The 104901-nt window shown below is 48.0% G+C and overlaps 5 protein-coding genes, 4 long non-coding RNA genes and 1 pseudogene across 17 annotated transcripts; 6 read left to right on the top strand and 4 right to left on the bottom strand.

Annotated features, from left to right (window-relative positions):
* Ybx1-ps6 (Y box binding protein 1, pseudogene 6) lies at window positions 2251-3756 on the top strand (annotated as a pseudogene).
* LOC134482929 (uncharacterized) lies at window positions 8132-9817 on the bottom strand. Its single transcript, XR_010059673.1, has 2 exons — window positions 9345-9817; window positions 8132-8821 (listed from the first exon to the last, which is right to left on the bottom strand). It is a non-coding gene; the product is annotated as an uncharacterized LOC134482929 (long non-coding RNA).
* Cd177l2 (CD177 molecule like 2) lies at window positions 8598-13220 on the top strand. 4 transcript variants are annotated; one of them, XM_017589556.3, is made up of 6 exons: window positions 8598-9006; window positions 9546-9650; window positions 10938-11078; window positions 12117-12302; window positions 12392-12523; window positions 12783-13220. In XM_017589556.3, exons 2-6 carry the CDS (start codon window positions 9587-9589, stop codon window positions 13007-13009), a joined length of 750 nt encoding a protein of 249 aa, XP_017445045.1. In that variant the 5' UTR covers window positions 8598-9006; window positions 9546-9586; the 3' UTR covers window positions 13010-13220. The 4 variants fall into 4 exon arrangements, with proteins under 4 accessions (XP_017445045.1, XP_038943045.1, XP_038943048.1 ...); XM_039087117.2 differs by having other exon boundaries at window positions 8689-9006; window positions 9538-9650; XM_039087120.2 differs by having other exon boundaries at window positions 8689-9006; window positions 12436-12523; window positions 12783-12920.
* A 10870-nt stretch (window positions 13221-24090) lies between these two features.
* Window positions 24091-28515, bottom strand: Lypd10l1 (Ly6/PLAUR domain containing 10 like 1). Its single transcript, XM_006228551.5, has 6 exons — window positions 28415-28515; window positions 27505-27612; window positions 26057-26197; window positions 25086-25271; window positions 24865-24996; window positions 24091-24539 (listed from the first exon to the last, which is right to left on the bottom strand). The coding sequence occupies exons 2-6, from the start codon at window positions 27569-27571 to the stop codon at window positions 24313-24315; spliced, it is 753 nt and encodes a 250-aa protein (XP_006228613.1). The 5' UTR covers window positions 27572-27612; window positions 28415-28515; the 3' UTR covers window positions 24091-24312.
* A 6720-nt stretch (window positions 28516-35235) lies between these two features.
* On the top strand, window positions 35236-39961 carry LOC120096890 (uncharacterized). The gene is made up of 3 exons (XR_005493771.2): window positions 35236-35779; window positions 36389-36496; window positions 36879-39961. It is a non-coding gene; the product is annotated as an uncharacterized LOC120096890 (long non-coding RNA).
* A 2131-nt stretch (window positions 39962-42092) lies between these two features.
* Window positions 42093-44300, bottom strand: LOC120096889 (uncharacterized). Of its 2 annotated transcripts, none has more exons than XR_005493769.2 (3): window positions 43612-44300; window positions 43155-43365; window positions 42093-42492 (listed from the first exon to the last, which is right to left on the bottom strand). It is a non-coding gene; the product is annotated as an uncharacterized LOC120096889 (long non-coding RNA). The 2 variants fall into 2 exon arrangements; XR_005493770.2 differs by having other exon boundaries at window positions 43688-44300.
* On the top strand, window positions 43276-48889 carry Cd177l1 (CD177 molecule like 1). Of its 2 annotated transcripts, none has more exons than XM_002728715.7 (6): window positions 43276-43446; window positions 44196-44300; window positions 46444-46584; window positions 47394-47579; window positions 47669-47800; window positions 48095-48889. In XM_002728715.7, the coding sequence occupies exons 2-6, from the start codon at window positions 44237-44239 to the stop codon at window positions 48310-48312; spliced, it is 741 nt and encodes a 246-aa protein (XP_002728761.2). In that variant the 5' UTR covers window positions 43276-43446; window positions 44196-44236; the 3' UTR covers window positions 48313-48889. The 2 variants fall into 2 exon arrangements, with proteins under 2 accessions (XP_002728761.2, XP_008757290.1); XM_008759068.4 differs by having other exon boundaries at window positions 43298-43446; window positions 44188-44300.
* Window positions 48890-57613: 8724 nt separating this feature from the next.
* LOC134482914 (uncharacterized) lies at window positions 57614-59915 on the bottom strand. Its single transcript, XR_010059637.1, has 3 exons — window positions 59165-59915; window positions 58708-58918; window positions 57614-58014 (listed from the first exon to the last, which is right to left on the bottom strand). It is a non-coding gene; the product is annotated as an uncharacterized LOC134482914 (long non-coding RNA).
* Window positions 58829-64061, top strand: Lypd10 (Ly6/PLAUR domain containing 10). 4 transcript variants are annotated; one of them, XM_006228510.5, is made up of 6 exons: window positions 58829-58999; window positions 59747-59851; window positions 61996-62139; window positions 62939-63121; window positions 63211-63342; window positions 63622-64061. In XM_006228510.5, the coding sequence occupies exons 2-6, from the start codon at window positions 59788-59790 to the stop codon at window positions 63846-63848; spliced, it is 750 nt and encodes a 249-aa protein (XP_006228572.1). In that variant the 5' UTR covers window positions 58829-58999; window positions 59747-59787; the 3' UTR covers window positions 63849-64061. The 4 variants fall into 4 exon arrangements, with proteins under 4 accessions (XP_006228572.1, XP_006228573.1, XP_008757281.1 ...); XM_008759059.4 differs by having other exon boundaries at window positions 58860-58999; window positions 59739-59851; XM_006228511.5 differs by lacking the exon at window positions 63211-63342 and having other exon boundaries at window positions 58846-58999.
* A 13573-nt stretch (window positions 64062-77634) lies between these two features.
* On the top strand, window positions 77635-82001 carry Tex101 (testis expressed 101). The gene is made up of 6 exons (NM_139037.2): window positions 77635-77750; window positions 79240-79344; window positions 79425-79565; window positions 79994-80179; window positions 81373-81504; window positions 81609-82001. Exons 2-6 carry the CDS (start codon window positions 79281-79283, stop codon window positions 81836-81838), a joined length of 753 nt encoding a protein of 250 aa, NP_620606.2. The 5' UTR covers window positions 77635-77750; window positions 79240-79280; the 3' UTR covers window positions 81839-82001.
* The last annotated feature ends 22900 nt before the right edge of the window (window positions 82002-104901 follow it).

Here is a 104901-nt window from a genome sequence, read left to right as displayed (position 1 = left end):
GGTAAGCGCTCTACCACTGAGCTAAATCCCCAGCCCCAGCTGGGGAGTTTTTATTGTTGCTGTTGTTTTGCTGGGTAGCCTTGAGAGAGACCTACTTCTTCATGCAGATGCAGCAGCCTTCGTCCCTTACCTCCTTCGATGTCACTGGTCTAGCAATGGCCGCTTAGGACTGCGCCTCTCACAGCACGCTGTCTTTATGTGTTGCTGGGTTCACTGCTGTTGTGAATGGTGCAGTGACCATCGAGGGCGGGCAGGCGTCCCCCAGGCACCCAGAGCGCTGATGCTTTGCCCTTTGGCACAGCTGTAACGTGTGGGTTCAGAGGGACTCATGCTATTTCACATGGCTGCCAGCTCCTTGCTGCTTAAGAAGGAAGGGTCGACACTGTATAGGTTCAGAACTGTTATTGTGAGTTATAGTGTAAGTAGATATGGAGCATAGAGTGTAAATAGATAGACAGTGTCATAAATAGACATTGTGAGTGAAAGCATTTATTCTTACAAGAGAAAAGTCCGAAGAAAAACCAAAGACTTTGTAGATCTCTTAATTTTGTGTAAAACGTGCCTAGAATTTGAAATGACTAAACCCTAGCACAGCGTCTCTCAGCCTTCCTAATGCTGCGGCCCTTCAATACCGTTCCTCAGGTTGTGCTGCCTCCCTCCCACTGTAAAGTTATTTCATTGCTATGTCATGACTGTAATTTTGCTACATGTGAACAAAAAATGAAAGTATCCGATATGCAGGATGTCTGATATGAACCCCTTGGGAAAGGTGGTTTGCGCCCCGTATAGGACGGACCCCCATACGGTGAGAACTGTTGCTCTAGAACCAGGCGCTGCAGATCTTACAAAGTTGTGGCTTGGCCTCATCGCCTTAGGAATATGAGGAACAGTATGACACCTGTTCCCAGAGATGAGTGCTCTCGTGCCCATGTGCAGAGGCCAGTGGTTGACAAGGACGTCTTCTTTACTGATCTGCACCTTGTTTTCTGAGACAGAGTCTCACTGGGTCTGGAGCTCACCAACTCTGTCTCTGTCCTCTAGAGCTGGGTCACAGGCGATCCCTGCTCTGTGTGTGTGTGTGTGTGTGTGTGTGTGTGTGTGTGTGTGTGTGTGTGTGTTTTGTCGTGGGAATCTGAGCTCAGGACCTCATGCTTGTTTGGCAGGGACCGTTGCTCTGGGACTCAGCTCTCCAGACCCAACAGGATTGTTTTTTAAAGGACTGGAGAGGGTTCCGGGATTAGAACTCCTGCTCTTTTTGCAGAGGGACCCACATTCAATTTCCAGCATTTACATGGTAGCTCACACCACCCCCAACTTCAGATTCATAGGATCTGACAACCTCTTTAGAACTCCTAGAGCACTGGGCATGAGCATGGTGCTTAAATATACATACATGTAAAACATCTGTATACAGCAGAAAATAAATGAATCTTTAAAAAGTGTTTTTTTAAGACACAGTGGTTACATTATCCAGTAGTCCTAAACACCGTTTGCCATCTCGGAGAATTCAGTAATCTTCAGACAGGTGAGTGATTGGCGACTTTAGGAGGGGATGGGGAAGACTTAGGCCAGACACTTTTAGGTCCTAGAATGGACAGAATGGGTTGGGGGTCTTTGTGCACCAGAGAAAACGAGATCCCTTAATTCTAGTTCTATCTGGTTCGTTCTCTTTGGGGTGTAGACAGTGGTATGTGGTGGGTAATTTCAGTCCATGAGAGTTGACATTAAAGTTTTCAGAGAAGTGGAAGCTAGTTTCTAAACACAAACATTATTAAGAATCAAGCACATTTTCAATTAAGGTAAGTTTAAAAGAAAGACAACTGGCTGTTATCTGTCCGACATTCAAGAATCAAAAGATTTTCCTCTCAGCGGAGTTTAGACCCAAAGTGAGAATTTGAACTCTCTGCTTTCTCTGTGTCTTCTGCCTATCCCTGTTGTCTGTAGTCTGTTTGTTATCTGTTGTGTACGCATGGTGTCAGTCTGTCTCTAATGAAGGGGCTCTAAGCTGTCCCGAGCCCGGCAAACATGGCCCTGGCAGGCCTTGTCCTTCTCCCCTAATCCATCTGTCTTGCTAAAAATTGTTAGAGTCCATTCCTAAATCTAGCCACCAAGGTCTATTCCTTTATTTGGACACTTCTTAACCCTAAGGCTGACTATTAAGGTCCAGCTGTCAAAGTATTGACATCGAGCAATCAAAAGCCCCCTTTGGCTCACCCAATTCACATGCCCAATCAAAATTAAACGGCGAGTTAGATCTATCAGCAGCGGGAGCAGAGAGCGGACCCCAGAGAGCCCTGAGAACCCCACCGCTGCAGACCTAGTCACCATCACACCTAGGAGGAGCCTTGGCGGTCGCCACCGGTCCCAGCCCCAGTCACCATCACTGCAGCCGTGAGCAGCCAGGCTGAGACCCAGAAGCCGCCCGCCCTGGTCCTCATCGCTGCCAGCACCAAGCCCGGCTCCACAGGCAGCGATGCGTGTAATGATGGCCCGGGCAGCTGGGACAAGAAGTCATCTCAAGGAAGGTTTTGGGAACAGTAAAATGGTTCGATGTAAGGAACCGATATGGTTTCATCAACAGAAATGATACCAAGGAAGACATGTTTGTACACGGAGGAAGAATAACCCCAAGAAGGACCTTCGCAGTGTAGGAGACAGAGAGACTGGAGTTTGATGTTGTTGAAGGAGAAAAGGGTGCGGAGGCAGCAAACCTTACAGGCCCTGGTGCTGCTCCAGGTCAAGGCAGTAAATACGCAGCAGCAGACCAGAACCATAATAGACGCTATCCACGTTGTAGGGGTCCTCCACGCAATTACCAGCAAAATTGTCAGAATAGCGAGAGTGGAAAAAAGAATGAGGGATGGGAAAACTATCTCAGGCGAAGGTTCTCGCCTTGCTACATGCAGCAACCCTATGTGCGTTGACCACAGAATTCCAACCCCCCTGTGCAAGGAGAAGTGCTGGAGGGCGCTGACAGCCAGGGTGCAGGAGAGCAAGGTAGACCAGGGAGACAGAATATGTATGGGGTTACAGACCACGATTCCACAGGGGCCCTCCTGGCCAAAGACAACCTACGGAGGATGGCAATGAAGAGGACAAAGAAAATCAAGGTGATGAGACTCAAGGTCAGCAGCCATCTCAACGTCGGTATCAACGCAACTTCAATTACCCAAAAAGCAGTAGATCCACCAGCGAGAATTCGTCCGCTCCCGAGGCTGAGCAGGGTGGGGCTGAGTAAATGCCGGCTCACCATCCCTACAGTCATCAGGTTTGGTCATCCACCAAGAAGAAATGAATATGAAATTCCAGCAATAAGAAATGAACAAAGATTGGAGCTGAAGACCTTAAGTCTTGCTTTGGCCCGTTGACCGGATACACTAGAGCTCTCTGCATTGTCTGTACAACGCGGGGTTCTTATTATTTTTACTTAAAGATGTCTCTTTTTGATAATGACAAATGTGGGTGTTTTTTTTTTTTTGGTTCTTTTTTTCGGAGCTGGGGACCGAACCCAGGGCCTTGCGCTTCCTAGGCAAGCGCTCTACCACTGAGCTAAATCCCCAACCCCGACAAATGTGTTTTTTAAGAAGAAAAACAAGGCTCATTTTTTTCTCAATGCACCTTTAACGGGTTTTAAATTGTTTCATATCTGGTCAAGTTGAGATTTTTAAGAACTTCATTTTTAATTTGTAATAAAGTTTACAATTGATTTTTAAAAAGCCAACAAACTGCAAGCACCTGTTAATAAAGGTCTTAAATTTAAAAAAAAACATTTTAAAAAATCAAAATTAAACACCCCGTCCTAACATGGTGTTTTCCCCCCTCCATACCTTTGTAAACTGCCATTTTCCTATGGGCCACCTCTGTCTCTCTTCATCCAGAGGCAGTCCTCTGTCCACTCCCCACTCGGGACAAATACCCCTTCCCCCTCTCCCTTGTCTTCCAGCTCCTGTTTCTGTCTCTTATTCCCTGCCCCTTTGACCCTCTGGAGCAAATAAATCTCCTTTGTGCTGAGATCTGGGTCATAGGGAGTCCTGAGCAGACACGGATCCTTTCATTGTTGCTGTGGCTTGGATTCAGCCTACAGAACGCACCCCCCCACACACACACACACACTTCACCTACACACACACACACACACACACACACTTCACCTACACACACACACTCTTCACCTACACACACACACACACTTCATCTACACACACACACTTCACCTACACACACACACACTTCACCTACACACACACACATACTTCACCTACACATACACACAACTTCACCTACACACACACACACTTCACCTACACACACACACACACACACACTTCACCTACACACACACACACTCTTCACCTACACACACACACACACTTCATCTACACACACACACTTCACCTACACACACACACACTTCACCTACACACACACACACATACTTCACCTACACATACACACAACTTCACCTACACACACACACACACTTCACCTACACACACACACACACACTCTTCACCTACACACACACACACTTCACCTACACACACACACTCTTCACCTACACACACACACATACTTCACCTACACATACACACAACTTCACCTACACACACACACACTTCACCTACACACACACACACTCTTCACCTACACACACACACTTCACCTACACACACACACTCTTCACCTACACACACACATACTTCACCTACACACACACATACTTCACCTACACACACACACACACACACTCTTCACCTACACACACACACTTCACCTACACACACACACATACCTCACCTACACATACACACAACTTCACCTACACACACACACACTTTACCTACACACACACACACACACACACCCTTAGCTCAGGTCTTACACAGGCACCGGCCCTCCCTATCCAACAGTCGCTAACTGGTGAGTCCCCCCTAAACTCCTTGCACTCCTATACTTTGGAGAAGCACATGCTGTTCAGATCTAGGGTTGGCACGCTTTCCTTACACATTTGGTGGCTGTACTGCCAGAAGCTGGAGTCCCTCTCCCTTCGAAAAACCCCGACAACAGGTCCTGGATTTCTTCAAGGGACAACTGTGCCTTTTCTCTTGGTGATGGAATCTGGGTGACCGCCCCTTGTTCCCAGAGATCTCCTTAGAGCCTCTCGAGACTGATTCCTGGGACACCTGTCTCTTGACCTTGGCCCACCATCCTCCACTGGTGACGGGAATAGCTTCCTCCACCCAGAAAACTCATACTCAAAATATTAACCTTGCACTTTGCTGGCCAAGAATAACTTTGCACCTGCATGTGGCTCTGCTTTCTCTTCCGTCTGCTCCAAGACCCCTCTGTGGCTCCTACACTCTCTGAACTTCTTTTCTATGCTCTGCTGTTCCATATACACTGTTCCTTCTCTTATTTAAACCTCTGCGAGCTGCAGAAATACTGACTGCCGAGCGTTCTGTGCCCACCAGCTGCTATGCCTGCACCCTGGCATGGCTAGGAGTCACCACAGAATCCCACCGTGTGCCCAATCTGCCCGCACAGACCTGCCCACAGGGGATCCTTCCCCAGACACTCCTAATCCCCATGACTCAGCCTTAGTTGTATGTCTCACTACCCATAGCAAGAACCATGCAACCGCCATTTTAGCTCACAGGTGCACACCGTACAGGGAAGAACAGCCATGTGGGAACTTCCTCTGCAGACATTCCCACTTGGGCTTCTCGGCCTCACCTCAATGCCCAGAAGGCAGAACCATGCACTCACTCTTCCCCTGATCAGGGACCAATCCTGCTGGGACAAAGCTTCTACTTAGGGGACTAAACACACACATGTGCTCAAGCCAGCTTAACTCCCAATGACACAACAAAGTACAGATATGACCAAAGCCCAAATTAGTGTAGCAATGGGTTTTATGCTGGAGTTTCGTACAGGAATGTGCCTGGGTGAGGGGTCACTTCCAGGAGCTTGACCTGGACGCTCACCCCGTTGGACCAACAGAAGCAAGGTAAAGCAGAAGACAGAGGGTCACCGTAAGTTCAAGGTTGGCCTGGGCTACCTGTGGACTTCCACATCACCCAAAGCTATTGATATATGTGAGATCCTGTCTCAAATCAATTGATCGCTCAATCAGTGAAGCCACGGGATCATTGCAAACTTATAGGAAAGGAGTCTATATGAGACCCGTGTAAAAGCCAGCCGTAGCAGCACGTAATTTTAAGTTCAGCACTCTTTGATATAGACAGGCAGGCCTCACGCACTCTCCACCCATCCAGTGTGTACAGAGATAAGCCCTTCACCTACTTATGATGTAGAGAATGAGAGAGGAGAGTACTCAGTGCAAGCAACTGGCCTTCACATGTGCACTGTCAGGGTCCAAGACTCACTGAAGGAAGACCCCAGACTCAAATAACTATGCAAAGGCAGAGAATGTTTATTCTGCAGAAGTTAACAGCAGGAGGGGAGTCAGTCACTCATCAAAATGGTGCTGAGCAGAGGGGCTCACAGGCCCCCTTTTATGTAGGCTGGGAGAACTTTCCAGACCTCTAAGGCGATTGGCTAGAAGTGTAGCAGCAGCAGCAGCAGCAGCAGCAGCAGCGACATTAGTACGGTTTTGATTGGTTGCTATGTTAGATCTATTATTTTTGGTGGGACCTTGAGGAATCTCAGAAACCAGCTCAGCGCTGGCCTTGTAATCTGCGCCAGCCAGGTGTCCCAGGGGCCCACTCTGCTCCAGACTTTGTCCTCCTTTGGTCTAATGTCAGGACTGTTATTAATGAGGGTCTGTTGTTTGTGGCTCCTCCAAGGAACTGTGTTCATTTTCCTGGGAAATTGACACATTCTAATTCCCAAGGTTTTCGGACCTCTCGGCACGCATGGAACAGTGACTCACACAAACACATGAAACACATCTCTCTGTATACTAAAGGAGCATAACATTTCCCCTACGTAATGTAGCTGAGTTACCGTTCCTTCACACTTGAAGCATCTGATTGGCAGTTCCTTTAAGTCATGGGAAATTCCACGTGTATTTCACATAAAACTGAGAGCTTCACTGACCCCTTTTCTTCTTGTGACATTTTCTCTATTTAAAATCAATATTAGAGCCCGGAGATACGGCTGGGTGGTTAAGAGCATTGCCTGCTCTGCAAGAGGACCTGGATTCAATTCCCGGCCCCCATGCAACAGCTCAGAACTGTCTGTGACTCCAGATCCTGTGCATCCCATGCCCTCTTCTGGCCTCTGCATGTACCAGGCACACAGACATACATGCAGACAGACACACAACACGTAATGCAGTAAAGAAAAATATTCACTCAAAATGTCGTGTATATTCCCCTATGTGAGAACTCAATCACAAGGTCGATGCCTCCTTCCTTCGCAGCAAGGAGCTGGCAGCCGTGTGAGGCAGCATGAGACCCTCTGAACCCCCACATTACAGCTGTGCCAAAGAGCAAAGCATCAGTGTTCTGGGTGCCCGGGAGGCGCCTGCCCACCCTCGATGGTCACTGCACCATTCACAACAGCAGCGAGCCCAGCGACACGTAAAGACAGCGTGCTGTGTGAGGCGCAGTCCTAAGCGGCCATTATACACAAATTCCCGCCCCCTCAGGAGGACACTGTGTAAAGCAGACCAGCCGGAGTCAGAAAGACAAAGGGCACATGGGTTCTCCTTTGTGTGGAATCCAGACAGGAGAAGGACAAGGAAGTGAAAGGCTGTTGAGAAGGTGGAAGGGTAATAGGAGACATAGACATGAACCAAGAGCCCAGGCTAGGGCTCAGCTGTAGAGTGCTCAGCCAGTGTGCACAGGCGCTGGCTTCCATCCCACTGCTGCATACATGGTGGCACCTGCCACTCAACCCAGGACTCAGGAGGCTGGATCAGAGGGATCAGAAGTTCAAGGCCATTTTCAGCTACACAGAGGGTTCAAGACTCTGCGTGAAGGGGGCTGGGGATTTAGCTCAATGGTAGAGCGCTTACCTAGGAAGCACAACGCCCTGGGTTCGGTCTCCAGCTCCGAAAAAAAAAAAAAAAAAAAAAAAAAAAGAACCAAAAAAAGACTCTGCGTGAAGAAATAATATTCAAATAAAATATACTATGTGAACTTAAGAAAACTTTACAATGAAACTAATTACTTTAAATAGTGAATATATTAATATTTCTAACAAAAATGGCAAGAACCAGCAAGATTCCTCAAGGCATAAAGATACCTGTCACCAAACCCGACATCTTGCATTTGATTCATGTTACCTAAATGGTGGAAGGAGTAAATTCGCCAAATTGTCCTCTGTCATGTGACCCTTAACACGTGTGTCTACGCACAAAAAAATAAATAAAATGTAATAAAAGAATTGATAACTATGTCTAATCTGAATGCTCATCTTCCCCGGGACTGAGGAGGGTAAATATCTGTGATGGCAATCTGGGCCGTCACCAGCTCCCTGCTCATATGTACAATTTAGAGGCATCTCCAGTGACAGGGCAAAGGGCGTTCCTCACAGAGCCCGCCTAGATACCATGTGACCCTGGGATTGGAGGATGACCTCCACAGCAACTGCCCAACACTCTCTTTCTGCGCATGCGTGCCTTCTGTAGCGGCCAGTTATTGGCTTCACTGGGGACCAATGAGATGCAGAAGTTCTCCGAGCTTATCCAATGAAGGCACGCAATGAATATTTTCTCAACAAATGGGACTTCAACTCTCTTGCTTGAAGGAGGATGCCACTTTTGTGCGCCTGACAGCAGTTGCGCATGCACAGACGGGTTACTTCAGCGCGCAACTGAAGTGCCTTCCAAGCCCGAGGTTTTGGTGACCATATTCTGAAGCCAGAAAGAATTTGCTACTTAAGTGGAAAAGAAGCAGTGATAGACAAAGATCCCCTAGCCCCGAGGAAAGAAGCTAGTGAGAAAGAGCTGGGGAGAAAAGGGAGAAGGGGCCTATAGGGATCTTCAGTCTGAGAGGAGGGCTAAGGACTGGAGACCTGAGTTTTATGAAAGGAAACCAGGTACTGAAATCTTGGTTTTGAGGGAAAACTGGGCCCTAGACACCCTAATCTGAGGGAGAAGAGCTTTTCTCCAACTGGATTTGTTCCCTGGGTCTTTGAAGAGTGCTCAATTATGGACTTTGTGTCTAAGGGAAGCATGTGGAGTCTGACCAGCCATGACTGAAGGAGGAGGCCGGGGTTTGCACCCCTTCCTGACTCAGGGCTGAGGAATGTACTCTGAGGCCTGAAGAAGGAAGTTGGGTGACTAGACTCCTGGGTCCTGGGGAGTTGGGGCTGTGAGAATGGATCCTAAATGGCACACCCCTAGGACAGACAAACCACGGCCCTCAGAACGGTACCTGTGGTTGGGGAGAGCAGGATCCTGAGGACTGAGATGCTGAGGCTTTGGGAAGATTCTGCTTAGAATTTGAAGTCCTGACAGAGGCTTAAATCAGAGGGCTCCCCGGCCAATTGTCTTAGGTTCTCCAGAACTGTCTCTGGCCAGAAAACAAGGATTAACCCATCCCTGTCTGGTTGAATTCACTCCTGTAGTTTATCAGTTCCCAGGTCCTGATCAGCTCTTCCCAGTCTCAGAGAAGCCATGGGAGCCTGCCACATCCAGTACGCCCTGCTCCTCTCTCTGCTGGGCTTCGTCCCCTGCTCAGGTGAGGATAGAACAAGAGCAATTGTCACGTCGTCATTTGAATGTTGGAATGTTCCACCTATCACTTAGTGTCTCTTAACAGAGGAGAAAAGAACTGCAGACACGGGAGGAGGAAACCATGTGCAAGGCCTGAGGAGGACTTTGTGTCTGACAACACCTAGCTCTCCTACCCAATGTAGGGGACCAGCACCCTGCCCACAGTTCAGTCAGGAAATCACAGATTACACGTCCATTGTCCCATCATCAATAATGGGTGCCCACCATATTGTTGTCCCCTGTGTCCCTCATCTTCTTGGCTTCCCTTGAGTCGTTCTGTCACACTAGAATGTGTCTCCTCCTGCTTTTCTTCCAAGACCCTGTGAATGACCCCTGGCCTGTGGCACTGTATCAGGGGCATAGAGACAGGTGGAGTCACAGAGGAGCCTGGGGGCCATTCTAAGAACGCAGACGTCTTTAGATGTATCTTTGTTATTTTAAATTCTATGTAGGGGTCTGCGTCTGTCTGTCTGTCTGTCTCTGCCTGCAGGAAGCTATATGCTCATATGTTCTGGGATTCAAATTCAGTACTTGGAAGACAGTGAGTGTTTTAACCCTGAGACAATGTTTCAGCTCTTGAAGATGAGAATTTTATTATGGGGGAGATGGGGCCCTACCTGAAGTTTCAGCCTCCTCAGGGCTTCTCAGAGTTATTTGTGGGCCTGACTTTATTATGTAATCACTTAAGAGTTTCCTATGGGCTTCTGGGGGTAAATACAGTGGGAGAGAAGTGAAGGGAGATCAGAGAGACCCAGGAGAGGCAGGGAAGACCTTGTGTCATCCTGCAGCTGGCTGGAGGCATTAGAGGTGGGGACAGTGCTCAGGGTCTGCAGGGACTGCAGAGTAAGTCACGGGGTTTCCTGGGGACTGCAACGTGGGCTGCAGAGAGAGAACTAGTGAGAATGGGGCAGAGCTGGGCTGGTGTAACTGGGGGAAGGAACCAGCTTTGAGCAGGAGGGGGAGGATGTGGGTGGGGTGGAGCAGAGAGAGTGCAGGTCTGGTTTGCAGGAGTGGAGCAGCTCAGATATGAGTAAATAGGCAGCCCCCACCCCCATGGTTCACAGAGAATAGTGGGAGTGCTTGGAGGTAATGAGTTCTGAGTCCCACCTTAATGCACGACAGGGAAGTCAGCCATTCTGTATGATGCCAGAGTATGATTCAGAATGTGATGGCCTCCCTTAGCCCAGAAGCTGCAGGGACAGTCTTGGTGTGCTCCTTGACTCTCACAAACCCTGGATTTTCCTCTCCACAGATACGCTGACCTGTAACAAGGGAATCATGGTGAAATTGGGCAGTAACTTTGCTAAGGCGCCAATTGAGTGGAAAACATTGGGGACCATTGAATCTGCACCTAACGAGATATGTCAGGAGACAGTCCTGCTCGTAGATATAGGTGCGTGAGCTCAGCTGGAGACCACACTTCTACATGGGACCAGGCCCAGCCCTGCTCTGGATTCTATGCTCTACAGTTCTGCCCAGCTCCCCACAAGCCTAGGGACTCCTGTCTCTGTGCCTTGTTCAGCTGAGCTGTGATGAGGGCATACAAGGAAGATCTGTGCTAATTAGAGGGAGACCCTGGACTTGAACCCTTGTACCACATGAACTGGGTGGGTGCTGGGTGCCTGCAGTGCCAGCATGGGGCTGTGGGTGGAGACAGCCAACTTCATCTGCAGCAACACAGGGAGTTCAAGAGCAGCCTGGACCAGAGGAGACTCAGAGCCCAGAAGAGAGAGGGAAAAGGGAGGTGGGGAATGGAGGAGGGGGAGGGAAGGAGGGAGAGAGGATGCTGAGTGCCTGAGTCCTGTTCTGCTAAGCCTGAGTCCTTGTGCAGCTCCACAGGGAGGTGGGGAGGAGAGAGAAGCAAAGCCCAGGGAGCCAAGTGTGGGGTGAAGGGCAGAGTGTAGAGAGAAACCCAGCAGGGGAGAGGAGATTCTGACCAGACTGAGGCTGCAGCATGGTGCAGGGGCTCAGGGGAGACAGTGAGGAGGGGCCTGGTAACAGAATCTGCAAGGGACAGAGCAGGGAGAGCCAGGTTTGGGCTTCAGTCTGTGGCAGACTCAGATCATGGTCTGTCCTGCTGTCACTGAGGATTGTACTGTCCCTATGTGGGAGCATCAAAGGACCCAAATCGGGGCTATGCTATTCTATGTTGTGCTGTGCTGTTCTGTTCTGTGCTGTACTGTGCTATGCTGTGCTGTGCTGTGCTGTGCTGTGCTGTGCTGTGCTATGCTATGCTATGGTATGCTATGCTATGCTGTTCTATGCTATGCTATGCTATGCTATGCTATGCTATGCTATGCTATGCTATGCTATGCTATGCTATGCTGTTCTATGCTATGCTGTGCTGTGTTATGCTATGCTATGCTATGCTGTTCTATTCTTTTGCAACTCTCCCCTTTCTAGCCTGGCATTCTCTCTTGTATTCCCTTAGGTGAAAAATCTCTCATATTGGCTAGCAAAAGCCTCAGCAACCCTGGGGACATCCAGAGCAAAAATACCCAGGTGTTTTCTTCTGGACCTGGACTAGTGGCTGCTTCTTATGCCCACTTCTGTGACACTGAACTGTGTAACAATGCTGAGAGCACCAGTGTCCTACTTGACTCCCTATCAGTTAAAGGTATGTGACTGTGGGACCCAGCCCTTGAAGCGACAGTCTGTGGCTGCAGCTGAGAGCTCGCTCTACAGCTCCCACTTCTCTCTCCTCAGCCCCCTCTAAGCTGGGAACCACCAAGTGTCCTGTCTGCTTGCAGTTTCAGGGTTCCTGCTCCCAGCACATCACCTTTGTCTTCTGCCCAGCGGACACACACTGCTATATCAGTGATATGACTGTAGAAGGAGGTCAGTTAGGAAAGCTGTATGCCCAGGGCCATGGCTTCAGGGACTCAGGAGAAGGGATGGGTGCTGCTGCCTCCTGGGTCTGAGGGAGGGATTCAGGACTTGGACTGAGATTCCTTGGTCCTTAGGAGGAGGGCGGGAGCCTGAACTCCTGGGCAGGAGTTGGTTGTTTTTGTTGTTGTTGTTGTCTTTGTGTTGTTTTTCAAGCTGACTGAAGTATCCCTCTCCACCCCCTGCCCCTTACTGGATCTTCATATTGTAGGTGGGCTCAAAGCCACCTTTAGTGTTGATGGATGCCTGGTCACCTCTTCCAAAACACTATTGAAAAACCAAACATCAGTTGGGATCTTCTCCATAGTGGAAGTCTCTGATATAAACAGCACCAATTCACTCTCACATGTACTTGTCCCTGGTACCCTCCTGGCCTGGACTTTAGGGCTCTTGGCTCTCCTCAGCCCTTTGTGTACAGGGATTTGTCCTCTCGGCTGAACCCGTTCCTGGACAGCCATACTCAGCCCTCCTCTGACTTCGTAACCCAAAGGCTGGGCACTGTCTGTCGGCCTGCACTGTCGGGTGCCCTCATCCCTCACCCACACACCTCTGCCTCCTCATGTTTAGATATGGGAGCCGCTGAACTCACCCTGCTCCAGAGCAGACAACCACACATGTGGAAAAATAAAGTTGCTGTTGTTTCTCCAAATCCTGGGTTTCTCTATGTGAGGAGACGAGGGTGCACAGTGGGATCCATTAAGAGACTAACTGCCAAGATGTGTGCAGGGGAGCATGGAATTTTCCCTGGCCTAGCGGCCTTAAGAGGCATGTGTCTTTCAGGTTAGTGTCCATGGCTCATGGGGCACAAAATGGCTTCCAGTTCCTGAGAGAACAATGTGCTCCTGGTGGCAGTGAAGCTTCAGGCTAATTTTTGTTTCTCTGGATGTTCCCATAGTCAAGAAAGGATGGAAGCCTGACAGGACAATCTTAGACACTAATCCTTTGTGCCCTGTATGGCTTGCAAGTTTCATTGTATCCTGGTAACTACAACTGTATTGATCCTGGCGATTGCCGTTATATTCTGTTTCTGATGAGGGTGTAACCAGTCTGATTGCTCTCAATCAAATTGTCACAGCCTCAGTCTTGCTGCGGACCCTGCACCGGGCCTGGTTTAATCACTGTAGCCATGTCAGTTGACCTTGGCCCAGTAGGAGAGCACGGGTGCTTATAAGTGCTGCCAGGAGCAGGGACCTGAAATATGGGGATTTTATAACGGAAAAGGGAGAAAGGAGAAATAGGTTGGAGGTGAGGAACTGCTAGGAATCCTTCACACACACGTGTAGTAAGGCAGGAATCTTAAATAATGAATCTTAAATAATGGGGCAGTCAGGGTCGAAGGAACAACTTTTGTTGGCAGAAGTTCAGCCAACTCTGTTGCTGGGGGAAGGAGCTGAGGTGGGACAGCATCAGCTGATGAAACCCCTGGAGTTAGTGAGTGAACATCAGTCTTCTTTCCCTGAAGAGAGATCTCTGGATCCCACAACTTGGTCCTGGTTAGAAAGAGCAATTCAGGGTGATTTGCTGCAAGAGAACCAGAAATAGTGCCTTGTGATGCTTTTAGGCTGTGGAAAGAAAGAAAAACAGTGAGAAAGGAAAGGGACACAGTTAAAATGAAAAGTGAACGTTTTCTGGGAAGAGCAGAGCTAACACTGAGAACAGAAGCTGGATTAACCCTGAGGATCCGTTATCTAGTCTCTGTGTGTGAGGAGTTGATGGTCCTCCTCCTCCTCCTTGTGGGGATTTTGCCCCTGCACCTCCAGCTCCAATTCCCTCTGCTCCCAGCCCCTGTCTGTCAGTCAGGTCCTGGTGAGGTGGGGACTGTCTGTCTGATGCTGCTTCACTGCATCTCTTTTTTTTTTTTTTTTTGGTTCTTTTTTTCGGAGCTGGGGACCGAACCCAGGGCCTTGCGCTTCCTAGGTAAGCGCTCTACCACTGAGCTAAATCCCCAGCCCCTGCATCTCTTAAGTAACTGCTCTCAGTCAGAAAACATTGTTGGGAAGGTTTCTCATTTCAGTCACCATACTGGTCTCCCAGACCAGAGACCCTGTACTGAGCCCAGGCACGGAAGAAGACGTGGAAGGATTTTTTTTTTCTTTTCCCGGTGAGCGAATGCTGGATCCTGCTAACCTAGGGAAATGAGTTAAAAACTATATTCCAGTTCATTTAAGACTCTTAAGCCTCCCAAGCAGGCTTGTGCTCAGCATGGGCCAATCGTACAGCGTCTGCTTGATTCTGTTTCTGGCTATTTTGTTCCCTCTGACTGGAGGATCTCAGCAAAGCTTGTCTGACAGGGGTGACACTAAATAAGTGTAAAAGACCGAGTACTCAACAAGTTGTCAGGACCAAGCTATTAGAAATCCAGAAAATCATGTGCTTTTGAAGTGTTAGCAGGAGAAGGCAAGCATAGTAACGCTAGTGACTGATGACACATCCTCCTGAGGCTTGGGGACAAACAAACGCTTTGGCACTGCAAGAGTGACTGTTACCGCATTCTGGGAAAAGGACAGAGGAACTTTCCTAAATGACCCAGGGCTCGATGAGCCACATCTAGACTTTTGTTTCTCATCTTCTGCAGACCGCCAATCGCCTTGCGGGTGATGGAGAGGCGGGAAGATTATTGTCAAGCAACTGGCTTACTGAGAATGCTAATGGTCCTTTTAGGAGGGAGATGCTAATGGTTACCTTCTTCTTGGTGGGATCTTGGGCCTCTGTACACTCAAGGGTCATCTCTGGCTGTAGCCCTCCAGGGCAGACGGTGCCTCAACTGTTGTTAGTCATTCAAAGAGGGGGAAAAATGAAAAATGACAAATAGCCCAGCTTCATATCAAAGTTCATTGCTATTGCTTTAAGGAGAACTAAAAATTGTCTCCTCTTGCTTTTATTATTCATTACATAGATGATATCTTCTGCTTTTTACAAATAACCCAGTGCTAAAAGAACTATTTACAAAAAAACCCCAAAAAACCAACTAGGTGAAGCCTTTAAATTTGTATTCTTCATTAAATTATTTTTTTATTAAATACTGCAGATGATGTAGCACTGGCTTTTGCTAATTTATGCCTCTGGAGCATAATATAAGCTGGCACTGTTCCTGCCCACAGCACTCAGCCTTTTCAGGGATTCTGCCAACAGGTTGCTATGACCCTGATCATAGACATTCCTTACAACCATCATGACCAGTCCTCTGTGGAAAGAGCCAACGGACAACTTTCACATTACTTTAAAATAAAGCGTGGGGTGTGGGGGCTACTCCTCAGAATAATTTGTCTTGTTTTATATACTTTTTTAAAAAATAATTTGGGCAATGATGGTCTCAGTGCTCCCAGATGTTTGGGGGCAGCTTTGGTTCTGTAGAATGGGGCCATTCCCATGCTCCAGCAGCTCATAGGTGGTTAGATGTTAAGATGGGACAACTCAAAACCCTGGATCTCGGGCCGGGAAGTGGCTGAGTTGGCCAGCCCCTGGCTCTCCTGTGCAGGTAACACCAGAGTGAGCTCACCAGCGCTGTCAAGGCTAGCTCATCCAATGCTGTAGTTGGAAATGGGTAGCCTCAGTTTGCCAGCTCAACTCCTATGTCCTTTCGGCCAGCCACGCCTTTACCCCCAGGGCCACCTCTACTGCGCTACCCAGGAGAAGTGAAGAACCTGCTGTCCTGAGTTCCTGAGTTTTGCAACCAGTGAAGGATAGGGCCAGCTATCCCACTCTTATGACCTCAGCTATCTCTTCCTCCTGCCAAAGGCTGGAAGGGACCAGTGGGAGGGTATATCTCCATCAGCATCCCTGGCTGAGTAGGGACAGGGCCGTCTCTCCCATGCTCATACCCCTGGGCTGGCTCACCTGCCATCAGGGTCTGCCCTATGGTGCTGCCCAGGCTAGGGGCAGGCCCAGCTCTCCTGAGTGTGATGGCTGGCAAGGGGCAGAGCCAGTTCAGCACAGTGACTCAGGGGACATCCAGACCAGAGTAATCTGCATGGCCTTTGGTAGTAACATGGGCTTTAGGCATCAACACAGAACCTGGCCACCAGAGGACATGGCCCTGGTGGTGTCATGCGTGACGTGTCCCCATGGCCTGAGAAGGCAGCACAGGGCACTCACATCAGCATGCCCCCCCCCAAGGAACATGGCCTCCAGATATCCACACAGACCCCAGCTGCAGCAGGAACACAGATGCACTCATGACTTTTGGCACCAGCCCAGGTCAGGACCTCAGCATGGCCTCCTCATAGCTGCCTGCTCCTCACTGCTGCAGGGTCTCCAACCCCACCTTTCTCCACATTGTACAACTCCCTCAGCTTCGCTTTCTCTTCCATCTCTCTGCCACCTGCTCCGTCCTTCCCAGCTCTCCCTTGCAGGTTGGTCCATTGTAGTGGTGCCCACAACATAAGTTTGTGTGTCTTCTTTTCAGCCTCTCCAGGAAGGCAGGGCCGGGGCAGGCATTTGGGAGTCTTTCTTCTGCCTGCCTCAGGGTGGCATGGCTGTAGCATGTGCTTGGGTGTCTCCAACTAATGAGTTTTAGAGTGGAGTTACTTCCAGGAATATGCATGGGTGAGAAGTGATTTACAGGAGCAGAAGTCACCCAAAGACAGCTGCATCACCAAAGCCCGCCCTGGCAGCTCGCATGGGTTCTGCTTCCAGACATTTGGTCTGGTGTCAGAGCCTCCTTTGCAGCTTGCTTTGAAATTTTTACTGCTTACCTTGACTCTGGTTGGTTTCAGGGACTTCCTGAAGCTATTTTGAGTCACTTAGCTTCCTGACTTTGGAACTCCCTGCAGGGTGGAATGTTTCCATCTTAGAGAAGCTGTTAAACAACACTCCACCCATTTCTTTTTTTCCTTCCCTTCTTCCACGATGATTCCTGAGCCTTGGACAGGGTAACTAGATGTCCAGCCAGGGCTAAGGAACAGGCCACCACCCACAGTAACAGTCACTTGTCCTTACTGGGACAAAGAAAAGACTATTGTCCTAACTGCTGCCATTTTGTTTTCAAACTCCATTTAATAATAGAGAAAAACTAAGTTCAAGGTTTGAGGCCCTAGGGGAGCCGGGGACTTCCCAATAGCAGAACAGTTTCTACTGTAAGATTACAGTTGTCTCTGTCGAGTTGTCTAAGAGACAATTTCCTCAACTTGCTCATGCTCACAGGGTTAAACTAAGTTCATGTTTCCAGGTGCAGGAACCAACTCCTATTGTGACTGGTGGAAAAATATTACAATAACTTGGCACAAATGTTTATAGTCTGCAAGCTTATATATTCTGTGAAATCCTGACTCCTTGTGGAGATCAGCTCCCCAGGCTGCTGTGTGGCCCCGACTGACCCACAGTAGCTTGATGACAATAAATCCTTGTCAAATGCGTCCACCTGGAATTTGAGTTACATTGAACGTAAGTGGACACCATAACACTATGCACTGGGATTTCAGGCAACGCACCACATCCCTGGTTCATCCGGTGCTGCAGATAGAACTCACGCTTTATTCATGGGGATGAGCAAGCTATAGCCACAGCCCTGAGCGTTGTTTGTAAATGGTAGTGTGTCCGTGTGTTCTGGGGATCTGCTGACCACACCGTGGACATACTCAACACTACTGAACTGGACACTGGAAACGCTTACAACTGCATTTTGTCTTCTCTGAATTTTGAGGCAGAATCTCACAGAGCCCAGGCTGGCTCCAAAATGGATAATAGCCAAGGATGTCCTTGGACTTCTGACTGTTCTGTCCTCCACACTGGAGCCCTTTGATCATGTCCTCACATGTGTGGTCAGTGGCATCTTGGAGGCTTGAAATCAACTCTGGTTTGGGTAAGCACGCCCCTGAAACGGGGAAATACCAGGAAGTACAGCCTTTTTCTTCCTCCTCCCTGGGGAATCACTTGTTCAGAATTTGCCAGGTTTCAGTCAGTGTTCTGTAGCACTGTAGAGACAACATCCCCCACTGACACGCTTACTCCAACAAGGCCACACCTACTCCAATCCTTCTCAAGTAGTGCCACACACTGAGGACTCAGCCACAGCAACACAGCAAACCTGAGGGTGGCTTCTGTTCGGGGAATGCCCATTAGAAGGGCATTGTCATCTGTCACGTAGAAGCCCCTCATATAAGGTTGCAAACTTCCATAGTTGACAGCATCCTCAGACATGGGGCCTGCCTGAGCCAAGCTCACAGTGGTCCTGAGGCTTTATTTATTCTTTACATACTTGAGAAAGATCTCACTGAGTAGCCTTGGCCAACGTGGAACCCCATAGGTAGACCACTTGGCGTTGAACTTGTGGTGATCATCTTGCTTCAGCGTCATCTTTCTGCTGGGATAACAGGGGTGAGCTGCTGTGTCATGCCTTCCCCTACACCTCCTTTTGTGATCCTAAATACCTTCTTGTTTATTTCTAGATGGGGTTTCTCTGTGCGGCCCTAGCATTCCTTGAACTCTCTCCATAAAGCAGGGTGGCACTGAACTCAGACATCTGCCAGCCTCTGCCTCTCCAGGGTGGGCCATGACACCTAGATCTGTGGTCCTGAACTAGCTGTACTAACTGGGTTCCCCTTCCACAGACCTTTGCTGTGTAGTCTTGTTTCTCTTAAGCTTTCAATCCCTCTGCCTCTCAAGTTTATTTTTAATTAAGTGTGTCTGTCTGTGTCTGTCTGTGGGCATGGGCATGTGAGTGCAGTGCCCTCAGAGTCCAGGGGAGGGGATTGGAGCCTCTAGAGCTAGGGTTGTGCATGGTCCTGACCATCTAACCTGGGCGCTGGGATATATGAACTTCTGACTGTACAGCTGTCTCCCCGGCCACAACACCATGTTTCAAATACAGGCTCTGTCCATTGGTTCTGCACCATGCGTTTCCCCTGAATCCTGGTGTCCTATCTGTAGGAAATTCTGTGTAGTTGGATGTGATGGTGCACGCATGGAAGCCCAGGAAGGGATGCCAAGACAGGATGGGGTGGGCGTTAAGATGTCTTGTAAAAGGCAGTTCTGATAGTGTGGGCCCTAACCCCAGTTCTGAGGTGCTGTTCTCTGTAATCTCTGCCCTCTTCTTCTGCTCCTGTGAACTCCTGGTGGACATTTAGATTACTGCATAACATTACGATGATGGACCAATGGCTCATGGGAGAGTAAGTCTGAGGCCAGTCTGGCCAGCTCTAGAGGGGGAACGTGGCTCTGGCAGGCCTGTTCCTCCCTCCTGTTCCCTCTGCTTTGTTAAAAACCAACCAACCGGGGCTGGGGATTTAGCTCAGTGGTAGAGCGCTTGCCTAGGAAGCGCAAGGCCCTGGGTTCGGTCCCCAGCTCCGAAAAAAAAAAAAAAGAACCAAGAAAAAAAAAAAAAAAAAAAAAAAAAACCAACCAACCAACCAACCAAACAACCTCTTAGATTACATTCCTAAAGCAAGCTGCTAGGGTCTATTCCCTTGTTTATCTACTTCCTCCTCCTGAGCTCACTTCCAAGATCCAGAATCCAATTATTGAAATCCAGCACTCGAAAGCCCCCATGGCTCACCTAACTAACATGCCCAATTTAAATTAACTATGTCATCCTAACCTGGGGTCCCCCTTTTAGCTGAATGAACTGCCCTTTTCCTGTGTGGCACTTCTGTCTCCTCTGTGTCCACAGGCAGTCCTTGGTCCTCTGGGACAAACACCCCTTCCTTTCCTGTAGGCATAAATTTTTCTCAACCTGCTTTGATAAGTGTTCTTCCTTCCCTCCAGCTGACCACACACCAGAGGTAATGGGGGGGAAGTTATTAGGACACGGGGGGAGTAGACCCATTTAGAAATAGTTCTCTGGGGCCCAGTCCAATCTTCATTGTCAGGATAGCAGCAGTTCACGTCCAGTAGCAAACACCAAATGGGAATGAGCAGCTGCAGTCACCACACACGACCAGCAAGGGCAGCCCCATAGCAAACTGCAAGGCTCTCCAAATGGCCACACAAAAGACGTGAAAAGCTGCAGAAACCTCACAAGAAGTTCTCTGGCCAGTGTCTCTCTATGGCATCACAAACAGAGCTCAGCCACACAGTGTAAGACCAACCAATGCATGCGTACAGTTTGTAAAGACTAGGGAGGTGGAGCAAAGCAAACCAGAGCTTGAGCTCCCACTGTCTGTGGGGTCATATCTCTATTCCTTCCGAACATCATGCGTCCTTCCACGTTTGCTATAACAAAACATCCTTCCGTGCGTCTTCTTCAGGAAGACGTACTTTTATGCCTCTGCTTTAGCAAAACGTCCTTTCACCTGTGTGCCCTGTAGGGAGCCATTTGCCTGCTTTGATGAAGCAAAGTACAAGTCCACCCGCTAGGCAGGGTCAAAAGTGTTCAGGGATCGCTGGTCTGGCAGGAAGTGGGTAAGCGGATTTCCAGGTCTGCTGGTGCATGGAACGATAGCAGACACAGCTGAGGCTCAAGTCGAGGGACTGGGCTTCTATTGACCTCGGTGGAAGGAACAGGGAGGCCTCTGGACAGGGACAAATGTCCCATGTAAATGTCAGCAATTGTTTCTGCTAGCCTGTTGGCTATGCTTCCCACAGCACAGTGGGGTATAAAGAAGTTGTGCTTATTAAACTCGAGACTGCAGCCCCAAATCCAGCTCTTGCCTCTGTGTCTTCTTTCTGCCTTTCTTGCTCTAACCGTCACTCTCTCCTCAGAGACTGACTCATGCAAACCGACTCTGGCACAACGCCTCGGCGAAACATCATTGGACAAAACTGACTTCCCAAAGCAGAAAGGTGTCTCCACTTCACCTTCCCCATTTGCTTTCCCCCAGCTCCTGTCTCTGTGCCTTATCCCTGCCCTCTGTGCCTCTGGGGCAAAAATCCACGACCTACCTCAGGCCAACGCAGACCACCCTTTTGCTCTCCTTAAAAATTATACCTCGAAATCATTTGTTGCTCTGCTTCCGCCCAAGTCAGAGAGCAGCCATTTTCATTTTTCCTCCCTGCTTGATAAAGGATCTCTGTGCAAGTGAAACTTTGTGTGTGGTTAGGGCCTGATCCTGGGTCTGGGGTGGAACACCCACTATGCAGAAGGTCATTGTCTATAGAAGACCCCAACGTTTATCTGGACAAAGAAAAAAAGTGGCTGAAAAACATGGCAGTATTGGTTTTTGGCAACATATAAAAAATGAGAGACACCAGGACATTAATGTAGCACATCTTTGGGGCTGTGACTGCTGAGTGAGTTTTCAGAGAGTATTAACTGAGTGCGGACGACCCACCCTGAATGAGGGCAGGCACATCTCATGCCTGGGACCCACCATTCCAATCTCTCCATTGTGGATCCAATGACAATGTCTTGGCTTCATGCCCCTCCCCACACACACCTGGTGCCACGCCCCCTACCACAATCAGCTTTTACCCCACCAGGAAGTCTTCCCTCCATTAACCTGCTTTCTTCTGGTTTCCATCATGGCAGAGGAAACATTAATTAATCCCCTGAGGAGGATGGTGGATGCACATGGACACTTCTGTGTCTCCAGATTCTCTCTTCCTGACATGCCACATCTCAACACTGAGCTGTCAGGTCTATGGGGACGGCCTACTGCTTTCTGGGTTCTGACAGGACAGTGAGGTTGGAATATGAACTGCCTGCTCCTTCCCCACAGAGCCACCTGTGGGCAAATTTCAGCCCAGAATGAGAACCCTAAAGCTCTGTGAAGTCAGGTCAGTAAGATGGCCACTGTGGGCAATGGGCAGTGGCTCCTCCCTCAGGCCTGATGCTCTCAGTCAATCTCCCAGAAGCCACACTGTGGAAGGAGAGAACCAAATTCACACACACAAGAGACGCTGAGGGACACAGCCTCCTGCCCTCCTAGGGCACAGTGCGTCCTTCATGCTGTAGTACCAAGAGGGCTCTGGGAGGCCCCAGGTTGGGAAGGAGCCTTGGAGTGACCCATGTATCATGTAGTCCCATGTTCCCGTGCCTAGGCTGGACCTCCTAATCTGGAAGTTAGACAGTGCAAAACAAAGACTCACACACACCCCACATGCCACCGTCCTGGGTTCACTGTCCCTGCCCTCTTCCCATGATCTCCCTGCACCTGACCCCTCCACTCTCCTCCCTCCACCCATCAACCCCTCCATGGCTGCCAGAAACTTGAGATGGAGGAGGTTCTAAGGAGTCTATGAGGGTGACTCTAGTTGAGATTCCTAACAGTGAGGGATACGGAGTCTGATGTGGCCAACTCCTGTAACCAGACAGGACCTTCCGAGTGAAGCAATAAGGACACCAATCCACCCATGAAATCTTCCACCCAAAATTTGTCCTGCCTACAAGAAGTTCAGGGAGAAAGATGTCACAGAAACTAAGGGAATGGCCAACCAATGACTGGCCCAAATTGAAATCCATCCCGTGGGCAAGCACCAACCCCTGACACTATTAATGATGCTGTGTTATGCGTGTAGACAGGAGCCTGGCGTAATTGTCTTCCTAGAGGCTCCACCAAGCAGCCACCTACGCAGCTGCAGACACCCACAGTCAAATGTTAGACCGAGCTCAGGACGTCTATGGAAGAATTGGGAGAAGGATTGAGGAACCTGGAGGAAATAGGAACTCCACAGGAAGACCAAAGGACTCAACCAACCAGGACTTTTAGGGGCTCACAGAGTCTGAGCCACCAACCAAAGCCCATACAAGGCCTAGACCTGAGCTGTCCACACATATGTAGCACATGTGCAGCTTGATCTTCATGCAGCTCCCCAACAACGGGAGCAAGGGCTAACCCTGATTCTGCTGCCTGCATTTGGATCTCATTCCCTGATTGGTCTGCCTTGTCTTGCCTCAGTTGGAGAGGATGTGCCTAATTCTGCAATGACTTGAGGTACACACGTGGGCTGATACCTGGGGAAATCCTCCCCTTCTCAGAGGTGAGGAACAGGGGAGATTTTAGGAAGGGGCCTTGTGAGGAGAGTGGCTGGGAGTAAAGAGGGACTATGATCTGGACATAAAAGTGAATATATAAATAAACTCATAGAAAACAATTCAAAATAGCTTCAGGAAGTCCCTGAAACCAAACAGATTCACCAGGCCCTCAATGCAAGGGAACATAATAAAAGCTGCAAAGAAGACTCAAGGATAAGCCAAGCTGCAAAGGAGGCTCTGACACCAGACCAGATGTCTGGAAGCAGAACCCATTCGAGCTGCCCGCAGGAGGTTTACACCAACTGGAGCAACTGGCAAGGGCGCCCGCAAACATCAGGAGCTGCTCCCTGCTGTGCAGGGTGCTCCACGTTCCCAGGTTTGCGAGCTGTCCCTCATGCCGGGGCAAGCTTTGGTGAAACAGCTGTCTTTGGGTGACTTCTGCATAGTCCTGGAATTAACTCCACTGTAAACCTCATGGTTCACCGAGTTGGACTTTGGTGGTATTCATACATTGCACTGGCAAGGAATCCCGGTGTGGCTGAGTAGATGTTACTGTTGAGTCCCCAGGAAAAGTTTGGCCACACAGCACCATGGAAACCAGGCCTTGGCAGCTCAACTCGCCATGGACCCCACTGTGTGCCCTCATTTCCTCACATAGAGAAACCCAGGATTTGGAGAAACAACAGCAACTTTATTTTTCCACATGTGTGGTCCATGTGTGGTTGTCTGCTCTGGAGCAGGGTGAGTTCAGCGGCTCCCATATCTAAACAGGAGGAGGCAGGGATGTGTGGGTGAGGGATGAGGGCACCCGACAGTGCAGGCCGACAGACAGTGCCCAGCCTTTGGGTTACGAAGTCAGAGGAGGGCTGAGTATGGCTGGCCAGGAACGGGTTCAGCTGAGAGGACAAATCCCTGCACACAAAAGGCTGAGGAGAGCCCAGAGCCCTAACATCCAGGCCAGGAGGGTGCCAGGGACAAGTACATGTGAGAGTGGATCCCCTGTCTCTGACTCGAGGAATTCCATAGCAGAGAAGATCCCAACTGAAGTTTGCTTTTTCAGTAAGTATTTGACAGGTGAGACCAGGCATCCGTCAACGCTTAAAGTGGTATTGAGCTCACCTAGAAGATAAAGATCAAATCAGAAGTAAGTGGTAGGGGAAGATAGTTCAGCAAACTTAGAAAGAAAAAACAAAAAACAAAAAATGAAACCCAGGAGTCTCATCTCTAGCCCTCCTCCTGTGCACCCAGGAGTCTTGGTCCACGTCCAGGAGTTTTCCCTCTTACCCAGGAGTTCTAGTCTCAAAACATACTCCTTCTGATACAGCAATGAATCCAGGCCACTGCCCTCTCCCTTGGGAGCCAGGAGTCCAAATCCCTCCTCCTGAACCACTGGAGTCTTGGCCACAGTCTCCCTCATCCTGGGCATGAGGCTTTCACCACTTACCTCCCCGGAGTGTCAATTGACTAGTGTAACAATCAGTGCCCTTAGGACAGAAGACAAAGTTGGAATTGTGGGTGCAAAAACCCTGAAACTGCAAGCAGACAGGACACTGGAGGGTTCCCGGATCAGAGGAGGCTGAGGAGAGAGAAGTGGGAGCTGTAGAACGAGCTCTCAGCTGCAGCCATAGGCTGTCCCTTCAAGGGCTGGGAGCCAGGGTCACACACCTGCAAGTGACAGGGAGTCAAGGAGGACTCTGGTGCTGGTAGCGTTGTTGCACAGTTCAGTGTCGCAGAAGTGGGCATAAGAGGCAGCCACTATTCCAGGTCCAGCAGAAAACACCTGGACATTTTTGATCTTCTTTTCCCCAGGTTTGCTACAGCCTTTGCTCCCCAATATGAGAGATTTATTACCTAAGAGGGATCAGAATGAGAACTCTGCATGTAAGGAAAATGGTGAGAAATAGATGCCCAGTCCTTGGGACCCTGGAGGCTCCTAGGTAGGGAGACTAGAGCCCCAGTGACAGCAGGACAGACCATGATCTGAGTCTGCCACAGACTGAAGCCCAAACCTGGCTCTCCCTGCTCTGTCCCTTGCAGATCCTGTTACCAGGCCCCTCCTCACTGTCTCCCCTGAGCCCCTGCACCATGCTGCAGCCTCAGTCTGGTCAGCATCTCCTCTCCCCTGCTGGGTTTCTCTCTACACTCTGCCCTTCACCCCACACTTGGCTCCCTGGGCTCTGCTTCCCTCTCCTCCCCACCTCCCTGTGGAGCTGCACAAGGACTCAGGCTTAGCAGAACAGGACTCAGGCACTCAGCATCCTCTCTCCCTCCTTCCCTCCCCACCATTCCCCACCTCCCTTTTCCCTCTCTCTTCTGGGCTCTGAGTCTCCTCTGGTCCAGGCTGCTCTTGAACTCCCTGTGTTGCTGCAGATGAAGTTGGCTGTCTCCACCCACAGCCCCATGCTGGCACTGCAGGCACCCAGCACCCACCCAGTTCATGTGGTACAAGGGTTCAAGTCCAGGGTCTCCCTCTAATTAGCACAGATCTTCCTTGTAACCCTCATCACAGCTCAGCAGAACAAGGCACAGAGACAGTAGACCCTAGGCTTGCGGGCAGAAACTACAGGGCATAGATTCCAGGGCAGGGATGTGCCCTGCCTGGTGCAGAACTGTGGTCTCCAGCTGAGCCCACGCACCTACATCTATGAGCAGGAGTGTCTCCTGACATATCTCCTTAGGTGCACCTATGTTGTTCTCAAACGATTTCCACTCAACTGCTGTCTTAGTGAAGCCAATGCCAAATTTCACCATGATTCCCTTGTTACAGGTCAGCATATCTGTGGAGAGGAAAATCCAGGGTTTGTGAGAGTCAAGGAGCACACCAAGACTGTCCCTGCAGCTTCTGGGCTAAGGGAGGCCATCACATTCTGAATCATACTCTGGCATCATACAGAATAGCTGACTTCCCTGTCGTGCATTAAGGTGGGACTCAGAACTCATTACCTCCAAGCACTCCCACTATTCTCTGTGAACCATGGGGGTGGGGGCTGCCTATTTACTCATATCTGAGCTGCTCCACTCCTGCAAACCAGACCTGCACTCTCTCTGCTCCACCCCACCCACATCCTCCCCCTCCTGCTCAAAGCTGGTTCCTTCCCCCAGTTGCACCAGCCCAGCTCTGCCCCATTCTCACTAGTTCTCTCTCTGCAGCCCATGTCGCAGTCCCCAGGAAACCCTGTGACTTACTCTGCAGTCCCTGCAGACCCTGAGCACTGTCCCCACCTCTAATGCCTCCAGCCAGCTGCAGGATGACACAAGGTCTTCCCTGCCTCTCGTGGGTCTCTCTGATCTCCCTTCACTTCTCTCCCACTGTATTTACCCCCAGAAGCCCATAGGAAACTCTTAATAATAAAGTCTTAATAATAAACTCTTACATAATAAAGTCAGGCCCACGAATAACTCTGAGAAGCCCTGAGGAGGCTGAAACTTCAGGTAGGGCCCCATCTCCCCCATAATAAAATTCTCATCTTCAAGAGTTGAAACATTGTCTCAGGGTTATAACACTCACTGCCTTCCAAGTACTGAATTTGAATCCCAGAACATATGAGCATATAGCCTCCTGCAGGCAGAGACAGACAGACAGACAGAAGCAGACCCCTACATATAATTTAAAATAACAAAGATACATCTAAAGACGTCTGCATTCTTAGAATGGCCCCCAGGCTCCTCTGTGACTCCACCTGTCTCTATGCCCCTGATACAGTGCCACAGGCCAGGGGTCATTCACAGGGTCTTGGAAGAAAAGCAGGAGGAGACACATTCTAGTGTGACAGAACGACTCAAGGGAAGCCAAGGAGATGAGGGACACAGGGGACAACAATATGGTGGGCACCCATTATTGATGATGGGACAATGGACGTGTAATCTGTGATTTCCTGACTGAACTGTGGGCAGGGTGCTGGTCCCCTACATTGGGTAGGAGAGCTAGGTGTTGTCAGACACAAGGTCCTCCTCAGGCCTTGCACATGGTTTCCTCCTCCCGTGTCTGCAGTTCTTTTCTCCTCTGTTAAGAGACACTAAGTGATAGGTGGAACATTCCAACATTCAAATGACGACGTGACAATTGCTCTTGTTCTATCCTCACCTGAGCAGGGGACGAGGAAGCCCAGCAGAGAGAGGAGCAGGGCGTACTGGATGTGGCAGGCTCCCATGGCTTCTCTGAGACTGGGAAGAGCTGATCAGGACCTGGGAACTGATAAACTACAGGAGTGAATTCAACCAGACAGGGATGGGTTAATCCTTGTTTTCTGGCCAGGGCAGTTCTAGGGAACATAAGACTGGGAAGCCAGTCTGTCTTAAGTACTTGGAGGTTCCAGCAGGCTTCCTGTGCCTCAGGTTCTCTCTGGCTGCATATCTCAGCTCTGGGTCCCCTGAGTCTAGGATCCCAGCGACTGTGTTCCTTCAGGGTCTAGATGCAGGACAATGGCCCGGGAGCCCTCTGCTTTAACTAAACCTCAGGACTTCAGAGCCCAAGCCGAACCTTTTCAAGGCCTCAGCATCTCAGTCCTCAGAACCCAGCTCCAACAGAACTCGAATTCTGAGGGCCCTGGTTTGGCTGTCCTTGGAATGTGGCATTTAGATTCTGTTTTCCCAGCCCGTACTCCCCTGGACCCAGGATTCTAGTCACCCAGCTTCCTTCTTCACACCTCGGAGTACAATCCTCAGCACCATGCAGGATCATAAAATCCTGAACTGAGCACTCTTCGAAGACTCAGGGAGCAAACCCAATAAGAGTAAAACCCTCCTCCCTCAGATTAGGGTGTCTAGGGCTCGGTTCTCCCTCAGCCCCAAGACTTCAGTGCCTGGTTTCCCTTCATCAAACTCAGAAGAAGTCCAGACACAGCCACCATCCTCAGACTGAAGGCTCACGCAGGACCCCTCCTCCTCCTCTTTCATGGTCCTCCTCACTGGCTCTTTTTTCGGGGCTCAGGGATGTGGTCCCTTACTGCTCCTTTTCCTCTGGCAAATTCTCTCTGGCTTCAGAATATCCTCACCAGAATCTCAGACTTTGAAGCCGCTTCCAGATGTGCTCTCAAGTAACCTCTGCACATGCGCAACAAAGTGGCAACCTCAGGCAGGCAAGTGTCTTGAAGACCCATTGGTCGATGAGAACTCATTGCAAGGCTTCATTGGATAAGCCTGGAGAGTTGCTGCATCTCATTGGTCTCCATAGAAGCCAATTACAGCATGCCTTAGAAGGTACGCATGCGCAGAAAATGAGATCTAGGCAATGGTAAGTGGCAGTTGCTGTTGAGGTCATCTCCTAATCCCAGGGTCACATGGTATCTAAGAGGGCTTTGTGTGGAACGCCCTTTGCCCTGTCACTGGAGATCCTTCTAAATTGGACATAGGAGCAGGGAACAAGTGACAGCACTGATTGCCATGAAAGATGTTTACCCTCCTTAGGCCCGGGAAGATGACCGTTCAGATTAGACACAGATATGATTTCTTTTAATCTTTTTAAAAAAGATTTATTTATTTATTTATTTATTTATTTATTTATTTATTTATTTATTTATTTTATATATGTGAGTACATTGTTGCTCTTTTCAGACACAGCAGAAGAGGGCATCAGATCCCATTACAGATGGTTGTGAGCCACCATGTGGTTACTGGGAATTGAACTCAGGACCTCTGGAAGAGTAGTCAATGTTCTTAACCACTGAGCCATCTCTCCAGACCCATGATTTTTTTTTAAATTACACTTTATTTTATGTACTTGTGTGTTGATGACATGTGTCAAGGTGCACATGACTGAGAACAATTTGGGGAGTCAGTTTTCTCCTTCCACGTGTCAGTCCCAGGAATCAAACTCAGGGTGTCAGGTTTTGTGACAGATGTCTTCATGTGCTCAGTCATCTCCCTGATTCTCACTTCTTTTGTTTAAAAAAAAAAGTTCATATAGTAATTAGAGTCCTTGGAAAGTTTTTCTAAGTTCATGTAATATTCTTCATTCCCACATTCTTTTTTCTGAACATTTTTTTTTTACTTATCCACTTTACATCCGGGTCACTGCCCCCTTGGTCCTCCCCTCCCACAATCCTTCCCTCATTCCCTTCCCCTTCTCCTCTGAGCGGGTGGGGACCCTCCTGAGTATCCCCTACCTGGAACTTCAAGTCTCTGGGAGGCAAGGCTTTTCCTCTCCTTTTGAGGTCAGACTAGGGAGCCTAGCTAATATCCCACGTTTAGGCGACGGCTTTTGGGACAGCCCCTGCTCCAGTTCTTCGGAACCCACGTGAAGACCAAGGTGCACATCTGCTACGTAGGTGGGGGGAGGCCGCTTAGGACTGTGCCTCACACAGCACGCTGTCTATGTGTTGCTGGGCTCGCTGCTGTTGTGAATGGTGCAGTGACTATCGAAGGCGGGCAGGCGTCCCCCAGGCACCCAGAGTGTTGATTCTTTGCTCTTTGGCACAGCTGTAACGTGTGGGTTCAGAGGGACTCATGCTGTTTCACATGGCTGCCAGCTCCTTGCTGCGAAGGAAGGAGGCATCGACCTTGTGATAATATTTTGTGAGTTATCACATAGGGAAATGCCCATGATGTCGTGGGTTAATATTTATTTATCTTTATTATGTGTGTGGGTGTTTGCCTGCATGTATGTCTGTGCACCACTTGGGTGCCCAGTACATGCAGAGGCCGGGAGAGGGAATGGGAGAGCCTGGAACTGAAGTTACAGAGTTTTGAGCTACTGTGTCGGGGCTGGGAATTGAACCTGGACCCGTATCTTTAGGCTCGGATTTTTATATAGAAACAATGTCACAACGGGAAAGGGGCTCAGTGGTGCTCTTAGTTTTGTGTAGAATATATGTAGAACTACTGACTAAAATGACCCTCCAGTCAGATGCTACAAATACCAAAAATGGTCACTCAGCTATATGACGTAGGAATAATATTATGTCCCTTTAGGATTCCCAGAGAAGTGTGCTTTGTGGAGCCCATGTGTATGTGTGCGACACTTCCATAGTGCACGTGTGAAGGCTAGTCGTCTGTATCGAATGCTTTCTATTCTCACTCTCCACATTAGTCTCTTGAGAAAGGCTCCTTACTGCCTGCTGGATGCCTGCATCCCACATCACTGGACTTAGTTGTGTGCTGCTGAGCCTGGCTTTTACATGGGTACTAGGGATTGGAGCTTAGGTCCTCCTGCTTGCATGGCGAGCCCTTTACCAACTCGTTCCCATGATATCTGTGCTTTTTTTCAGAAAAAAATAAATCTCCAAATTTTCACTACAGGCTTCATATTGTGTAGGCTGGACTTGAACTCTCAGTGTCACCAGAGAAGACAGCCTTGAGGTTTTGATCTTCCTAATGTAAGACTTGACCTGAGTCCTAATTACAGGAGACTCCTGTGAATGAGACATGAGACTAGAGACTGATGCAATAGCATGAGAATTATGCTTATTCCAGCGAGCTGGGGTCTGCCTACCTCGTGAGGAGAGGCGACCCTGAACAATCCTCATTAGTACAGTTTTATACATTCCGTAAAGGGTGGGTTACAGCGATGGAGATGGGGCATACAGGAGGGACACTGGTGGGCTCAATCGACCCCTAGGTATCTACAAACCAGGGCAGGGGTCCTTGAAATGCATTCCATTAGATAAGGTTGAGATAGTCCTACTGTGAGGACAGGGCTCCCTGGCCTCCAGGAACTGCTCCAGAAGAGATTGGTGTACTCCCTCCTGGATGGGAGGGGCTGTCTGAGGCTGGTGGAAAAATATTAGCTCTCTCGCTGCCTCCATCTCCCCTGGTTAAGAGATGGCTCAGTGGTTAAGAGCACTGATTGCTCTTCCAGAGGTCCTGAGTTCAAATCCCAGCAACCACATGGTGGCTCACAACCATCTATAATGAGATCTGATGCCCTCTTCTGGTGTGTCTGAAGACAGCTACAGTGTACTCATATACATTAAATAAATAAATCTTTTTTTAAAAAAGAACAAGCAAAAGAAACTTGTTCTAAATAGTACCATTTCACTTTCAGACTCCATTTATTCATAGAGGGAAAGTAAGTTCAAGGCCCCAGGGGAGCCAGCTAGTAGGGTGGGAGTTTCCAATAATGAAGTCCTTTATGATCTACAGTCAAAGCACATGGCATCTTCAGTAATCGGGTCTTACAGTCTAAGTCGTGAAGCCTCTGGCCTCATAACTACAATAAAACCCTCCTCCTCAACCATACCCTAGACTGATCATGATCTCGTTTCCATTCCTAAAGTCCCGGGGCTTGTTCCCAACCTCTTATTGCTAAGGTTCGATAACACATCCTCTGTAGGAGAGTGACTCCTCTGGGTGTTTCCCAACATTACGCTCTTACTGTACAAAATGAATGGCTTTCTCGCCTATACCTGTTGTTGTAGCTGTCAAAAGGGCTCTAGTAGAACAGAGCAGAGCATGACAAACATGACTCTGGCAGACCTTGCCCTTCCCCTATTGCCTGTTGCAAAAAACTGTTAGATTCTATCCCTAAAGCCAGCTACCTATCTATTCTCTTATTGGGCCACTTGTTCCTCTTGAGGCTGACCCGCAGATGTGGCTATCGAAGTGTGAAGTCTAGCAATCAAAAGCTAGACTTTTGATTGTAACATGCTCAATTACAGTTAAGCTCCTCACCCTAATGCAGGGCTTTCCCCTTGTACCTTTATAAACTTCCATGGCCTGTCTATCCAGAGGGAGCTTTTTGTTCCACTCTCCCTCCAGGACAAACACCCCTTTCCCCTTCTCCCTTACTCCTTTCCCCTCCTCCTTCATCCCCTGTATTTGTCCCTTATTCCCTGCCCTTTGTCCCTCTGGGTAAATAAATCTCCTTTGTGCTGACAACTAGGTCTTGGGGTGTCTGGTGCCAATGCCTGTCCTTTCAGGGGCTGACTCTCCATCCATCTTACCTGGCTGTTGGGGTCAGGGCGGGGGTTCCTATCTGGGCAAACCATCTCCACCTAGTATAACCCTTTGCTGGAGGGAAGTGTGCCCTCCACAGACTGGGAGGATGATTACCCACACCCGCAGGCTTGATAAGTGCACTTAAATGCTTTGACCTCCCTTCTAGCCCACCACCCACAAGAGGTAGTGGAAAGGAGAGATTAATAGGGCAAAGGAGGATGTGGACCCATTTAGAAATAGTTCTTAGTGGCAAATGCAATTCCCACTGTTAGGATATCAGCAGTTCAATTCACAGGAATCAGCAGGGGCAGTGTGATCCACTCCCAAACACCATTCGGGAATTAGCATTTTGATCCAGAAGAGACCAGAAGAGGCTTTGCCAACCAGCCGATTCTGAGTCTGCAGAAGCCGCCAGAACACCACCGGAAGTTCTCTGGTGCATTTCTCCCTATGAGGTTAAGCAAATTGAGGCTCGGCAAAGCAATCTAATTCAGTGCAATCCACTGTGTGTTGGGTTATATCCATGCCCTTTCCAAACATCACATGTCCTCTCAAACTACTCTTGTGTGTAATTTTAAAAACACCTGAGGTCCTTTGTCCGGGCCGAAGCCTGCACTCCGGACTTAGCTCTGAGATTGGCTGCCCCAGCCTCTCCTCACTCCGGATTTGTCAATCCGGTTGTCCCCAGCTAGCTTTGCCAAGCCACAGGCTATTGCCCCAGCTGCTTTCCTTCTCTGACCACATTTGCTCTGCAGATAGAAAACACCAGACAGTTTTATTTAAAAACTAGCCAGATAGCACCATTGCTGGGCACTCCCACCCTAAAAACTCTTGCCCTAACCTTATCAGCTAGCCTATTTCAGCCATCCCCCGGCAACAGAGACCACTTTTCCCAGCCACCCAAGATCTTACGTGGTTGTGGCATGCCTACTGTTACAAAGCCTGGCCTAAAGACCTCCTCTTTCCCTGTGTCCCTTATTTTCTTCCTCGGACCCAGAAGTCCCTTCACCTAGCAATTGGCTTCTGCCTTCTTTATTGACCAAATCCAGAACCTATTACAGAAACAGTGCCTCCCCCTAAATGCTATAGCAAAGCATCACATGCCTCTTTTCCAGGATGCCTTCAGAAAAACATCTTGAGTCTGTTCTCAGCAAAATATCCTCTCATAGGACAGTTTTCAGAAAATATCACATGACACAACTGAATCTCCTAAGAAACCAGAAAATTCCACTTCAACACACTACTGGCCAGGCAACGTCTGCTGCTGCTGCTTGCCCACAGTATTGACCCTGTGCGCTCATCCCAAAGACTTTGGAATTACCTCTAAAACTCTGAACTGTTTTCAGGGTGTCTCCATATTTGCATGGTGGACCCCACTCATCAAGCAGGCACACCACTGCATACCACACAAGGGGATCCTTCCCCAGACACTCCTAATCCCCATGACTCAGCCTTAGTTGTATGTCTCACTACCCATAGCAAGAACCATGCAACCGCCATTTTAGCTCACAGGTGCACACCGTACAGGGAAGAACAGCCATGTTGGAACTTCCTCTGCAGACATTCCCACTTGGGCTTCTCGGCCTCACCTCAATGCCCAGAAGGCAGAACCATGCACTCACTCTTCCCCTGATCAGGGACCAATCCTGCTGGGACAAAGCTTCTACTTAGGGGACTAAACACACACATGTGCTCAAGCCAGCTTAACTCCCAATGACACAACAAAGTACAGATACGACCAAAGCCCAAATTAGTGTAGCAATGGGTTTTATGCTGGAGTTTCGTACAGCAATGTGCCTGGGTGAGAGGTCACTTCCAGGAGCTTGACCTGGACACTCACCCCTGTTGGACCAACAGAAGCAAGGTAAAGCAGAAGACAGAGGGTCACCGTAAGTTCAAGGTTGGCCTGGGCTACCTGTGGACTTCCATATCACCCAAAGCTATTGATATGAGATTCTGTAACAAATCAATCAATCAAGCCACAGGACCTCTTGAATCTGGTAGAATGCCATGAATGCTGTAAATTTGCAAACTTATAGGAAAGCATTCTATATGAGACCCATGTAAAAGCCAGCCGTGGCAGCACGTAATTTTAAATTCAGCACTTTGATGTAGACAGTCAGACCTCACACACTCTCCACCCATCCAGTGTGTACAGAGATAAGTCCTTCTCCTAAGAATAGTAGGGGGAGTGCAAACAGAAAGCACTCAATACAGACAGCTGGCCCTCAGACGCGCGTACATGGCACATGGGTTGGGATGCAGAGACCTCAGCCACAGCCGGCTTTGTCATCACAGTTGGATGCTTGGGTGGGCTGGAGAGGAGGTGTCAAGACTTTGGACAGTTCCTGTGAATGACAGCTTCTGAGGTGGGATTTCTTCAAGGTTGTAGGCAGAGGAGGGAATGAAGGTGTCACAGAGGACAGCTCCTATGGTGATATCTCGGGACATGAGCAGGCACAGGTATTGATGTTTTGACAGGTGCCACCATATCAACAGCTCTAACAGGAAGCTGCTCAGGGACTCCACAAGGGAAGGACGTTATACGAATTCAGGAACACGTTTGGTTTTTCTGGGTTTTTTTTGTTTTTTTGTTTTTTTTTTTTTTGGTTCTTTTTTTTCGGAGCTGGGGACCGAACCCAGGGCCTTGCGCTTCCTAGGTAAGCGCTCTACCACTGAGCTAAATCCCCAGCCCCTGGTTTTTCTGTTTGTTTGTTTTTTTTGTTTTGTTTTGTTTTGCAAAAAAAAAAAAACAAACATTTTCTACATATCATTTAGATTTTAACAAAAGAACTCAGAGCCAGCAAGATAACTCAGTGCAAAAGGGCATCTGTGGCCAAACCTGACATCCGGATTTTGATTCCTGGGATCTAAATGATAGAAGGAACTCATTCAACAAATTGTCCTCTGTCATGTGCAACTTGACACATGTATGTCAACCCACAAGCACACTAAATTAAATGGAATAAAATGATTGACATCTGCCTAAACTGAATGCTCATCTTCCCGGGACTGAGGAGGGTAAATATCTGTGATGGCAATCTGTGCCGTCACCAGCTCCCTGCTCATATGTACAATTTAGAAGCATCTCCAGTGAGAAGGCTAAGGGCGTTCCTCACAGAGTCCTCCTAGATACCATGTGATCCTGCGATTGGAGGATGACCTCCACAGCAACTGACACTGAACTTGCCCAACACTCCCTTTCTGCGCATGTGTGCCTTATGAGGTTAGGCAGTCTAGGGAGGAGTCGCACATGCGCAAACAGGTTACGTCAGAGTAAAAATGGAAGTGCCTTTTAAGGCTGAGATTCTGGTGAGGAGATTCAGGAACCAGAACGGATTTTGCTGCTTTAAAAGAAAAGAAAAGGAAAGGAAAGAAAAGAAAAGAGAAAAAAAAAAGACCAGTGATCCTTTTTTCCAGATCCCCCAGCCCTGAGGAAAGAAGCCCATGAGAAGGAGCAGGGGAGAGGAGGGAGAAGAGTCTGTGTGAGTCGTTATTCACAGGGACAAGGGCTAGGGCATGGTCTTCTGAGTTTGATGCAGGGTAAACTGGTAATGAAGTCTTAGTCTTGAAAGAGAACTGGGTCACAGACACCCTAATCTGATGGAAGAGGGCTTTGTTCTCAAGAAGATGGGTTTGTTCCCTGGGTCTTTGAAGCATGCTGAGTTCTAGACTTTGTGCCTAAGGGAAGCATGTGGAGTCTGACCAGCCATGACTGAAGGAGGCGGTCCGGGTTTGCACCCCTTCCTGACTCAGGGCTGAGGAATGTACTCTGAGGCCTGAAGAAGGAAGCTGGGTGACTAGACTCCTGGGTCCTGGGGAGCTGGGGCTGTGAGAATGGATCCTAAGTGGCACACCCCTAGGACAGACAAACCAGGGCTCTCAGAAAGGCACCTGTGGTTGGGGAGAGCAGGATCCTGAGGAGTGAGATGCTCAGGCCTTGAGAAGATTCTGGTTAGAATTTGAAGTCCTGACAGAGGCTTAAATCAGAGGGCTCCCAGGGCAATTGTCTTATGTTCCCTAGAACTGCCCTGGCCAGAAAACAAGGATTAACCCATCCCTGTCTGGTTGAATTCACTCCTGTAGTTTATCAGTTCCCAGGTCCTGATCAGCCCTTCCCAGTCTCAGAGAAGCCATGGGAGCCTGCCACATCCAGTACGCCCTGCTCCTCTCTCTGCTGGGCTTCCTCGTCCCCTGCTCAGGTGAGGATAGAACAAGAGCAATTGTCACATCGTCATTTGAATGTTGGAATGTTCCACCTATCACTTAGTGTCTCTTAACAGAGGATAAAAGAACTGCAGACACGGGAGGAGGAAACCATGTGCAAGGCCTGAGGAGGACCTTGTGTCTGACACCACCTAGCTTACCTACCCAATGTAGGGGACCAGCACCCTGCCCACAGTTCAGTCAGGAAATCACAGATTACACTTCCATTGTCCCATCATCAATAATGGGTGCCCACCATATTGTTGTCCCCTGTGTTCCTCATCTTCTTGGCTTCCCTTGAGTCGTTCTGTCACACTAGAATGTGTGTAAATAGGATCAAAAACCGTAAGTTTTTTTTTTCTTCTTTCTTTTTCTCAGAGCTGAGGACCGAACTCAGGGCCTTGCACTATCCTGGGAAGCGCTCTACCACTGAACTAAATCCCCAACCTCAAAAACCGTAAGTTTTAAGGGTGCTATAACAGTTCTAGTCTCATACAATCTACTATAATTAAGAAATATCAGTTAATAGTCAATAAATAAACTTATGAACCATCATATCCTCTAGTTCAAAAACCTATTTAAAGTCACGCCAAGTGCAGATGCAGTTAATTACAAGATAAAGCTTTATTCAGTCTCTTGTTTTATGTTTCTAAGGTACTACTTGAAACAGGTAACTAAGAACAAAATTGTCTAACTCAGATATCCTAGTAGGTGACAGCCCCCAAGCCAGACAGAGATCTGCTGAGTATGGCATTTGATGTTTAAACTTACTATGACAGAGACGCCCAAATCCTAACAATGATCCCCAAGGTCTCCAAGAAGAAAAGGGCACAACAGCAGAGGACACCGCCTGGATTGTGGTACCCTAACCACTTGGTGAAACTGTCCTAAAGCTTCATCTGCTGCCAGGGCCTAATCTAACCATGAACCAAAAGGACACCGGGAAAATTGATTGCTACATGTTGCTTAAGACAAGAAGAACCCAGCTTTCTCCTCCACAGGAAAGTCTCTAGGATTTGCCAAGCCTGGCAGCTGAAGGTTGATCCAGTCCTGGGACCTGTGCCCCCAACCAAGACATCAACATCACAGGAACCTAATGGGATGGCCATCTGGGCAATGGGTAAATCTATCATATTAATTGACACATAAGACATTTATTTAGGTTACAATGTATCCTCCTCAGATCTCTGATCACATTGACATCTAAGCTAACTGCAGCTTAACAGCCAGACAATAGGCAACTAGCCCCTTACCTCAAGGTAATTCACCACCGTCTTAGTTCATTGCTCAATTCATTAGTTAGATAAAACTACCAGGGCTCTTATTAAAAGGGCAAGCATGTTTGCCTTGTTCATAAGCTTCATATTAGATGACTGCTCTCAAGAATTAGCTGCCCACATCTCAGGGTAAAAAAGGTGAGATTAAAAGTTTATGTAAGGTCTGAGGATATAAGAGCTTCTAAAAATATTTAAAGGTCTAGGAAATGATTGAGGTTAGTGATACAAACTAAGGATTAGAGGATGTGGAGGGGTAAGGAGAAAACTTAGAGGATAGAAAAATTACTTCAAATGGAGGATGTTTTAATGTTGGCAAGTTATAAAAATTAGAGGGTCTAAGAAGGCATCTTAAGTTATATTAATGCAAGTTATAAAATATAAGGAATGATGCATAAAAGGGAATCATTCATATTTACCCCCATGCTGTTATTATACTAAGATTTCAAAAGGTCAGAATTTAAACATTAACCAGTGAAATTTTAATAAGCTAATGGAGCACTGGCTGTTTAGAATTTCATCACTAGCTGAAGGTTTTAAATTCCCTTTGGCTGTCTTCTGGATGGAGACTTAGAGGTGCTTCTTGTCATGTTACAAACACCTCTGCTCAGTCTGTGTATCTAACCCTCTGACCTGAAGAAAGGTTTTCTGCCTTTTAACCCAAACCTATAGATTTACCAGGTCTCAAAAGCATGAGTCTAGGGGTTGGGGATTTAGTTCAGTGGTAGAGCGCTTGCCTAGGAAGCACAAGGCCCTGGGTTCCACCCCAGCTCCGAAAAAAAAAAACCAAAAAAAAAAAAAAAATAACAAAAAAAAATAACAAAAAAAAAAACAAAAAACAAAAGCATACTCCTGTCTCACAGACACCTGTCAACTACCATCCGTCCGTCCATCCATCCATCTATCTATCTATCTACCTATTCATTTATTTTAATCCAAATATGGATTTCCTTGTGATGGCTAGCACTAATATACAACTGTTTGTAAACTAAAGTTCAAACAAGCTTCAGGGAATCAAAACAATGGTAAGAATTGGGACCCACCTGCCACAGATCTGATGAACTCCAGATGAGTAATCCTGCCTGTTCTTGAAATGAGAAATTTTTTCCTGTTCTTGAGATTGCTCACCTTCCCCAACCACTAGACAATTTTCACTTTTGTCCCTGGTCTGCATCTGCCTCACCAGTGTCTCGCCTGGCTGACGGACTCCACCCAAGGAAGCTATGAAGTTCCCAGCTGGCTCCAACACTGATGTAAATCAGGCCAGAGGACAGAAAGTCCCCTGCCTTTCCACAGGGTCACCTAATCCAGTGCTTCTGATGAATGCCCCATTGCCTAGCACTTAAGCCTCCCTGGGCCCCTTGGGCAATGCCCTAATGTCAGCAGGAAGCAGTTACAGAAGAAACTTAAGGCATCCATTGTCCCACCTTACAGCTGAGATGCTAAGACAGAAAGGCCCACATTTCGACACTAAAGCTTCGTGGTCCTTAGGTCTCAGTATAACCCTGCACCAGCGGTTCAGACCTTGGGAAAGGGGGACGGAGAGGCCCAATGAGAAGTGCAAACCTCTTGGGAATAAAAACTTCCTATTCCCTGGGAAGCAAACTGAGCTTCTCAGAGGAAGTGAGTGACAGTAAGCTGTTGCTCAGTGGTGACCCTGACTTAGGGAGGGTATGTCCGGGTTGAAGACAGCTCCTGTGACAGCTGGACAGCAGGAATAACAAGGTCAGAACTGAGCTGGTCTCTGAAACTCTTCAAGCTCTCACCAAATGCAATGAAACTAACTTAGCAACTAATCAGAATTCTACTAATGTCACTGCTTTGCTCCTACCAATCTTATTAGGGGTGAGCTAATCTTTCTGGAAAATTCCCCCAGCCCTGCATAAAAGGGACTTATGAGCACCTACACGTGGCATCATTTTCATGAATGTTTGACCCCTGCAAAATTTCTGCAAAATAAACGTTCTTTGCCAGTGCATACTGTTTGAGTATGGGGTCTTCCTTCAGGGAGCCTTAGACCCTAAAACATAGACCTGACAGTCACAGTGCTGAGATGTGGCATGTCAGGAAGAGTAAATCTGGAGACCCAGAGGTGTCCATGTGCATCCACACATCCTCCTCAGGGGATGAATTAATGTTTCCACTGCCATGATGGAAACCAGAAGAAAGCAGGTTAATGGAGGGAAGACTTCCTGGTGGGGTAAAAGCTGATTGTGGTAGGGGGCGTGGCACCAAGTGTGTGTGGGGAGGGGCATGAAGCCAAGACATTGTCATTGGATGCACAATGGAGAGATTGGAATGGTGGGTCCCAGGCATGAGATGTGCCTGCCCTCATTCAGGGTGGGTCGTCCGCACTCAGTTAATACTCTCTGAAAACTCACTCAGCAGTCACGGCCCCAAAGGTGTGCTACATTGATGTCCTGGTGTCTCTCATGTTTTATATGTTGCCAAAAGACAATATTGCCCTAGTAATCAACCACTCCCTTTGTCCAGAAAATGTTAGAGTCTTCCATAGAGAAGACTTTGAAGGAAACCTTCCACACAGTGGGGGGTCCAACCCAGACCCAGGATTAGGCACAAACCACACCCAAAGATCCATTTGCACAGAGATCTTTTATTAAGCAGTGAGGAAAAATTAAAATGGCTGCTAGCTGACTCAGGCGGAGAAACAGCAGCAGATGACATTAAGGTATAATTTTTTTTGTTTTATTGTGTGCATATAAATTAGTTGAATCCTGTGAAACAAATCCGTGAAAATTCAGAGAGGTAGGCGTTAAGAACAGACAAGAAGAGGACAGTGTACTATGACACCTGTTAAAGTTAAAGAGAAGCTTTGTACAGACCAAACACAGTTCTCCTAAATATTCACTGGCTCATGAAAGGTGTTTTGAGAAACCTTAAGCTGTATGAATACAAAAAGGAGTAGACTTCTGGGGTCTGAGGGATTTGAACTTAAAAACACTCCAGTCAGCAGAGGGTCATGATGAGCACTCTGTAGACACATGTGTTTAGCATCTGCAACTGAGTGGGAAACCTTCGCATGGTTGAGCCCAGCTCCAGCTGGAGCTGCTGAACTACCTTCTTCATGGTGGTGACACTAGAAGACCCTGACCTGGTGCTGGGGACACCACACTGGCTTGTCAGTCCAAGGGGCAGGGGTATAATTTTTAAGGAGAGAAGAAAAGGGTGGTCTGTGTCAGCATGGGGTAGGACATAGTAGTATATTTGGTCCAGAGGCACAGAGGGTAGGGATAAGGGACAGAGACAGGAGATGGAGGAAGAGGAAAAGGAGGATCTGTCCCAGAGGACCAAGGACTGCCTGTGGACACAGAGGAGACAGAAGTGACACACAGGAAAAAGGCAGTTCATAAGGCTAAAAGGGGAAGGATGACATAGTTAATTTTAATTGGGCATGTTAGTTAGGTGAGCCATGGGGCTTTTGAGTGCTGTATTTCAATAATTGGATTCTGGTTCTTGGAAGTGAGCTCAGGAGGAGTAAGTAGATAAATAAGGGAGTAGACCTTAGCAGCTTGCTTTAGGAATGTAACCTAAGAGGTTGTTTGTTTGTTTGTTTGTTTGTTTGTTTAGCAAGGCAGAGGGAACAGGAGGGAGGAACAAGACTGCCAGAGGCACATTCTCCACTCTAGAGCTGGCCAGACTGGCCTCACACTTACTCTCCATGAGAAGGGTCCACTCCCCTTCTCTTCATTGTCTCTTGGCTTCTTCTGATGTCATGTCAATTTAATTTTTTTCAAACCTTACTTTTAATGATAGTTCTTAGACTCTTTAACCTCCCTTGTAGCCCATCACCCAGCAAAGAAATGATACAGGGGAAGTGGACCTGTTTAGGAAGTTTCTTTAGAGCAACTCCTGTCGGTGTTGCCTGGAAATTGGCAGTTCAGTTCACAGGTCAGCAGCGGCAGCTCGATCCACTTGAAAACACCTCAGCAGTCCAGTTCAGTGGATTCAGCATAGCAAACACCAATCAACAGCGGTGACCCGACCTAGCAGAGACAGCCAGGCCTCATCCTTAGCCCAAGTCAGCAGGAGGGACCAGGAGGAACAGCAGGAGAAGGCCATGCCTCTCTCAGGGAAGCAAAGATCAGCGAAGACCCACAAGCGTTGCACAGCTAGCTCTATAAGTAATCCTGGGTCTCACTCTGTCACTATGTGGGGTCCTATTTATGCCCTCCAAACATCGTGTGTCCTCTACAGGCCTCTCCTCAGTACATGCCTCACCTGAGCAAAACATTACCAACACAACAGACTCTCCAAAGAACCCTTAAAGTTTCCACTTCGAGTCACACCAGGTAGCAAATCTCATGAAAAGAGATTTATTGGAGGGTCGCGAATGGAGAGGAGAATATAAGGGTGGCTGCCTCTGCTTCTCTAAGTGGACAGCAAGGACCTGAATAAGGGCAGGGCTTGTATAGGATTTCTTAAGGGGCGGAGCTTCTCAGAGCAGAGACTTCCAGAGTGAGGATAGGTTGGATTTCAAGTCCTGAGGTTAGGGAGCTCAGGGATTGGTAGCTTTTTTTACCCCTTTACCCTGCATCTGGCACATGGGTTGGGATGCGGAGACCTCAGCCAGAGCTGGCTTTGGCTGAAGCGTCCTCACTGCTGAGGTGCTTGGGTGGGCTGGAGAGGAAGTCTTGTGACCGTGGAGAATTTTGGGGGGGGGGACAGCTCCTGTGATGGTATATCTCGAAGAACATAGGCTGAAACAGAAAAAAAAGCTCCTATTTTTATACATCATGACAGCTGCAGGTACAGGAGGTGGTGCTGTTTTGACAGGCGCAGCCATTTTAACAGCTCTAGCTGCTCAGGGACTACATGAGTGATGTACATTATATGAACTCAGAAACACTTTGCAAGGAAATAACTGCTTTCTATATAATAAATAAATAAATAAATAAATAAATAAATAATTTGTTTTTAACAAAAGAACTGAGATCCAGAAAGGTGATTCAGGGTAAAGGCATCTGTTACCATATCTGACATCCTGATTTTGATTCCTGAGATCTAAATGGTAGGAGGACTCAATTCACTTCCCGAATTGTTCTCTGTCATGTGCAACATGACACATGTGCGCCAACCCACAAGCACACTAAATTAAATGGAATAAAAGAATTGACATCTATATCTAATCTGAATGCTCATGTTCCCGCGACTGAGGAGGGTAAATATCTGTGATGGCAATCTGTGCCCTCACCAGCTCCCTACTCATATGTACAATTTAGAGGCATCTCCAGTGACAGGGCAAAGGGCGTTCCTCACAGAGCCCTCCTAGATACCATGTGACCCTGGGATTGGAGGATGACCTCCACAGCAACTGCCACTGTATACGCATGCGTGCCTTCTGAGGCGGCCAGTTACTGACCTCACTGGGGACCAATGAGATGCAGCGGTTCTCCAGGCTTATCCAATCAAAGACTGAGAGGAATATTCATCAACCAATGGGGCTTCGGTGGTCTTGTCTGCCTGCGGTTGCCACTATGGGCAGGCCTGAGAGGAGTTGCGCGTGCGCAGACAAGTTACAACGTCAGAGCACAACTGTAGTCTTCAAATGCCGACACTCTGGTGAGAACGTTCTGAAGCCAGAAAGAATTTTGCCGCTTACAAGGAAACGGAGCCTTGAGAGACGAGATTTCCCAAGCCCCGAGGAAAAAACAGTGAGGAGGAGCAGGGGAAGGAGGGAGAAGGAGCATAAAGGGGGTCCTGAGTTTGAGAGAGGAGGGCTGGGGTATGGACGCCAGAATTTGATGACGGGAAACCGGATATTGAAGTCTTGGTTTTGAGGGAGGCTCAAATCTGAGGGAGGAGGGCTTTGCTCTTACTGGGGCTGTTCCCTGGGTCTTCGAAGAGTGCTCAGTTGTGGACTTTGTGTCTAAGGAATCATCTGGGTCTGCTCACCCATGAATGAAGGAGAGGCCTGGGTTGTACCAATGGCATGGTGCTGAGGATTGTACGCCGAGGTGTGAAGAAGGGTGACAAGAATCCTGGGTCCAGGGGAGTTGGGGCTATGAAAATAGAATCTAAATGCCACATTCCAAGGACAGCCAAACCAGGGCCCTCAGAATTCGAGTTCTGTTGGAGCTGGGTTCTGAGGACTGAGATGCTGAGGCCTTGAAAAGGTTCGGCTTGGGCTCTGAAGTCCTGAGGTTTAGTTAAAGCAGGGGCTCCCGGGCCATTGTCCTGCATCTAGACCCTGAAGGAACACAGTCGCTGGGATCCTGGACTCAGGGGACCCAGAGCTAAGATATACAGCCAGAGAGAACCTGAGGCACAGGAAGCCTGCTGGAACCTCCAAGTACTTAAGACAGACTGGCTTCCCAGGATTATGTTCCCTAGAACTGTCCTGGCCAGAAAACAAGGATTAATCCATCCCTGTCTGGTTGAATTCACTCCTGTAGTTTATCAGTTCCCAGGTCCTGATCAGCTCTTCCCAGTCTCAGAGAAGCCATGGGAGCCTGCCACATCCAGTACGCCCTGCTCCTCTCTCTGCTGGGCTTCGTCCCCTGCTCAGGTGAGGATAGAACAAGAGCAATTGTCACGTCGTCATATGAGTGTCGGAATGTCCCACCTATCACTTAGTGTCTCTTAACAGAGGAGAAAAGAACTGCAGACACGGGAGGAGGAAACCATGTGCAAGGCCTGAGAAGGACTTTGTGTCTGACAACACCTAGCTCTCCTACCCAATGTAGGGGACCAGCACCCTGCCCACAGTTTCAGTCAGGAATTCACAGATTACACTTCCATTGTCCCATCATCAATAATGGGTGCCCACCATATTGTTGTCCCCTGTGTCCCTCATCTTCTTGGCTTCCCTTGAGTCGTTCTGTCGCCCTAGAATGTGTCTCCTCCTGCTTTTCTTCTCAGACCCTGTGAATGACCCCTTGTCTCTGGGACTGTATCAGGGACATAGAGGCAAGAAAGGATGTGTGCATGAAGACATAGGAAGGCAGAGTCATAGAGGATCCTGGGGGCCATTCTAAGAACTCGTGTTTTATATTTATTTTTATTAATTTTTAATTACCTTCAATTGTGTGGGTCTGCCTGCCTGCATGAAGGTATATGCTAATACATTTTGGGAATCATCTCAGCTCCTGGAAGAACAGTGAGTGCTCTAAGCACTGAGACATTTAAGGTCAGAATTTTATTCTAGGAAAGATGGGGCCCTACCAGAAGTTTGTGCCTTCTCAGGACTTCTCAGAGTTTCTCATGGGCCTGACCTTATTACCTAACCATTTAAGAAACTCCATGTGCTGCTGGGGGTACATCCAGTTGGGTAGAAGTGAATGGGGATCAGAGAGACCCAGGACAGGCAGGGGAAAGTCCTTGTGTCATCTTAGAGCTGGCTGGAGGCATTAGAGGTGGGGACTGTGGTCAGGGTCTGCAGGGCCACAGGGTTTCCTGGGGACTGCAACATGGGCTGCAGGGAACGAAGAATGAGAATGGGGGCAGAGAGGCAGGTGGAGCAACTGGGGGAAGGAGCCAGCTTTGAACAAGATGGAGAGAATGTGGGTGGGGTGGATCAGAGAGAGTGCAGGTCTGGTGTGTAGGAGGAGGGCAGCTCAGAAGTGAGGAAAAGGTCAGACCCCTACTTGGGCCACTGAGAGGGCTAGGGTGCTTGTGGACACCTGTCCCAGGTACAAGAATTTCTGCATGATGGGGCACACGTGATGCTCCTGCAAGGTCCCTTAGGGGAGGCCCACGTTCAGGATCCTCAAACTAGATTGTTTGGTGACCTTGAGCCTAAGGTGACAGCCCAGATTCTGAGCCCAGCTTGCCGCTTACTGCCTGGGTGGTATTGGGCATGTTCCTCCTGTCTGTTGCCCTCCCTTGACATTGCTGCCACTTGCTGGAGGCTGCGGTTAGGAGATGACACAGTTGAGCCAACAGTGGAGAGAGCAGCTTGCTCTGCAGACCCTGTGCTCCTGAAGCAGAGGCCAGGCTAGACCACATAGCCAGATCCTGTCTCAGAAACACAAAAAGTGAGGATGCAGGGGGTTCATGTGTGGAGATGCATTTCTGTATCCAGACATTGAGCAGCACTCAGTGCTCACTAGCTGTTGAGCAGTTTTGTTTGGGAATCCAGGACCTTTCTGTTTGTGTTCGTGTTATGCAGGGTGATGGTTCTGTTGGTAAAGGACCCTAGGACTGGGGAAGACAGCTGGTCTTACTGATGCCTGGGTCGGGCCAAAAGAGTGAGTCCACATTTCAGCTATAGACACTGAAATCTGATAAAGGCAGATCGTGGGCATTGTCCTCTGCGTGCATGTTCCCACGCACACGCTCCCCAAGCACTAACACAGATACACAGAGACATATATGGCTCCGGGCCTCCTCCTTTGCTATTGTAATGAGAACATGAAACCAGATGGGGAGTAGAGAATGCCTGAAGAGGAGCCATGAGTGGAGAGGCCAGCCTTCCTTGCAAGGCTCTGAGAGGAGGTCCCTGCAGGGGTTTAGGCAGTAACTGGGTGAGGAGGGCTGCAGGCCTGGAGGCTTTGAGTTCTGAGCACCTCCTTAATGCAAGCCGGTGATGTCTCAGCCAGGGCACTGGGAGTATGCTTCAGAATGTGATGGCCTCCCCTAGCCCAGGAACTTCAGGGAGAGACATGGTGGGCCCCCTGACTCTCATACATCTTGGATTTTCCTCTCCACAGATTCTCTGACCTGTCAGATGGGATCCATTATGCACCTCGGCAGTGGTCTCACTAAGACAGCAGTTGAATGGAGAGAACAAAACACCATGATGACTATTCGTGAACAGAGTTGTCAGGAGATTCTTGTTCTTATAGATGTAGGTGCGTGGTCTAAGATGGTGGGACACACTTCTACACCAGGCCAAGCCCAACCCTGTCCTGGATTCTATGCCCTACAGTTCTGCCCAGCTCCCCAAAAGTCTGAGATCTCCCATGTCTGACCCTTGTTCTGCTGAGCTGTGATGAGGGCATACAAGGAAGATCTGTGCTAATTAGAGGGAGACCCTGGACTTGAACCCTTGTACCACATGAACTGGGTGGGTGCTGGGTGCCTGCAGTGCCAGCATGGGGCTGTGGGTGGAGACAGCCAACTTCATCTGCAGCAACACAGGGAGTTCAAGAGCAGCCTGGACCAGAGGAGACTCAGAGCCCAGAAGAGAGAGGGAAAAGGGAGGTGGGGAATGGAGGAGGGGGAGGGAAGGAGGGAGAGAGGATGCTGAGTGCCTGAGTCCTGTTCTGCTAAGCCTGAGTCCTTGTGCAGCTCCACAGGGAGGTGGGGAGGAGAGAGAAGCAGAGCCCAGGGAGCCAAGTGTGGGGTGAAGGGCAGAGTGTAGAGAGAAACCCAGCAGGGGAGAGGAGATGCTGACCAGACTGAGGCTGTAGCATGGTGCAGGGGCTCATGGGAGACAGTGAGGAGAGGCCTGGTAACAGGATCTGCAAGGGACAGAGCAGGGCGAGCCAGGTTTGGGCTTCAGTCTGTGGCAGACTCAGATCATGGTCTGTCCTGCTGTCACTGGGGCTCTAGTCTCCCTAATTGGGAGCATCCATGGACCCACAAACTAGGCATCCAGTTCTCAGCACCCTTTCTGTCCGTGTCTCCATTCCATGCTTGTATCACGCCCCCCCTTCAGGCAAAAAATCTGTCTTATTGGGAAGCAAAGGTACCAGCACAGAGAATCATAGGAATGTAAGAAATATCACGGTGTTCGCCCCTGGACCGGGAATAATGGCCATCGCTTTTTACCACGTATGTGACTCTGAACTGTGCAACAGTTCAAATAGCAGCAGAGTCCTACTTGACTCGATCCCTCGTGTAGGTATGTGACCCAGGGACCCAGAACTTGAGGGAGGTGCCCGTGACTGCAGCTGGGAACATGCTCTACAGCCCCTCCTCCTCTCTCCTCAGCCCCTCCTGTGCCAGGAAGGAGCCAGTGTCCTGTCCGCTTGCATTTTAAGGATTCTGCCAACCGCAAGTCCAACCTTGTCTTCTGCCCTAGAGGCACTCGTTGTTACAGTAGTGAATTGGCCTTCTATGGAGGTAAGGGATGAAGGCTGCCTCCCCTGGACGAGGGAGATAGTGGCCATGATTCCAGCGGCTCAGGAGGAGGGATGAGGACTCCGGGCTCTAAGGGAGGTGTGCAGAGGCCTGGACTTTGCAGAGGGAGTGTGGCTGGAGAGTATAACTCTGGGTGTGAGGGAGGAATCCTGCCCCTGGACCAAAACTTCTGGGTTCGTAGGAGGAGGGCTGGGGCCTGGACTCCTGGATATGATTTTTTTTTAAAGGTTTCTTTATCCTTTATCCCTGCTCCTTGACTTGATCTTTATCTTGTAGGTGGCCTCAATGTAGTCTTTAGCATTTCTGGATGTCTGGTCTATCCTCAAAAACGCTTATTGAAAAATCAAAGTTCAATTGGAACAGTCTCCATAACAGAAACCCGTTTTCCGTCCAACAGTGGTGATCCATTCTCACATGGACTTGTCCCAAGTATGCTCCTGGCCTGGATGTTAGGGCTCAGGTCTCTTCTCAGCCCTTCGTTTACAGCAATCTGATCTTTCTGCTGAACCCATTTCCTGGCCATTCTTAATCCCTCTTGACCACCCATACCCAGCCCTCCTGTGACTTCATAACCTAAAGACCTGAGATGGGGCACTGTCGTTCTGTGTCACGCCCACCTCGGCCGGCAAGGAAGACGCAACACCGTCGGATTCTTCTCAACAGCCTTTATTGCAGGACCACCTCATTGCTGATACAGGGACCTCGAGCGGCAAAAACACTCGCCTTATATACACAACAGGCTGTGGCTATGCTAATTGTCCTTCAGGGATTGGTGGAGCACGAATCACCCCACTATCACCCCCGCTATTTGTCCTCCAGGGATTGGCGGAGAATGAATCACCTCACTAGCATGGTACCGCCAGGTGCAAAACCCGCGCATGCGCAGTACCGCTGTTCACCACAGGAGGGCGCCCTACAGTTCTGCGATGCCTGAAGCCCTCATCCCTCACCCACACACCCCTTCCTCCTCATGTTTAGGTATAGGAGCCGCTGAACTCACCCTGCTACAGAGCAGACGATCACACATGGACCACACATGTGGAAAAATAAAGTTGCTGTTGTTTCTCCAAATCCTGGGTTTCTCTATGTGAGGAAATGAGGGCGCACAGTGGGGTCCATGGCGAGTCGAGCTGCCAAGGCCTGGTTTCCATGGTGCTGTGTGGCCAAACTTTTCCTGGGGACTCAACAGTAACATCTAGTCAGCCACATCAGGATTCCTTGACAGTACAATGTATGAATACCACCAAAGTCCAACTTGGTAAACCATGAGGTTTACAGTGGAGTTAATTCCAGGACTATGCAGAAGTCACCCAAAGACAGCTGCTTCACCAAAGCGTGCCCCGGCATGAGGGACAGCTCACAAACCTGGGAATATGGAGCACCCTGCACAGCAGGGAGCAGCTCATGAAGCTTGAGGGCGCCCCTTCCAGGTGCCCCAGTTGGTGTAAACCTCCTGCGGGCAGCTCGAATGGGTTCTGCTTCCAGACATCTGGTCTGGTGTCAGAGCCTCCTTTGCAGCTTGGCTTATCCTTGAGTCTTCTTTGCAGCTTTTATTATGTTCCCTTGCATTGAGGGCCTGGTGAATCTGTTTGGTTTCAGGGACTTCATGAAGCTATTTTGAATTGTTCTCTATGAGTTTATTTATAGTCACTTTATGTCCAGATCATAGTCCCTCTTTCCTCCCAGTCACTTTCCTCACAAGGCCCCTTCCCAAATTCTCCCCTGTTCCTCACCTCTGAGAAGGAAGAGGTTTTCCCTGGGTACCAGTCCATGTTTGCACCTCAAGTCATTGCAGGACTGGGCGCATCCTCTTCATCTATGGCCAGACAAGGCAGCCAGTTAGTGAACAGGATTCACAGGCAGGCAACACAGTCAGGGTCAGCATCTGCTCCAATTGTTGAGGGACCAACATGAAGACCAAGCTGCACATGCGCTGCACATGTGTGTTTATGGGGGGCTACGTCCAGCTCTTGTAAGCTCTTTTGTTGGTGGTTCAGCCTCTGGGAACCCCCAAGGGTCCATGTCAGTTGACTGTGTTGGTCTTCTTGTGGAATCTGTATCCTGTTCAGGTTCCTCAATCTTTCCCTGAATTTTTCCAAAAGACTTTCAGAGCTCAACATAATGGTTGGCTGTCTAAGACCCTCAAGTCGACGTCATTTTCATGAATGTTTGATCCCTACATGCTAGTAAGTTTTGCAAAATAAGCAGTCTTCATCATTGCATAGTGTTTAAACCTGGAGCCTTGCTTCAGCAATTCTGAACCTTAACCTTTAGGGGCTTGTGCTGGATGCTGGGCAACCCCTCCACTTCATGGTCAAGCATTTCTAGGGGAGCAATTGGCTCTCCACAGATCCATGAGCTGAGGCATGCCCCCGTGTCATGTGTCTTTGTGGTTTTTGTCTCTTGTCCTGAGTTGCTCAGAGTTGTCTCCTGATCTGCTCAATGGGGGTGGGGAGGGTATTTTGTTGTTGTTTTGTTTTGTTTTGTTTTTTCTCCTTTTGTATTTCTTTGGCTGACACAATCAGGAGGCCCCTGGAGGAAGGGGAGAAACACTAGAGGCTTCCTCCTGGCCTGGACTTTTCAAGGACACTCCAGAACCCCTTATGTTGAGAAATGTAAAGTAGTCTATGCCAGGTTTTGGTAGAAGGTGACAGGACCAGAATGAACCTAGTAGGCAGATCCTGAGGGCAGGGAAGGCAACCATCTCTGAACACTAACCCCATGCCAGTGGGAGCTGGAGAACTCCAACCAAGCACAGCGTTTGGTGGAGGCTGGTGGGTCGTTCCTGAAAGGCGGGGTCTGACAACAGGAGAGGCCGCCGTCAGCTTAATTTGGGTTTCTTCTTCCAACTTCTGGAGGCTTATTGTGTGCTTGTGGTTTATTTGCTCTCCCCTATTACCTTGAGAGATACCAAGGGACAGACAGTCAGCTCCACTCCGCTGGGCCTAGTCCAGTTATGCTCAGGGACCTCAAATACCTGGCAGGGAGTCTAAATGCAACTGTATGGTCTGGACAACTCGCCCTGGGTTGCAGGAGCTCTCCTCTGTCTTTAACTATTGCAGCATGGGACGTCTGGGTCTCTTTGATGGGACGTCTGGGTCTGGGGGAAAATGGTTAAAACTTCATTCGCTGGTCACTCACCCCTTGACTTAGTTGTAACAACAATGGCAATGACAACAACAACAAAGTGGCTAAATTGGGACAAAAACTGATAAACTGGAGCCGCCCTCGGAGCCCTACTTCCTGCCTGTCCACGCTAAGCCAGGCTCGGCTCGTGAGGCTGCCGAGCTTCTCAGTCTGTCTGGATCCAACAGGAAGCAAGGAGCCTCCCTTGAAATCACAGCAAACAAAATAAAGTCCCGTCCTCTGTTTTAAATATGTAAATGTATGCGGCCATTGCATGTCTGTGTCTGACCAGTCTTAAATGTAAGTTTACTATGATTTGTGTGTCCCTGTCCTACAATATCAATTTATAATATATGGTTAATCATCTATCATCACCGCAACAGAAAGTTGGTTTAAAACAACTCAGGGTTAAAGCCATTCTTGGCAACAACACATGCAATGAGCTAACCAAGGCCTCAGGAGGTACTTTTGAATTGGGATATTATTTTTATGCAATTTCTATCCTACCCTAAAAAATCAGACTTACAAAAGATAGGATTTCAAAATGATTCTTTGGGGAGGTATTGAAGGCGCACCTTCGAGTGTTGGTCGCCGTGGTTTTTTAGTTTTGTTTTGTTTTTGTGTTTTTTTGTGTTTTTGTGTTTTTTTGTTTTTTGGGTTTTTTTTTGTTTTGTTTGTTTGCTTTTTGTTTTGTTTTTTTGTTTTGTTTTGTTTTTGTTTTTGTTTTTGTTTTTTTTTTTGCTGGTAGCCAAACTTGGTAGCGTGAAGGTAATACACTTGGTGTTGATTTTACAGACACTGAACTGTTTAAACAGTTGAGAGTGTTTTTTGTCTTCCAGAGTTTATGGTTAAATATATAAAGCTATGGGACATTCAGAAAAGCCTTGAATGTTTCATTGGGATATCTGTGTTGGTATATGATGGCTACCCTAAAGGAGGAAATTTTACTGGACAGCAGCAATCAGGTTATCCAGTCATGGAGGGGGAGTCAATCATGGTGAGAAGAGCTCAGACGGTTCCTATTATGATAGGCATGGATCGGACGATGAAAATGATGACTATGATAACGGAAGGTTTTCTTTTAAAAACACAGCTGTTGATCAATGCAACATGTTACCGGTTAGAAATTCATTTCTGAGGTCTCTTTATCCATTGCAGCTTTGTCTGTTTCATTTCCCTCTTATAATGCCAAATATATTGCCCTATAAATTAAGATGTTTATAAATATATATAAATGTAATAATGAAAATTAAGAAATTTGTACATTTAAAAACTGTATCGAAAGGTTAAAACCTTTAAGAGGTTAGGAATCATTGACCTGTGGAATCCATGCTCCTACCTTCCAGTTTGCCTGAGCTCCTGGGCCCTAGGAGGTCTCTCAGTCCAAGAGCTGAACAGGTAAGAGCTCTCTCAGCCAAGGTCAGAACAATCCCTAGTCTCCTTACAAAATATGTTTATGGGTTAAAAACCTTTTATTTTGACACTAGAAGAGCTTCAATCGAAAACCATAAGTTTTAAGGGTGCTATAAAAGTTCTAGTCTCATACAAGCTACTATAATTAAGAAATACCAGTTAATAGTCAATAAATAAACTTATGAACCATCATATCCTCTAGTTCAGAAACCTATTTAAAGTCACGCCAAGTACTGATGCCGTTAATTTCAAGATAAAGCTTTATTCAGTCTCTTGTTTTATGTTTCTAAGGTACTACTTGAAACAGGTAACTAAGAACAAAATTGTCTAACTCAGATATCCTAGTAGGTGACAGCCCCCAAGCCAGACAGAGATCTGCTGAGTATGGCATTTGATGTTTAAACTTACTATGACAGAGACGCCCAAATCCTAACAATGATCCCCAAGGTCTCCAAGAAGAAAAGGGCACAACAGCAGAGGACACCGCCTGGATTGTGGTACCCTAACCACTTGGTGAAACTGTCCTAAAGCTTCATCTGCTGCCAGGGCCTAATCTGAACCATGAACCAATAGGACACCGGGAAAATTGATTGCTACATGTTGCTTAAGACAAGAAGAACCCAGCTTTCTCCTCCACAGGAAAGTCTCTAGGATTTGCCAAGCCTGGCAGCTGAAGGTTGATCCAGTCCTGGGACCTGTGCCCCCAACCAAGCCATCAACATCACAGGAACCTAATGGGATGGCCATCTGGGCAATGGGTAAATCTGTCATATTAATTGACACATAAGACATTTATTTAGGTTACAATGTATCCTCCTCAGATCTCTGATCACATTGACATCTAAGCTAACTGCAGCTTAACAGCCAGACAATAGGCAACTAGCCCCTTACCTCAAGGTAATTCACCACCGTCTTAGTTCATTGCTCAATTCATTAGTTAGATAAAACTACCAGGGCTCTTATTAAAAGGGCAAGCATGTTTGCCTTGTTCATAAGCTTCATATTAGATGACTGCTCTCAAGAATTAGCTGCCCACATCTCAGGGTAAAAAAGGTGAGATTAAAAGTTTATGTAAGGTCTGAGGATATAAGAGCTTCTAAAAATATTTAAAGGTCTAGGAAATGATTGAGGTTAGTGATACAAACAGTAAGGATTAGAGGATGTGGAGGGGTAAGGAGAAAACTTAGAGGATAGAAAAATTACTTCAAATGGAGGATGTTTTAATGTTGGCAAGTTATAAAAATTAGAGGGTCTAAGAAGGCATCTTAAGTTATATTAATGCAAGTTATAAAATATAAGGAATGATGCATAAAAGGGAATCTTTCATATTTACCCCATGCTGTTATTATACTAAGATTTCAAAAGGTCAGAATTTAAACGTTAACCAGTGAAATTTTAATAAGCTAATGGAGCACTGGCTGTTTAGAATTTCATCACTAGCTGAAGGTTTTAAATTCCCTTTGGCTGTCTTCTGGATGGAGACTTAGAGGTGCTTCTTGTCATGTTACAAACACCTCTGCTCAGTCTGTGTATCTAACCCTCTGACCTGAAGAAAGGTTTTCTGCCTTTTAACCCAAACCTATAGATTTACCAGGTCTCAAAAGCATGAGTCTAGGGGTTGGGGATTTAGTTCAGTGGTAGAGCGCTTGCCTAGGAAGCACAAGGCCCTGGGTTCCACCCCAGCTCCGAAAAAAAGAACCAAAAAAAAAACAAAAAACAAAAAAAAAAACAAAAAACAAAAGCATACTCCTGTCTCACAGACACCTGTCAACTACCATCCGTCCGTCCATCCATCCATCTATCTATCTATCTACCTATTCATTTATTTTAATCCAAATATGGATTTCCTTGTGATGGCTAGCACTAATATACAACTGTTTGTAAACTAAAGTTCAAACAAGCTTCAGGGAATCAAAACAATGGTAAGAATTGGGACCCACCTGCCACAGATCTGATGAACTCCAGATGAGTAATCCTGCCTGTTCTTGAAATGAGAAATTTTTTCCTGTTCTTGAGATTGCTCACCTTCCCCAACCACTAGACAATTTTCACTTTTGTCCCTGGTCTGCATCTGCCTCACCAGTGTCTCGCCTGGCTGACGGACTCCACCCAAGGAAGCTATGAAGTTCCCAGCTGGCTCCAACACTGATGTAAATCAGGCCAGAGGACAGAAAGTCCCCTGCCTTTCCACAGGGTCACCTAATCCAGTGCTTCTGATGAATGCCCCATTGCCTAGCACTTAAGCCTCCCTGGGCCCCTTGGGCAATGCCCTAATGTCAGCAGGAAGCAGTTACAGAAGAAACTTAAGGCATCCATTGTCCCACCTTACAGCTGAGATGCTAAGACAGAAAGGCCCACATTTCGACACTAAAGCTTCGTGGTCCTTAGGTCTCAGTATAGACCTGCACCAGCGGTTCAGACCTTGGGAAAGGGGGACGGAGAGGCCCAATGAGAAGTGCAAACCTCTTGGGAATAAAAACTTCCTATTCCCTGGGAAGCAAACTGAGCTTCTCAGAGGAAGTGAGTGACAGTAAGCTGTTGCTCAGTGGTGACCCTGACTTAGGGAGGGTATGTCCGGGTTGAAGACAGCTCCTGTGACAGCTGGACAGCAGGAATAACAAGGTCAGAACTGAGCTGGTCTCTGAAACTCTTCAAGCTCTCACCAAATGCAATGAAACTAACTTAGCAACTAATCAGAATTCTACTAATGTCACTGCTTTGCTCCTACCAATCATATTAGGGGTGAGCTAATCTTTCTGGAAAATTCCCCCAGCCCTGCATAAAAGGGACTTATGAGCACCTACACGTGGCATCATTTTCATGAATGTTTGACCCCTGCAAAATTTCTGCAAAATAAACGTTCTTTGCCAGTGCATACTGTTTGAGTATGGGGTCTTCCTTCAGGGAGCCTTAGACCCTAAAACATAGACCTGACAGTCACAGTGCTGAGATGTGGCGTGTCAGGAAGAGTGAGTCTGCAGACCCAGAGGTTTCCATGTGCATCCACACATCCTCCTCAGGGGATGAATTAATGTTTCCACTGCCATGATGGAAACCAGAAGAAAGCAGGTTAATGGAGGGAAGACTTCCTGGTGGGGTAAAAGCTGATTGTGGTAGGGGGCGTGGCACCAAGTGTGTGTGGGGAGGGGCATGAAGCCAAGACATTGTCATTGGATGCACAATGGAGAGATTGGAATGGTGGGTCCCAGGCATGAGATGTGCCTGCCCTCATTCAGGGTGGGTCGTCCGCACTCAGTTAATACTCTCTGAAAACTCACTCAGCAGTCACGGCCCCAAAGGTGTGCTACATTGATGTCCTGGTGTCTCTCATGTTTTATATGTTGCCAAAAGACAATATTGCCCTAGTAATCAACCACTCCCTTTGTCCAGAAAATGTTAGAGTCTTCCATAGAGAAGACTTTGAAGGAAACCTTCCACACAGTGGGGGGTCCAACCCAGACCCAGGATTAGGCACAAACCACACCCAAAGATCCATTTGCACAGAGATCTTTTATTAAGCAGTGAGGAAAAATTAAAATGGCTGCTAGCTGACTCAGGCGGAGAAACAGCAGCAGATGACATTAAGGTATAATTTTTTTTTGTTTTATTGTGTGCTACAGCCAGTGCATATAAATTAGTTGAATCCGGTGAAACAAATCCGTGAAAATTCAGAGAGGTAGGCGTTAAGAACAGACAAGAAGAGGACAGTGTACTATGACACCTGTTAAAGTTAAAGAGAAGCTTTGTACAGACCAAACACAGTTCTCCTAAATATTCACTGGCTCATGAAAGGTGTTTTGAGAAACCTTAAGCTGTATGAATACAAAAAGGAGTAGACTTCTGGGGTCTGAGGGATTTGAACTTAAAAACACTCCAGTCAGCAGAGGGTCATGATGAGCACTCTGTAGACACATGTGTTTAGCATCTGCAACTGAGTGGGAAACCTTCGCATGGTTGAGCCCAGCTCCAGCTGGAGCTGCTGAACTACCTTCTTCATGGTGGTGACACTAGAAGACCCTGACCTGGTGCTGGGGACACCACACTGGCTTGTCAGTCCAAGGGGCAGGGGTATAATTTTTAAGGAGAGAAGAAAAGGGTGGTCTGTGTCAGCATGGGGTAGGACATAGTAGTATATTTGGTCCAGAGGCACAGAGGGTAGGGATAAGGGACAGAGACAGGAGATGGAGGAAGAGGAAAAGGAGGATCTGTCCCAGAGGACCAAGGACTGCCTGTGGACACAGAGGAGACAGAAGTGACACACAGGAAAAAGGCAGTTCATAAGGCTAAAAGGGGAACCCCAGGTTAGGATGACATAGTTAATTTTAATTGGGCATGTTAGTTAGGTGAGCCATGGGGCTTTTGAGTGCTGTATTTCAATAATTGGATTCTGGATCTTGGAAGTGAGCTCAGGAGGAGGAAGTAGATAAATAAGGGAGTAGACCTTAGCAGCTTGCTTTAGGAATGTAACCTAAGAGGTTGTTTGTTTGTTTGTTAGTTTGTTTGTTTGTCTGTTTGTTTGTTTAGCAAGGCAGAGGGAACAGGAGGGAGGAACAAGACTGCCAGAGGCACGTTCTCCACTCTAGAGCTGGCCAGACTGGCCTCACACTTACTCTCCATGAGAAGGGTCCACTCCCCTTCTCTTCATTGTCTCTTGGCTTCTTCTGATATCATGTCAATTTAATTTTTTTCAAACCTTACATTTCATGATAGTTCTTAGACTCTTTAACCTCCCTTGTAGCCCATCACCCAGCAAAGAAATGATACAGGGGAAGTGGACCTGTTTAGGAAGTTTCTTTAGAGCAACTCCTGTCAGTGTTGCCTGGAAATTGGCAGTTCAGTTCACAGGTCAGCAGCGGCAGCTCGATCCACTTGAAAACACCTCAGCAGTCCAGTTCAGTGGATTCAGCATAGCAAACACCAATCAACAGCGGTGACCCGACCTAGCAGAGACAGCCAGGCCTCATCCTTAGCCCAAGTCAGCAGGAGGGACCAGGAGGAACAGCAGGAGAAGGCCATGCCTCTCTCAGGGAAGCAAAGATCAGCGAAGACCCACAAGCGTTGCACAGCTAGCTCTATAAGTAATCCTGGGTCTCACTCTGTCACTATGTGGGGTCCTATTTATGCCCTCCAAACATCGTGTGTCCTCTACAGGCCTCTCCTCAGTACATGCCTCACCTGAGCAAAACATTACCAACACAACAGACTCTCCAAAGAACCCTTAAAGTTTCCACTTCGAGTCACACCAGGTAGCAAATCTCATGAAAAGAGATTTATTGGAGGGTCGCGAATGGAGAGGAGAATATAAGGGTGGCTGCCTCTGCTTCTCTAAGTGGACAGCAAGGACCTGAATAAGGGCAGGGCTTGTATAGGATTTCTTAAGGGGCGGAGCTTCTCAGAGCAGAGACTTCCAGAGTGAGGATAGGTTGGATTTCAAGTCCTGAGGTTAGGGAGCTCAGGGATTGGTAGCTTTTTTTACCCCTTTACCCTGCATCTGACACATGGGTTGGGATGCGGAGACCTCAGCCAGAGCCGGCTTTGGCTGAAGTGTCCTCACTGCTGAGGTGCTTGGGTGGGCTGGAGAGGAAGTCTTGTGACCGTGGAGAATTTTGGGGGGGGGGGGGACAGCTCCTGTGATGGTATATCTCGAAGAACATAGGCTGAAACAGAAAAAAAGCTCCTATTTTTATACATCATGACAGCTGCAGGTACAGGAGGTGGTGCTGTTTTGACAGGCGCAGCCATTTTAACAGCTCTAGCTGCTCAGGGACTACATGAGTGATGTACATTATATGAACTCAGAAACACTTTGCAAGGAAATAACTGCTTTCTATATAATAAATAAATAAATAAATAAATAAATAAATAAATAAATAATTTGTTTTTAACAAAAGAACTGAGATCCAGAAAGGTGATTCAGGGTAAAGGCATCTGTTACCATATCTGACATCCTGATTTTGATTCCTGAGATCTAAATGGTAGGAGGACTCAATTCACTTCCCGAATTGTTCTCTGTCATGTGCAACATGACACATGTGCGCCAACCCACAAGCACACTAAATTAAATGGAATAAAAGAATTGACATCTATATCTAATCTGAATGCTCATGTTCCCGCGACTGAGGAGGGTAAATATCTGTGATGGCAATCTGTGCCCTCACCAGCTCCCTACTCATATGTACAATTTAGAGGCATCTCCAGTGACAGGGCAAAGGGAGTTCCTCACAGAGCCCTCCTAGATACCATGTGACCCTGGGATTGGAGGATGACCTCCACAGCAACTGCCACGGACTGTGGCCGAACACGCAGCACTTTATACGCATGCGTGCCTTCTGAAGCGGCCAGTTACTGACCTCACTCGGAACCAATGAGATGCAGCGGTTCTCCAGGCTTATCCAATCAAAGACTGAGAGGAATATTCATCAACCAATGGGGCTTCGGTGGTCTTGTCTGCCTGCGGTTGCCACTATGGGCAGGCCTGAGAGGAGTTGCGCGTGCGCAGACAAGTTACAACGTCAGAGCACAACTGTAGTCTTCAAATGCCGACACTCTGGTGAGAACGTTCTGAAGCCAGAAAGAATTTTGCCGCTTACAAGGAAACGGAGCCTTGAGAGACGAGATTTCCCAAGCCCCGAGGAAAAAACAGTGAGGAGGAGCAGGGGAAGGAGGGAGAAGGAGCATAAAGGGGGTCCTGAGTTTGAGAGAGGAGGGCTGGGGTATGGACGCCAGAGTTTGATGACGGGAAACCGGATATTGAAGTCTTGGTTTTGAGGGAGGCTCAAATCTGAGGGAGGAGGGCTTTGCTCTTACTGGGGCTGTTCCCTGGGTCTTCGAAGAGTGCTCAGTTGTGGACTTTGTGTCTAAGGAATCATCTGGGTCTGCTCACCCATGAATAAAGGAGAGGCCTGGGTTGTACATGGCATGGTGCTGAGGATTGTACGCCGAGGTGTGAAGAAGGGTGACAAGAATCCTGGGTCCAGGGGAGTTGGGGCTATGAAAATAGAATCTAAATGCCACATTCCAAGGACAGCCAAACCAGGGCCCACAGAATTCGAGTTCTGTTGGAGCTGGGTTCTGAGGACTGAGATGCTGAGGCCTTGAAAAGGTTCGGCTTGGGCTCTGAAGTCCTGAGGTTTAGTTAAAGCAGGGGCTCCCGGGCCATTGTCCTGCATCTAGACCCTGAAGGAACACAGTCGCTGGGATCCTGGACTCAGGGGACCCAGAGCTGAGATATGCAGCCAGAGAGAACCTGAGGCACAGGAAGCCTGCTGGAACCTCCAAGTACTTAAGACAGACTGGCTTCCCAGTCTTATGTTCCCTAGAACTGTCCTGGCCAGAAAACAAGGATTAACCCATCCCTGTCTGGTTGAATTCACTCCTGTAGTTTATCAGTTCCCAGGTCCTGATCAGCTCTTCCCAGTCTCAGAGAAGCCATGGGAGCCTGCCACATCCAGTACGCCCTGCTCCTCTCTCTGCTGGGCTTCGTCCCCTGCTCAGGTGAGGATAGAACAAGAGCAATTGTCACGTCGTCATTTGAGTGTCGGAATGTCCCACCTATCACTTAGTGTCTCTTAACAGAGGAGAAAAGAACTGCAGACACGGAGGAGGAAACCATGTGCAAGGCCTGAGAAGGACTTTGTGTCTGACAACACCTAGCTCTCCTACCCAATGTAGGGGACCAGCACCCTGCCCACAGTTTCAGTCAGGAATTCACAGATTACACGTCCATTGTCCCATCATCAATAATGGGTGCCCACCATATTGTTGTCCCCTGTGTCCCTCATCTTCTTGGCTTCCCTTGAGTCGTTCTGTCGCCCTAGAATGTGTCTCCTCCTGCTTTTCTTCTCAGACCCTGTGAATGACCCCTTGTCTCTGGGACTGTATCACGGACATAGAGGCAAGAAAGGATGTGTGCATGAAGACATAGGAAGGCAGAGTCATAGAGGATCCTGGGGGCCATTCTAAGAACTCGTGTTTTTAGATTTATTTTTATTAATTTTTAATTACCTTCAATTGTGTGGGTCTGCCTGCCTGCATGAAGGTATATGCTAATACATTTTGGGAATCATCTCAGCTCCTGGAAGAACAGTGAGTGCTCTAAGCACTGAGACATTTAAGGTCAGAATTTTATTCTAGGAAAGATGGGGCCCTACCAGAAGTTTGTGCCTTCTCAGGACTTCTCAGAGTTTCTCATGGGCCTGACCTTATTACCTAACCATTTAAGAAACTCCATGTGCTGCTGGGGGTACATCCAGTTGGGTAGAAGAGAATGGTGATCAGAGAGACCCAGGACAGGCAGGGGAAAGTCCTTGTGTCATCTTAGAGCTGGCTGGAGGCATTAGAGGTGGGGACTGTGGTCAGGGTCTGCAGGGCCACAGGGTTTCCTGGGGACTGCAACATGGGCTGCAGGGAACGAAGAATGAGAATGGGGGCAGAGAGGCAGGTGGAGCAACTGGGGGAAGGAGCCAGCTTTGAACAAGATGGAGAGAATGTGAGTGGGGTGGATCAGAGAGAGTGCAGGTTTGGTGTGTAGGAGGAGGGCAGCTCAGAAGTGAGGAAAAGGTCAGATCCCTACTTGGGCCACTGAGAGGGCTAGGGTGCTTATGGACACCTGTCCCAGGTACAAGAATTTCTGCATGATGGGGCACACGTGATGCTCCTGCAAGGTCCCTTAGGGGAGGCCCATGTTCAGGATCCTCAAACTAGATTGTTTGGTGACCTTGAGCCTATGGTGACAGCCCAGATTCTGAGCCCAGCTCTGCCACTTACTGCCTGGGTGGCATTGGGCATGTTCCTCCTGTCTGTTGCCCTCCCTTGACATTGCTGCCACTTGCTGGGGCCTGCGGTTTGGAGATGACACAGTTGAACCAACAGTGGAGAGAGCAGCTTGCTCTGCAGACCCTGTGCTCCTGAGGCAGAGGCCAGGCTAGACCACATAGCCAGATCCTGTCTCAGAAACACAAAAAGTGAGGATGCAGGGGGTTCATGTGTGGAGATGCATTTCTGTATCCAGACATTGAGCAGCACTCAGTGCTCACTAGCTGTTGAGCAGTTTTGTTTGGGAATCCAGGACCTTTCTGTTTGTGTTCGTGTTATGCAGGGTGATGGTTCTGTTGGTAAAGGACCCTAGGACTGGGGAAGACAGCCGGTCTTACTGATGCCTGGGTCGGGCCAAAAGAGTGAGTCCACATTTCAGCTAGAGACACTGAAATCTGATAAAGGAAGGTCGTGGGCATTGTCCTCTGCGTGTATGTTCCCACGCACACGCTCCCCAAGCACTAACACAGATACACAGAGACATATATGGCTCCGGGCCTCCTCCTTTGCTATTGTAATGAGAACATGAAACCAGATGGGGAGTAGAGAATGCCTGAAAAGGAGCCATGAGTGGAGAGGCCAGCCTTCCTTGCAAGGCTCTGAGAGGAGGTCCCTGCAGGGGTTTAGGCAGTAACTGGGTGAGGAGGGCTGCAGGCCTGGAGGCTTTGAGTTCTGAGCACCTCCTTAATGCAAGCCAGTGATGTCTCAGCCAGGGCACTGGGAGTATGCTTCAGAATGTGATGGCCTCCCCTAGCCCAGGAACTGCAGGGACAGACATGGTGGACCCCCTGACTCTCATACACCCTGGATTTTCCTCTCCACAGATTCTCTGACCTGTCTTGATGGATCCATGGTGAAGTTCGGCAGTAACTTGACTAAGGAAGCAGTTGACTGGGTTGAAAAGCTGACTGCATCATCAGATGCTCTAATGGTGATGTGTCAGGAGACACTGGTGCTCATAGATGTAGGTGCGTGCTCTGAGATGGAGGGACACTCCTGTACCTGTCCAGGCCCTACCCTGTCCTGGATTATAAGCCCTACAGTTCTGCCCAACTCCCCACAAGCCTAGGGACTCCTGTCTCTGACCCTTGTTCTGCTGAGCTGTGATGAGGGTTATAAGGAAGATCTATGCTAATTAGAGTGAGACCCTGGACTTGAACCCTTGTACCACATGAACTGGGTGGGTGCTGGGTGCCTGCAGTGCCAGCATGGGGCTGTGGGTGGAGACAGCCAACTTCATCTGCAGCAACACAGGGAGTTCAAGAGCAGCCTGGACCAGAGGAGACTCAGAGCCCAGAAGAGAGAGGGAAAAGGGAGGTGGGGAATGGAGGAGGGGGAGGGAAGGAGGGAGAGAGGATGCTGAGTGCCTGAGTCCTGTTCTGCTAAGCCTGAGTCCTTGTGCAGCTCCACAGGGAGGTGGGGAGGAGAGAGAAGCAGAGCCCAGGGAGCCAAGTGTGGGGTGAAGGGCAGAGTGTAGAGAGAAACCCAGCAGGAGAGAGGAGATGCTGACCAGACTGAGGCTGCAGCATGGTGCAGGGGCTCAGGGGAGACAGTGAGGAGGGGCCTGGTAACAGGATCTGCAAGGGACAGAGCAGGGCGAGCCAGGTTTGGGCTTCAGTCTGTGGCAGACTCAGATCATGGTCTGTCCTGCTGTCATTGAGGATTGTACTATCCCTATGTGGGAGCATCAAAGGACCCAAGAACTGGACAGCCACTTCTTACCATCTTCCTCTTCTATGCCTTGATTTCACCCCGTTATGCCTCTAGGTGAACAATCTGTCTTACTGTGGAGCAAAGGCCTCAGCAAGCTTTCCGGTGAGATCAAAAAAGCCCAAGTGTTTTCTTCTGGACCTGGAATAGTGGCTGCCTCTTATATCCACTTCTGTAGCACTGAAAACTGCAACAAAGCTACCAGCACCAAAGTGCTACTTGACTCCCTGTCACTTGCAGGTGTGTGACCCTGGCTCCCAGCCCTTGAAGCGACAACCTATGGCTGCAGTTGAGAGCACGCTCTACAGCTCCCACTTCTCTCTCCTCAGCCTCCTCTAAGCTGGGAACCCTTCAGTGTCCTGTCTGCTTGCATTTTAAGGGTTCGTGCGACCCGAAGTCCAACCTTGTTCTATGCCCTGTGAACACTAAATGCTATGCCAGTTCCATGGGAATCCAGGGAGGTAAGGGATGAGGGCTGCATTAGGCAGACAATGAGCGTGACACCAGGGTTTCAAGACTCCAGGCTCTGAAGGAGGTGTGCAGAGTCCTGCACTGCTTTGCAGAGGGAGTGTGGCTGGAGAGTATAACTCTGGGTGTTAGGGAGGAATCCTGCCCCTGGACCAAGATTCCTGGGTCCTCAGGAGGAGGGCTAGGGCCTGGAATCCTGGGTATAATTTTTTTAATGTTTTCCTGAACTGTGCCTCCTGACCCTTGTTCCTGACTTCATCCTTACCTTACAGGTAGCCTCAGTATCTTTTTAAACATTTTTGGATGCCTGGAGTCATCTCGCAATGTCTTATTGAACAACCAAACTTCAATCGGGGTCATGAGTGTAAGAGAAATCCTCGAGGTAAAGAGCAGCAATTCACTCTCACATGTACTTGTCCCTGGCACTCTCCTGACCTGGACTTTAGGGCTCTCAGCTCTTCTCAGCCCTTTGTGTGCAGGGATTTCTCCTCTCTGCTGAACCATTTCCTGGCCAGCCATACCCAGCCCTCCTCTGACTTCATAATCCGAAACCTGAGGCTGGGAACTGTTGGCCTGCACTGTCGGGTGCCCTCATCCCTCACCCACACACTTCTGCCTCCTCATGTTTAGATATGGGAGCCGCAGAACTCACCCTGCTCCAGAGCAGACAACCACACATGTGGAAAAATAAAGTTGCTGTTGTTTCTCCAAATCCTGGGTTTCTCTATGTAAGGAGATGAGGACGCACAGTGGGGTCCATGGCGAGTCGAGCTGCCAAGGCCTGGTTTCCATGGTGCTGTGTGGCCAAACTTTTCCTGGGGACTCAACAGTAACATCTACTCAGCCACACCGCGATTCCTTGACAGTGCAATGTATGAATACCACCAAAGTCCAACTCGGTGAACCATGAGGTTTACAGTGGAGTTAATTCCAGGACTATGCAGAAGTCACCCAAAGACAGCTGCTTCATCAAAGCTTGACCCGGCATGAGGGACAGCTCGCAAACCTGGGAACGTGGAGCACCCTGTACAGGAGGGAGCAGCTCCTGATGTTTGAGGGCGCCCCTTCCAGGTGCCCCAGTTGGTGTAAACCTCCTGCGGGCAGCTCGAATGGGTTCTGCTTCCAGACATCTGGTCTGGTGTCAGAGCCTCCTTTGCAGCTTGGCCTGTCCTGGAGTCTTCTTTGCAGCTTTTATTATGTTCCCTTGCATAGAAGGCCTGGTGAATCTGTTTGGTTTCAGGGACTTCTTGAAGCTATTTTGAATTGTTCTCTATGAGTTTATTTATATATTCACTTTTATGTCCAGATCATAGTCCCTCTTTACTCCCAGTCACTCTCCTCACAAGGCCCCTTCCTAAAATCTCCCGTTCCTCACCTCTGAGAAGGGGAGGTTTTCCCTGGGTATCAGCCCACGTGTGTACCTCAAGTCATTGCAGAATTAGGCACATCCTCTCCAACTGAGGCCAGACAAGGCAGACCAATCAGGGAATGAGATCCAAATGCAGGCGGCAGAATCAGGGTTAGCCCTTGCTCCCGTTGTTGGGGAGCTGCATGAAGATCAAGCTGCACATGTGCTACATATGTGTGGACAGCTCAGGTCTAGGCCTTGTATGGGCTTTGGTTGGTGGCTCAGACTCTGTGAGCCCCTAAAAGTCCTGGTTGGTTGAGTCCTTTGGTCTTCCTGTGGAGTTCCTATTTCCTCCAGGTTCCTCAATCCTTCTCCCAATTCTTCCATAGACGTCCTGAGCTTGGTCTAACATTTGACTGTGGGTGTCTGCAGCTGCGTAGGCGGCTGCTTGGTGGAGCCTCTAGGAAGACAATTACACCAGGCTCCTGTCTACACGCATAACACAGCATCATTAATAGTGTCAGGGGTTGGTGCTTGCCCACGGGATGGATTTCAATTTGGGCCAGTCATTGGTTGGCCATTCCCTTAGTTTCTGTGACATCTTTCTCCCTGAACTTCTTGTAGGCAGGACAAATTTTGGGTGGAAGATTTCATGGGTGGATTGGTGTCCTTATTGCTTCACTCGGAAGGTCCTGTCTGGTTACAGGAGTTGGCCACATCAGACTCCGTATCCCTCACTGTTAGGAATCTCAACTAGAGTCACCCTCATAGACTCCTTAGAACCTCCTCCATCTCAAGTTTCTGGCAGCCATGGAGGGGTTGATGGGTGGAGGGAGGAGAGTGGAGGGGTCAGGTGCAGGGAGATCATGGGAAGAGGGCAGGGACAGTGAACCCAGGACGGTGGCATGTGGGGTGTGTGTGAGTCTTTGTTTTGAACTGTCTAACTTCCAGATTAGGAGGTCCAGCCTAGGCACGGGAACATAGGACTACATGATACATGGGTCACTCCAAGGCTCCTTCCCAACCTGGGGCCTCCCAGAGCCCTCTTGGTATTGCAGCATGAAGGACGCACTGTGCCCTAGGAGGGCAGGAGGCTGTGTCCCTCAGGATCTCTTGTGTGTGTGGATTTGGTTCTCTCCTTCCACAGTGTGGCTTCTGGGAGATTGACTGAGAGCGTCAGGCCTGAGGGAGGAGCCACTGCCCATTGCCCACAGTGGCCATCTTACTGACCTGACTCCACAGAGCTTCAGGGTTCTCATTCTGGGCTGAAATTTGCCCACAGGTGGCTCTGTGGGGAAGGAGCAGGCAGTTCATATTCCAACCTCACTGTCCTGTCAGAACCCAGAAAGCAGTAGGCCGTCCCCATAGACCTGACAGCTCAGTGCTGAGATGTGGCGTGTCAGGAAGAGTGACTCTGCAGACCCAGAGGTGTCCATGTGCATCCACCATCCTCCTCAGGGGATTAATTAATGTTTCCACTGCCATGATGGAAACCAGAAGAAAGCAGGTTAATGGAGGGAAGACTTCCTGGTGGGGTAAAAGCTGATTGTGGTAGGGGGCGTGGCACCAGGTGTGTGTGTGGGAAGGGGCATGAAGCCAAGATATTGTCATTGGATCCACAATGGAGAGATTAGAATGGTGGGTCCCGGGGTTGGGGATTTGGCTCAGTGGTAGAGCGCTTACCTAGGAAGCACAAGGTCCTGGGTTTGGTCCCCAGCCCCAGAAAAAAAAAAAAAAAAAAAAAAAAAAAAAAGAATGGTGGGTCCCAGGCATGAGATGTGCCTGCCCTCATTCAGGGTGGGTCGTCCGCACTCAGGTAATACTCTCTGAAAACTCACTCAGCAGTCACAGCCCCAAAGATGTGCTACATTAATGCTCTGGTGTCTCTTTTTTTTTTTAAGATTTATTTACTTTATATGATTACATTGTAACTGTCTTCAGACACACCAGAAGAGAGCATCAGATCCCAGTACAGATGGTTGTGAACCACCATGTGGTTGCTGGGAATTGAGCTCATGACCTCTGGAAGAGCAGTCGGGTGCTCTTAACCACTGAGCCACCTCTCCAGCCCGCTGTCTCCTTTTCATATCACCTTTCTAAATACATTAATCACCAAACATATCATACAGTCTTTTTATTTGTCGAGATGGATGTTGGAGTTTTCCATAGAGAGGAGTTACTATCCTGTGAGGTATTGCTTTATCATTGTAATGTTATGTCCACCAGGAATTTGCATCATGGGCATAAGAGGGCAGAGATTACAGAAAACAGCACCTCAGAATGGGTGTTAGCGCCTGCACTATCAGAACTGCCTTTTACAAGACATCTTAACGCCCACCCCATCCTGTCTTGGCATCCCTTCCTGGGCTTACAGGTGTGCACCATCGCATCCAACTACACAGATTTTCCTACAGATATGACATCAGGATTCAGGGGAAACGCATGGTGCAGAACCAATGGACAGAGCCCGTATTTAAAACATGTTGTCGTGTCTGGGGAGACAGCTGTACAGTCAGAAATTCATATATCCCAGCGCCCAGGTTAGATGGTCAGGACCATGCACAACCCTAGCTCTAGAGGCTCCAATGCCCTCCCCTGGACTCTGAGGGCACTGCACTCACATGCCCATGCCCACAGACAGACAGACACACTTAATTAAAAATAAACTTGAGAGGCAGAGGGGTTGAAAGCTTGAGAGAAACAAGACTACACATCAAAGATCTGTGGAAGGGGAACCCAGTTAGTACAGATAGTTTAGGACCACAGATCTAGGTGTCATGGCCCACCCTGGAGAGGCAGAGGCTGGCAGATGTCTGAGTTCAGTGCCACCCTGCTTTATGGAGAGAGTTCAAGGAATGCTAGGGCCACGCTGAGAAACCCCATCTAGAAATAAACAAGAAGGTATTTAGGATCACAAAAGGAGGTGTGGGGGAAGGCATGACACAGCAGCTCACCCCTGTTATCCCAGCAGAAAGATGATGCTGAAGCAAGATGATCACCACAAGTTCAACGCCAAGTGGTCTACCTATGGGGTTCCACGTTGGCCAAGGCTACTCAGTGAGATCTTTCTCAAGTATGTAAAGAATAAATAAAGCCTCAGGACCACTGTGAGCTTGGCTCAGGCAGGCCCCATGTCTGAGGATGCTGTCAACTATGGAAGTTTGCAACCTTATATGAGGGGCTTCTACGTGACAGACGGCAATGCCCTCCTAATGGGCATTCCCCGAACAGAAGCCACCCTCAGGTTTGCTGTGTTGCTGTGGCTGAGTCCTCAGTGTGTGGCACTACTTGAGAAGGATTGGAGTAGGTGTGGCCTTGTTGGAGTAAGCGTGTCAGTGGGGGATGTTGTCTCTACAGTGCTACAGAACACTGACTGAAACCTGGCAAATTCTGAACAAGTGATTCCCCAGGGAGGAGGAAGAAAAAGGCTGTACTTCCTGGTATTTCCCCGTTTCAGGGGCGTGCTTACCCAAACCAGGGTTGATTTCAAGCCTCCAAGATGCCACTGACCACACATGTGAGGACATGATCAAAGGGCTCCAGTGTGGAGGACAGAACAGTCAGAAGTCCAAGGACATCCTTGGCTATTATCCATTTTGGAGCCAGCCTGGGCTCTGAGATTCTGCCTCAAAATTCAGAGAAGACAAAATGCAGTTGTAAGCGTTTCCAGTGTCCAGTTCAGTAGTGTTGAGTATGTCCACGGTGTGGTCAGCAGATCCCCAGAACACACGGACACACTACCATTTACAAACAATGCTCAGGGCTGTGGCTATAGACTGCTCATCTCCGTGAATAAGGTACACGTCCTGTCTGCAACACTGTATGAACCAGGTATGGGATGCATACCTGAAATCCCAGTGCATAGAAGATGGAGGTAGGAGGATCAAGTGCTCAAGGCTGTCTTCTCTGGTTACTCTGTGAGTTCAAGACCAGCCTAGGCTATGTAAGGCCTGGTTTGAAAACCATACTATGGGTGGTACAAACCTATAATCTTAGCACATGAGAAATAGAAGCAGGGGGACTTCCAAGAAGTTTAAGGCCAGACTTTCTATATAGCAAACTTCAGCTCTACTTACCTGGGGACACTCTGTCATACATAATAAACAGGAATTGTCACAAGAAATCATATAATATTCCCACTGTACAACTGGGACAGAGATAAATTACACCGAAAATCATGGGAAATATGGCAAGTGGTGGCTGTCCAAGAATTAGTTTAAAAGTTCAACTGAAAAACCCCGTGGAAGAGAGAGCTGATTACCCAGACATGTGGGCAATGCTAAGACTGCAGGGCAGGAGAGACTGCCACTCCTGCCCACCTATGTCCACATCCCTGGCCCAAGAGGAAACTGTATAGGGCCTCTGGGCACAGGAAGATAGCGGCAGTCAAGCTGCAGGAGCTCTGCAGTCCAGACTGCACCCAGATCTGAATGGACCCAGTCAAACAGCTCCTTGCTCCCAAATCCCGTGTGAGGGAGAGCTAGACCTTCAGAGGGGCAGACATGCCTGGGAAGCCAGAGGAGACTACTCTCTGCCCACATTTCTGACTCTAGAGGAAAACGCCTAGTGCCATCTGGGGCCCCTGTACACAGGGACCTAGGAGAAGTAGGGGCAGGCCCTGCTGGTTCCCGCCCACAGGGACAGCTGAAAACCAGTGGACAGGAATGACTACACACCTGAGAGCAGAACACTCTGTTCCCATAACTGGCTGAAAGAAAACAGGAAAACAGGTCTACAGCACTCCTGACACAAAGGCCTATAGGACGGTCAAGCCACTGTCAGAAATAGCAGAACAAGTAAAACCAGAGACAACCTGATGGAGAGAGGCAAGCATAGGAACCCAAGCAACAGAAACCAAGACTACATGGCATCATCGGAGCCCAATTCTCCCACCAAAGCAAACACTGAAACACCAGAAAAGCAAGACCTAGATTTAAAATCACATTTTATAATGATGATGGAGGACTTTAAGAGGGTCATAAATAACTCCCTTAAGGAAATACAGGACAGCACAAGTAAACAACTAGAAGACTCTAAAGATGAAACACAAAAATTCCTTAAAGAACTACTGGAAAAAAACAACAAAACAGGAGAGGAAATGAACAAAACCATACAGGAGTTAAAAATTGAAATAGGGGGTTGGGGATTTAGCTCAGTGGTAGAGCGCTTGCCTAGGAAGCGCAGGCCCTGGGGTTCGATCCCCAGCTCCGAAAAAAAGAACCAAAAAAAAAAATTGAAATAGAAACAATAAAGAAAGCACAAAGGGAGACAACCCTGGAGATAGAAAACCTAGGAAAGAGATCAGGAGTAACAGATGTGAGCATCACCAACAGAATACAAGAGATAGAAGACAGAATCTCAGGAGCAGAAGATTCCATAGAAATCATCAACACAACTGTCAAAGATAATGTAAAACGGAAAAAGCTACTAGCCCAAACATCCAGGAAATCCAGGACACAACGAGAACAAACCTAAGGATATAGGTATAAAAGAGAGTGAAGACTCCCAGCTCAAAGGACCAGTAAACATCGTCAACAAAATCATAGAAGAAAACTTCCCTAACCTAAAGAAAGATATACCCATAAACATACAAGAAGCCTACAGAACTCCAAATAGATTGGACCAGAAAAGAAACTCCTCCTGTCACATAATAGTCAAAACACCAAATGCACAAAATGAAGAAAGAATATTAAAAGTAGTAAGGGAAAAAGGCCAAGTAACATATAAAGGCAGACCTATCAGAATTACACCAGATTTCTCACCAGAGACTATGAAAGCCAGAAGATCCTGGACATACAGACCCTAAAAGAACACAAATGCCAGCCCAGGTTATTGGATCCAGCAAAACTCTCAATTAACATAGATGAAGAAACCAAGATATTCCATGACAAAACCAAATTTACACAATATCTTTCTACAAATCCAGTGTGACAAAGGATAATAAATGGTAAAGCCCAACACAAGGAGGCAAGTTACACCCTAGAAAAAGCAAGAAACTAGTCATTTTGCAACAAAGCAAAGAGAAGACAAGCACACAAACATAATCTCACCTCCAAATACGAAGATAACAGGAAGCAATAATCACTATTCCTTAATATCTCTCAATATCGATGAACTCAATTCCCCAATAAAAAGACACAGATTAATAAACTGGATACGTAATGAGGACCCAGCGTTTTGCTGCCTACAGGAAACACACCTCAGAGACAAAGACAGACACCACCTCAGAGTAAAAGGCTGGAAAACAACTTTCCAAGCTAATTGTCCAAAGAAGCAAGCTGGAGTAGCCATTCTAATATCGAATAAAATAGATTTCAACCAAAAGCCATCAAAAAAGATAAGGAAGGACACTTCATATTCATCAAAGGAAAAACCCATCTAGATGAACTCTCAATCCCAAATATCTATGCTCCAAATACAAGGGCACCTACATACGTAAAAGAAACCTTACTAAAGCTCAAAACACACATTGCACCTCATACAATAATAGTGGGAGATTTCAACACCCCACTCTCATCAATGGACAGATCATAGAAACAGAAATTAAACAGAGACATAGACCGACTAACAGAAGTTATGAACCAAATGGATTTAACAGATATTTATAGAACATTCTATCCTAAAACAAAAGGATATACCTTCTTCTCACCACCTCATGGTACTTTCTCCAAAATTGACCATGTAATTGGTCATAAAACAGGCCTCAACAGATACAGAAAGACAGAAATAATCCCATGCGTCCTATCAGACCACCACAGGCTAAAGCTGGTCTTCAATCACAATAAGGAAAGAATGCCACATATACATGGAAGTTGAACAAAGCTCTACTCAATCATAACCTGGTCAAGGAAAAAATAAAGAAAGAAATTAAAGACTTCTTAGAATTTAATGAAAATGAAGATACAGCATATCCAAACTTATGGGACACAATGAAAGCTGTGCTAAGAGGAAAACTCATAGCTCTGAGTGCCTGCAGAAAGAAACAGGAAAGAGCATATGTCACCAGCTTGACAGCACACCTAAAAGCTCTAGAACAAACAGAAGCAAATACACCCAGGAGGAGTAGAAGGCAGAAAATAATCAAACTCAGAGCCGAAATCAACCAAGTAGAAACAAAAAGGACCGTAGAAAGAATCAACAGAACCAAAAGTTGGTTCTTTGAGAAAATCAACAAGATAGATAAACCCTTAGCCAGACTAACCAAGGACACAGAGAATGTGTCCAAATTACCAAAATCAGAAATGAAAAGGGAAACATAACTACAGATTCAGAGGAAATTCAAAAAATCATCAGATCCTACTACAAAAGCCAATATTCAACAAAACTTCAAAATTTGGAAGAAATGGACAATTTCGTAGACAAATACCAGGTACCAAAGTTAAATCAGGAACAGATAAACCATTTAAACAACCCCATAACTCCTAAAGAAATAGAAGCAGTCATTAAAGGTCTCCCAACCAAAAAGAGCCCAGGTCAAGATGGGTTCAGTGCAGAATTCTATCAGACCTTCATAGAAGATCTCATACCAATACTATCCAAACTATTCCACAAAATAGAAACAGACAGAGTACTACCGAATTCCTTCTATGAAGCCACAATTACTCTTATACCTAAACCACACAAAAACCCAACAAAGAAAGAGAACTTCAGACCAATTTCCCTTATGAATATTATGCAAAAATACTCAATAAAATTCTTGCAAACCGAATCCAAGAGCACATCAAAACAATCATCCACCATGATCAAGTAGGCTTCATCCCAGGCATGCAGGGATGGTTTAATATACGGAAAACCATCAACACAATCCACTATATTAACAAACTGAAAGATAAAAACCACATGATCAATTCATTAGATGCTGAGAAAGCATTTGACAAAATTCCATACGGCTTCATGATAAAAGTCCTGGAAAGAATAGGAATTCAAGGCCCATACCTAAACATAGTAAAAGCCATATACAGCAAACCAGTAGCTAACATTAAACTAAATGGAGAGAAACTTGAAGCAATCCCACTAAAATCAGGGACTAGACAAGGCTGCCCACTCTCTCCCTACTTATTCAATATACTTCTCAAAGTCCTAGCCAGAGCAATCAGACAACAAAAAAAGGAGATCAAATGAATACAGATTGGAAAGGAAGAAGTCAAAATATCACTATTTGCAGATGATATGATAGTATATTTAAGTGACCCCAAAAGTTCCACCAGAGAACTACTAAACCTGATAAATACCTTCAGCAAAGTGGCTGGGTATAAAATTAACTCAAATAAATCAGTAGCCTTCCTCTACACAAAAGAGAAACAAGCCGAGAAAGACATAAGGGAAATGACACCCTTCATAAAAGTAAATCCCAAATAATATAAAATACCTCGGTGTGGGGCTGGGGATTTAGCTCAGTGGTAGAGCGCTTACCTAGGAAGCGCAAGGCCCTGGGTTCGGTCCCCAGCTCCAAAAAAAAAAAAAGAACCAAAAAAAAAAAAAAAATACCTCGGTGTGATTTTAACCAAGCAAGTGAAAGATCTGTATGATAAGAACTTCAGGGTTGGGGATTTAGCTCAGTGGTAGAGCGCTTGCCTAGCAAGCACAAGGCCCTGGGTTCAGTCCTCAGCTCCAAAAACAAAACAAAACAAAACAAAAAAAAAAAAACAAAAAACAAAAACAAAAAAAACAAAAACAAAAACAAAAAAACAAACAAACAAAAAAACAAACAAACAAAAAAAAAAACAAACTTCAAGTCTCTGAAGAAAGAAATTGAAGAAGACCTCAGAAGATGGAAAGATCTTCCATGCTTATGGATTGGCAGGATTAATATAGTAAAAATGGCAATTTTACCAAAAGCGATCTACAGATTCAATGCAATCCATATCAAAATTCCAACCCAATTCTTCATAGAGTTAGACAACACAATTTGCAAATTCATCTGGAATAACAAAAAACCCAGAATAGCTAAAACTATCCTCAACAATAAAAGGACTTCCAGGGGAATCACTATTCCAGAACTCAAGCAGTATTACAGAGCAATAGTGATAAAAACAAAAACAAAAACAAAAACAAAACTGTATGGTATTGGTACAGAGACAGGCAGATAGACCAGTGAAATAGAATTGAAAACCGAGAAATGAACCCACACACCTATGGTCACTTGATCTTTGACGAAGAAGCCAAAACCATCCAATGGAAAAAAGATAGCATTTTCAGCAAATGGTGCTGGTTCAACTGGAGGTCAACATGTAGAAGAATGAAGATCGATCCATTCTTATCACCCTGTACAAAGCTTAAGTCCAAGTGGATCAAGGACCTCCACATCAAACCAGATAAACTCAAACTAACAGAAGAAAAAGTGGGGAAGCATCTCGAACACATGGGCACTGGAGAAAATTTCCTGAACAAAACACCAATGGCTTATGCTCTAAGATCAAGAATCGACAAATGGGATCTCATAAAACTACAAAGCTTCTGTAAGGCAAAGGACACTGTTATTAGGACAAAATGGCAACCAACAGATTGGGAAAAGATCTTTACCAATCCTACAACAGATAGAGGGCTCATATTCAAAATATTCAAAGAACTCACGAAGTTAGACTGCAGGGAGACAAATAACCCTATTAAAAAATGGGGTTCACATCCATCCATATTGAGTTCCGATGCCTTCTTTTGGCCTGCAGGCATACATGCAGGCAGATAGCTATATGATGTATACATAATAAATAAATATATTTAAAAAAATGGGGTTCAGAGCTAAACAAAGAATTCACAGCTGAGGAATGCCAAATGGCTGAGAAACACCTAAAGAAATGTTCAACATCTTTAGTCATAAGGGAAACGCAAATCAAAACAACCCTGAGATTTCACCTCACACCAGTGAGAGTGGCTAAGATCAAAAACTCCAGCAACAGCAGATGCTGGTGAGGATGTGGAGAAAGAGGAACACTCCTCCATTGTTGGTGGGATTGCAAACTGGTACAACCATTCTGGAAATCAGTCTGGAGGTTCCTCAGAAATTTGGACATTGAACTACCTGAGGATCCAGCTATACCTCTCTTGGGCATATACCCAAAAGATGCCCCAACATATAACAAAGACACGTGCTCCACTATGTTCATAGCAGCCTTATTTATAATAGCCAGAAGCTGGAAAGAACCCAGATGCCCTTCAACAGAGGAATGGATACAGAAAATGTGGTACATCTACACAATGGAAAACTACTCAGATATCAAAAACAATGACTTTATGAAATTCATAGGCAAATGGATGGAACTGGAAAATATTATCCTGAATGAGGTAACCCTAGCACAGAAAAACACACATGGTATGCACTCATTGATAAGTGGATATTAGCCCAAATGCTCGAATTACCCTAGATGCGCAGAACACATGGTCAAGAAGGATGACCAAAATGTGAATGCTTCACTCCTTCTTTAAAAGGGGAACAAGAATACCCTTGGGAGGGAATAGGGAGGCAAAGTTTAGAACAGAGGCTGAAGGAACGCCCATTCAGAGCCTGCCCCACATGTGGCCCATACATATACAGCCACCAAACTAGATAAGATGGATGAAGCAAAGAAGTGCAGGCTGACAGGAACTGGATGTAGATCTCTCCTGAGAGACACAGCCAGAATACAGCAAATACATAGGCAAATGCCAGCAGCAAACCACTGAACTGAGAACAGGACCCCCGTTGAAGGAATCAGAGAAAGGACTGAAAGAGCTGAAGGGGCTTGAGACCCCATATGAACAACAATGCCAACCAACCAGAGCTTCCAGGGACTAAGCCACTACCCAAAGACTATACATGGACTCACCCTGGGCTCCAACCTCATAGGTAGCAATGAATAGCCTAGTAAGAGCACCAATGGAAAGGGAAGCCCTTGGTCCTGCCAAGGCTGGATCCAGTGAAGGGGATTGTTGGGGGGAGGGTGGTAATGGGGGGAGGATGGGGAGGGGAACACCCATATAGAAGGGGAGGGGGATGTTGGCCTGGAAACCGGGAAAGGGAATAACATTTGAAATGTAAATAAGAAATACCCAATTTAATAAAGATGGGGGAAAAAAACGTCCAACTGAATTGTAAATCCTTAATTTATAATAATGTCTATTTGTAGAAACTAGCTTGGCTGTTTTTTTCTGAAAATTTAAACATTCACCTCCTGAGTTAGCTAGCTCCAATAAACCACGGCCCGCATTCCAAAGAGAGTTACAGCTATACAGAATAGAAAATCATTTCCCTGATTCCCAGTGTCCCCAACACATAATGCTCTATAATCCTGGGACTTAAGTCTATCTGGTCATAATTCTTCCCCCTTCCCTCCACAAATCACATACCTGTCTGGAGAGTATTGTATCCTAGGAAGCCAAATTCTTACTATTAAACTAATGAGTGGGCTGGAGAGATGGCTCAGTGGTTAAGAACACTGACTGCTCTTCCAGAGGTCCTGAGTTCAATTCCCAGCAACCACATGGTGGCTCACAACTGTCTGTAACAGGATCTGGTGTGCCTGAAGAAAGTGACAGTGTACTCATATAAATAAATAAATTTTTTTTTAAAAAATGACCAATGAACAATACAAATGAAATATTTTGTTTCTTACATTGTTAAGATTCAAAAAAACCATTTGGGGCTGGGCTCTCATGGTACATACCTTGAATCCCAGAAGTCATGAAGCAGAGGCAGGTGGATCTCTCAGTTCAAGGCACACCTGGTTATACAGAGCAAGTTCCAGGACAACTAGGGATACACAGGGAATCCCTGTGTCAGAAAAAAAATGACATTTCTGGGAGTCTGGAGAGATGACACAAATGGGCAAAGAGCTTGCCGTGCCAGCTTGAGTACCTGGGCTATAATCCCTGGTACCCATTGCTGCACAAATGGTGGCACCCACCATTAAATCCAGGACTTGGGAAGAGGGTTCGGTCAAGGTCATTTTCAGCTACACAGAGGGTTCAAGGCCATCCTGGGCTAGAAGATTCTGCCTGAACAAAACAATAGTTGAACAAAGTAAAAAGTATTTAAAAATCAAAGCAACGCTCATTGTTTGTTTTAATTACTGCAGGAGGAGGAGGAGGAGGAGGAGGAGGAGGAGGAGGAGGAGGAGGAGGAGGAGGAAGAGGAGGAGGAGGAGAATTGAGAAGCAGCAAGATAACTCAGGAGATAATAGTTCCTGCTAACAAACCTAACAATTCTGAGTTTGATTACCCCGGACCCACTGGAAGTTGGGAATTGACAACCTCTAAGCTCCAGACATGTGCCTTGGCACACAAATGAAAACACACACACACACACTCTCTCTCTCTCTCTCTCTCTCTCTCTCTCTCTCTCTCTCTCTCTCTCTCTAAAATGTAATGCAAGAACTTAAATCCATGTGTAACTATTCCAAATGTTTGTCTCTGTCACAGTTTTGACAAACACAAATGGTTTCATTTGATGTTCAGGCAACCTGGACTGACAATCCAATTGTTACTCATACCTACAGTACTTAGAGTCATCTTAAGTAACAGGAAAGAGGGCTCTCCTCTACTCAGCCCTCTAGGTCAGGATTAGAGGGTGAAAGTCTCCATTGTCGAATGCAGAGGGAGGAAGATCAGTTGACACATGGTGGTTAGGGCCTCTGTGTGGGTGCTGGAACAGGGCATGGCGAGGATATGAATGACCCTTCGGGTATTTAGTTCCATGGGCAAAGGCCAAATTTACTACCTAGAGCGGCTGGAGGAGCTGAGACAGTGTCCAGCAAACTAGGGAAACATGTATCCCGGAGCCACCCCTTCTACTTACTCCAGGGGTAGCAACAGCCAGGGGAGGGCGCATGTGCGCAGTCAGTGATTAGCTTCTCTGGGGACCAATGAGGTGCAGTGATTCTCCAAGCTCAACCAATAAGACCATGCAGTCATCTTCAACCAATGGGACCTCGAGTATCCTGGCCAGGCTGGCCCCGCCCTCCGTGCCTCCTGAAGCAGCACCAGGAACACCGCACACCGTACCGGTCGCCATCAAAGCTGGGTGCACAGAGGACACACTGTGGCCTGAAAAAATTTGCCGGCTTAAAAAGAAATAGACAGGTATTTCCCAAGCCCAAGGAGAGAAGCTAAATGGAATGAGGAAGGAGGGGTCATGGGCGGGACTCCTGAGGGAAAAAAGCAGACTGAGGGACCCCTGGGTCTGAGGAAGGAGAGCCAGAGGACCAGACTCCTGGCTCTGAGGAAGGAAGGCTGGAGTCTGAGAGAGGGAAGTTGGGGATCTGGAAAGCTGAGTCAGAAGTGGGAAGGCTGGTGCCATGACCCCGAGGTCTGAGGGAGGAGGCCTGGGACCCAGTCTCCTGAGTCTGAGGGAGGAGGGATAAGCCTGACCTCCTGGGTCTGAGAGAGGAGTCTGGCTACTGGGTCTGAGGAAGGAGAGCAACAAGCCTGAGTCTGAAGGACCAGACACCATCTGGCTACTGGGTCTGAGGGCGGAGGCTAATGTCTGGTCTGGCTACTAGGTCTGGGAGAGCAGGACTAGGGGTCTAGAATTCTGTGTCTGAGGGAGGAAGGTTGGGAGTCTCTAGAACACTAAGTAAGACGGGTGGGGGGCAGAAGGGGAGTGGTACCCAGATTCCTGGGTCTGAGGGAGGAGGCCTAGGGGGTTTGGAATTCTGAGTCTGAAAGAGGAAAGCTGGAGCCCGAGATTCCGGGCTCTGAGGAAGTCAGACTGGGATCTGAATTCATGGGTCTGAGGGAGGAGACTGGCTAACTGTGTCTGAAGGAAGAGGCTATGGTCTAATCTGGCCAACAGTGGCTGTGTCTAAGGGAAGAGGCTAAAGTCTGGTCTAGCTACTAGGTCTGAGAGAGGAGGCAAGGGTCTGTCTATTGAGTCTGAGGGAAGAAGCTAGGGATCTGGAGCCCTGGGTCAAGGTGAAGGACTGAGTTTGAGGCCCTCAGCCTGTATTCTGAGGCAGGGGAGGCTGGTGTGGGACCCCTATGTGTGAGGAAGAAGAACTAGATTCTCTTCCTCTTTTAAGAGTGCTGGGTTCTGGACTTTTGCTCTGAAGGAGAAGACTGGAGTCTATATTTCAGTATCAAGGAGTGGAATTCCCTAGACTTCTGAGTTTGAGGAAATAGGCTGGCTGCCCAGAATCACGTGTCCTTTGGGAGGAAAGTATCTGAAACTCAAACTCCTGAATCCTAGGATGAAGAGGACAGTGCCCTCAGAATTGGAGTTCTGCTGGAGCTGGGTCCTAAGGGCTGAGAGGCTGAGGCCTTGAGAGGTTTCTGCTGTTAAGTTTAAGCCCCCGAGGTTTAAAGCAGAAGACTTTCTTACCCCATTCTCCTGTGTGTAGAAGTTGAAGAAAGACAGTTGCCGAATTCCTATTGTTTAATGATAGGTGGCTGGGTCTTAGAGCTGTGGAAACTGAGGCACAATCAACCTGTGACCTTGCTATTAACCCACAAGCTACTTCAAGACAGACTTCATGGTCTCGCACACCATAAACCTACCACAAAGTGGACACTTGGAGAAAAGTAAGATTTAATCCCTGTCTGCCTGGCTGAATTGTGTGCTGTTCTCCATCAGTTCCCAGGTCCTGATCAGCTCTTCCCAAACTCAGAGAAGCCATGGGAGCCTGCCGCATCCAGTACATCCTGCTCGTCTTTCTTCTGATAGCCTCGCATTGGACTCGTACGTATGGAGGATCAGAGGGTAGTGGGGAAGGGTCACCCCACAGAGAAGGGCAATTTTATTTTTTCTTATCTTCCCAGTGGTCCAAAATATCTACTGTGAGGTGAGTCGAACCCTGAGTTTGGAAGACAATCCAAGCGGTACCTTTAACTGGACTTCAAAGGCTGAGAAGTGCAATCCTGGAGAATTTTGCCAAGAAACGGTACTGTTGATTAAAGCAGGTAAGGTGAGAAGAGAATGATGGGCCTCCACAGTTCCTCATTGCTGCCTCATTGCAGCAGTCCTGTGGTCCGGTTTGGCCTCCAGGCCTAATGCCTTGCCTGTCTTCTCAGCTTCCTTTCCCTCTTCTCCCTCTCCCTCCCACTGACTTGTGTTTATCGCTAACCTCGAGACCCTGTGGCAATAAAGATGGCGACTGGGAAGCCAGCCCAGTCGGTGAGGTGCGCATCTTGGATGCATACGGATCACAGTTGAATCCCCAGAACCCACATAAAATGGCCAGGCATGGTGACATGAGCTTGCAGTCCCAGCTCCGGGGAGGCAGAGACGGGGATCCCTTGGCCTTGAGGGGGAGAATAGCTGCATCATCTGCTTTCTCCCTGCTGAGCATGGGGCCCACCATTCACCTTCTCTACTTCCTGTGTCACAGAAGGAACCAAGACCGCCATTTTGGCCAGTAAGAGCTGTGTCCCTCAAGGAGCAGAGACGATGACATTCGTTCAGTACACGGCCCCTCCTGGGCTGGTGGCCATCTCCTACAGTAACTACTGCAATGACTCCCTCTGCAACAACAGGAACAACTTAGCTTCAATCTTGCAAGCACCAGAGCCCACAGGTACCTGGGACATGGGGGTGAGCACTAAGGTGTTGGTCTGTCTTCTCTGTGCTTCTGCTCAGCCTAAGCTCCCTGTGGGCCAAACACGGGTCCTTTTCCGAGTTGTTGTTACTGAAGCCCCTCCCAGACTCACGTTAAAATTGTAACACCATAGATGGGAGCCGGCAGTAGATAAGGTGCTTGCCCCACAAGCCAGAGGACCTGAGTTGGATTTCTCATAACTCATATAAAAAAAAGAAAAAAGAAAAAAGAAAATGCCAGGTACAGTGCCTGCCTGAGCTTGTTATCCCAGCTCTTGGACGTAGAGGGAGACAGGAGCATCATCCTTTTGGTTTACTTGCCAACCAGGCTTGGCCTAATTGGTGGGCACCAGGGCAGTGAGAGACCCTGGATCAAAGGACAGAATTCCTGAGGATGACACCTGAGGCTGCCCTCTGGCCTCCATACATTATGCACCCACATTTACCCCACACAGACGCTCGTGCACCATACACACACATTTAAAGGTGATTTTTTTTTTTAATGAAGATGGTACAAGTGTTGGTTTGTGAAAAATAAAAATAAAATAAAACATTTCACCCCTGCCTGTGCCTACCACCCCAACAGCAGCCCTGTCCCCACCTCAGTCTCAGCTCACGCTCACATACAGCCTCCTTCTCCGCTAGGATGTCAGCTCCTTGAAGATGTCTGCTGAGCCTCCTGAGAGTTAGGCATCCCTCCATTTCTTGACTTTGAATGTAGTGCTTCATTCGTAACACCGCTGCTTGCCCACAAATCTTTCTGCTAGAACTGTCCCTTCTCCTCAGTCACCACGTCTAAGCAGAGTGTGGAGGTCATGTGGTCCCTGGGGTTTCTCTTTTAGTGTGCGTGTGTGCGTGCACGTGTGTGGAAGTAGGAAGACAGCTTTAGAGAGTTGATTCTCTCCTTCCACCTTGCATGGGCACTGAGACTTGAACTCGGGTGTCCAGGCTTGCACCATGAATGCCTTTACCCTCTGCATCGTCTCCACAGCCCAGTGGCTGAGGTTCTGAAGAAGAGAAAACCAATCAAAGGAGTAGATGGGATTCAGTAATGGTCTGGGTTAGTGGGGCCTCGACAAGCCGCGGACCAGGGAGAGACAACAGGCAGGACAGGCTTCCCAGGGTGCTGGCTACAGCATAACTCTCTCTCCCTCTCTCTTTGTCCCTCTCCAGCAACCTCCAACATGTCAGGAGCCCGCCACTGCCCAACATGCTTGGCCCTGGAGCCCTGTTCCAGTGCCCCCTCTATGCCCTGTGCCAATGGCACAACTCAGTGCTACCAGGGAAGAGTCGAGCTCTCTGGAGGTAAAGGTGCTCAGGGTGCTGGTGCTCGGGTGCCCGAGGTGAGGGAAGACTGGGCTCCCCACTCACTAAGCTTCCTCTGTTGCTCCCTCTTTCCTGGCTCATAGGAGGCATGGACTCCGTCGTGCATGTTAAAGGCTGCACCACTGCAATCGGCTGCAGACTGATGGCCAAGATGGAGTCGGTGGGACCCATGACAGTGAAAGAGACCTGTAGTTACCAGTCATTCCTTCACCCCCGAATGGCAGAGATCGGGGCCTCCTGGATGCCCACCTCACTGTGGGTGCTGGAGCTCCTGCTTCCGGCGCTGTCGCTGCCCCTCATCTACTTCCCTTGAGAGGACACCGGGGGTCAGGGGACGCCTTAGTCCCAGACACTGGGGCCTTGGCTAGGAGGGAGCCTTCCGCCTGCTGATACCAATCGGAAGGATTGGGGTGGGGTTGAACAGAGGCTGCATGTGTATTGGACACGAATAATAAAATTAGTGACTTGCTATTCAATGTGTGCGCCTGCATGCGTTTGCGTGGCTGGGGGCGGACGGTGGACAGCGTTTAGAAACGAGTTCTCGGGGCTGGGGATTTAGCCCAGTGGTAGAGCGCTTACCTAGGAAGCGCAAGGCCCTGGGTTCGGTCCCCAGCTCCGAAAAAAAAAGAACCAAAAAAAAAAAAAAAGAAATGAGTTCTCTCCTTCTACCATGAGGGTCCCAGTGACTGAACTCAGGTCACTGGGCTTAGTGGCGAGCACTTTTTGTTTTAAAGATTTATTCATTTATTACATATAAGTACACTGTAGCTGTCTTCAGACACACCAGAAGAGGGCATCGGATCTCATTACAGATGGTTGTGAGCCACCATGTGGTTGCTGGGAATTGAACTCAGGAGCTTTAGAAGAGCAGCCAGAGCTCTTAACTACTGAGCCATCTCTCCAGCTCAGCAAGTACTTTTTTTCCCTCATTAATTTATTTGTTTGTTTATTCACTTTACATCCCGATCACCACACCCCCTCCTCCCAGCCCCCCTCACACAGTCACTCCCCCATCCTTCCTCCCCTTCTGAGAGGATGGAGACCCCCCCTGGTACCCCCACACCCTGACACATGGAGTCTCTGCAGGGCTAGGCACAGCCTCTCCCACTGAGGCCAGACAAACCAGCCCAGTTAGGAGAACAGGATCCACAGACAGGCAACAGTCGCAGGGATTGCCCCTGCTCCAGTTGTTGGGGGAACCTGCATGAAAACCAAGCTGCACATCAGCTACATACGTGTTGGGGGGTGGGGTACAGCACTCCAGAAACAGATGCAGTGTGAGGGAGCCCGAGTGTGCTCTTTGGTTGGTGGTTCAGCCTCTGAGAGTTCCAAGGGTCCAGGTTAGTTGATTCTGTTGGTCTTCCTGTGGAGTTCCTATCCCTTCCTGGTCCCTCAGTCCCTCACCCAGATCTTCCATAATCCACTGAACCATTTCACCTACCCAAATTTGTGATTCGTGTTTGCTTCAAACCATGAAGTGAGGCTTCAGTGCTGAAGAAGAGGAGCCCCTAACGTCTGAAATACAGATTTTCCAGATAGGAAACAGTTCAGATGAATTTTAATTTCTCACATTCATGAACTACAGCCAGAGACAGGCAAGGTGACACGTGGCTGTAATGCCAATTCTTGGGGCATGTCAGGCCAACCTGCTGGACATAGCAAGACCCCATCTCAGAAAACAGCAGGGTGTTCAACCCCTTTAATCAGCACTCCAGAGGTAAGTGGATCTCGGGGAGTTCTGGGCCAATTATTATTAATTAATCATATTAAATATATTTTTATTTTTATATGACATATATGATTTTATATAATACATATAATTTTAACATAATAGAATAGAAATATGTATATCATATATATATATGTATATATATATATATATATATATATATATATATATATATATGAGTGAGGACAGAAATTATCAAGAAATGACTTCAGGCAGGAGCCAGGACATAAACATAGGTATTTGACAAAGAGTCTGATTTTTCTTTCACCCTATGCTAATTTCTCTGTAGGATTCCCAACCTAAACTTAAGGCCAAAGTCTACTGCTTTGAGAGTTCTGTCAGCTATGGCCATGGGGCATGAAGAGAAAAATCAGACTCCTCGGTTCTCCAGGTCTAACAAGCCCATCCCCCCATGTCCTGAGGGTCCCCCCTCTCTCTGCATCCTTCAGAGGGTGAGCAGCAGGAACGGATGGATGTGGTCCTGAGGTATATAGAGGAAAGAAAGGGCAAAAACATGGAGGGATAGAGGGAGGGAGGGAGGGGAGGGAGGGGGAGGAATGGGGAAGGAGGGGGAAGAAAGAGGAGAGAGGGAGGGGGAGGGAGGGGGAGGGAGGGGGAGGGAGGGGGAGGGAGGGGGAGGGAGGGGGAGGGAGGGGGAGGGAGGGGGAGGGAGGGAGGCATCATTTTGATTTTTAGTCTTGTTTTACTTGGTTATTCTGGATTTTGTTTTGTGTTGGGAAACTGTTAGTGAAGTTCGAGGTCTGCCATTGACCCAACAGCTCCCTGAGCTCAGAGCTTCATGGAGGACTCCCTACACTGGCAGGGCTTCCTTTGCTCTGACCTTGTCTGGGGAGTTCCACCCCTCACCTCCCTGCAGAATGTCAGGTACCCTGAGTTAGACGACAGGTTCAACTTCCTGTCTCCTGGGAAGAACCATCCAGCCAGCATCTGAGACTGAATGCTTCCCCGTGCTAATGAGGCACCACAATGTCCTAAGCCTTCAGACAATGACCTTGGCCCATCCTGGATGTTTCTGCCCTCCCTTCTGTTCCCCAAAACTGTATAGACCTTCAGTCACCCGTCCTGTTCCTTTTGCCCTTGTGCACCGATCCTGGAGAGACAGTCTCACCGTGTATCCCTGGCTGGCCTAGAACTCACCATGTAAACCAAGCTGGCCTCAGATTCAGATTCAGAGTTCTGCTTGCCTCTGTCTCCTGAGTTAGACTTTTTTTTTTTTTTTTTTTTTTTTTTTGGTCTTTAAGGATTTTTATTTTTTATTTATTTGTTTTTACACTCCAGATTTTATTTCCCTCCCAGTCTACCCCACCACCACCACTGTTCCACATCTCATACCTGCTCCCCACCCAGTCTCCCCAAAGATCTCCCCACCCCACCAGACCTCTAAACTTCCTGGGTCCTCCAGTCTCTTGAGGATTAGGTGCATCTTCTCTGACTGAATCCAGACTGGGGAGTCCTCTGTATATGTGTTGGGAGGCCTCTCAGCTGGTGGATGCTGCCTGGTTAGTGATCCAGTGTCTGAGAGATCTTGGGGGTCCAGGTTAATTGAGACCGATGGTCCTCCTACAGGGTCGCCCTCCTCCTCAGCTTTTCCAGGTTTTCCCTAATTCAGCAGCTTCTGTCCATTGGCTGGGTGCACATATCTGCATCTGACTCTTCCAGCTGCTTGCTGGGTCTTTCTGAGGGCAATCATGGTAGGTCCCTTTTTTGTGAACACCCCATAGCCTCAGTAAAGGTGTTAGGTCTTGGGGCCTCCCCTTGAGCTGGATCCCACTTTGGGCCTGTCGCTGGACCTTCTTTTCCTCGGATTCTTCTCCATTTCCATCCCTGCAGTTCTTTCAGACGGGAAGAATTATGGGTCAGAGCTTTGACTGTGAGATGGCAACCCCATGCCTCACTTGATGCCCTGTCTTTCTGCGGGAGGTGGGTTCCCTCCTCCCCACCGTAGGGCATTTCATCTAGCGCCCCTCCCCCTTTGAGTCCTGAGAGTGTTTCACTTCCCAGATCCCTGGTACATTCTAGAGCGTCCTCCCAACCTCCTTCTTCCTGAGGTCACCTGTTTCCATTCTTTCTGCTGGCCCTCAGGGCTTCAGTCCTTTGCCCCCACCCAATACCAGATCATGTTTTTCTCCCCCTCAACTCCATCCCCTTTCCCTCCCTCCCTCCCTCCCTCACTTCCCCCTCCCTCCCCCCTTGTGGTTGCTTTCTTCTCCCTCCCATGTGGGACTGAGGCGTCCTCACTTGGGCCCTTCAGCTTGTTGACCTGTTTGAGTTCTGTGGACTGTATCTTGGGTATTCTGTACTTTTTGGTTTTTTGGCTAATATCCACTTATTAGTAAGAACATACTGTGCATGTCCTTTGGGCTCTGAGGATCTGAGTTACCTCACTCAGGATGTTATTTTCTAGTTCCATCCATTTGCCTGCAAAACCCAGGATGCCCTCTTTCTTAATAGCTGAGTAGTGTTCCATTGTGAAAATGGATCGTTTTTAACATAATATTTTCATTAATCCCTTGAGAATTTCACACAAGCATACATCCATCCGCTGTCCCGTCCTCACCATTAGCTGACGAGGTGGCAGGCTACTCCACGCTGCTGGGTTAACCAGCTTGGCCTCTGGGGCTTAAAATCTTCCCATCCCCATTAGGGGACTCTCAGTCCCCACACTTTGACTGGTTCTGAACGTCCTGTGTCAGTGTGCTGGCTTCTTATGCCAACTTGACACCAGCTAAAATATCTGAGAGGAGGGAGCCTTCACTGAGAAAAAGCCTCCATGTGACCAGGCTGTACACAAGTCTGTGGGGCATTTACTGAACTAGTGATCAATGGAGGTGCCCCCAAGCCATCCCTGGGCTGGTGGTCCTGGGTGCTATAAGAAAGCAGGCTAATCGGTTGGGGGCTCAGTCTCTGGGAGCTCCCAGGGGTCCAGGTTAGTTGACACTGTTGGTCTTCCTATGAGGTTGCCATCTCCTCAGCTCCTTCAGTCCTTCCCCTAACTCTTCTACAGCACCGCCCACCCCCAACCTCAGTCCAATGGTTGGCTGTAAATATCTGCGTCTGTCTTGGTCAGCTGCTGGTAGGGCCTCTCAGACGACAGCCATGCTAGGCTCCTGTCTGAATGCACAATATGACCTCAATAGTATAGCCTCAGTAATAGTGTCAGGGATGGATGGTCACTGGATGGCCTTTCCCTCAGTCTCTGACTCCAATTTTGTCCCTGCATTTCTTTTAGATAGGAACAATTTTGGATCAAAAAACCAGGGTGGGTTGGTGACCCCATCCCTCCACTGGGGACTCGGTCTGTCTACTGGAGGAGCTCTCTTCAGGCTCCACCTCCCCACTGTAGGGCATTTCAGCTAAGGTCAAACCCATTGAGTCCTGGAAGCCTCTCACATCCAGGTCTCTGGGACTTTCTAGAGGTTCCCCCTACCCCCACCCCCAGAGGCTGCATGTTTCCATTCATTCTCCTGGCCCTCTGGGTCTCTCCTGTCTCCCCTCATACCTGATACTGCCCCCTCCTCCCCTCCCTCTCCCCTCTCCCACTCAGACCCCCCCCCCCCGCCCTCTTCCTCCCTCTGTTCCCCTTCTAAGTGGGATTGAAGCATCCTCACTTGGATCCTCCTTCTTGTTTACCTTCTAAAGTCCAAGGCCCCTCCACGCCCCTCAACCCCCCACTCCCCAACCCCCACCCCCTAACCCCCCCCACCCCCGCACATCTGTAGCAGAGGACGGCCTTGTCTGGCCTCTGTGGGAGAGGATGCATGCGCCTAATCCTGTAGAGACTTGATGCTTCAGGGAAGGAGGATTGGGGGGAGAAGGAAGTACCCTCTCAGAGCTGAAGGGGAGGGAGGCATGGGGTAAACAACTCTGGGAAGGGGGACTGGGAGGCAAAGCAGCATTTGTGATGTAAATGAATAATTAATTAAACAAACAAATATATGCTGAATTTAACCTATAATTTAAAAAGAAAGAAAGAAAAAGGAAAGCAGGCTGAGCCAGTTGGGGGAAGCCATCCAGTAAGCAGCGCCCCTCCATGGCCTCTGCATCAGCTCCTGCCTCCAGGTTCCTGCCCTGCCTGTGTTCCTGCCCTGACTTCCTTCAGTGATGAACAGAGGTGTGGAAGTGTGAGCTGAATCAACCCCTTTCCTCCTCAACTTGCTTTTGGGCATGGTGTTTCGGCACAGCCACAGTAACCGTAACTAAGACGTTTAACCACAGACCACTGCATGAAGGAACTTCCGGGGGTGGGGCAGCAGTCAGACCTCCTTATCTCCCACAGAACCCGAGATCAGTTTCTAACACAGTGTGCCTTACAATCTCCTGAAGCTTGTGACTCTAACTCCAACGCCTCTGGCCTGCCAAGGCACCCGACTCCACGCGCACGCAGACGTAGTTAAAAATAAAGCCTTATTTTTAAAAGAGAAAAACTTCTTAGATGAAGCCTGAGAGCTGTGCTACCTTACCCACGGTGTAGAGATGTGAATTTAGACGGCCTTCCAAATTCTGGGACAACAGCATTTGCTTATGCCCAGACTGTAAAAAAATATGACTGAGGCTGGAGAGATGGCTGGATCCCCAGCACCCATGTCCAGAAGGTCACTACTATCTGTGCCTAATGCACACATACAAGTCATATAAATAAATATTCTCAAGTTAAATGTTGAGCATTGGAGTAAAATGTATAATTTATCCTTACCCTGCCCATTTGTTCGTGCAAGGTACCATGTAGCCTAGACTAGCCGGGAACTCTGTAAAGCTGAGAGTGACTTTGAACTCCTGATTTGACCTCCAACTTCCAAGTGCTAGGAAAACCAGCAAGCACCATAGACCCCCAGTAACTGGGGCACTGGCTGTCAAAACCAGTGTTTCGTGTATGCTGAATTAGTATCTGCCAACTGAGCTAGACCTCATGCCACTACTTCCGGAATAGTGTGATACCAGGCTGAGGTGGGGTCTGGGAAACAGCAGCAGCGCTGTGATTCCACCTTTCACCACAAGGTGGAGCTCTCTCCCTCAGGTCTGTACAGCTAAAACCAGCGTGGGGGGGGAGAGGGTGTGTGTGTGTGTGTGTGTGTGTGTGTGTGTGTGTGTGTGTGTGTCCGTCCGTTCGTCCGTCTGTCCAGAAATGGGGAGCAGAGTTGCATGCTTGAGTGAAATGCTGCACAAAGCTGCACGTCTCTCTTCTGAATGGTGTGGCCAGAATCCCATCTCTGCAGTTTCTCTCCATGTGACCCCTAATCTCCATGTTACTTTGTCTGTATATTGGGAAAAATAGCACGTATCTTCCTTATATGGTTGTTGTTTTTGGAACTAGTGTTCGGTTAATCTTAATAAAGTTCTTAGAATATCACCTATGTGTTAGCTTTCCGTTGCTGTGATAAAATACCTGGGAGGGGCTGGGGATTTAGCTCAGTGGTAGAGCGCTTACCTAGGAAGCGCAAGGCCCTGGGTTCGGTCCCCAGCTCCGAAAAAAAGAACCAAAAAAAAAAAAAAAAAAAACACCTGGGATAATCAATTTGTAAAGAAGAAAGGTTTATGTGATTCACGGATTCAGAGATTCATGGTTGCTTTTCCCTGTTGCCGTGGGCCTGGGGCAGCACAAGTGCCCCAGGGTGTGAGCCCACGGGAGGTCTCATTGCATGACCTCCAGAAAGCAAAACAAAGAGGAAGAAATCAGAGAGTAACCTCTTTAAAAGCTCGCCTTTGATGTCATCCCATCTCTCGGAAGCACCACAGCCTGGTGACTGAACTGCTAGTTAACACTCTGATCCTTCAGGAGAGTCTTCCAAACCACAGAAACGACACAGCACAAGCTTGAAGTCTTTTCTGAGTATATATTAAGAGAAGACATTTCATCTGGTCTGCCTACTTGTGAGGCCCAAGAGAAGATCACATGTTCAAGACCAGCCTCAGAAACTCAAACTAAACCTTCAAAGAATAGGTTGTAGCTCAGAAGTAGAGTAAATGGACTGGATGGGCAAGTACGTCTCATGGGGGAGTTTGTTTTTATCTGCAATGCCTCCTAGGGACTCCTGTTTTGACCACTTGGTCCTGAGCTGGTGGCGTTATTTCCAGAGGTTCCTAAACTCTAGGGTACGGCACCAGGTTGGAGGAAATAGGAAGTAGGTCACTGAGAGACGGTCCCTGGCGGAGGGGGGTGGGGTGGGTGTCTCTTTTTTTTTTTTTTTTTTTTTTTTTTTGGAGCTGGGGACCGAACCCAGGGCCTTGCGCTTCCTAGGCAAGCGCTCTACCACTGAGCTAAATCCCCAACCCTTCTAATCCTTTTAGTTTCCTAAAACTGTGAAGTTTTGCCCTACCACACGCAGAGTGAGCCCTCTGAAACCGGAAGCCAGGGTGAGCCCTCTGAAACCGGAAGCCAGAGTACATATCCCACCCACCTTCAAGTTGCAGGTCAGGTATTTGCATCTGTCACACACAAAAAAGTAACTGACATAAAGGTCGCCATCACTTGAGATCCTTGCACCCGCCTGTCGGCTTGCTAAACTGGCGGGATCATTCCCAGCATTCCCTTCTCCGGAACAGGCATGGTCCGGAAGGAGATTGGGACTGCAGAAGTAAGAGCCGCCCTTTTCTTGATCTGCTCAGGAGGTCCTAGCAGGCTGTGGGTGCTTTCCACATTCACAATCACTACCATTTATCCCCATCTGGTTGTTGGTGTAGGGTTCTTTTTAAAAAATTTTTACACGTATTTATTTAGTGTGTTTGCCATCGCACATATGAAGAAGTCAGAGGACAACTTGCCAGAGTGGGTTCTCCTTCCACTACGTGGACTCAAAGGATCAAAATCAGCCTGTCAGGCTTGGCAGCAAGCGCCTTTACCTGCTGAGCCCTCCCTCTGGCCCTGGTAGACAGTTCCAAACCAGACCATCACTTGCTGTAGTATCCTTCATTGTAAGCAATCATCATATTGCCGCGTGGCGGGGTGTGTTATCTTAACACTCAGGAGACTAAGCAGGGAATGGTTATCTCCTACGGTCCACAGAGGATCCTGTCCCAACGGCAACAACAAGAAACAATATCACCGAGGAGTCAGGAAATACCACACTGTCCCTACCGCTCAGAGACCAAGGAAATGAACTAAACAAGAAAATGAACAATCCAGATGCATTTATTGTGGTATTGGAGATTGAACTCTGGGCCTTGAACATGATATGTTACATATTATGTGATAATAATTAATATAGTATATGACTAATTTATCTATTATATTATTATGTAAGATAATAATATATAGTACATGAATATATTTAATATATAATACATAAATATACTTAATATATAATTTATAAATATATTTAATATAAAATATATATTATATATAATACTGTGATATAGTACTATATATTATAAATAAAATATGTATAATTTATTTGTGAGACAGAAACTCACATGATGAGGCTGGCCTTGAACTTGACTTAGCCCAGTCTAACACTGAGCTTTTCTTTTTAAAAGATTTATTTATTATACATAAGTACACTGTAGTTGTATTCAGACACACCAGAAGAGGGCATTGGATCCCATTACAGATGGTTGTGAGCCACCATGTGGTTGCTGGGAATTGAACTCAGGACCTCTGGAAGAACAGTCAGTGCTCTTAACCACTGAGCCATCTCTCCAGCCCTTAGACTACCCCCCTCTCTCTCCCTTGCTCTCTCTTCTGTAGTCCTGGGGATCAAATCCAGGATGTTGTATTAAGGACAAGCTCTCTACCACTGAGCTACATCCTCAGCATGTTTTAATTTCTTTTCATTTTGAGACAGAATCTTGCTACGTTACCCAGCTCCCCAGCACAGAGTGGATTCAGTTCCTGCCGCCAGCCCAGATTGCCAATGGTCTTGGTTAGCTTCTGAGAGGCACCTGCAGACATTGTGCTTTTTACCTTTTGATGTTTCCTGGTGCCCGGGATTGAACCCAGAACCTTATGCACACTGGCCACACCCTCAGCCGCCACAGATGGCCCTAGGCAGGAGTTACTGCCTCCTGAATCTTTTTTTGTTAGGATCTGAGTCACACTTTTTACCCATTTCTTTTTTTCAAAGCTCTTGTCTCAGATCCTTAGAATGTGACTCTGGTCCACCATTGCTGTCCTGGTTAGGGTTTTACTGTTGTGGAGAGACACCATGACGAAGGCAACTCTTATTTATTTATTTATTTATTTATTTATTTATTTATTTATTTCACTGTAGCTGTCTTCAGACACACCAGAAAGGGGCATCAGATCTCATTACAGATGGTGAGCACCATGTAGTTGCTAGGATTTGAACTCAGGACCTCTGGAAGAGCATTCAGTGCTCTTAACCACTGAGCCACCTCTCCAGCCCGACCAAGGCAACTCTTATAAAAGACAACATGTAATTGGGGCTGCCTTACAGTTTCAGAGGTTCAGTCCACTAGCATCATGGCGGAAAGCATGGCAGCATCCAGACAGGCACAGTGCAAGAGGAGTCCAGAGCAGCAGGAGACTGTGTTCAGCAAGCAGCCAGGAGGAGGGGCTCTTCCACACTGGGCGGAGCTTGTGCACTAGGAGACCTCAAGGCCCACCCCCACAGTGACGCACTTCCTCCAACAAGGCCACACCTCCTAATAGTGCCACTTCGCAAGGCTAAGCATATTGGCCCAAACCACCGTAATTGGGTAATCTGGGTAGCAACCTCAACTAGTCCTGACTATATCGCCTACTCGTTTATTTATTTTATTTTAGACAGGGTCTTGCTATGTAGTCCTGAATGGCCTGGAACTCACAGAGATCCTCCTGCCTCTGTCTGGGATTAAAGTTGTGAATTTGGCATCCAACTTAATGTTTAGTTGGTTGATTGTGGAGAGTGCGGATTGAGGCAGGGCCTCTTAGGTACTCCTGGCTGTCCTGCAACTCACTCTGGAGACCAAACTGGCCTTAAACTCACAGAGATCCACCTGCCTCTGTCTCCCTGTGCTAGGATTAAAGACACTAACTCCCAACCATTGATTTTGTTATCTTAAAGATAAATTAGTCTCAGTCTCACTGTGTAGCTGAGCACGACTTTGTATTTCTGATCCACCTGCCTGTTTCCCACGTGCTAGGATGCTGCCCCCCCCCTCCCCTGCTTAGCTGAATACAGCTTTTAGAAGGAAAACCCGCTCTCCTCCCATCTCTCCCATCCCCCACCCACCTCTCACTGTTTAAGGCTAACAAGATTGTTCTGTCAGTACGATCTTTAGAGCGTCTCACGGTTTGTATAAAGAAACCAAGGGGTCCCCAGCTCCAAAAAAAAAGAAAAAACAAACAAACAAAAAAAAAAAAACAAAAAAAAGGAAAAACACTAAAACCCCACGCTCACAGAAAACAAAGCACTCCCGAGCATGGCACTGCGTAGGAGTGACTGACGGTCAGAGGAGGCGGAAGCAGACCAAGCGCAAGAGATGCTGGTTTGAGGAGGTGTCATGGCGCCCACTCAGAGAAGTCATAGACAGCGAAGGAAGCTGTACGGGGTGGAGAAAGGGGGCTGTCCCCACAGAGACTGACTCTGACACCTCTACACAAGAAACAGGGTTTCTCAGCACTCAGGAGGCAGAGCCAGGCAGATCTCTGTGAGTTCGAGGCCAGCCTGGTCTACAGAGTGAGTTCCAAGCCAGTCTGGGCTGTACATAGAGATTCTATATCAGAATAAACAAAGGTATGTGTGTGTTGGGGGTGAGGGGTGTCTATTCATGTGGTGTCCATGATCAAATTCAGCCTTGAACATGTCAGGCTAGTTCTTTGCAGCAGAACCGCAGGCTACCCTTAGTGGGTTTTGTTTTGTTTTGAGACAGAGTGTCTGGAAATGTAGCCCAGGATGACCCTGACCTCACATTTTCTTCTAGCTCAGCCTCCGGAGCTCTGAAATTACAGTCCTCTCTACCTCACACCTTGGTGGTTGCTTTTAACTTCATTCTGACCCTCAGTTTTTATCCTTGAGGTTTATTTGTTCCAACCAAGTTTGCCGGACAAAGTTCTAAAAGTTAAGGCTCTTTGTCAAACGGTGGTCACCCTTCCCCCACATCACCCAAAGGGTTCGGCACGTGCTACTTTCCCCTTAAGGCCCTGTTCCAACTCTACCTTCACCAAAAAGAAAAAGAAAAATCGGCCTGGAGAGTGGGACAGTCCACATTTATTGTTGACTATGCTGCAGCTTCCGGGCAAGGCAGAGCAAAGCTGGATAGGAACTCTCCCCGCGTAATACTCCTCATGGCCACCAGAGGGCGGCGCCGTCAGCCGCGATCTGAACGGCCCTGCTCAAAGACCCTAACAGGAACCCCTGGTTGCTCAACAATTTCTATTGACAGTTAAAACGCCCACGGGATTCAAATCCTGGGTGGGCCATTTTTTTTTCATTCTGAAATTAAAGCTGGTTTCATAACCTCCGCAGGCCTCTGCCCGTATACGGGCTGTAGGCTAATGAACAGGCCACTTCCTACAAAGCATTTGGGACAGACACAAGGAAGGGCTGGTGTCGGGGAGCAGCGACCTGCTTAGGACGCTCAGCAGGAACCAAACACCAAGTTCAAACTGAGTCATTGGGTTGCGTTTAAGAAAGAGACAGCAGACAAGAGCAGAAACAGTGGATCAGGAAGCCACAAAACCTGGTGAGGCACTATGACTGGAAAGATTAGCAGCCTTTATCATCCAGGCCATTGAAAGAACCCAAGAGTTTACAGAGAGGATTTAAACAAAGGAGCTCTGGTTTGGGCTGGAGGAAGGGAGTTCAGGAAAGAGCTGGGAAAGTAATACACTTAGCAGCAGAGCGCCTACTTAGAATTCCTCAGTGGGGAGCTAGGGGCGTGGCTCAGTGGAAGAGCCCCCGCCTAGAATCCTCCAGTGAGGGGCTGGGGGCGTGGCTCAGTGGTAGAGCCCCTGCCTAGAATCCTCCAGTGAGGAGCTGGGGGTGTGGCTCAGTGGTAGAGCTCCTGCCTAGAATCCTCCAGTGAGGGGCTGGGGGTGTGGCTCAGTGGTAGAGCCCCTGCCTAGAATCCTCCAGTGAGGAGCTGGGGGTGTGGCTCAGTGGTAGAGCTCCTGCCTAGAATCCTCCAGTGAGGGGCTGGGGGCGTGGCTCAGTGGTAGAGCCCCTGCCTAGAATCCTCCAGTGAGGGGCTGGGGGCGTGGCTCAGTGGTAGAGCCCCTGCCTAGAATCCCCCAGTGAGGGGCTAGGGACATGCCCCAACTCTGGGTGATCTAATATCCTAGCCTGGTCTCTTTGGGTTCTTATGAGCATATGGTGCACATAAACTCACATAGGCATAAACATAATCCTTTCTTTTAAATTTTTAAATAAATGTTGTGAGAGTTGAATCAACCAAGGAATTTGGGCTGAGTTTGCCATTGGCCAAGGGGAGTGGGGATTTCTTGGGACTTTCCATAGGTCACAGCCACTTGCCTTAGCCATGGAAGTAGCTTCTAGAACAAGGTAAGCTGGCTGTCGAGTTTCTGTTCTGAAGAAAGTCACGCAGAAGAAGAGAACCAGGAGAAGAGAAGGAAAGAGCACACACCCACTTCTCAGAAACGGCTTGATTGAAAAGTGGGCGGTGAGGAGGAGACTGGATCCGGTTAGCCTTCGCTCAACAGACACTTCCGGAAACTTCTCTGCCCAGCCCTGAGCTGTATAATGTGGACCATATCATCCAGCCATGCCCCTGTCAGGGGACACAAAGTCCAGTGGCAGAGATGGGGTCACTCCCCTAGACAGGAAAGTTCCACTAGAAGCACCTATCCAGGAAGGTTGTCTGAGGACAAAGATGTCTGAACTCAGTCTTGAGAGGAAAAACAAAACAGAACAACAATGTCGCTGAGAGGTAGTGGCTCACATCTTTAATCTCAGGAGACAGAGCCAGGCAGATCTCAGAGTTCGAGGCCAGTCTGGTCTACAAAGTGTGTTCCAGGATAGCCAGGGCTACCCAGAGAATTCCTATCTCGAAACACACACACACACACACACACACACACACACACACACACACACACACACACACCTTTAAACCACGCAGGTTTGTTCTTAGCTTTTAGGACATTTTCCATGAATCCACAGGACTCTGTTTTCTTCTGCTAAGGCTGGACCCCAGGGCCTCAAACCTCACATACATTAGGCCTCACATACTAACCACTCGAATAGCCTGTCACCAAGCTTAAGGACTCTTTTCTAAAGAGCCTTTGATCTTGATCCCCAGCTGGCAAATCTCCACCATTGGAAGGTTGGTGTACTCAGCTTCCAGAACTGGAAACATTACCCACATTCTCTCCTGAATATGATCTGCGGCCGAGCTTACCGTTTCTGCTCATGGTGATTGCCCACTGTGGGTCACGTGGAGGGAGGGAGATAGTAGGAGACAGAAGAGATGGGTGGGGGGATATGGAGATGAGGAAGAGGTTAAGGAGGAAGGCGAGACAGGGACAAGCTCCAAGGGATCCCACCTCTGCCTTACGATCATGTCCCTAAACCCATCATTAGATTGATCATCCCTGAATCCTGTTGCGCTATGAGTGGGTCTTGAGGACGCACTTCATATCCACACTCGACCTGGCTATCAGTGAGGGAGGTGAGGCAGGACCTTCCAGGATGCACTTGCCCCTCCAGAGAGTGCACTGGACAGACGTGGGTTCTCCGGAACACCGGGAGGACAAGCGGAGAGCGTGGGTAGGAACGAAAAGATGGCATCTCCCTCACCCGGGAGCACCGAGGAGGTGGCACTCTCCCTGAGGGGAGGGCTGTGGACTTCGGACTTGCAGTCTATTCCAGACTCTGATTGGATGGAGTTAAAATCCTGGGCCAGGAGGATAGGGTGCAGACCGCTCTGCAAGACCTCCAGGCTCTGTTTAAATGGGGACGTTAAGGTCCAAAGAAGACACTAGATTTGTCCAAGATTCCACAGAAAGGATGATGAAGAAGCTTCATCTCCCACCTTCTGCTACCCGGTCCTCATTCACAGACAACGGTGTGCAACACCCTGAGAATATTTCTTTTTTTTTTTTTTTTTTTTTTGGTTCTTTTTTTCGGAGCTGGGGACCGAACCCAGGGCCTTGCGCTTCCTAGGTAAGCGCTCTGCCACTGAGCTAAATCCCCAGCCCCGAGAATATTTCTTTTTTTTTTTTTTGGTTCTTTTTTTCGGAGCTGGGGACCGAACCCAGGGCCTTGCGCTTCCTAGGTAAGCGCTCTACCACTGAGCTAAATCCCCAGCCCCGAGAATATTTCTTAATAAACCCTAGACGCATGCAGGCATCTATACAGAGATCGTTTACATGATAGCAAACTTTTCTGTTTATTCCCTTGGCTAAAAGACAGGCTTGGAGTGGGGCTGGAGAGATGGCTTGGCAGTCAAGAGCACACACTGCTCTTGCAGAGGACCCAAGTTCAGCTCTCAGCCCCCACACGGAGCTCACAGTTGCCTGTAACTCCAGCTGCAGGGGACCTGACACCTCTGTCCTCTGAGGGCACCTTCCCATACCACACACAGTCACAGACACCTGGATAGGCTTAAGATAATAAGAGTAAGAGTAAGACAATAAGAGTAAGTCTTTAAAGTCATGGGAGCTGGAGAGACGGCTCAGCAGTTAGGAGTACTGGCTGCTCTTCCAGAGGACCCAGGTTCCATTCCCAGCACACACGTGGCAGCTCACAACTGCCTGTAACTCCTGTTCCAGGGGACCCAGCCCCTCACACAAACATGCATGCAAGCAAATCAATAATGTATGTGAAATAAAAAGAAATTATTTTAAAAAACTAGTCATCATTTTTAAATCTTTAAGACTGTTCCAGATATATATATACATACACATACATACATACATATATTTGCTGATATTTTTTTTCCTTCTTTTTTCTTTTTTTCGGAGCTGGGGACTGAACCCAGGGCCTTGCGCTCGCTAGGCAAGCGCTCTACCACTGAGCTAAATCCCCAACCCCTGATATTTTTATTTATTTTAGTTTTAGTTGTTTGCGTAGGCTCTTTGGGGACTTTAGCCTAGGGCCTCAGACCTGGCCAGTGTCCTGCTACTTAGCCATACCCCTGGCCTTTTTAAATGTTTCATTTTGAGACCGATTCGCTACATAGTTCAGAACAGACTCAAAATTGTGACCCTCTCGCCTCAGACTCCCAAGAGGATGGGATTGCAAATGTGTGTCACTACATTGACGTTTTAAGCTTATGGTTTTTCAAACTATCTGAGTACACCGCCAATGAACTGGCTAGTCTTCTCCTCATTTTTACCGTATTCCTAGCATTTATCTGAGGAGTGGATGTTACTCTTGGGGATTGAAGTGTGTGAGTGTGTGTGTGTGTGTGTGTGTGTGTGTGTGTGTGTGTGTGTGTAAAGGTGCACACAGACTTATGTGCATGTGGTGACTAGAGGTCAGCCTCAAATGTCCTTCTTCAAATGTCATCTACCTTTAAAAAGAAAAAAATAGTATGTAGTCTGGCTGGCCTGGAACTCACTATGTAGACCAGGCTGGCCTGGAACTCACTATGTAGACCAGACTGGCCTGGAACTCACAAAGATACACCTGCCTCTTCCTTCTGAGAGCTGGCACACGTCCTCAGAGCCAGACCCACCTTACTCTTGAAACAAGATCTCACACTGGGACCTGGGCCTTGCTGACCAGGCTTGGCTGCCTGGGAGAGGATCCACCTCACCCCACCCCCACCCCATCCCCACCCCACCCCCACCCCACCATTAGAATTACAAACACAGACCACCACAGCCACACCTGGCTTTCTCTGTGACTTCTATGGTCTCGAACTCATGTCCTCATGCAAAGTGAGTTCTCTCTCTTTCTGGGGAAAGGCGCTTGCCTCAAAACCTGACAGCCTAAATTCAATCCCTGAAACCTACACAAAGATGGGAAGAGAGAAATGACCCCACAAAATTGTCCTATGACCTCCACATACCTGCCATGGCACGTGCACCCTGCACACATACATTCTGCATGCATGTGCATGCACACACACTATTACTTTTTAATAAGTGGTGTGCAGTTATTACTTTGAAAGATATATGTGGGCCAGAGAGATGGCTTGGTGGTTAAGAGAGCTCATTCTTGCAGAGGACCTGGGTTTGATTCCCAGCAAAAGCATTGTGGATCACAGCCAGCCATAATTCTAGTTCTAGGGAATGCAATGTCTTTTCCTGACATTCAAGAGCACCAAGCATCCATGTGACACACATGCATACATGCAGGCAAAACATTACCTAAAATAAAATAAAAAAATCCAAAAAGAAGTATTAAATCTTTAAAAAAAAAAAAAAGGCATTTGCAGGCACTTTCCAGCTTCCCTGCCCCGTCCATCTGATTGACAGCCCAGTTCTCAAAGGGCTCAGCTCATTTGTGTCTCTGTGTGCATGTGTGTGCATGTGTGCATGACTGTATCTGTGAGTCTGTGTGTATATCTGTGTGTGCGCATATGAATGTGCGTATATGTGTGTGCATGTGAATATGTGTGTATGTGTGTGCATGTATGTAAGTGTAGGAGTGTGTGTGAACATGAGAATGAGTGTGTTCATGTGTGTGTGTACTGTGTGTGTATGTGTGTGTGAATGTGTGTTTAATGTTTTATAGCAAGAAGATATTCATAAATTGCTTACATAAAAATGAACCCTTCATTAAAATCACAAGCTGGAAAGAAGAGAACCAGCAAGGCCAGTTTAAGCAGAGCCACCCTGTCCCTTGTCACACCTCCCTTGTCTATAACAAGCCCTGCCTGCTCTTGAAATCTGTTCCTCATGCATGAACCTCAAAGCTCAAAGCTTGAGGAAACACAGGGAAGAGATACTGACGTTCTTTCTCCGTGACTTCAGAGGATTTCTCCCTCCCTTCGTTTCTGCCTCTCTTCAATGTTTGTTTGTTTGTTTGTTTGTTTGTTTTGAGACAAGGTCTCACTGCCTTACCTAGTTAGGAGTCTTCAACTCTTGGCAGCCTTCCAGACTCAGTCTCCAAAATTCTGGGATAGTCAGTATACACAAGCACTTAGGCATTCTTTATTTAGTTAACTGGGTTTCTTTGTGATGCTGGAAATGAAGCATGACGTCTTGTACAGGGCAGGGGCTCTACCACTGAGCCACGCCCCCAGCCCCTCACTGGGGGATTCTGGGCAGGGCTCCACCGCTGAGCTACGTCTTCAGTCTATTTTCCAGGCAAGTACTCTGCCAACTAAGCTATAACCTACTTATCCTGAAAGTTTCTGACTGACTAGCTTGGCACTCAGATCCCTCTGTGTGTTTCAGGATCAGGATATGTGCGGTCTGGGAGATTCAAGCAGAGAAAACAGACCCAACCCAGCAGACTGACCCAACAGTAGCTGTTGGTGTTCCTCTGCTGAAGAACTCGCACGCTCAGGTTCACGCTGGCGCCCGGAAGCCCACGTGATTACACAGAGGAGACAGTGGGCGCACAGCCGTGAAGTCACCTGCCCAGTTCACCTAGGCAGTAAAAACAGGATGCAAACGGCTTGCCCAGCTTCCTCTTGATGTAATGCAGGCCTAGGACAGACACGGATTTCAGCATAAATGCAACCCCCGCCCTGCCCACTGGGAAGTTTATCCTGCCATTCATCCCGGCAATTAGGATTACAGTTCACTGACAACAGAATCTATCTTAATGATAGGGCCTATGTGGGCGGGGCCTAGGGGGAAAGTAATCTGCCTGTGAGGGCCAGGGAGATGTCCAAAACAACAAAAAAAAAGGTTAGCTACAGAAGCCAGAGAAGGATTAAGAGCATGTATACTTTTGCCAGCTCCCACACTGGCCCACACCCACCTGTAACTCCATTCCCAAGGAACTCTGATGCATGTGCATACATGCACATGTGCGCAAAAATAAGTATTTTAAAAGAATTAAGAGAAATGCTAGCCATGGTGGCTCGGACCTTTATTCCCAGCACTCGGGAGGCAGAGGCTGGCAGATCTCTGTGAGTTCAAGGCCAGCCTGGTGTACATAGCGAGTTCAGGACAGCCATTAAAACTACAAGGATTGATGTATGTAGCCTATGCCAGACTGAGTGGAAATTATAAGGCTAACATTTATTGAGCAGCGGGTGCACACTGCATTGGCTTATGTGATTTATGGGATCTTATCTTCAGACCCATATCCCATATTATGAGGTATTTACTATTCTGAAGATGAGGCCACACTGAAAACCAAAAAACACCATTTAACATGCTCCAACTCACTCAGCAAGGAGGGGATGGGCCAATCCAAAACAGGGTATTATAAAGAAAGTAACAAGGCACAGTATCCCCAGCACTTGGGTGCTGGGAGCAAGAGAACTGAGAGTTCAAGGCCACCCTTAGATACATTGTGGGTTTAAGAGCAGTCTGGCTACAGGAGACTTTTTTCTTTTAAAAAGTGCAAAGAGGGGGTTGGGGATTTAGCTCAGTGGTAGGGCGCTTGCCTAGGAAGCGCAAGGCCCTGGGTTCGGTCCCCAGCCCCGAAAAAAAGAAAAAAAAAAGTGCAAAGAGGCAGGATGTGGTGGCACACGCCTTCCATCCCAGCACCCAGGAGGCAGAGGCAAGTACATGTCTGTGAGTTTGAGACCAGCCTGGTCTACAAAGTGAGTCCAGGACAGCCAGGGCTACACAGAGAAAGCCTGTCTCAAACAAACAAAAACAAACAAACAAATAAACAAAAACAGTGCAAAGAATTCTTATATCTCTCAGAACTTAAAAGTCTCAGCCAGAAGGGTCTTCATAGGAAGACTATTTAAAAACGTTGTTATAGAGCTGGAGAGATGGCTCAGTGGTTAAGAGCACTGACTACTCTTCCTGAGGTCCTGAGTTCAAATCCCAGCAACCACATGGTGGCTCACAACCATCTGTAATGAGATCTGATGCCCTCTCCTGGTGTGTCTGAAGAGAGAGACAGTGTATTCACATACATAAAACAAAGAAAAAAATTTTTAAAGTTGTTATATACCCTTATTCAGTCCCCAGTAATATATTTTGTACTCCAAACAGTCTGAAAGTGATTGACATTTTGCCCCTTTCACCCTAAATGTACTTCAGTGCGTCTCTTAAATGCACACAATGCACACATGGAAACTAATATGGGAACATAAATGAACTCTTAGTGATTCTTGAAGGTTTCTCAAGATTTATTTCTTTTTATTTTTTCTATTTATTTCTTTTTATTTTACCGTTTGAATGTTTCGAGTGCCTAGTGCAGGCAGAGATCAAGAGAGGACATCGGATCCCTGACTCTGAAGGAATGGCTGGTTGGTATGTGGGTGCCGGGATCGAACCTGGGTTCTCCCTGCAAGAGCAGCCAGTGCTCGTAACCCCTGAGCCATCTTTCCAGCTCCTCTGCTTAGATTTTTTTTTAATCTGACTTTTATTTATGGTACTATTGTCCATGAGAAGCGTAGAGTTCAGGCGCCAGCCCCTCCCCCACACCTTGTTTCGGTCAACTCTGCTGTGGGTCATCGATCTTCCCTGAACTCCCTGAACGGCTGGGGCTTGTCTGCTGCGTCCGCTGTGATTACAGTCAGGTTCCGCATGTCTTTTCTGCCCAGTTCAACCCACATGGTGTCTGTCTGTCCCGTGGCTCCGCACGCTCCTGATTACTTGGTTCTGGCGGCTTGGGTCGTGTTTTGACTCTGAAATCACTAGTTCCCTCTGCCGTGTGTGCAGGCATCTACTGTCGATCTAAATGGCGCCTGTGGGCATACCCTGTGCCTACCGAGTGGGCATTTGTTAGTGGTTTTCAAGCAAACCAGTGATTGTTCTGATGACGCTTGTTTCCGTCATGGTTTTTCTTCTTTGTTTGGTTTGGTTTGGTTTTTGAGACAACGTTTCTATGTGTAACAGCCCTGGCTGTCCTGTAACTCTCTCTGTAGACCAGGCTGGCTGTGAACTGAAGAGGCCCCCCCCCCCCACCTATCTCTGCCTCCATGAGTGCTGGGGTTAAAGGTGTGGGCCACCACTGCCTGGCCAGATTTTCTTTTATTTTTTTTAATGATGCATGTTTGTGTGTACTCTAGTTTGCTTTCCATCGCTGGGGTAAACACTAACCAAAAACAACGTGGGAAAGAAATGTTCTTTCAGTTTGCATCCATCCAAACCAGGATCTCAAGTCAGGACGTGAAGCAGAGACCTGAAGCAGACAAACGCCACTTACTGGCTTGCTTCTGTGTCTTACTCAGCTTCCTTATTACACAACCAGGACTCCCTGCCCAAGGGTGGCACTGAGCACGGTGGCTTATGTCCCCCCACGCATCCCACAGGTCCACAGGTCAATCTGATGAAGGTGATTCCTTAACTGGTGTTCCCTTTTCTCTAGTGACTCCGGTTTGTGTCAGGATGAGAGAAATTCACCAGCACAGTGTGTGTGTGTGTGTGTGTGTGTGTGTGTGTGTGTGTGTGTGTGTGCATGCGTGCGCTCATGCGCGCGCACGCGCACACATAACACGTGCTCGGGTGTGTGCGTGTTCTTGTGTTCAGTGTAAATGCGTGCACGTGTTTGTGTTCACGTGGGAGTGGGTGCATGTGTGTGGGCATGTGAACGTGTACATGAGGTATGGTAGCCAGTGCTCTACTTGAACTGCCTTCCTTCTTCAATCTCTCCCATTTTGTTTAGTGTTTTTGTTGCTGTTATTGTTTTGAGACAGGGTTTCTCTGTATAGCCCTGGCTGTCCTGGAACTCCCTCTGTACACCAGGCTGGCCTCGAACTCAGGGATCCTCCTGTCTCTGCCTCCCACTTTGTTTTTGAGACAGGGTCTCTCACTGAACATGACTAGATCAGCCAGCAAGGTCAGGAAATCTACCAGTCTCTACAGCCCCGCTTACAGGGTGCACCACAGTTAGCTTTTACCTGGGTCCTAGGGATCCAAACTTAAGTCCTCATGGGTCAACCAAATCATCTCCCAGCCCCTGATTTTCTGGTTTTTGAGACATGTCCCCTTGTCACAGGTCCAGCCTTGGGTTGTTAGTCTTGTTGACTCAGCTTCCCAAGAGCTGAGACTTTTAGGTATTGTGTCCATGCCTGACAGGACATTTCTTCTGTTTTCATTAGTTGACTTTTTTTTTTCCAGAACTGGGGACCGAATCCAGAGCCTTGTGCTTGCTAGGCAAGCGCTCTACGTTAGTTGACTTTTGATCGCAAGAAATAACTTTCTGCTGGGCGGTGGTGGTACACCTTTAATCCCAGCACCCAGGAGGAAGAAGCAGGCAGATCTCTGAGTTCGAGGCCAACCTGGTCTACAGAGCGAGTTCCAGGACAGCCAGGGCTACACACATAAAAACCCAAAATAAATAAGGAAGGAATTTTCTTTTGGGTTTGTTTTAGGGTCTCACTGTAGCCCAGGCTGTCCTCCAATTCACTATGTAGCCAAGGATGACCTGAAGTGCCCTGGCATTTCTGTCCTTCACCGTCCAAGTGCATTTTTTACAAGTGTGAAACAACTTACCCAGTTTAGTGACATACTAGGGTTCAAAGCCAAGACTTCCTGCATCCTAAGGCAAATGTTCTATCAAGTCCTCTCCCCAGCCCATCTCTTTTCACTCTATCTATCTATCTATCTATCTATCTATCTATCTATCTATCTATCTATCTATCTATCTATCTATCTATCTATCTATCTCTATATCTATCTATCTATCTATCTATCTCTATATCTATCTATCTATCTATCTATCTATCTATCTATCTATCTATCTATCTACAGGGTCTGACTTAGCCCAGTGTCCTATCCCCGGTAGGATATCAACTGAGGGAAGCTTGAGGGAGGAAAGGGTTAATTTGGCTCATACTTCCACATTTCAGTCTAAGGGAAGCCAAGGCAGGAACCTGGAGGCAGGAGCAGCAGCAGAGAGCACGGAGGAGTGCTGCTTGCTGCCCTTGCTCTCCATGGCTTGCTCAGCCTGCTTTCCTATACGTCCCAGCCCCACCTGCCAGGGCTGCTGCTGCCCGCAGTGGACTGGACCCTCCCGTGTGGACCAGCAGTCAATATCCCGCAGACGTGCTCACGGGCCAGTCCGATGGAGGCCGTGCCTCAACTGAGAGTCCTTCTCCATCTATCTAGATTGACACAAACTGTGACACCCACCTTATTTACTTCTTTATACCAGTGTTGACTCATATTTCTCCGTACAGAGTCGTAGTTCTTTCAATACAAACCCGCGGCTTTCTATAAGGATTCCTGTTTGTTTGGTGGGTTACAGTTCTTTACTAAGATTATTTAATTTGATCTTCCATTTGTCCTAGATTTGGTCACAGGGATCCTCCCCAAGACGCCTCCCTTTATCCTTTGGGACACACCCCTCCCCATCCTTGAATATTCCCTAATGTTCTGTGTGTAGGTGTGTGTGTGTGTGTGTGTGTGTGTGTGTGTGTGTGTGTGTGTGTGAGCGCGTGCGCACATGTTCTCCCTCATCTGCCTTCCTCAGGCACTGTTCACCTTTATTTTTTTTAAGATTTATTTATTTTTATGTGTATTTAGTGTTTTTGTCTCTGTGCTCCGAGTACATGCAGTGCCTGTGCAGGCCAGAAGAGGGAGCTACGAGAGCTGGCGTTACTGAAGGTTGTAAGCGGCTCAGCTGGGTCTTCAGGAGCAGCGAGTGCCCTTAACCCTTGAGTCATCCCTCCAGACCCGCGCCTTGCGTTTTGAGATAGAG

Source organism: Rattus norvegicus, chromosome 1 (assembly GCF_036323735.1).
Source record: "Rattus norvegicus strain BN/NHsdMcwi chromosome 1, GRCr8, whole genome shotgun sequence".
NCBI classification, from domain to species: domain Eukaryota; kingdom Metazoa; phylum Chordata; class Mammalia; order Rodentia; family Muridae; genus Rattus; species Rattus norvegicus.
The sequence above is the reverse complement of the archived record's forward strand: the minus strand, read 5'-3'. Positions and strand labels throughout refer to the sequence as shown.

Coding starts and splice junctions, on each gene's coding strand:
- Cd177l2 (XM_017589556.3), top strand. CDS start 9,587: ATGGGAGCCTGCCACATCCAGTACGCCCTGCTCCTCTCTCTGCTGGGC. Junction 11,079..12,116: donor AGTCCTGCTCGTAGATATAG/GTGCGTGAGCTC, acceptor GTATTCCCTTAG/GTGAAAAATCTCTCATATTG. Junction 12,524..12,782: donor TGATATGACTGTAGAAGGAG/GTCAGTTAGGAA, acceptor TTCATATTGTAG/GTGGGCTCAAAGCCACCTTT.
- Lypd10l1 (XM_006228551.5), bottom strand. CDS start 27,571: ATGGGAGCCTGCCACATCCAGTACGCCCTGCTCCTCTCTCTGCTGGGC. Junction 25,272..26,056: donor ACTCCTGCTCATAGATGTAG/GTGCGTGGGCTC, acceptor GATCCCTCTTAG/GTAATAAATCTCTCATATTG. Junction 24,540..24,864: donor TCAATTGACACTCCGGGGAG/GTAAGTGGTGAA, acceptor TTTATCTTCTAG/GTGAGCTCAATACCACTTTA.
- Cd177l1 (XM_002728715.7), top strand. CDS start 44,237: ATGGGAGCCTGCCACATCCAGTACGCCCTGCTCCTCTCTCTGCTGGGC. Junction 44,301..46,443: donor GGGCTTCGTCCCCTGCTCAG/GTGAGGATAGAA, acceptor TCCTCTCCACAG/ATTCTCTGACCTGTCAGATG. Junction 47,580..47,668: donor TGACTCGATCCCTCGTGTAG/GTATGTGACCCA, acceptor CTCTCTCCTCAG/CCCCTCCTGTGCCAGGAAGG.
- Lypd10 (XM_006228510.5), top strand. CDS start 59,788: ATGGGAGCCTGCCACATCCAGTACGCCCTGCTCCTCTCTCTGCTGGGC. Junction 63,122..63,210: donor TGACTCCCTGTCACTTGCAG/GTGTGTGACCCT, acceptor CTCTCTCCTCAG/CCTCCTCTAAGCTGGGAACC. Junction 63,343..63,621: donor TTCCATGGGAATCCAGGGAG/GTAAGGGATGAG, acceptor CTTACCTTACAG/GTAGCCTCAGTATCTTTTTA.
- Tex101 (NM_139037.2), top strand. CDS start 79,281: ATGGGAGCCTGCCGCATCCAGTACATCCTGCTCGTCTTTCTTCTGATA. Junction 79,566..79,993: donor GGTACTGTTGATTAAAGCAG/GTAAGGTGAGAA, acceptor CCTGTGTCACAG/AAGGAACCAAGACCGCCATT. Junction 80,180..81,372: donor GCAAGCACCAGAGCCCACAG/GTACCTGGGACA, acceptor GTCCCTCTCCAG/CAACCTCCAACATGTCAGGA.